Source organism: Uloborus diversus, chromosome 3, assembly GCF_026930045.1.
Source record: "Uloborus diversus isolate 005 chromosome 3, Udiv.v.3.1, whole genome shotgun sequence".
Classification (NCBI taxonomy): domain Eukaryota; kingdom Metazoa; phylum Arthropoda; class Arachnida; order Araneae; family Uloboridae; genus Uloborus; species Uloborus diversus.
Genome location: NC_072733.1, coordinates 32,722,425 through 32,866,603, shown reverse-complemented (window position 1 = coordinate 32,866,603; position 144,179 = coordinate 32,722,425). Strand labels below are relative to the sequence as shown.

General features: G+C 33.3%; 3 protein-coding genes across 5 annotated transcripts; 1 reads left to right on the top strand and 2 right to left on the bottom strand.

Annotated features, from left to right (window-relative positions):
• Positions 1-24,199: 24,199 nt before the first annotated feature.
• Positions 24,200-29,125, bottom strand: LOC129218059 (merlin-like). The gene has a single exon (XM_054852242.1). The coding sequence runs from the start codon at positions 29,123-29,125 to the stop codon at positions 27,332-27,334; it is 1,794 nt and encodes a 597-aa protein (XP_054708217.1). The 3' UTR covers positions 24,200-27,331.
• Positions 29,126-42,497: 13,372 nt separating this feature from the next.
• Positions 42,498-87,498, top strand: LOC129218079 (pyridoxal phosphate homeostasis protein-like). Of its 3 annotated transcripts, none has more exons than XM_054852274.1 (7): positions 42,498-42,721; positions 59,755-59,859; positions 69,196-69,231; positions 75,841-75,916; positions 80,542-80,676; positions 82,750-83,018; positions 87,360-87,498. In XM_054852274.1, the coding sequence occupies exons 1-7, from the start codon at positions 42,629-42,631 to the stop codon at positions 87,423-87,425; spliced, it is 780 nt and encodes a 259-aa protein (XP_054708249.1). In that variant the 5' UTR covers positions 42,498-42,628; the 3' UTR covers positions 87,426-87,498. The 3 variants fall into 3 exon arrangements, with proteins under 3 accessions (XP_054708249.1, XP_054708248.1, XP_054708250.1); XM_054852273.1 differs by having other exon boundaries at positions 42,500-42,763; XM_054852275.1 differs by lacking the exon at positions 42,498-42,721 and adding an exon at positions 51,724-51,957.
• An 8,752-nt stretch (positions 87,499-96,250) lies between these two features.
• LOC129218024 (apolipoprotein D-like) lies at positions 96,251-118,914 on the bottom strand. Its single transcript, XM_054852203.1, has 4 exons — positions 118,837-118,914; positions 100,336-100,421; positions 99,019-99,126; positions 96,251-96,415 (listed from the first exon to the last, which is right to left on the bottom strand). Exons 1-4 carry the CDS (start codon positions 118,872-118,874, stop codon positions 96,267-96,269), a joined length of 381 nt encoding a protein of 126 aa, XP_054708178.1. The 5' UTR covers positions 118,875-118,914; the 3' UTR covers positions 96,251-96,266.
• Between the last annotated feature and the right edge of the window lie 25,265 nt (positions 118,915-144,179).

Genomic DNA, 144,179 nt, shown 5'->3' with positions numbered 1-144,179 from the left:
TTCAATAAATTTTTGAATACCACGTTCTTTGACTTCAATCACATCACCTTCAGTGTATGATTTATCGCAAATCACGCACAAGTCAGCCATGTTCCTCTCAAAAAGTTCACTCACGCAAGCACAGAGTTAACTTGACTTCGAAATCAATACAGCAACTCAGTGGCATATCCACGGAGGAGGGGAGGGGGGAGGGGGTCCTGGGTTAAATTCCTCCCCAGAACTTCGACACATTCATTTTTTTAAAATAAATTTTAAGTAACGGTATTTAATTTTGTTCGAATGGGATAGATTTCAACAGAACAGCTTCTGACACACACCATTACTGCCATAAGAGAGCAAGAATGGTCTGTACAAAACGCAAAGGACATTATGGTCACTAAGCACTTCCAACGCTGCAAAAATCATTTTTAGGGAAACCAGGTGTTATATCTGTTTTGTGATTCTTGATGAACTGCAGATGAACACTCTATGAGTTATTAAAAAGCAATTCCTACCTGTGTATAAGCCTGTGTTCTATATGAGATGTTTCGTCCTTGCCTCAAGCTAAAAAATAAATGTATAACCGGAAGTCGCTAATTCCCCTCAATGTTACCATTTCTAAGAAAAAAATCTTAATTCACTCTACAAGCCTGGCACACCAAATTTTCTGTTATCTCGACGCTTGCAGTCAAGTTCGTCGATAATTTAGGATCTGTTACCAATTATTCCAGGATAAGATTTCGATTGCATATTGCAGCTGGAAAGTTTACTAGAGTTTTATTTCATAATTGCACATTGCAAACATCGTTTTAAGAATAAACTAGATCGTATCTTCAGTTTTTGATTTCAGATGCATGAAATTTGATTAAATTTATTTCAGTTATTGTATCACACAGCAAACTTATGGGGATTTTTCAAAATGATATAGCATGTAAGCAGGCAACAATGAACTTTCATTTTCAATATTAAGAATTTTGAATTCCTTCTTGCTAAATTATTTCGCAAGAACAGTTAAATATTCTGAGTTAAATATTCTGGCTATTATGTACATTAAAAAAAAAAAAAGAACATTACTGTATCTGAATGATAGGTTTTAAATGATTTCGAGGAAAATCCACGAAGAATTTATAAAAGATTATAACAAACTTAACGGTAAATATGTCGTCCCCCGCTTTTTTAGTTTTTTTTAAATGGTTATTGTGTCAAAACGAATCGTTAATTATTGAGAGGGTGATATAATTAAACTTCTCAGCCATAAAAGCTGTTTTTTTAAATATATTGTATAATAGTTTCCCATTGTAAATGCATTAAAACTTCGATTTTAAGAAACCACCCTCCGGAATTTTTAGCAAATGGGAGAAACATCAGCATAAAAAGGTTTATTCGGCCTCTAAGAAAGGGGTGAGTGGACGGAAGGGAGGGAACGAAGGTATTTCAGTGGAGAAAGGGAGAGCCGGTGGGAGTGGGAAGGGGTTAGCATAATTAACCTGGATACGCGTTTCCCCCCCTCCCTCCTTACTTTCAACTTCCTTCCTTCTCATTCGTACCTTTATTCCACCTACGATATATTTCTATTACAATAATGAACATAATAAAGTTTTCCTGCCATTTTTTTACGTTAGGGAGCGTAGGAACGAGGTGCGTTCTGGCTTTAAGCGCTTAATTAGTAATTTAAGCCAATTTTTGAAATAGAGTTGTGAGCTTAATATTTAACAAAAATGCAGGTTGTAGGTACTCATTTTGTTCAGTATTTTGTGCTCTACAAGAAACCTGCACGTATTTTTGGTCGTTTTAAGAGCCATTTTTGAGATATTGTAACACTAATGAAAAAACAGGTGTTTTTTGGCACTAATTTGGACGCTGTGGCGAAAGCTCACTTAGTAGAAGGGGGAAAACTTAGTATGGTCATTACAGACCCATACGGCATAAATTAAAACAATTTCCAGCTTTCCACCAATTACTTCCGTATTCGACCTTTTTTCACTCCCCAACCACTGGCCTATTCAACGTTTGTCTAAAATTGGGTTTTTGAAACTTCAATGTCGAACGCAGGGGGTGGGAGGAACTGATTTCGACCTACAAAAAATATCGATCGGGGGCAGTCCTTGAACTCCATCCGTTACCCTAACGTCGATAAATATGGCCTATAATCGCGTTTTTAAAGCCTCAATTTCTAGAAATTCCGTTGAGGCCCCTGTACCTTTTGTCCCACTAGCATCAGTGATAGGAACGGGGGGTCCTCGGGTGTATGCCCCACTAGCATCAGCAAAGAAGGTCTAAGATTTCGTTTTTTAAACTCAAATTTCAAAATTTTGCCGGGGGAGAGCCACGGACCCCCCTTACCTATCAGATCTACATTTTTCTTCTCGTTTTCGATGTCCCCCCCCCCCCCTTCCGTAAAAACTTTTTCCTGGTTGCACCACTGAAATAGAACATTACTTTGGTTCAGGGCATATGTCACTAATACCAGGATGACCACTGTACAGGTTCCTCTTTCCTGAGATCCTGGAAAACAACTTCGGAAAGAAAAAAAAAACTCATTTCCAAACCACTTAGAATTCCTTGAACTTTCTAATCAGTCCATGAAGTTATTCGCGAATTAAAACCAACGCAACTTAGAAAAAGACATCTGCACTACAAATCCGTAAGCACAACTGTTTATCATCATTTTAGTTGAATGGCAGAGTATGAAGCAAATAAATTTCCCTTGAAAAAAAAAAAGTTTGCCCCCCCCCCTTTTAACGCTGTTATTTTGCCTCTCACAACCAATGTGGTTACTGTTTCCCTTTGAGTGAAAATAGCCACTTAGTTCAGTTCACCAAAAATATCGACTAAGTATTTATCATCATCCGTCACTGATCATGTAAAACTTTCACTCTGAGTGTAAAATCTTGAAAACAGCTGAAAATATTGATGCCTTTTGCTCCAGTTGAAAAACTCTCATTTCATCTGGAAGTTCATACAGCCTTTTAAAAACTTTTGTTTTCGATAGCCAGCATATTTGATATGGAAAAGTAACGATTTGTGCTGCCTACCCATGTCTTCATAAATTTTGCTAAATAGACTTTACTAGAGAAAACGAGATTTGAAAAAAAAAATCTCTTTCTGGAAGATCCATCAAAAATTTTCCTCAAGTCAGATGGTAATTACTTAATTATGCTGGCATGGCGATGCGAAACACTACTTCAATCTGGAGCGACAACGACATTATATATCCTTGATTTTAATTACTTCATTTTTCTTGAAACTACTGGAAAATACATTTATGCAACTGCTAACTCGGAACCCTCCTAATTCCGCGGAACCCTTGGGTTCCACGGAGCACACTTACTGAAACGCTAGACTAGAGAGTATGTATAGTGCTACAGAGTAGAGCAGGGTTGCCAGACGTCCCGGATTTCAAGGGACAGTCCCGTATTACGAAAAATTGTCCCGCGTCCCGGGGAACTTCCATACGGGACGGCTAAAGTCCCGTATTCTAGCTAGTAACAATATTTAACAAAACGAGACATTATTTTAAGGGAAAAAATAAAGTAAAACAAAAAATGTGAATTATAAAGAGCAATAAGAATATTATGTGGAAGCAAACACAAAAATTATTTTGTTTTAATTTGGTGTTTGTTTTGGTGGCAGACCATGAGGAGCCGAATGATTGCTTCCTCTTTACTCATTGACTAATATTGGAAATATATCGTCAATCGCAATGAAAACAATTTTTATACTACTTTGATCGGCGACATTTTGTAAGATTTAATGCTTTATTATGAATACGATTGAATATTTCAGATTTATCATGAAGAGACGTTCTATGTTGGAAAACACCCCTTAAAAATACACCATATCCAGTAATTGCCCTCAACCTCAAAAATATCACCCCCCCCCCCTTCACTCCTACAAGCCTGTCCCGTATTTACTGTTCTTAAATCTGGCAATCCTCGAGTACCATAGACTAATAATAAGAGTAGACCGAGCTTTCCCAGACTTGCTGCTGAAAAAAATGGTTCATGGATACATCATGTGACTGGTGGAAGGCTTGGCGAAAACTTTGGCGGCATGGTTGCTAGATGGCAACATTATCTATAGTTTGGCACTCGACATGTATTTTAAGACGTAATGTATTTTCCTTATATTTTTTTTTTCCAGGTGCAGAGATTGAACTGTTTTTCTTTTAGCTATGCATTATTTTGCATTAGATTTTGATCACAGTTTTCAGTAACTTTTATTTCATTTGGAACTGCTACGTCAGCGTTGACGTGAATGTAATGGCGTAAACGTTTTGCATTAATGCAAAAATGTACTAATCGGTATCTTAAATTTCAATTTTAGGTAAAAATCTTACCGTTTGCTGATTCTTTTTGGGCGCTTGCATCTTTAATTGCTTACAGAGTTATTGAAATTGACTAAAGGAAATGCACAATACTATCTAAACAAAAAAACTCACTATATTAACAAAATATTTACAACTTAGAATAACAAATTTACAAATCGGACTCCATAAAAAATCATTCTTCCGTGTTCCATCAATTCTATTTATTTTATTTCTCGCGGGCGTTGATCGTCTGCTACGATCAACGCCCGCTGTTGCTAGGATATCCACCAGTCACATGGTTTGGTTTATGAGCAGCAAAAGGGTTACCATAGCTCGGTCTACTCTTATTATTAGTCTATGTGGAGTAGAGAGGCACGATTTCAACTTCTTGATTAGATTTACTTAATGCGCCATCTATTGACACATATTATAAGTAATTGCTCTATCTCATGGCTTAAAAGCATTTCATTTATATACATATATATATATAAATGCAGCTAATATTTTGCCATTTTCTTTGCTGTTTCATGCAAATTTTTCAATTTTTTAGATACATTGTCAGGAACTTTTAAGTAGCTTAAAAAGCAATAAGTACTTTTCGCACCTATGCAAGAGAGCCGAAACTCACAACCGACTACTTTCTTACTAGAAGTATTTGAAAATTAATCGTAATTTCATACCTTTTCAATTAAATTTCATCTGAGTTTGAATAATATTTTGCACTCTCATAATTTTATGAAGATATTGTTATTTATTATTTAATCTATGCACAGTTTCATAGGAATTATTACTGAGTCAGGGACGTAGCCAAGGGGGGATCCATAAGGTCCGGACCCCCCCCCCCCTTCCTGATAGGTCACTGTCCTCCTGCACTAACATAAACAGAATTTTCCAACAAAAAAAAAAATATTTTTTGGAAAAAAAATTTTGTTCTAAATATTTTTATTAATCGACAACTTTCTCACGTTCAGTTTAGTTCAGAACAATAGAATCTCTAGGATTGGTGGTAATTGGGGGGGGGACATAAGTCTTCAACTCGTGGTTCGCGTCTTTGTTCGCGTCGCAGACCTGCCGAAAAGGAGACATTATCTTTGTCCCCTGCCTCGCAAGAAAATCGCCCAGCAGCGAGCAGCGAGTGAATTCCTAGTTCTCAGATTTAAAACCATGCCCCTCCCCGCAAGGAATCGCCGGCAGCTCGTAAACAAACATTTGTTGTCAACGAAAGATTGATGAGAATCATCAATGATGAAAATGGTCGGAGACAGGAACTTTGCAGGAATGTTTTTGCGGGAAGATCACACAAAGAGGAAAGCGACACTTGCCCTCTGTTTTTTTATTATTGGACAGTTGTGGGGTCCGGTGGGGTCAGCCGCCCTTGTAATACAGCGCCGTCTTTTTAGAAGGTGCCTAAAGGCTCCTAGTCATGGAAAGCGCAGAACTCTGGTGACAGGTCGCACATTCACTTTTTCTATCGCTGCCATTGGTATTGGGTCGGTAGCACGAATGTTTTCCTCCAAAGTTGAAAGGGAAAAATCATGAGTAGAACCATAAAAACATAGGAAAAAATTAGCCGACCCCCCCCCCACCCCACAGGGTAAGTTGTATTGCAGTTTTTTTTTAATGTTTTTGTTTTTCTTTTTTTAATAATAGGAGCAATTTTATGCATTGCTTTCGCATTTAAAAATTTTGTTCAGACAAAAATAACATCGAATATCATTTCATTTTTTAACTAATCAATTCAATTTATTTCACTTATAATTTTTATTCGTAGCAATAATTGATTACTTATATCATTGTGTCCCGGAAGCTCGCAACTTTTACCATTGATCAAATGTCGTTTTACAACCATGAAACTAATGTCTGGAAATTCGTTCTGAATATTTGTTCATTTTCATCACAAGGTAACAGAGAGTTTTTTTTTCTTTCACTCTTTCTGAGCAAAAATGTAACGAAAAGAAATAAAAATTTTTGCAAATGTTTTATCTTTTGTGTTTTAGATACGATCTATAAAAAAGGGGAAAAAAAACATGCATCTGGAGGTTAAAAAAAAGATGAATAAATAAAGGTTAATACTAATGTAACAAAATTGATTTCAACGATATCAAAGTTTAAAAAAATGACGATTTCAATAAAAAAAATTTTGAATGTGCTCGGTTTTTTTAAATTTAGAATGATTAACGCATTATTTTAAATCATTATTTTAAAATACTAACTGAATTGTGTTTACGAGGTCAAAAGGAAAAGTTATTAATTAGTTTAACTGAAAATATATATTTTCTTCTATCTTCTAGTTCCATTTTTCGAATAAAATACTATATAATATTCGTGCATATGCTTCATTTAGCAAATTTTTTGATAGCTATTTACTGACTTTTTTGTATTCAAGAATTATTTAATAAGTATCTGTACATTGATGGTTAAAAAGCACAGTAGACTCCGAATGCAAAAATAATATAGTTGTTATTCTTGTTCTCATATATATAATAGCGAATGATTGAGTAACACTCCTGACGTCATCAATAATGAAACTCGCGCCACGCCGTGATAATTTGATAACATGTTTTAATAATGTTTAAAATACTGGGAAAGGCTTTATTGTGACAAGGCTGAACGCTGAACTTGTTCCAGTAACTTAGCTGATTTACTGGTTAGACTGTGTCATTTCAGGGCACTGAAGAATCGAAAAAGTGGTCAACAATGAACGTTATCTACTGAAGCTTATAGTTAATCCACTGGAGTTAGGGTTTAAAATGTCAACTATCAAAATGTCACCAAACAGGCAATTTCTTCGTTCAAATGTGGCGTCAATTTTTTCCCCTCATATCTTGACGGGCGATTTTCTAGTTGTTATATAATTTCAAAATATCAATTTAAATCGTATCTAGATTTTTAATTTACACCTTTTCTCAGAGTTTTTAAAAAGAGATTTGTCTTTTTTTAAACCTTTAGATTATAACATCTGATGACTTAGAGCAAAATGTTTGCTAATTGAGTCTTTAAACTACCTATAAACCTTTTATATTTGTCACCGAAATATGATTAGCTTGTACACTATATCTAATTTTGGTGCTGCCATGTTATCACAAATAGGACAAAGATTACCTCCTAAAGGATCGGAATCGGATGACTACCGCCAAATGTAGAAATTTAAAATTTTCATATTTCCGTATTGTTAGTAAAATAACTAGGTTTAGAGTGTCAAATTTTGTTGTGATGATTCATTAGTGTTACTATCGGTCATTTCCCCTACAGCTGTTGTTTAAATTGAAATTTTAAATTTAGAATGGAACATTTTGCACAGAAGTTGTTTTGAATCAGCTTAATGAACAGAACTACGGATTTGATTTAGTTTATTTGTTTTCCTGAAGAGGGGTAAAGACTATACATAAAAATACTATGTATATACAATGTGTTCGTAAGTGTATTTATTCATTTTCCTTAGTTCTAAAAGTAATACCTCCTCTTATCACTCTTAAATGACCCTGCATGCGAAACTGCTTAAATAGAAAATGTCCAAGAAAAATGTTTAATATCTTTGATGGCCTAAAAAATAGTATTTATAAACAAATTATCATTCAAATTTTGTTCAAAATTTTGACAAAGAAATTTTACTGTTTAACTTAATTCATCGTAAATACCATAAATACCATAACTGATCCTTAGATATCTATTTTAGCAATAAATCACAAGAAAATACTTATTAACGAGCAAAGACACTTCCTATGTATTTTAGTTGTTTGAACAGCCTTAATAATGTTTTCCTAAGCTTTTATATGAAAATACTATAAAAAAGGATGAAGATGAGAAGTATCATTCCATTTTTTTATCGTTAAATGAATTCTAAAAAATTTAATGAATTAAGAAACATTTCGAGCTTCTGTTTAATGAGCCTTGGCGACATTTTCGTCCATACAAGCATTAAATGCAGTCCAAAATCCAATTCGAAACAGTCAGGAGTGGGGAATTATGGAGCATTTATTGAGTTATTAGACAGTTGATATTGTAGTGAAAATAAATATGAGTTTTTTTTTTTTTTTTTTTGAAATCAAATATATTGCAAAGCTTTAATTATCATACCTTTATTACATCATTACTTAATTAAGCTAATTATCATCCTCATTAATTGTAGTTTTGATTGGATTAGTATTAATTTATACAACTAACAGTTAATGCTTCTGATTTAGCATGCTTCCATTTTTAAAGTCCGTGCAACCTTGGACCCCCCCCCCCCCTTAACAAAATCCTAGCTACGTGCCTGACTGAGTTATCTAATATTTTTGTTGAAGCTAATTCTTGAACTTCCCCAAACAACTTATAAAGTAATGCAAATAAAGATCGGTCACAAGTGTACGAAGATAAATTCAGTGGGAAACATAGTACTTAATTCTGAAATTATTTCCAGTTTTGCTTCTTCTAAGCCCAAGTCTTGCATTGGAGGTAAACATTTTTGCATTCATTTAATATACGTACGTACTTTTCATTCTAATTTTGGTTTCATAGTAAAACTTTAACCATGATTCCCATTCTTTTCATTATTTAATGAATTTTTCTTCACTTTTTTTATTTTTGTTTAATAAATACTCCGCTGTAGCTTTCCTTATCGTAGTGTTGTAAACAAACAGAAACAGGGGAGGAAAAACTTTTTTTTCTTACTTTTTTGGAAGTTGAATATATCATCAGTGATGGCTCAAGCTTTTATTTAAAGCACTACAAAGAGATTGAAATACTTCTCTTAATGAGACTTAAGTTAATTTCTGACAGTATATATACTTTATTTTTTATTGGAAAAACAATTGTAGTGTATGTAAAAATGGATGTATATACAGGGCCTGATTAACGCATGGTCCTGCGGATCCGTGGACCTGGTCTCCATAATTTTAGGGGCACCAAAATAGGGTACATTTCGATTTCCTCTTTTTTATTTTAAATAACATGCTTTCCCTTTTTTTTTTTTAAATACTACTTTGAAAATGATCGGTCTCCATAATTACGAAATAGTGTCACAACACACTACAAGATGGCGCCACCTACATTTCTGCAGCAATTTTTGCCTGATGCTTCATACAAATAAAGCAAGAACTAAAGAAAAATTATTCATTTCTTTATATAATAATTTTATTCGGCTCAGTTTTCGAGTGCAGCTTAATAAGAGATGCGAGTCCCCGAAAGTTCTCGAGAATATACACCTTGGAAAACGAGAATGTTTTAAAATAAATATTCTCCGGCGATTGAAATTTAGAGCAAAAACGTATTTTTTATTTCTTAAATAAATGAAAAAATACGTAAATATATAATAGTATTATAAAAGATTTTGTAGTAAGTTACCGCCCTAAGTCAGGGCTAAGGCAGAAATACTGAAAATACACCACCAGCTCAGTTATTCCATTCGAGGACTGCAGTTTCGTGCTTTTTAGCACTCATCAGCCCGGAATAGGAATCACATGAGCTGGTGGTGAAAATCCTCTTAAGGGAGCCAATAGAGCCAAACAAACTGGTAGCTAATGTAGAATTAGAACACCAACTGAGCGGAATAACTGAGCTGGTGGTGTATTTTCAGTATTATAAAAGATTATTCTTACATTGTGGTCAAAACTTGGAAATAAAATTATTTTTGTAGTTTTTTCTTACTATCTTAGCTTTTATTTAAGATAATTTCCGCTGAGAACATAGATTCTTATGATACTTTTTTTTCATTTCAGTAATGCTTTGTATTTTTTTTTTTTTTTTTTTTTTTTACCCTTAAAAAATTATATTTTAAAAAAATGTACTCAAAATTGATTAATAAAGAAATTATCTTTTTTTTTACATCATAACTGACATCGCAAAAAATGAAGTCAAGAAGCAATTATCTTTGCCCTTGGAGTCGGAAGACTTTCTCTTCAGTCTTCAAAAAACACATAATTTGATTCTGTGCATGTTTGACAGACAGAGAGGGCCAGACTACGGTTTTTGAAGACACTGAACACAAAGTTTATTTAGTGCCCCCTTTCACTTTTTCTATATAATGAATCAATAAAATATTTTGATACTTGCGTCTTAACAGAGACATCGTCAAACTTAGTCGTCCATTACAGTGAGCCGTAAAAATATCAAATTGAAGCTTTTGCTTTTAATTTTTAAAATGTTTCAGGAGAGAGTCATCGATTCCCACCCCTTAATGACTTTACCATCAGAGATTACATTAAAACTTTAAATAATACTTCGAGGATTTCAATTTGAAACGTTTTTGGATTAGATACACTTACTCGCTCCTTTTCCTCTTAACTCGGCAAAACATAGCCTGAAATGGCTTTGTTCGGAATTCATTTTCAAACTATTTCCTGCATGACCCCTCCCCCTCTCTCTCCTTATGAGTAAAGACACCAAAAATAGCTTTGCGGGAACCTCAACCTTTCCCTAACACCAACACTACTAAACACAGCCTAAAAAACCATTTTTGCTCCTTCAATTTCGAAATTTTATTCAAGGAAAAACTCCCAACCATACCCAAAGCTCCAATCAGTAGTGTAACTAGGGGTTGGCAGGAGTGGCTCTCGCCTGGGGCGCAGCAGCCAAAGGGGCGGCATTTCGACTGATTAAAAAAAAATTAAGAGTTTTTTTTTAATCATAAAATTTTAAAAATGCTTAACATTTTTTTTTTTTAATTGCAAGAAAAAGAGCTGGAGGGGATATATATTTTTTTTAAAGGTGAAAAAACCTGCAATGATTTTTGAACACTAATATAATCTTACACAAAAACTTTTCTTTTAGACACAGAAGTTTTTTTTTTTTTACTCTCAAAATAACAGACAGAAGATTTAAAAAATGATAAAAATTTCCCTGGGCAGCACGAACTGCACCCCACCCTACACCCAGTAGCGTACCAAGGGGTTGGCATAAGTGGCTCTCGCCAGGGGTGCAGCAGCCAGGGAGCGGTATTTCGAATGATAAAAAAAGAAAGAATGGGGTTTATTTTATTATTTTTTTTTTAAATTGATCTTTATTAGTCGAAAAATGATTTTATAGATAAAATTAAAAATAGATTTTGCAAAAAAGGAACTGGAGGATAAAAGGAAAAAATCCTTAGTTCTCAAAAAAAAGGGGGGGGGGTTTTAATTCTATTCAAAAATTCTATTCCGATTCATTGAAGTAGCTAAAGATTTTAGCTAAGCACACAATTTGTATACTAGGGAGCGGTAATGGAAAGCGTTCTATGCCAGAATAGTCCCTTTTTTTTCGGGAAAGGGGCGACATTTTCTCGTGTTATTAGTTGAAGTGAAAAGTTTTTCTTACGCTAAATATTTTCATTATAATAAATAATCTAAGCATAAAAAGCCTTATTTGAACAAAATAGTGTGAGTCCTTAATTAGCGAATATGTAGTGCTTTTATTTTTCCTGTATGTAAACGGTCATGTTTTTTACTCAATAGGGAAGTATTCGATTTTCTAATTTTATTTTTATTTGATAGAGTAACATACATGAACATCATCTGCGAAAAAATTTTTACGATACGACTAATACTTTTTTTTTAAATAATTTTTTAAAGTTCACGCGCGAGTGACGTCATTTGCTTGTAAGTCCTTTGACTGACGTCACTGCCGCGCTGCGAGGCGGCGGGGTTGGCTAGGACAAAGAAGTGCTTGGCGATTTTTGGGGGAAGGCGCGGGAAAACAAGAGCCTTCTAACAGCAGCGCGCATAAAAGGCTAGTGAAAATCCTTTGCTGTCTGTAGGGTTTAATGCATTCTGCGATTGTTTTTAATTTGATTTTCTTTGTCATGGCTAGTAGAATCAATTACAAGTATTGCTTCGTTCCTGGATGCGTATCTACATCTAAAAAAACTCCTCACAAGCGATTTGTTATTGTTCCGTCCCAGCAGGATCTTCGAAAGAAGTGTTTTCAAGTGTGTTTATTAATTAAAATTTGAAAATGAAAATTTGCACTTCATTTTAATTAAAAACTATGTCAAGTGAGAAATACAGTTTGAAATATATGTTCACAACTGTTCATAAATACAGTCGGACCTCCATATATCGAACTTCCACATATCGAAGTTTTCTATATATCGAAATCCCAGCAAATTTCTATGTTCATTACATAGAAAAATTGTTTCTATATATCGAAAAAGTCTCTATATATCGAAATTTTTTTCGAGACATTCGTAGGTTTTTTTTCCACTTTAGACTTTGTCTTATGAAAAATAAAGGTTAGCGGAGAAAATTATAATCATTAAAGGTTGCTACGAAACTCATAAGGAATATGGGGTTCAGGGTTGTGTAGATAGGGTCGTTGTTCCGTTCTGGAGTTTTTACATTCCCTCAAGTTTATTTCAAATCTTAGTTGCAACCAGTAACACTAAAATCAGTTTCAAGTTATCTCTTTTGTCTGTTAGTTGTCATTCCTAGTCTTTTTAGCTTCAGTAAAAATCAATCAAGTTAAGTAGATTGATTTTTTACTTTTCTCTCGATTACATTGTTAAAACGAAAATCCCCTATTGTGGCGGTTCAAGTTGAATTTCCGAAGAATGAAGGTGTATGAAGGAGCAAAAATGTAATTTCTGTTAAATTTTTAATTATTAACTTTCATTTAATCCGATGCTTGTTTAAATTAGCAGTTGGGTTTCATGCACGAAAATTAGTTTTAATTTTAATGTTTTAGGATATTTTTATGATAAAATAAGATTGTTTCTATATATCGAAATTTCTATATATCGAATTTTTTCCGGCAATTTGCTACTTCGATATATGGAGGTCCGACTGTAAATGTTTAATAAGCATATGAGATATTTTTAAAAAAAATGCAAGTAAACAAAGGAATTTAAAACCTGCACAATAAACTTAAATAGAAAGTAATAGATGCATTACTATTGTTACAAATCTTGTAAATAGTAATTATTGTAGGAACGTAACCTGTAAATAGTTTCCCGTAATGAATATACAACCCCTTAACATATGGCTAAAGTATACAACCCCTATTCTTTTTATTTTCATTGATAAAGTTTGATAACGGTCTACGCATTTCTCGAAGCTGAAAGAATGTTGTAGAAAATTCTTGGATGTTTATAAAAGCCGTTAGCGATGGATAAACGGGGAGTTTCGATTCAGATTTCGAACTGTTAGCTCTGTTTATAGCGAGGCATTTCGCTGTGTTGTTTTCGTATTTGGAAGTAAATACGTGTGTAAACGTTGAGTTTACGGTGTTGTGTGATAATTGATTTATTGCTGATGAATAATTTAGCAGTTGTTGGCGATCTTTCCTGTACATAGTGTAAATAAATTTCCTGTGTTTTTATCAAGAACTGTGTCTTCATTTCAAGAAAGTGGAAGTCGCACCGAATCCGTTACAATTTGGCGCCCAACGTGGGGCTTCTTCTGGACTTTCTTGGAGTAAGTGACTTTGGACATTTTTTCATAAAGACTTTTTTTGAATTAGGACTTTATTTTTATGGTGATTACTCGCGCAATGGATGAACAATTAAAACAACTTCTTGACGCAATCACCTCTGTGAAGAGTGATATGGCGGCTAATCAAGAACAATTAAAAAATGATATGGCGGCTAATCAAGAACAATTAAAAAATGATATGGCGGCTAATCAAGAACAATTAAAAAATGATCTGACTGCAAGTATGTTGGCAAATCAAGACCAGTTAAAAAGCGATTTAACGGTGCTGAAAAAGGACTTAACGTCTAACCAAGAAGAAATTAAAAACGACCTTATTTCGGTAAAGACTGTGATGGAAAATAAATTTAATGACATAGAGCATCGAGTTGATGCTATTGAAGAAAAATTTAATACCGTTGAAAGCCGATTCAATGCTGTAGAAAATAAATTTGAAGATGAAGATAGAAGATTTCATCTACTAAAAGAAGAGATCTTTAAGGACGTGGAAAGGAGATTGGCGACCGCGGAAAGCAGCTCTGTACAGTTTGGCGCTCCCACATCGGTTGCTCGACCGTCCATTAAACTTGCCACCTTTGATGGGAAAACTTCGTGGCAGGTTTACAAAACTCAGTTCATGATAGTGGCGGAAGCGAACGGATGGGACTCTGCCACCAAGGCCTGCCATCTTGCAGCATCCCTGAGAGGTGACGCAGCGGACATTCTTCAGACCCTTCCGGACGGCCAGCGCCTGAATTTCGCCGCCCTCACATCTGCGTTGGAGCTTCGCTTCGGTGAGAAGTGCCAGAAAGATTTCAGCCGACTCCAGTTGAAGTCCCGTTTCCAGAAAACCGGGGAAACCCTGCAAGAGCTTGCGGCGGACATCGAGAGACTGTCTCATCTTGCTTTTTACGACTGCCCTGCGGATGTTCGAGACAACCTGGCACTCAACTACTACATCGACGGGGTTCGAGATCCGGAAATCCAGAAAGCTCTACGGATGGCGGATGTCAAAGACCTGAATTCTGCCGTTGTGTATGCGATGAGATACGAGGCCGCCCAAGAAGCAACCCGTGTGGATCGCCATCGAATCCGGACTCAGGAAGCTGATGAATCTGATTCCAGGTCGTCCCACCTCGCTGAACTTGAGAGACAACTCGGTGACTTGACAAGACATTTGAGCAGCATAACAGCCCAAAAGAAACAAGAGCAGAAGTGCTGGAAATGCGGTAGTGAAGGACACCTGCGAAGGAGTTGTCCGGCTCGCCAAGCTACGCGAGGGAAGGAAATCACCACCACTAAAGCTCTGCAGATTTCCTCTTCTAGTAGTGGCAGTGATGGACTTTTCATTTACGCACATGTAAATGGGAACCCCTGCAGACTGATTGTTGACACTGGAGCCAATGTGACAATCATTAGGACAGATGTGGCTCGTGAATTTGGATTGAAACTGCTGTGGACCTCGCCACGCGTAAGTCTCCAGACTGTGACAGGTGACAAAATTGAGATTGACGGTAAAGTGGACTTGGAAATAGTGTTTGGGAATGCCACCTACCATCATACGGCATTCGTTGCTAATATCACGGACCCCTTCATTCTCGGATTGGACTTTTTGAAGAAATATGACTTCACTCTCGACTTCAAGACTAATGAGCTGCACTCGATGAGAGAAGACATAGCCGTTTTCCCCGCAGAAAGTGATGTAAAATCCGCTCATCAAATAATAGCCCGAACAGATTTATCGATTCCCTCAAGGTCAGAATCATTAATACCCGGCTCCATTGAAGAAGCCAATAGTTTTCGATTTGGACTCATTGAATACCCTAACCTAAGCAATAGCCTAAAAGGAGTGCTGGTAGCATCTACGCTTGTGGACCTTTCTAAGGATGTAATTCCCGTGAGAGTCGCCAACGTGAGTGAAAGGCCAAGGAATATCCGGAAAGGTGAAGTGTTAGCAACTTGTACTCCAGTAAACTGCATCATTAGAAGAATCAATTCCCCCGAGACTGTGTCTTCTGAGTCCTTGACGTCGAAGTTAATTGGGAGTGCGCCATTATCGAAAGATCAAAGAACTGCTGCGGAACAATTGGTGGACGACTTCAAGCATCTGTTTTCATCTACATCGGAGGATGTTGGCCGTACGAATTTAACGCAGCATAGGATTTACACTGGAGAACACCTCCCTATTAAACAGCATCCAAGACGACTACCGTTCGCCAAGAAGGAAGAGGTTGAGACCCTCCTGAAAGAGATGAAGGAGAATGATGTAATCGAACCGTCATCCAGTCCTTGGGCCTCTCCCATCGTCTTGGTCCGAAAGAAAGATGGCTCCACCAGATTTTGTGTTGATTACCGACGACTGAATGAAATCACCAAGAAAGACAGTTACCCTCTTCCACGGATAGACGACACCTTGGACACTCTTTCCGGACACAAGTGGTTTTCGACCCTGGACTTGAAGAGCGGCTACTGGCAGGTTGAGATACACCCTGAGGATCGAGAGAAGACAGCGTTTACAACTGGACAAGGCTTATGGCAGTTTAAAGTGATGCCCTTCGGCCTCTGCAATGCACCAGCTACGTTCGAGCGTCTTATGGAGACAGTGTTAAGAGGACTCTCTTACGAATCCTGTCTGGTCTACTTAGACGATATCATCATCGTGGGACGCAGCTTCGAAGAACATCTGGCAAATCTTAGGAAGGTGCTGCAAAAGCTTAAGGAAGCCAATCTGAAGTTAAGCCCGTCCAAATGTAATTTGTTCCGCCGGGAAGTGAACTATCTTGGTCACATCATCTCTTCTGAGGGTGTGCAAACCGATCCAGAGAAGGTATCTGCGGTCAAGAGTTGGAGTCGTCCCGAAAACATCCATCAGCTGCGAAGTTTCCTGGGGCTCTGCACGTACTATAGGAAGTTTGTGAAGGGTTTTTCCAACATTGCACGACCTTTGCATAAGCTGACGGAGAGCAAGCAAAAGTTTGAATGGTCCAAAGAATGCGAAGATGCATTTCTACGACTGAAGGAGGCTTTAACATCAACGCCTATCCTCGCCTATCCTCAGCCTGAAAAACCCTTCATCCTGGACACTGATGCGAGCAACGAGAGCATCGGAGCTGTTTTATCCCAAGAAATTGACGGAAATGAACATGTCATCGCTTACTGGAGCAAATGCTTATCAAAGTCGGAGCGAAATTACTGCGTCACCAGAAAGGAGTTACTGGCCATAGTGAAAGCTGTAGAACACTTCCATCATTACCTCTACGGCCGAAAATTTCTGCTTCGGACAGATCATGCCTCGTTAACTTGGCTTTTGAACTTCAAGAATCCAGAAGGCCAGATAGCCAGGTGGATACAGCGGCTCCAGGAATATGACATGGAGATCAAGCACCGAAAAGGGTTATCTCACGGTAATGCTGACGCTTTATCAAGGAGACCCTGTCCTGAGAACTGCAATTATTGTTCCCGAATCGAGAAACAGTATGGAACGACTAGCCCTACTGCCTATCAGGTGACAGTGACTCCAACTTCATCAGAACCTGATCCATGGAGTGATGACCAAGTTCGAAAAGATCAACTTGAAGACCCCGACATAAAACCAATCTTGGAGTTCATGGAAAGTGACAGTCGACGCCCTAGCTGGCAGGACGTTTCCATCTTCACTCCTGCAACAAAAAGATACTGGGCTTTATGGAACTCACTCCATTTACGGAACGGAGTACTGTACCGAAAATGGGAATCTGATGACGGCAAAACATCTAGGTGGCAGTTACTACTTCCCCGATCAAGGATTTCAGATGTTCTGAAAGAAATACACAGTAGTGCGACTGGAGGACATTTTGGTGTCTTGAAAACCCTCAATAAAGTTCGCGAGCGCTTCTTCTGGAGCAAGGCGAAGGATGACGTGGAGAAGTGGTGCCATTCTTGTGACGCCTGTGCTGCTCGTAAAGGACCGAAGAAGAGAAGCAGAGGGAAGCTACATCTGTACAACGTTGGAGCTCCTTTCGAACGAATTGGGATCGACATTCTGGGTCCTCTACCAAGAACTGCTGATGGGAACAAATACATTCTTGTTTCCATCGACTACTTCACCAAATGGCCGGAAGCATATCCCATTCCAGATCAAGAGGCTACCACCGTAGCAGAGACTCTAGTCCAACATTGGATCTCGAGATATGGAACACCTTTGCAGATTCATTCCGATCAAGGGAGGAATTTCATCTCTGCTGTGTTTAAGGGCCTATGTCAAATTCTTGGAATTGAGAAAACTAGGACAACACCACTACACCCACAATCGGACGGCATGGTGGAGAGATTTAACCGCACAATCCTGAATAATCTCTCACTTATGGTATCCAGAAATCAACAGGATTGGGACAAGAAGCTACCTTTGTTCCTGCTGGCCTACCGCAGTGCTGTCCACGAGACTACCGGATTTGCCCCATCTCAGATGCTCTTCGGACGAGAGCTTCGGCTACCTTGTGATCTCGTCTTCGGTCGTCCTCCGGATGCGCCTTCATCGCCCGAGGAGTACATCCAGGATCTCCAGGCCCGGTTGGAAGACGTTCATAACTTCGCACGAGAGCGAATCAACATCGCGGCGGAGAAGATGAAGACCCGATATGACACAAGGTCTACTGGACATAAATTCAACGAAGGCGACAAGGTTTGGTTATGGAATCCCATCCGACGGAAAGGTCTGTCACCCAAATTGCAGTCGCATTGGGATGGACCCTACAAAGTCCTTAACCGACTAAATGACGTCGTAGTGAGGATCCAAAAATCACCTAATGCAAAACCTAGGGTTGTACATTATGATCGGTTAGCCCCATACTATGGCCATAGTTCATGAGTATTACGTAAACAACCATGGTTGATAACATAAAAGTTGTAGATAATTTTTTTGCTTTTAATGTTTAGTAATATTTCTTGTTATTATTGTGTTTTCTGTATCTGTTAGTTATTAATTAATGTGTATATTTGTAAACTTGTGATAGAAGTTTGGCACCCTTTCTGGGGATTGTACTGCCCGGGACGTGCAGTCCTTAGGAAGGGGGCAATGTTACAAATCTTGTAAATAGTAATTATTGTAGGAACGTAACCTGTAAATAGTTTCCCGTAATGAATATACAACCCCTTAACATATGGCTAAAGTATACAACCCCTATTCTTTTTATTTTCATTGATAAAGTTTGATAACGGTCTACGCATTTCTCGAAGCTGAAAGAATGTTGTAGAAAATTCTTGGATGTTTATAAAAGCCGTTAGCGATGGATAAACGGGGAGTTTCGATTCAGATTTCGAACTGTTAGCTCTGTTTATAGCGAGGCATTTCGCTGTGTTGTTTTCGTATTTGGAAGTAAATACGTGTGTAAACGTTGAGTTTACGGTGTTGTGTGATAATTGATTTATTGCTGATGAATAATTTAGCAGTTGTTGGCGATCTTTCCTGTACATAGTGTAAATAAATTTCCTGTGTTTTTATCAAGAACTGTGTCTTCATTTCAAGAAAGTGGAAGTCGCACCGAATCCGTTACACTATTTCCATTTTAATAACAATGCAAAAACTATTAATACTTTCTTTTTAACATACAAACTATCTTTAAATTTTAACTATTACAAATTGATAATTTAAAAATACATTTTCAGTTTATCACCAGAAGCGTTTCTATATATACAAGACCTTTCTCACCTGCAAAAAGGTACTTATTTTATGAAATGAACACCATTTTCAAATTTATTATTTTTATCAAAAGAGCAAAAAAATATATTTTTCCTTTTTTTGCTAAGTTGCACAAAAACTCAAGGATAATTAACATGTATTAGTGGATTTAAAACAATTTTCCACAAAAAAAAAGCAGATCAACTTTTATTGCCAACAAAGCGAAAATTTTTCATGCAAAAACTGCTCTAAAACTTAGCACTGGAATCACTTGCAGTAGTAGGGTTGTTACAAAATGCGCGCCTCATTAAAAGCCGCCAAGTAAGAACTGGAATAGCGCTCTTACATTGTAATTTATATATTCAGATAAAAAAACCATCGACACACAAATGGAAATGATCAATCTTGATAAGGGAAACTAATGCGAATAATATGAACTGCAAACATAGACGGATATGTACGTACAATTTGAAAGAATAACAATGGTGAAACTTTGTTGTCTCACTCTCTGTACTTCTAGGATATTAAATCTCTCGTCCTTTCGAAAAAAGTCAAACACCATGAATGACTTTACTTGAGGAAGGTTATTGGATTGACCTTTCGTGAATCCTAGCCCCATGATGGAAAAAATGCTGGTTAAATGCTTTAAAAAGGCTGAAAAAGACAGTGCTATTCACCTCTTGGTAGGCGCAACACGGCATGGAAATGGAGCTCTGATCGGAACAGGGAAATGACGTCAGCTGCTGACGTTTAGGCCACACCTCTTTTTTGCGCATCGCTCTTTAAAAAATTCATAAAAAATCAATCGTTGGTTTTAAAAATCCGGCCATGGTGAATTTTTGTGTTTTGTAAGCCTGTCAACATTGTGCAATAGTTAAAATTGGAATATTTGATAGGTTGATACTTCCCTATTTCAGATTAGCAATGCTTTTTGCATTTGCTTTGCTCAGTGTTGTTCCCATCAAATTTTCTGAGGGTATACTCCCAGAAATCCATCACGCACAACATGTGTATGCGATCATGTACATACTATATCCATTGGTTGTTTCCATAGGGATATACGCCGTATACTCTCCATATACGCCGTATACTCTCAAATATTTTTTAGACCTATCGTCGCCTCAGAGCAACAGTAGGATGTCTTACTGTTGCTCTGAGGCGACTATGTAGCGTATACCCTCTAGCTTCAAACATTTTCATATAATGACATATTATGTATGTCATAATACGATCAGGGGGCGGGGTCAGGCGCCTTTCTCAGAGAAATATTCTAAATTTACATCAAAAATTGCAGTTAAAAGTAACGTTTGGGGGGATGAGGTTCTCTACCGAATCGTTATGAGTTTTAGCCTTTGGGGACGATAGAAAGTCAACTTTTATCGGTAACAAAGTTCCAACAATTTGTTTTCCCTGCATTAACTCAGCACTGGCAAAGAAACAACTTTTACAGAACTATATTTGATATTTATATTAGGAAACAGAAGTTATATTACAGAAATATATTTCATATCATTTGAATATTTTCCGAAATTTAAGTTTTAAAAATACAATTTAAGTGTTAAATTACAATTTAAAGATGTTAAGTGAACGAGGAAGGTTCAAGGGCTTACTACGAAAATATTTCAACTTTGAACACTGAAATGACCGTTCAGTCATACCAAAACCTTATATTTCAAAGGGGGTTTTTTTATTGCCTCCAGTATTAGATTTCAAGTATGATTTCTTTATTTGATTGTTTCTTTTAACATCAAAAGTGCTGAATTGCCGCCCCGAAAAGTACGCCGCCTGTGGGGAACCACTCTTTCCGCCCCACCCTAGCTACGCCACTGCTGTATTGTTGCACCCCCAGAATTCATATCCTAAATCCGCCTATGCAAATAAGACATTTTGAACTGCACAGTGGTGAAAGCAAAAAAAAAAAAAAACTAGTTCAGTACTTGGCCAAACTCGAACTCATGACAACAATGCAATCATTTTAAGGCCAGTGATATGATATTTTAAAAGAAATACCATGAAAAATTGATTTGAAGGATTTTGATGGGATTTAACTTATTGTATGTTTCTCTTCGTTAAAAAATACAAAAAACAAAACAAAAAAAAAATCAACTTCAAACTTTTTACCCCTGTCCTTAGCATTTTATAAATACATTAAGAAAACTTTGTTTTTGTGTTTCAGTTGTGAGCAATTAGCAGAACAAAAGCAAACATTCTAAAGCATTTTTGTCACTAATGATAGCCAAAATGCAGAGATTGTTTCCAAATAGCATTTTTAACCAGCAAGCAAAAAAAAAAAAAAAAATCTGAATGAAATTTTAAAATTGAACTTCAATTAGTGTGATGTTCATATATTCAGAGAAAGTGCTCAAGCATTTGAAATTTCTGGTGCTGTGCTTTTTGTTTAATTAGTTGATAAAGAATATCTTTGTTTAGTTAATCTGAAAAATTTCAACACCTTTTCAACTTTGTAAGCAATTCGGGTATTTTGATTATCACTTATAATGTGATATAGAAAAATTAAATAACTGGATCCATATCATTTAAAGATAAAGTTTATTATTAAACTTGATCACTTTTTCTATAAAAATCTCAGGCATATAATGTGTAAAGAACATTACAAGAAAAAAAATGCATTATGAATTTCAAATGTGTTTTAGTTTTTCTACATAACAAATATTAAATAAAATCACGAATTAAAGATAAACATCAAAACTGCTAAAAACCTTCAAGATATCCAATCAATAATCAAAGATCATTCAATATCTGGCAATTTTGTGTTAGCTCACAAATGAAAACTAATCAAATGAAAGAGACAATTAAAAAACTGAAACATGAACAGATCATGTGAAAAAAAATCACAGCAGTGCTTCTATCGATAAATTTTACTTTTCTCAAAGGACTTGATGATAAATAACAGGGGTCACACTAAGTCACACAAATTTGAAGCAGGACTTGGAACAGGGAAAATCAAGTTTTAAAGCAGAATTTAAAAATCAGGGAATACTTTTTGGTATTTTAAAAACTAAAGCAAATGCTATAAATTTTTATATGTGACCCAGGAAACAAAGCTAGTTAACATAATATCTCAAATTAACATTCTTTTTTAGTTTTGGTTTCTCAACGAAAATGTGACACTCATGATTTTAAATTAATTTAGTTTACAATTTACTAAAACAAAAGGATATTACGCATTCAAAACCTTAAAGGACTTCATTACCATTGTCAAAAAAAAAATCAGAGACTTTTTTTAAAGAAAATATATTTAGAACTATATTAACAATAAAGCATCATTCTAATAATGGACATTCTCAAGAAAACTTCAAGAAAGGCTAAACATAATTTCAGCATTTCAACAATTCAACATTTCTAGACTTATGCCTAATTTTTTGGCAGAAAAGAATTACTTGATTTCTGAAATTGAGTGCCTTCCCCAAAGTATCTTCACTTTGTAAACCATATCCTTGGTAAGCTTTAAGAAAATCAAGCTAATTTTTGAAAATTGAACTAACTCGAATGCAATAGGATTGAAATGTTTGTATGGGCGCAGTAAAAGAATGCAAGTGCTATTACTCAATGGAAGAATCAATAAGAGGTTTGAAAATAACCATCAACACAAAGATATTTAATGTTTAAGTGATAGTATTATGTAGCGCAAAAAATGATTGAGTGTTACAAAAACGGATGCAATCAGATGTAAAAATGTATAGAAAATCATGCCCGCTGTGTAAAAGGGTAGTAACGTCTATGTGCGAACACTTTACGCCAAATGCATAAAATTTGGAAGTTATGCTTCAAAACCATAGTTTGGCACAGGAAATGCCAAAATAATACTTTTTTCCATCTTGTGTCAGATTTTAGTTTGGCGCTATTCGCCACCAAAAGTGTGACCTCTGAAATAGGAAAGAAAAATTTAAATTAGAAATTTTATGCACTGAATTGTGTTGTTATTCATTGTCTGACTAAGATAAAAGCAATATTTTACAAGTATTTCAGAACAAGGGGGGAAAAAACAGACTATGAAAATTTTTGACACATAGTTATAAGGCAATAAAAATACAGTAAAATTCCTCCTAACGGACACCCCTAAAAGCAGACGCCCCTCTTATGTGGAAATTTTTAATTTCCCAGTTCCAATGCAAATAACATTATTAAACTCCTGTCCTGCGAACAAAAAAATTTGTTCCCTTAGTGTCCGCATTAGAGGGATTTTACTGTACACTCGAAATTGCTGATAACAAGCCCTAGTTTAACGAGAACCTGGAATCAACGAGGAAATCAGAAACATTTGATTGGTACAATGTTAAGCCTATGGGAGCTTAACTCACTTTTAATGAGCACACCCTGCTTAAAACGAGAAATATTTTTGTGATTCATTGAATTTCCACTTATAATTCTGGTTCCACTTATCCTTTCTCGGAAAAATTCATTTAGTATCCCAAAGTCAATCGAAAGTTTTTGACGAGGCAAAACACTTGCTTACAGGTAACCAAGTAATGACAGCAGTTTTTTTTTTTTTTTAAATTTGTGTGGGTTGGGAAATTATATATTTGCTGACGCCAATGTTATCATTCCAAAATACTTCTGAGAATATTGCGGTTCTAAATAAAACTAATGCAGATGAAAAAAATAATGAAATCAACAACTAGAACAGCCCATGTGAAGTGTTTGAAGTTAAACTACCCTTAGCATATTCAATAGCTTTTGGTGTGCAAAAAATCTTCAAAAGTTTTTTTGAAGCCAGGAGCACAAATGATGATGTTTTTCGGGCCTAAATCATATTTCTTGAAAAACAGTGGCACAAGAAAGATTAACTGAATTCTTTGGGAATGTACAGGAATAAAAAAACAGGCAAAGCAAGTATGTTAAAACATTTATAATTTTTTAATGAACCTGTTTTTTACAAGCACTTGTTTATAACTAGGCTTGCCAGACATCCTGGTTTGACTAGGACAGTCCTGGTTTTCAGAAAAAATCCCGGTGTCCTGGCCGTTTTACTTCATATCCCGGAAAAAGATAAATTTCATTACAAGTGACAAAAAACCTTAAAAATAATTAACTGTGAAGGATAATTTAGGGTAATTACTATATCATTTGTAAAATTGGGTACTAAAATTAATACTGGATTAGCTTGTGAGGATTTTTACAAGACCAAAACCAAAAGAAACTGTCTGAAAAAGTACTATAAAATGAAAAGAATAACTAAATAGTATTCAGTTTTTATTCCTAATTCAAAGTATTTTTTCGTACTAAAATAAATTGTAAATATCTACATCTAAGAAGTGAAATGTTCGAATTTTATCTGCTTATGTCATGTTTTATTACTACTGTTTTAGGTTCATAATTAGTAAACATAAAATTCATAGGAATAAACTGCCGTACACTCCCAAAATTTATCCACAGGTGTGTACCCTTTAGGATACTAGTGACATTGATGGGGGGGGGAGGACATTCCCGTGTCCCGGTTGAACATCTCAGATATATGGCAAGCTTATTTATAACTAGCAAAAATCGTGGTTCCTTCACTGTCGTTATAAGTGAGTTCAACTGTATTGTAGAACGATGAAGCAATTCTTTGAAGTGTTTGTTGTTTCATCCTTTGAATGAAAAATGGAGCAGAATATACATAAATTAGTTTTAAAAAATGCAGAATTTCTTAAAAATTTAATTGATACAGAAAAAAGTATTTGCATATATTTCAAGATTGAACTTTTTAGTAAAAGTTTTACAAAGAGCACCGTCATTCAAGCTTCACAAGAAATTTAAAGCACTTTTCAAATATAATATAAATATACTCTGACTTTGAAGATGGTTTTGAATTAACAATATATTCACTGGCAAAAGTTAAGAATAGGAAGTAAAATGTTAATTTCAAGAAGCCAATCTAATTCAGAGAGCTTGAACTAGCTGCAGAAGTAGAGTCAGCAGCAGATTTACAATGTAAAAATTGCAAGGGGCATCCAGGATATTGGGGCTATGAAGGGGATCCAAAAAGGCACATAAAAAGTTTTTGAAGCTCTATTTATCTTTAAGGTGTCACTAAAAATGCATTTGAAATGGGCCCATGAACCTGTATATCTGTCCTAGATAGAGTGTATCTATCAATATGTGCTTAGCTTTAGGAAAACAAGTATATATTTATAAGGGAAGAGTAGAATACCTTTTTAAACACTGACCTTTAAAAAAATCAACTAAAAATAATTTTATAATTACATATATGCTTTAGGAAAATTAAATTGAAATACTTTTCCAGAACAACTGGTTAGATATGTTCATTTAATGGGTTGCTTTCAGCACTACTTTCAGTTAAATCCTCAAAAACCTAATGGCGAACGTAAAAGTTCTCCCAGCTTTTTAAATTAATAACATATAAATAAAAATATTTTTTATGTCAAGCACCAAATACTAGTTTCATAACAATATTATGAATTTCTGGAAATGATGTGTTTAAGTATTCATTTATTGGTCTGATTACCTTAGATTTTGATTAGAAATATAAAAATAATTTGAAGGCATCAAGGTGGTATGTTCGTCTTCTTTCTCTAACAGCTGCTACTTATACAGCATGTCCCCGTTTAACCTGCATCTTTGCAACCGTTAGAACTAAACCCATACTTCCAGTTGCAAAAATGATTTTCAAAAGGTGTAGAGTTAAGATATTGAAAGTTTGAAGCAAAAAAGAAAAATATGAATTTTAACTCAATACGGACTTTAGATCCAGCTAACTTGTGTTTAGGTAAATAATCTCCATTAAACAATAATTCCAGCACAAAAAATTTTAAACATTTGCAACTAAAACTGAAATTATTTGGGACTGTGCTGTGCACAAGATGAGATTGGAATTTATCGCCCTTTCAGATTAATGAGAGGTTGTCGAAGTAAAGACAAAATATTTATATTTTTCATTGCTATTGAAAAATAAATGCAAATGTTATGCTAAGATATAAAAGCTCATGTAATATGAATAAACACTCTATGTATTACAATTTTACACCCTTGTTTGATGCTATATTTCTCAGAAAAGGTGTTATTGACTGTGAGTGCAAAGTGCCGTGATCCCAATACCTTTGGAGCATTTTAAAGCACAAAAGTTGCCTTTTTGGAGCATGAAGCGGACAAAAGTGCTTTTTGAGCAGTTCCATAAATATCAATTATCAACAATATGTTTCAAAATAACAAATAAAAAAACAAATAGGGTGAGAAGAACCTTGAGTATTTTTAAAAGAACATTTATTTTTTTGTTCTTTTGAGGTGATGTGGGGTGAGGGGCTCCAAAAAAGTAGCTCTGTAGAAAAAAGGTTGTTTTTCAGCATTTTTTTGCTTAAAAAAGTTGAAACAGTCGTTTAAAGGGAAAAAATATTGCATTAAAGTAGCCTGTAGCAACCCTACAGTAATTTCCAGTGGTAGAGAGTTTGGGACTGCAAAATATTGTCTATAAACAAAAATTTCTACTAGACCTATTAAGTAAAGCAGCATAAAGCAGAGAGCCAACTGTATCAGATTAAGATTTCTTTAAGCATAGATAGATATTTACCTTACATTTCCTGGAAGAAAAAAAAAATCAAGACATTCTACTCTTCCCTAAACAAACAATGTATTATTGAATTCAACAAGATATACCTTACTACTAATTTAATAAATATCTTCATACATTATAAATATATATTAAGCTTCTGTAATAAATTTTCTCCAGATAGATTATTTGTAAGAATAAAAGTAATAAATATATTTACACAAGGAAAGATAATAATAATATAGGAAAGTTTATCTTTCTGTACAAAATTTTTGGCATTTTCAAAGTCAGGCACCACAAGGACACTCAATCTTTAACATAAACACTGTGAGATTCAAGTTATTTTAGTCCACCTTGTTTTCAAAAATCATTTTTAAAAATATGATTTAAAATATGTCATTAAATTCAGAGTATGAATGATTAGAATAGCTTTTTAGCCCAACTCACTAAAACACACTCTGAATTTAAATAACAATGTTTTTTTTTTTAAAAAAAAATCAATTCAGATTCACATAATTTTTCTATAATTCTTCGAAAAAAGCTACGCGAGTTTTTGTGGAACCTGATTTTGTTCGTCTGAGAGTGGAGTATTTGTTTTCACCTCGACCAGCATTATCTTCATATATTTGATCGAGAGATGTTACATTATCTTCAACTTTTAAAACTTCAATTTCTGTTTTTAATTCTAATAATTGTTCGTGCAAATGTTTGCTTTTTTCTAAATATTCCACTCTTTCTTTCTCCATTTCAAGAGTCAACTTTTCCATTTCTTGATCTGCAATTAGATCATATGTTACAGAACTACGTGAATTAAAATGTTCTGAATCTTGTTCAGTATACTGCCTTGGCACAACATTTAAAACATCTATAGACATATTTGTTAAGTACGGTTTAGAATAATTGTTCTTAAATATTTCGTGTAGCTTTTCTTTAGCATCTTTTTCCGACATTTGAGCTCTTAAAAGTTCTTCTTTTAATCTTTCCGCTTCCTTCGCTCTACGCTCAGATTCCTGTATCATCCTGTTTGCAAGCAGTTCAGCCTCATAAGCTTTTCTCTCCATTAATTTCTTTTCTTCCTCAGTTTTTATGGCACTAATTCTGACTCTTTGAATCTCAGCTTCAGCATCTGACGCTTTTTGTGTAAGCAGCATCGCTTCTTCTTCAGCTATCCTAGCTTTTTCTGCTAAAAGTTCAGCCGTTTCTTCGGACCGACGTAAAGCTTCTAAAGCAACTCTAGCTTCTTCTTGGTACTGTGCCATTCGTTGCTGAAGTTCTGCTTTCTCTCTTTCAATTTCTTCTCTCAACTGCTTTTCTCTTGCAAGCTTATTGCGTTCAATTTGTCGGCGCACTTTTTCATCTTTTGCTTGTGCTTTCATTTGTTGAATTTCCATAGAGTCTGGTTTACGACGTCGCATAAAGAGATCATGATTTCCAATACACAGATCCAATATTAATTTGTTCATTCGAATTTTTGAAGAGTAAAACTGAAAGGACGGAGTACTTCTATCTACAAGTTTTATAGTAAATTTTTTATTATCAAAAGATATATTCCTAATTTCACTCCAGGGAAAGGTTATCTTTGGGGATAGCTTATTACTCCTCTCATAAATGTTGAGACCAAGAGCAGTGACCCCAAGCCATAACTCGCTCTCTTTCTTGTTACAGATTGAAAAATAGTTCACACCATACATGTCCAAGTCTTGGGCTATTTTCAAATATTCCATTTCTGCTTCATCACGTGTCATGCCTCGATGATCTGCATACCAAATTTTGATTCTCTCTTCCCACATTTCTAGTGTCATTTGATATTGGTCAACAACTCTTTGAGGTAAAAGATCTTCATTGGCTAACATGCCAGGTTTGTAAGTAGCTTCATCATAATCTCCGTACTTAGCCTGTACAGCATAAGAAGCTAACAAGACAGAGGCTTCGGGAGGGCAGTAAATGTCCATGTTAAGTACAGCTTGCTTAACTTGCAGGAAAAAAAGATGTTGTGTTATTTCTTGAACTAACTCTTCAGCCATGTCTTCGGGATAGAATTTTGCTAGAAATAAGAAAGGAACTGGCATTTTTTTAAGAATATCCTGATCACGAACTTTTCTATCCAACTTCAACCATGCTACGAAGCCCTCCGAGTCGACGTACTGTAGTCCAAAATACCAAACCTCACGAAGACCAATAGTCCGACTAACTAAATCGAAAAGATCTCTTCCGCTGGCTTTTAAATCGAGATCAAACTCCAATTCGGCATCCATAGTCGTGACACGGACGGGGAACACTTTCCCAGAAGGTTTCTTACTTTTTTTGAACGGCATGAGGAGAAAATAAGAATATTAAGACGTCCACAGAAAAGAAAGTTTTTTCACCAGACACGAGAGATCAAAGGCATTACCCTTGAAATGCGTCATTTCTTGATTTATACAATAAGATTTAAAGCTAAGAGCAATTTACCTCACAATCTATAAATAAACGTAGTCACGAATCGGTTAGGGATCGAAGGTGTCCGGGTGAAATAGTGCAATAGGTTCGCATTTCTGCTTGATTTTCTTATCGTTCATGCTGCCATCTAGTAGATAGATAGCCCTCTTAACGAAGGTTTGCTTTTTTTTTCGTATTCATTTATTGTTTATAATTAGCAGAAATATAAATATTTGAAAAATTACGTAGGTTAAATTTGTTGATTACGGTGGGAAAAAATGAAAAATAGACTTTTTCATTTACATACATGATTATTTACATTAGATAGCGCAATCTTATAAAGAAAGAGAAGAAGAGTGTATAACAGTTGGTTACACTTGTTGTAAATGGATGAATAAATAAATTTTCAAATTCAGTGATACATAAATATGATAAAATTCAAATTGCATATAGTTGTTGGAAAAATAAAATTATTCAAAGAGACAAGAATAAGGTAGCAATATTGAACGTTTTTTCCACTTGTGTTGTTCGGAATAAATACATGGCGCATTCACATGAAATAGACTTATTATATGTGAGAGCTACGATTCATGTAAGGAGTAGTTAAAAACTGGACGAAATAAATAACAAACTTGTTAATTGGTATATTTGTTACATTTGGAGGATGTAAAATTAATCCTCCTGGACGTAAAAGTTAAAGTAACCTCAACTGAGGAAAGTGTTCATTCAACTTGGATGAAAAATATTTTCGAAATGAATAAAAAAGGATTAAGGGAAATATTTTCTTCTTATTCATTTACTTTTTACAATTAGCATTCACAGGACTTAATGCCTGGTGAAAAACAATTAAATACAGTAGACTATAAGTTATTAAACTAGTTTGTTGATAATCATATCTTTACAAAATGAAAAGGGTGTTGAAAAATGTCAGTTAATTGAAATTAATGAACAAACATTTTTGAAACTTTTTTTTTTCAAGTTAGTTTACAACGAATTAATTGTGATGAACACACTAGCTAAAAATAGGAAAAATAGGAAAATTCTGTATAAAAACAGTTTAGTTGTTTTTTTTTTTTTTTTTTTGCATTGCACATAGTAATTGATTTATTTATCTACAATGTTTTCCCCTGCCCCTTCTCCCCTTTTTTCTGAGTCTTCAATCAAAATTTTCTGTTTTGATAAAAAGAAAATTATCACGCATGATGATAGAGGTTTTACAATAACAATAGAAAATGCTAGAGTACAAATTTTGATTATCATCAACCACTAGGTTTCAACTGTAGCTGCTCTGCTGCCCCCCCCCCCACCTCTTTCCCGCCAGCTAATCCTTCAACTATACTTCTAGGAAAGTGGTACCACCATTTCCTAAAATTATATTTTTCATACTTTTTAGAAGAAAATCTCTTAAAATTTGGCAGCTTTCTATGTTTATCAGCTTGGAGTAGACAAAAGTTCTGAAATAGATTCGATTGGGGTGAATAAGACAACTGTTAAAACTTTATAACAAAGCAATCTGAACTAATGACCCATTCAGCTTACTCTGAAAACTACGATCAGTTCTCTAAATACTCGAAAAATTCTTAATATTTATAAATACTTTATAATGTTTAGATAAGATGTGATGTTGTTTTATGCTTTGCTTAATGATTAAGTTTCCTTCATCATGTACATTTTAGTGTAAAATAATATGTTTAATAATTACTTTTCTTAAATATATTAGTCATGGTATCTAAGAAAAAATGCAAATTATTATTATTATTCTTATTATTATTATTTCTGGACTGTAATTTTGGAATTAAATCATTATTGCAGAAGTCTGAAAATCTGTTACACACATAGAAAGAGGGATCTATGTAGTTAAGCCAGTTGAAGTTAAGATTGTATGATGCAGTGTAGTTAAATTTAGAGCAACACATTCTAAAAAATCAAATTCAATTTATAAAAATAAAATCAACTGATTTTCATCAATGATTTTGTTAAACAAATCACTTGATTCAAATTAATGACTTTCTTTTTAAATCACTTAATTTAAATCATGATTTTAATCATAGTTTAAAGATCAAGCTGATTTAAATCAACGAACCCTGCTTGATATTAAGTAAAATGGTCAAGCAGTTTACAATTAGTATTAATGAAATCGAAAGCGGTCCCAAATTATACGGTCCGAAATTATGTACACGTTGATTATTTTATAAATAATAAAAATAAGGACTTTTTTTTTTGAAATGGTATTCATGTTTTAATATTTTGTTGACCAGGAACTAATTTTGCTATTATTAATGATATGATTCTTAGCATTTTGAAAGTTGATTGAGACCTACTAGTATTTGGTGCAGTATTCTTTTTTTAGTATTTTGTTTATTTTTATTTTATAAGTTTTGTAAAATTAGTCAAGTGCACGTTGGGCAAAGTGAAATAGTTCAATTCATTTACTTATTCAATCGTTTACTGAACCATTTAAGTATTAGTTTATTAATTGAGTAATTTACATTCCTTCTTTCAACAATTCATTTATTCATTCGTTCACTTATTTTCTTCTTCATTCATTTATTTTATTCACATATTAATAAGTTCGTTTATTTATCTATCCGTAAATTGTTTCATTATCTACTCTTTCATTCAATAATGATGAGAAAGATGTTTCTAATGACGCTAAAACAGGTTTAGGCGCAGTTTCAAATAGTAAACTTAATACTACTAAAAACGAATACTGTACCAAATACCCAGTAGGTCTCATGGTCTCAATCAACTTTCAAAATGCTAATAATAAGGATCATATCATTTAATCATACAAAATTAGTTCCTGTTTTACAACAAAGAATTAAAACGTGAGTACCATTTAAAAAAAAAAATCCTTATTGTTATTATTTATATAATACTCACACAACGTGTAAATAATTTGGAACCGTATCCACACTTTCGATTTTATTACTACTGTTACAAATTCTGTAAATAGTAATTATTCTTATGATTAATTTGTTGTAATCTAGCTAAATTTGGCGTTTATTCCATTATTTTTCATCCAAAATTATCTTAGTAACGTAACCTGTAAATAGTTTCTTCTAATGTACATACAACCCAGTAACATTCGACTGAAGTATATGGTCCCCGGATAACATTTGTGAATGCAATAAAAAGAAAATACGAGAAGCATTTCAAATTTTGTCGAAACTTCTCAAGGATTTATAAATAGCCTCCGCTCGTGATAAAGTTTTAGTTTTGTTTTTTTAAACTGACTGAGCCGTTAGCACTGTGATTGTGCCTTCGCACTGTGTTTTCGCGTATTTGGATGTAAATACGTGTGTAACCGTTGAGTTTACGGTGTTAATTGATATTTGCCTAATCGCTATGGTTTATTTAGCAGTTGCAACTACATTTCCTGTACATAGTTGTAAATAAATCTCCTCAAGAACTGTGTCGTCATTTCAAGAAAGTCTGAAGTTGTATCACGAACTCTTAACAATACTTATTGTAAACTGCTTGACCATTTAACTTAACATTAAGCAGGGTTCGTTGATTTAAATCAGCTTGACTTAAACTATGATTAAATTCATGATTTAAGTTAAGTAATTTAAAAAAAAAAAAGTCATTGATTTGAATCAAGTGATTTGTTTAACAAAATCATTGATGAAAACCAGTTGATTTTATTTTTATAAATTGAATTTGAATTTTTAGAATGTGTTGCTCTAAATTTAACTACACTGCATCATACAATCTTAACTTCAACTGGCTAAACTACACAGATCCCTCTTTCTATGTGTGTAACGGATTTTCAGACTTCTGCAATATTGCTTTTGTTCCATAATTACAGTCCAGAAAAAAAAATAATAATTTGCATTTTTTCTTAGACACCATGACTAATATATTTAAGAAAAGTAATTGTTTAACACATTATTTTACACTAAAAATGTACATGATGAAGGAAACTTAATCATTAAGCAAAGCATAAAACAAAAATCACATCATTATAATGTATTTATAAATATTAAGAATTTTTTGAATATTTAGAGAACTTATCCCAGTTTTAAGAGTAAGCTGAATGGTTCATTAGTTTAGATTGCTTTATTATCAAGTTTTAACAATTGCCTTATTCACCCCAATTGAATTTATTTCAGAACTTTTATCGACTCCAAGCTGATAAACATAGAAAACTGCCAAATTTTAGGAATTTTTCTTCTAAAAAGTATGAAAAAATATTTTTAAGAAATAGTGGTACCACTGTTTCCTAGAAGTATAGTTGAAGGATTAGCTGGCGGGAAAGAGGGGGAGAGGGGCAGAGCAGCTACAGTTGGAACCTAGTGGTTGATAATCAAGTACTCTAGGTCTTCCAATTGTCATTGCAAAATTTCTATCATCATGTGTGATAATTTTCTTTTCATAAAAAGAGAAAATTTTGCTTGAAAACTCAGAAAAAAAAGGGAGAAGAGACTGGGGGAAAAATTTTAGATAAAAAAATTAATTACTGTGCACTGTACGTACATTTTTATGATAGAAACACAAACTTTGGACTATCCCTCTGGACTTTTACTAAAAGATCAAAATAAAAATTCTATGAACCTTTTTTTTAATTTTATAAGTTGAATTTAATTTGAATCATGCGTTATTTGTAGCAAAACTGGTCTACTTATACCATTTTTTTAAACATAGCTAGTGTCATAGAACGAAAATATCTAAAAAGTTGCTTTTTCCTCTATTATGGGAAATATATTATGTTTATAAATGTAAAGTAATTATCAACTACAAAGGTTTGAAGATTTTAAAAAGAAATTATGAATTGAAAAAATCTGAGTTTTTTTACTAAAAAAAAATTACAATTAAACTGTTTTCATGCAGAATTTCCCTATTTTTAACTATTGTGTTCATCAATTCAATCGTTGCAAACGAACTTGAAAATAAAAAAAAAAGTCAAAAATTTTTGTTGATTACTGTTAATAACTGACATTTTTCAGCACCCTTTTCATTTTTCAAAGATATGATTATCAGCAAACTAGTTTAATAATACTTGCATTGTGTTGTATTTAACTGTTTTTCACCTGTCAGTAACTCATCTGAATGCTAATTGTAAAAAGTAAAGGAATCAGAAGAAAATAATTCTCTTAATGCTTTCTTATTCATTTCTAAAATATTTTTCAGCAAAATTGAAGGAACACTTTAATCAGTTGAGGTAACTTTAACTTTTACATCCAGAAGGTTATTTTACATCCTCCAAATTTAACAAATATACCAATTCCCAAGAAAGTTCAATGTTTATTATTTATTTCGTCCAATTTTTAATTACTCCTTACGTGAATCGTAGCTCTTACATACTCTAAGGCTATTTCATGTGAACGCGCCATGTATTTATATTAATATTGCTACCTTATTCTTGTCCCTTTGAATAATTTTATTTTTCAAGCAACATGAGGCAGTTTGAATTTTATCATATTTTATAATAATGAATTTGAAAATTTATTTGTTCATCCATTTACACCAAGTGTAACCAACTATAATACACTCTTTTTCTCTTTCCTTTATAAGATTGCGCTACTTAATATAAATAATCACGTATATAAATGAAAAAGTCTATTGTTCATTTTTTTTCCACCGTAAACAACAAATTTAACTTACGTTATTTTTCAAACATTTATATTTCTGCTAATTTTAAATAATAAATGAATATGAAAAAAAGCTAACCTTCGTTAAGAGGGCCATGCAACCTTATTTTTATAATTAGTTTTGATTGATACTCATACATCTATTCGCTAGATGGCAGCATGACCGATAGGAAAATCAAGCAGAAATGCGAAGATATTGCACTATTTCCACAGCACACTTTCGGTCCCTAACCGAACGTTTCCAGCTTAATGGGATCAACATTGCGAAAGTTGCCATTTCGGGGTAAGGAAAAATAGCTGGAATGCAATGTAAACAAAGAAACCGGATGCATTAAAGGCTCTCCTGACGAATTTTTAATTTGTAATTTTTCGGTTTTCAAAATTGCAAGATCTTTCTTGACACTTTCTTTGTGGCAAACTTGTGCCATTTCAATTTGTTTAATGAAACTTCATTCAGTTTTGAGCAATCACATGGCTTATTGCTCTGATTTGACTGTTTTGAATTCCTATAATTTTATTTTCCCCCATCTCCCTCTGCAGCACCACTGTCAACCGGCCTCACGATACCGCTCCTCTAGCGAAAACCGTCTCTAGGTTGCGTCCATATCCTACACACACACACACGCATACATACACACCTACACTACACACACACACATATTCACACACACCTACGCACAAACACACTCATGCCTGCACACTAGTGATGGGCATAATCGAGTACTCATAATCGAATCACTCGATTATTCAAGATCATTCGAGAACTTGATTATCATGAGTTCTCGATTATCGTATCTCGAGTTCTCGAGCAATGAACTTCTCGAGTTCTCGATTACCACTTTCCGAGTTCTCGAGCGATGGACTGCTCGAGTTCTCGATTATCACTTTCCGAGTACTCGAGCGATCAAATGCTCGAGTTCTTGTTTGTCCTTTCCGAGTGCTCGAGCGATCAACTGCTCGAGTTCTCGCTTTGAACTTCTCGAGATGTTGAGTTCTCGAGATGTTGAGCTCTCGAGATATTGAGTTCTCGAGATGTCAATAGCTCGAGCAGTGTAATTTTCGATCGATTTGAGAATCGAATGAACCTCTCAATATAAATGACTTCTGACAGGGGTGCCTACCTACGAAGTTGGGGGTCATGGCGCAGACTGCACCATTGACATTTTTAGGGGGGTGCTTTAGGGTTTATTTTTCTTATTTGGGGGGGGGCTCTGCGATATTGAGGATGTGCGCCCTTGACCTCAGGGGGCAGCCCCGCTTCTGAAGTGATTCAGTTGCAGGGGCGGATCCGGCATTTAGGGGGTCAGAGGGCTGGCTTTGAAAAGTTAATGGTTTTACTTATGAATGGGCATGGTTTTTGTTGCCTTTCGAAAAGATATGCATTGAGACCCTTTAACCCTTCCCCCAGAAAAATTTGGAGTGACGGGCGCGCTGAGGTGCCCACAGGGGAGGTGGGTCATAGCGCAGACTGCGCCATTGAAATTCTCAATGGACGTTAATCTTTTTTAGGGAATATCCTTCTCGAGGGGGGGGGGAGTGTTTTGAAGCATATTTTTCGCTTTTTTTTTGGGTGGGAAGGTCTATGCGATATTGAGGGAGGGTTGCCCTTGTCCTCAGGGCGGGTGGACAACCCTGCTTCTGAAGTGATTCAGTTGCAGGGGCGGATCCGTCATTTAGGGGGTCAGAGGGCTAGCTTTGAAAAGTTAATGATGTTTCATTCGAATAGTGTTATAATTGAATGTATGCTGTCGAATGCTTGATTATCAAATGATTATTTGGGATGCTTTGGTAGTCTAATGATATGTTTGGAGGAAGTCGGGGCGCTAATAAGGTTCTAACTTGAGAGGCATTAAAATTATATTTCAGGTAAAAGGGGGAATACTTAAGTTGAAAACCTGAGGGGAAGTGTTCCCTCTTACGTCCACCTTCGACTATACAATTGGGTAATGATACAGGTGTAACAGGCAATAACAAACGTTTAAGAGCTCAAGTATACAGATTACTGCAGACACGTGTTTCGGGGCTTCAAGGAACCCTTTTTTCAACGCAAAATAGTGAGATTGTGGATGTAAGGACATTACTGGATGTCTTTAGGGACCATTCATTAATTACGTAAGGGTCCCGAGAGGGAGGGGGGTTGGAAAAATGTCTACATACTGGGAGGGGGGGGCTTCAAATCTATTCTCACGCAATATTTTCAAATTTGATGTTTTGCATTTGAAACTGCGCGGTCAAGTGGTTTGACGGGGATTATATATTTTATTTGCGTCTGGAAAATAAAAAACCTATTAGGATAAGCTGTTTTTTACTTGTTTTACGAAGGATGAATAATGTAAAACATAATAAAAGAATCGCACTATGCATGTTTTATTTTTAATAAGTATCGCATCATATACCAAAAAAAAAAAAAAGATGTCGAAAAAACATTCAGTCTAGATTCCAACATTTTAGTAAATATTTCATTACACAAAAAGGATTAATTTAATAATAGTGAATTTAATTTCAATTCCAGTGATGTTAGATTCGTTATTTTATTATTTTGAAAAATGAAATGGAATCAATCTTACGTAAGAATAGGAAGAGGGGTTTGAAAATCTTACGTACCCTTACATGGGGAGAGAGGGGTCAAAAAATTGCCAAAATCATCCTTACGTAACTAATGAATGGCCCCTTACATGCAAAAGCTTACTATTTTGTTCAAAAAGTGTACCTTAAAACTCCAAAACACGTTTCAGCAGTACTCTGTATATTTGGGATACAAAACGTTTGTTATTTCATGTTACTTCTCGGCACTAAGGTATTTAAGATAAATAAATACCTTTGTGCTGAACAGTAAAGTAAGACAAAACAACGTTAGAAGAAGCACAAATTTGCAAATTACAGCAGACACGTGTTTCGGCGTTACAGGGAACGCCTTTTTCAATGCAGATGGATGAAAAGACATATGACATCCGACATTTCGGATGTCTTTTCATCCATAAGCTCATTATTCTCTGCATTGAAAAAGGCGTTCCCTGTAACGCCGAAACACGTGTCTGCTGTAATTTGCAAATTTGTGCTTCTTCTAACGTTGTTTTGTCTTACTTTACTAAGGTATTTACTTATTCCTTAAAAAAACAAGTGTTTTACTTCTCGTGCAATTCCTTCCTATGGGTGCAAATAAGAGGGGAGGGGGGAGGGGAGTTTTGACACAAACTGCGGGATTGTAATTTTTTTTTTGTCTCTTTTGGGGGTATTGCTCTCGGGGAAGAGCTTCATAGGTGGTGCGCCTTCGCTCTTGGGATGGATTTGGAATGATTTTAAAATAGAATGAATACTTTTCGCTTACTTTATTCAAATGGGGTTATAGTTGAATGTTTGGCGTCGAATTTTTGATAATGGAGAGATTTTTTAATAATCGAACGATATTTTTCGAACGAAAATTGTTAATTATCATATGAGCGGATTTATGGAGGGGCATGTGTTGTGTGAGTGTCGGATACAACGGGAAAATCATGGGGGTCATGTCCCCCCACCCTAAGCCGTCGACAACATTATCCGTACACATTGTGTTCAAACACTTCATGCATAAAATGTCAACGATGACAGTACCTTTTCATCTCACTAATTATTATTCAAGGTAAATATTTGAACTACTACTTCGTTTCATTGCTCATGAAATTAATTTGCAACGTTTATCCCCAATCAGGTGCCTTATTCTTGACCGATTTGGTGCTTTTTATTGACTCCCAAACAGATTCAGTACCAAAAACGGGAATTTCGTTTATGGGGGAGGGGGATTTCTTCAACATGAGCCCCCTCCCCCCCCCAAAAAAATGGTTTTCTATCTACTGCCCTGGTGTGATCCGGTGGTGAAATCTTGAAACAAAGGGTAGAGAAACGCTTCCCATACTGTTTTGAACTTGACAATTATTAAGATCAAATATGTACAATTTTTATTAAAAAGCGAGGGATAATGATAATATGAGCGGGTCTTTGGACGACACTAGCAGGTTTAAACTTGAGAGTTGTTAAAATTAAAAATATATTGAACCAGTATGGTACAAACCGTGTAATTGAAAATTTAAGGTGGTCTTAGCTCTTTTTCGGATTATTGTTTCTTAGGGGGAGGGAGAGGGGAAAGTGTCATAAGTGGCGCGCCATTGCTCACAGGGACGGACGGACACCCCTGTCATTCTATAAAGTTTCAGAATCAAATAATAGCTTCTCAAGTGCTTTTTTTAGAATGGGGTTACTCAGAGAGCACATTTCGTTGAGATAAAGGTTTTAAAACGATTGTTGACGCTGTGACAACCATGTTGAAACGTTTGTGAAACGTTTAAACGCAATGTGTTTATAATGCAGTGTGCCCATCTCCCCCTCCCCCTGGCGATGACACTCATCCCTCAAATGCGACGGAGAACCCCCAGAACGAGAGCCCCTTAAAATAAGACTAAAAGCCCTTTTATAAGTTACCCTCTCCTCTTCAAAATTTCAATGGCGTGGTCAGCGCCATGAACCCCCCCCTGCCCTCTCTCTCGTGGGGGACCCTTGTTTAAAAAATTGTTTGTTGTCGAATGTTCGGTTATCGAGCGTCTCGGATGATTTGGAAACCGGATACGTAATCTGCTTTTCAGAGAAACTTGGTAATCAATTTAAACCTTTTTGAGAACTAACGCACGGAAAATGAAGCGCAGCTACGGAACCTTAAGTTCCGAAATGGACCGTCGCGAGCCAAAGCATTTTCAGCAGTTTTGCATCAACTTTACAAAAAATAAATAAATAAATCTCATAAAATCATCTCATCAATTGACTCCAAATTTTTAAGTTGAGTGAATAATATACTAATCAACATATATGAAAATATAAGGAATATGACATTGAAAAAATAAAGTCAAAGAGTGGAAGTTAATATTAATCCCACACGACAAACTACCATATTTCTTTTTAATGCACTCAGAAATATTTCAACTTCACTCCCTACACTTTTACTGTTATTACATATTTCAGAAGTCAGCGAATGAAAAAGAAAAATAAAAAAGAGCGAATCAAGAGAGAAAAAAAAAAAAAAATCATGAACTTCAATGCAATTCAAGCCACACTTATAACTTTCAATGCGTCGGGAATCCCAATCTTCTGGAAAACGCAGCCAGAAATATTTTACCCTCCCTCCTAATGTATCAGTCAGATAAATATAATTCCACTAACAAGAACATCAAAAAAAAGAAAAGAAAAGAAAAGAAAGCAATAAAGAAGAATTAATGAGTCTTTTTGCGCAGAGAGAGCAACGATTTCCCTAGTTGTTTACATTATTAACTTCGTGTTTGAGTGCCCGAAACCATTCGAAATAACCCACGTGATATCTGAGAATCATTAGTTTAAATACATAACCGTTCAAATAAATCACTCAAAATGAATGTAAAAAATAAATAAAAATCGAGAAATCAATCCGTTACACAAATTTAAATGAAAGGGGGAGGGGGTGATAACGCACCATTTCAATCGCTACGGGGCATACCCTGAGGGCCACCAAGAGTCAAGGGCCCATTGCCAGTTTTCTAGCCGCTACCAATAAACCTATAAAAGTTTATACTACTCCGAGCTGGGTCGCCCAAATGCCGAGCTCCTTGTTTCTGACTGACAAGCTAACAGGGAATCTCGTCGAACCAGCATCCCTCCAAGGATTGTGACCCCTAAATAAAGACTAAAATCTATCAAATTGAACCCCTAAAACAGGCTTGCGTTTCGAACTTTTCCGGAGGGTAGGGGGGCAAAGGGTATATCTGCTCATTTTATCGGGAAACTACAAAAAAAACTCTTATACGTAAAAACTAGATTTTTTCAAGGAATTAGGGGGGGGGGGGAGCAGGCCCGTTATTTCGAACTTTACAAGAGAGGAGGAGGGATTAAAAGTATCCTACGAGTTGCATATTATGCCGAATAACAGTAAAAACTTCATTTATATGAGTACAATAACTTCTAAAAGCCAGGAGGGTTCGCCCCTTATTATACCCCTAAATGATAGGCTTGATGGCACATTCCTATTTCGAGCGCACCCCTGCCAAAACAATTCGAGAATTCAACTGTTCCAAAAGTCAAGGGTATCCACTCCCCCCCCCCCTTCGCAGGGCGATGTGATGGTGCACCCTCTCAAACGTTACGGAGCACCCGTCTAGAAAGAGCTCCCCCCTCCCGAAATGTGATTTGAAAAAAACCTCTCAAAAAAACCACTTTTATAGAAATTTCGGTTTTGCAGGCTGCGCCATGGGCCCCCGCCCCCTCCCAAAAATGAGATTTAAAGAACCCTCTCAAAAAACCAGCCCTAAAAATTTTAATGGCACAGGCTCCCCCACCCCCACCTGAAAATGAGATAAAAATCACTCTGAAAAAAAACGGCCATTGGCGCAGGCTGCACCATGTTCCCTCCCCCCTTATAGTGGGCACCCCTGTAGCAGTCTACTCAATTATCTGAAAAGCTCAGAAAATGAACTACTTGAGTACTCGATTCAAACGTCTCGAGATCTCGATTTAACCATCTCGAGATCTCGATTAAAAACATCTCGAGATCTCGATTCAAAAGATCTCGAGAAGTCAATTTCTCGAGTACTCGATTGAAAAGATCTCGAGAAGTCAATCGCTCGAGTACTCGATTCCAAAGATCTCGAGAAGTCAATCGCTCGAGTACTCGATTCGGAAGATCTCGACTATCAATCGCTCGAGTTCTCGAAATCAAAAGATCTCGATTATCAATCACTCGAGTGATCGACTTGAAAAGATCTCGATTATGCCCATCACTACTGCACACAGACACAAACACACATGCCAACATACACACACACTCGTGATTGCGAAAAACATAATTTGAATTCCCAGGTGTCGAAATTCAAATTAATTTTTATTGAGCAATGACGATTGCTTATTGCTTTCATTTGACCGTCCTTGATGTACGGTTCCTTTTTCAGAATGGACCAGGAGCCTCTGCAGCACCGCCGCGCCGTCCACCGGAGGACGGAGCTGCTCCTCTGGTCCTAGCATCCACTAGGAGCACTGGCCACCGGAATCCCCTCCTCCTAGGAGGTGGCGTCCATGTCCTGTATACACACACTCCTACATACACACAAGTCTACGCACACACAAGTCCTTACACACATACACACACACACACACACACACACACACACACACACACACACACATATATATATATATATATATATATATATAGATAGATAGATAGATAGATAGATAGATAGATAAATAGATAGATATATATAGATAGATATATTAATTATTATTTTTTTTTTTTAATTATTAGCATGGAGAGCTCAGTGGGTGTCCACGGACTCTACTTGAGTTGAGTGAGCGAGTGTTCTACCTTGGTGTTCGCATAGAGAAACTGGTCGACCACGGTTAACCGTTGGGTAACCTATACTGGAGAGTAGGGACTCAGTTTCCTGTCTCTCATCTGAGCACTGCGCCTTGGCGCCTAATGAAATAAGATTGCTCATCTCAATGGTTGCGTTCGATGAGCACGACCGAGAGCGACCGGTTAGTTAATCACGTGACAACTAATGATCACGTGCTCCAATCAACTGCTTAGAATGGTAACCAGTGGGGTAACCGGTTGATCATAGAACGCTGTGGTAAGTAACCGGTTGCTTACCGGTTAACCGGTGAGGTTCGTCGAACGCACCCATTGTTGCGATAAACAGACCGTCAGATCCCGATCTGTTGATCTGTATCTTGTCTTCTGTAGCTGTGGGTCCTCTTGTGATCTGTATCTGTGAGGCGTGAGGTCCTTAGCTACTTTCGAAGAGCATCGACGAAATGAGCTGTGTTGCAGCTGAAATTGCTGCTGGTAATTGCCGAGAAGAAGCAGAAACTGCCAGTGGCGCCGAAGTTACTCATCGACTTGCTAATGTAAGGAGCAGAATAGAAAAAGCTAAGGCCCAGCGACCGAAGGTTGGTCAGAAGTTTTTATGACCCCCCTCCCCCCGTAACAGATCCAATATCGCCAATACCTGCGTTTTCGAAACTTACAATTAAAATATTTCACCCCTGACCTTGTATTTGAGCTCAAAAAAGTGGTTTGACACCCTCAAAACCAGAAGCTGAATCCACCCTTGAGCGCTCTCTAAATAAAAGACTGAAAGTGGAGTACTGGGTTCAATTAGGAATAAAATTTGTTTTCCTCAGTTTTCCAGGGTGGCGACAGATCAGGGACAGGGAGATCAGGGAAATATCAAGGAATTTTGAAAAAATAACAAAAAATCAGAGAAAATTGATTTTATGAAGAAAAAAAAAATTTTTTTTTTGCTTTAAAAAATTAAGTACTTTAATTCCCTACGCATTTTCTGCCAATTATCTGTTCAAAAAAAAAAAAGTAAAATTACTGAGGTGCGATTATACGCTGCCGCATATTTGTGCATCTTTTTCCCTCAACGTCAAAGTATTGAATCTTACTTATTAACCACAGGATAAACTTTCGAAGATTGCTTCTGTGTCAGTTAGGTTGTTTATTTTACCTAGCTTGAATTTTTCTTTTACGCTTTCAATGCTACGTAAAATAAACAACCATACAGGCAAAGAGGAAGCCTTCATTAATGCCTTAGCTCCTTTGCTTTTATTCCATTGTCTTGAAGTAATTAGCTTACTGTAATCACGATTTCAAGAAGAAATCTTTGGTTTTTGAATTAATACTATAAAAGCTTAAAAGTTATTACTTCTTCGCATTTTTAATTTAATTGCTAAAATTGAACTTTCAATTTAAAAAAACTTAGTTTTTTGCCGTTGCACTATTTGTTGTCACAGCAGATTATAAAGGTTTTCTTTTCTTCAGACTTAAGTGATTCTTCAATTTTATAATCAAGTTGTATTCTTGTTTTATATATTTTGAAATTAACTAATTGCTTTTTTTTTTCTTGCATTTCAAAGTTGTTTGTTGCAAAAGCAATCTAAGATTTTTTTTTCGCTACATACTGAAATCATTTGAAACAGAGTTAACTTATATACTTAAGTAAATATCTTTATTTTTTTATTGTTAAAATGCTGTATTCATTCATTAAAACCTATGTTCTTGATTAGAGAAAAGCTCCCTATGAATGGATGTCAAATGGTTTCATCTGTTTTGCATAAATGTGTCAATCAGTTATATAAGAATAACTACATTACTTCTATTCTTTCACTATTACTTCTTATACTTGCAACAATTATTATACTGTTTGAAAACTTAGTTCAAAATAATTTCAATTACTTTTTAGTTCTATCATAAATACACATCTGTTTTTAAGAGTAATTTTAATAGTTTCTTAAAATTCTAATGCTAAGTGGTTTCTGGAAGTAAAGTATTTTTTTTTTTTAAATTTTTTATAATCTTTCCATTGTAGAAAAATTTAATATACTATTTTGTAGGGGTTTTTTTCCCAAAAAAATTGACTTGATAGGGTTTTTTTTAAAAACCATTTTATTAAAAAAGTAGCATCTTTTAAAAATATATCTTTAGTTCAACAAGTTACACAACTTAAAACGTTTAAAATACTGAAATTTATACAAACATGCAATGGATTTCAAGTAGAGCAAAGAAAGAAAACTATTATGTCATTGGTAACGTGAATCGGGGAAATTTGAACTTAATGTCAGGGAAATCAGGGAAAAGTCAGGGAACTTTTTTTCACAGTTCCTGTCGCCGCCCTGTTTTCGTTGGAGGTAATAAACTACGAGAAGCAGGGTCGGACTTGTAAATTTTCATGCCTGGAGCACTTTTAAATTTTTCTGCTGCGTGTCCCCCTCCCCCTCCATTGCTTCAAAACTGTAGATTTGATTCCTTTATTAAAAAATACTGTATTCAGGGGTCTGGCCAGAGCAAATTTGGGTCCGTTAACGGACCCTTCACAAAAATCCGATCAACCAAAACGGACCTTTCACAAAAATCCGATCAACCAAAACGGACCGTTCACGAAAATTCGATCAACCAAAACGGACCCTTCACAAAATTCTGGTAAACAAAAACGGATCTTTCACAAATTGTTTATTGAAAGAGCAAATCTCAAATTAAAATAATACAGCATATTTAAAGTTAAATTAGAGGAATCAACTTATACAAAACAGCTAATTTTGCAAAATGAAAAAAAAAAAAAATCGGCACTCTTGTGATGCTCCTGCAAGCCATAAATAATTACTACCACCAAATAAATATATACTCTGTGCTCTTAAACAGTGTCTTGGGTTAAAAAGTTAAATGCTGAACCCCTGCCTAATTTTTTTTCTTACAGTTATTTTAAATAATTATTTCTGTAGCCTGTTTTTTGTTTCTACGCCAGCTTTTCCTCAATTCTTGATCGATTTCTTTGATTTACACCTTATTTTAAAGCTTATGGTGCTGGCTACTGACGAAAAATAGACCCACGGTCTAAAAATTGTTTTTTTCAGCCGAAAAACCTGTTTTAAAGAACCAGAATGAGGTTTTCGGTTAAACTTATAACTTTAACTTGCACTGTGACCGACAGAGCTGAATAGCTTAATCGGCAGAGCGTTCTCCTCGTAACTTGGAGAATGAGTGTTCTCCTCGTAACTTGGAGAATGAGCGTTCGGGCCCACGTCCGGACAGTCTGCATCAAAAAATTCGAGAAATATCGCGCATTGCATGCGCATAAAGCGAATAACAAATATGAGGGAATAGAATAAATGAGAGGGAAACGCTCCTTGCTATTATGAAAACTTGATGTAACGTTGTGCTAAATTACTTCTGAATTATAAGGGATTTTTTTTTTTAAGATTTGGCTCCAGTAAGAAAATTAAAACATAATGTAAGCGAAAATATAAGTATCAGGTTTAAGATTTCAGACTACAATGGAATTGTTTTTGTTCAGAAAAAAAAATAAATTGTATATTGAAATATAGATTCTTCTAATGGGTTTTTGACTCTTAGTACAAATAAAAAGAAATACTACCTCAATTTGAAGGGTATTCCTTTTTTTTTTCTTCTTTTTGTAAAAAACAAATAGCCTATCACATTTTTACTACATTCGAAAAGCTACGCTTAAAAAGAGCTTAGTTCAGTTTATTTTGTAATTTAACCGTGCTGTTAAGTGATGAACACGTGCTGCCATCTAAGTCATAACGGTTCAAACAGCCTGCGGTAACAAATTGTAAAAATTTTCAAAAATAAAAACATTTCTCTTCAATATCTTATTTTATATATTATTTCTCTCCACCCCTCCCCTCCCCCATTTCTCTCCTCTCATTTTTAAACTTATCAGGCTGGCTAAAGACGAAAAATAGACTTACGGTCGAAAAATCAAGTTTTCGGAAACGCCCCTTGCTGTTTCAAAATCTTGATACAGCCTGCAGTTCTTATGCAGATTTTTTTTTAAACCAAAGTTCTAATCCAATTTTTTACGACGCTTTCGGCGAGAAAAAAAAAAAAAAAAGAAATAACCTGTGTGTGTTTTTTTCTTTTTCTTTTTTTTTCTTTCTTTCTTTCTTTCTTTCTTTTTTTTTTTTGATAAAGCCTAAAAGCACTGGACTTAGTTGTTCGGTTAAATTGATAAGTTTCTTTTCGGTAGAGCGTTCAGCTATAAACTAACTGAACTTCGGGCAAGCTCGAGCTGTCCGACATAATAGCAAATTTTGATTAATATTACACATTACATGTACGCATAACATACAGCAGATAACACACGTAATAAAATAAATGCAATAGGAATGCTACTTGGCGTTTTGACTCCTTTATGCAGGCTACAGTTATCATTCGGATAAGTTGATTGTTAATCGAAGAATGTTCTTCCCTTTTTTTTAAGCTTTGACTTCATCTAGACCACTCAGCATAATGTAAGCACAAAGAAGTATTAGATTTACCTCATAGAAATCCTTTTTGTGCAGAAAAACATTTTCGTTGTATGCTGAAATGTAGATTTTTCTAATAGCTGTGTCCGACCTTTTGTATAAAGGAAAAAATACTACGCCAAATTGAAACTACGATTTTGACCCAGTAAACCTTTAATTATTTATTCGAATACGATATAAAACATTAAAATTATTATCAACTTCATTAGTAAGAAATCATTTTCTACTCCTCTGATTTTGGCTGAAAAAAACAATACATTTTATCTACGTTCGAAAAAATACACTTAAAAAACGGACTCAGTTCAACTGGTTGCAGGCATTTAAGCCGTAACGGTTAAAGCAGCCTTCTATGTGAAATAGTTCATATTCAAAGATAAAAACACTTATTTTCAATCTAATTTATTACTTCTCTAGAATGTTTGTTTCAATCGCTACGTGAGATCTTCGTCATTCTTTAATCAAATTCCATGCTTTACAAATAATTTTTAATCATATCATGCTGGTTAATAACAAAACATAGAAGCATGATCTTATTATTTTTTTTCGGCAAAAAGCGTTTTTGCTGTTTTTTATTACGCATTCCTTCAATGAATAGCTTTCGAAAAGGAAGGCGCAATTGCTAGGTTTGTTGGGGGTATCGGGCTGTTAATCAGAATGGCGCCAATTCGAATCCGGGCCGATAAATATCTCTTTAATGTTTCCTTTTTTCCTGTCAGATGCTCACATGGACAGGACTGTATTTGCCACAACCTGTTTTTCCACGTGCACAATTATTGCTTTTTCACGAGTCACTCACTACTCAGCCACACTTTTAATGATATTTATGCTTGCATTGAAAATACGTACAACCAAAAGGTGAGCGATGATCAAATTATCACAACGTTGTATTTAACGAGGTTTTGTTACTGATGTCTTTAAATTACATGCCTTCTCTTCTGCGCTTACTTTTTTTCGGTTCTTCTTCATAATGTTCTTCCTTTGAAATTTTTAAAGCGCGAAATGCCTTATGAAACCATTCGAAGCACAGTGCGGAGTTCCGCACGAGTCGACTAGTTTTAAATATTATACAAAAAACATTTCTAGTATAATTTAACATGATGTAGAATGGTAGATAAATATTAATACTTGAGGGGTGCCCATCTCCCAGGGAGCGATGCCTCCCCCCTCTCTTCAAATACTAGAAAAACACTCAAGAATGATATTCTCAACAGAAAAGAGAGAAAACACTCAACTTTAAGTGTCAATGATGCAGTTTCCACCATCTCAAGAGTCTAAACTTTCGTTTTTACAAGAAAAAAAAATTATTATTTTGAATTTTCACAAAAATAATTGATTTTTCACAAAATTATTTTATATTTCACAAAAAACGGACCCTGTGAAAAATCCTGGACAGACCCCTGGTATTATGCAGCTAAACATTAAGCTCCAGATAAGCGGTTGCGAACGAACGGGAGACCTTTGCATTGAAATTGGCTACCGAAGAATTAAGTCCATGTCGCCAAAAATGGCTGTTAGTTTCTTTATTCGAACCTATGAGTTTGAAAACCAGTCATCTCTATCAAAACTAATTTTACAGGAGAGAGAAAACTACATAGTTCATTCATCTGAGATATAGGCAGAATCATGCTGAGGAATGACCCCCCCCCCCCTTACAAATGAACCTACGGTTTTGTATGCAAAAAATTTTTGAAGCTGCTTGGGTGTTGATAAAGAGCCCAAATGAGCCAGGAATATTGCACTTAATAGGGCAAAGGAAAGAAGTAGTATTTAAAATGTAAATGCGTAAAAACTTTTAATGAATTAAAAAGAAAAGTGCAATTGTTTACATTAGACAAATGGTTTGAACACAATGTGGATGCACTATAGGGTCTACAGTTTAGGGGGGTGGATCATGACTCCCATAACTTACTATCTGTATCTGCCCTGGATATAGGGCTTATATATATATATATATATATATATATATATATATATATATATATATATATATATATATATATATATATATATATATATATTTTACCTTAGAATATGGTTCTTTATCTAAAATTCCATCACTTCTATAAGATTATAACACTTATTGTTTAATTTTTAAAAAAAATGAAGAATTGAAGAGGATTTGTTTGCACAAATGTGCAAACAAATTTTGTTGTATTTGTTTTTTTTTTGTATTTGTTTGCACAAATGTGCAAACAAATACCCCCCTCCCCCCCCAAAATATGAAATGAAAGTTGATTTTTCAAGTTGCACACCCTCTTATATTTTTCCTTTTAGGTCAAAAAAAAGTTTTATGCAATTTGAACAATGGCAACCCGTGACGGTATGCGCCTGAAAGTGTAAACCTAATAATATTTTCTTTAAAAAATTGATTTAATTTCTCTATATAGTTGAAAAATGTAAGGTAAATTTTAAGAAGTTATCAGGATAAAAAAATATAAACGATAGAGCCGTTAATAGCGTTTTTTTGCTCTCTTGCGATATTTAAGTCATGGTACTCAAAATACGGATCTGTTCAATTTTATGTTGATTTTTTCATTTTAAATATATACCTATTTTTTTATTATTATTCATTTGCAAATGTTGATTTGAAAATGTGTTATGCTAATAATTTTTGAACTTGCCTATTTTATTCTTTAAATGTGTGTGTGTAATTTTTTAAAGGTAAATGAAAAAAAAAATCAATTTTTTGAGGAAAATTATAAATTTTAGGCCTCCTGATGGACATCTAAATATTTTTTAATTTGGATAAATATTTTTATGGTACATGTGGGGCTATAGAGGCAAGGTCTTTTATCAACATGAAATTTCAAAGTTCCAAAAAAAAAAATCTTGTTTGGCCTAGTACACAGTTAACACTTTCAGGTGCAAGTCAGCAAAAAGGTAGCCACTGTTTAAATTATATAAAACTTTTTTTTACAGTTGTTTTGATCTAAAAGGAAAAATAAAAGAGGATGTGTGACATGAAAAATCAGACTTTCATATTTTTAGAACACTCTAATAAATAGATAAATATATAATTGATATTATTGAGATAATTTTGTGGAAAATATTTCATTTTTTGGGTAAAAAGTATTTAATGTTTTTTTATCTATATCTGCAAATTTTATCATCATAGAACAATTTGCATTATCAAAGTTAGGGACAGTATTTTAACATAGAAGGAGGGGTGGGGGGGGGGAGAAGGAATAGCATGCATCAGAATTTAAGTATGAGATATACTAATTTTTATCATTTTTTGCTGAAAATTTCAGTTAAAACTTCCTGAAAAGTTTAAAAAATTAAATTTTTCCAAATCGGAAATAAACCCCTTCGAAAAAAACGGTATTTTCTGTTTTTTTTCGGATTTTTCATCTTTAATCCTGACACACCATAAGATTTTTTTCACATAATATAACAACAAACCTTTTTTTTTTTGGTAAAAAAATGTCTGCTCTTTTCAATTCCATCATCAATTTTGATTTTAAAATGTATTTATGTCAGATTTTAGCCTTGTTTGATAACATTTAGACAAAGTTTTTAAAAAAACAAACATTGTTAGTGGACACATGTAAGAGCCGTTTTTTTACTTAATTCATCATTTTTTTTTTTTTTTTTGAAGAAACTACCAACAGATGCTTTGCTAAAATTATGTCTAAACATTTTTTTTTAATAAAGACAATTGATAAGTTTTTACCCCCCCCTCCAAATGCAGGTCACTTTTCTTAATTACTCACGCAGCACAAAAAGAATAAAAGTTTTCCTCCAAGGTCAAATGGGGGGGGGGAGTCTAGAAGAAAATTATCTCATATCAAAAATTAACTTGATGCCTGTAACCTGACTTTCATCTTCAAACATTCGGCAAAGAATTTTTAACGAGGCTTTTGGAAAGTTGACTCACACAAGTAACACTCCTGAATGGTTTTTACTATGAGTTGGGTCTTTACATTTAGATGAAAGGGAAAAAAAGTACTTTTTTTATGTAATTCAACTAAATATATTGTATGCTAGCACTGAAACCAAGACTCAATGAGTGTTAAAATAATAATAATAATAAAAATTACAAATAAATAAATAGAACCAAATAAGAAATAAAATTCATAATCTGCATACTTTATTACCAAAAGTACAATGTTCTATTTACCTTAAATAACATTAATTTTTTTTTTGAAAATTTTTGGTTTCTGAAAAAATTTGTTTTTGTGAAGTCCGAGGAAAGACATGGAGCTGCCACCCTTGCCTGTTTTATCAAGTTTCTATATTAAGTTAAAACTTTTCTCATACTCTGCTAAAAGAGAGCAAAGCGATTCAAATTGCGATGTTTAAAGCGGAAAACATCCCCAAAATCAATAACTCTTTTAGCCAAAAAAACGCTTAGTTACAAAAATTTCGATGTATGAAAAGTAGAAATGTCTCAACAATGTCATCGATAAGAATTAACTCTTAGAATAAAATAACCGTACCATTTTTGTAAAATTAATTTACATACAGTAAAAATAATGGTAAAAACTACAAGAAACCCTCAAGATTTTGTAAAAACAAAAAATTTCGGAAGTGAGTTTTTTTTATTCTAAAAAAAAAAGAACTTACCTTTTTATGGTATAAATCCCCACACTCAGTCTGAAACAAAACAACATATGACAATGGCTACCTTACAGATACACACCAAGTTGCAGTTTACTTTTAATTAACGTTCAAGTTTGAAGAAACTGGCATTTTCTAATATTTATTCATCAAAAGACAACTACTGAATTTAAACTAACACAAAATAAGCTTTCCTTTAAGATATATTGCACGAAAAAACAAGAATCTCTCCTGCGTGAAACTGATAACAAATAAACAAGTTTGAACAGATCTAAGATTGCCTTCAGGTTGCCAAACACAGGTTAGTTTCGGCAGGGATGCCATGCTTAAAAAATTATCGCCTCATTGGCGAGAAAAATATTTCAATTTAGTGCAAAAAATCAGATGTCGCCAAATGGGGGGGAGGAGGGGTATATCACATCTGTACCAAAACAAATTATAACAACAATAATTATGTCAATGTAAAAACCATGGCGTTGGAGTCAATCTCCTTTTCGGATAAAAGAGTCAGATTCAGGAGTCAAAAGAGTTTTAGTTCAAAGACTCAGAGTCCAAATCGGTCTTTTTTTTGGAAAGTTCGACAAAATAGTGACAATTATTTTAGTTGGCCTATTTTGCTCTTGATCCAGTCGGAGATCCCCGACCAGCTCACCGGGCTAGTTCGCCCCTGGAAAGTTTGTGATAGTTTATAAGCTTGACCAGTTTCTGCTTCATCTATTTCGAAAGTCAGCATACAGAATAATTTATTGAAGGTAAATTATGCTTTTTAATGATTTGAGTTTTAACTTATGTTCCCGTTATTTTTTTTTTAAGGAGACAAAAGCATGAAAGAAGTTTTTACCTTTAAAGCAAATTTATGCCTCAAAATTTAAATTTAGACATCTTTGGCTTTTTTTTTAATTCAAAAAATGCTTGACAACCAAAACAAATGTAACATTTTCATCTTTAATGCAAGTTTTTTTTACTGACTCCAATTTGTTATTACATTCTAAAGCTTTAATGTTTGAAACTCGAGTATTTTACAACTTTTTATTTGATAAACACTTAAATGGTCATAGAATTGCCATGTGACAGATGAACATGTTAAAATTTACTGCAACCGTAAAATGTTTAAATGCTACCACATATAAACGAACTATTTTTTTTAATTTCATTTACAGGGTGTCTACAGGTTAGGAATATCATGAAAATCACAAATTTGAAAATCGGTCACGAAAGTAATAAAAAAGGCTCGAAAGTTTAGAAAAGGTTACAAAAATTTTCCATTCCATCTTCCACAAACCTATTAAATCACTTCTGCCACTTTTCGTGGCTTCCTGTTTTGTGTTATACTGTTTCGCCCTCTAAAAGAAACAAAAGTGTACGCTAACATGTTAACATTGGGAATTCAGATGTCAGGTATACTGTATACCCCCTCCCAATGTTTTTCAAGGGTCAGAAACAGATTGGAATGTTAAACCGACTTTGCAAACATATACCATTTCAATACCATTATGCCATTCTAATCCTTTATTTCTCATATTAACAGAATTTATTTAATTATTTAATAAAACAGAAAATTCAAGAGTTTTCCCTACATTTAATGTAAGTAATGCAAGTAAAGTGCATCCATTTTCTTAACAGTTCATAAAGAATCCATACTTTCTGGTCCACATGAAGCGTACCAGTTTAACTGAATAGTGAACCATTTTAGCAGAGCCTTTTTCATGTTTCCCCTTTCAGCCTGGTGCAGGGGCAGATACAGAAATAATTTTTGGAGAGGGCCCAAGAAATTGGAAAGTGCCCCCCCCCCTATTTTCAATGTTTCATGACCTTATTTTTAAATGTTTTTTTTTTCCCAAGATCCCTTAAGGCCAATTAATCTACTTTTAAATACATTAATATTATTATGCCCTTTTCTAGTTTGAATATGGATGTAAAATATCTTTAAAATTTTAAGCCAATTAAATACTAAACTCTATATAATTTCAGCGAGATGCTGTAAAATGAGCGGTTTTAATTAGGAAAACTTTCATGATGATTACAACACAAGGACTAGGTTATTAAATAAACCCATACCCTATTTGAGTTTCTATAAATTAATTTATATTTTAAGTACTGTTATTTCGCAAATAGCTTACTGGATCAAAATGACTTTTCTAGTCACGTCTCCACACATTTTTTTTTTTGAAATATTAATTACTGATTCCATCAAATAATAACTTATAGACGAATCATGATAATACGTTCCTTTGAATTCGAAACCAATGAGTTAACCGTCTGTCTCCGCTTTGGTATTCCAGTATTACTTCTTTAGCAAACAAAAATGCTTTTATTCAAATTAGATTTGTGTCTGTGTTCGTTTAAGTCAATTTAAAAAAAATGAAATAGTTTTATTAATTTTGCTTTTGGGAGGAGGCTGGGCCCCTTGCCCCCTTCTCCCTCGTCTAAAGTCCACTACTGGCCTGGTGCAGTTTCTTCAAAAAATCAATATATTATTTTTGAGGGCCACAAAAATCGCAATCCAAAAGTTCGAAACTAGATTTTTTAAAAAAAAATTTCTTGCATTCTACAGAGTTGCCACAGGCTACTTAAAAACAATTTTTGCAACTTTTTTTTTGTCTTTAGGCCACTTTGCAGACTTTTTCAAGCAAAAACAGGCTGAAAAGCTAAGCATTCTTCTTTAAATTAGGCTATTTTTTGGAGGCTTCCCCCACTCCCCAAAGCAAATTTTGTTTCGAAAATACTGTCGGTTCTTTTCCCCTTATTAGGATATCTCGCCCTAAAAACCTCCCTTGTTAGAGTTGGAAATTCAAACACCTATAATTGTCTCCAAAAATAACGCTCAAAGATAGCACCATGAAAGCACAAATATTGCCAAGCTGGGAAAATGATGGGAATAGTTTCCAATCAAGTCACTATAAAGGTTTAAGTCAGACGCTAAATGGCGATTATTTTAAAGCTGAAACGATCACATTTTTCCCCACCCCTAGTTCTTCCTTTGCAGCTCTAAGATCAGTTTTCTCATATATACTATTATTATTTTTGCTTTTATCGTTGTATACATCAGAAGCAATGGGGGGGGGGGGGGGCGGGTAAGAAAAGTCCTTACACAGTGTTTTCAGAGAAGTTTATAGCACCACTGTAACGGCTGTGATAAAACAAATATGCAAAGCTATTTAAATCAAAGTAACTGACTTGAGCTGTTAATCTCTTTTCAGGAAACAAATAAGAAGCACTATATTTGGCACTTTTAGTCATTTATCGCTTGCATTAGTATCACAGAATTTTTTTTTTTTGTAAAATTGGCAGATATCCGTGTTTAAGCTGATCCCTCTAATTTAACTTCAAACGAGCTGATGTATGCATCACATGACTTCCTTTTACTCCAATTTAAAGATAATAGTGTCTCAGAGTGAGCAAAGAAACGCTTCAAATATTTTCACCCAAAGTTTGTTGCAAACCCAAGCAAAGAAAATGTTTTATACAGATAAATTTTCACAATATTGGCAGTTTTAATGTGATTCAATGGTTAACTCTCTAAATATGACCAAATTGAAACCAGATAAAAAATACCCCCCCCCCCCCCCCCCCCCCCCGCCAAATTCGTTGCCAAGTTGGCAACAAAACCTGCCGACCAAAAGCTTGGCGATATATTGCCAAGCATTTTCCAAATTATAGCACCGCTTGAGTTTACATTGAAATTAACAATGATTTTAACCCAAAAAGGTGTAAAAGACCCCCTTTCAAACATCCGAATGCAATCAAAAGAGAAGGTGCACAGCTGGACCCCACTTGGAGTCTATGTACCAAATTTCAACTTTCTAGTACATACCATTCTGGAGTTAAGCGAGACACATATGCACACATACATACGTACATACAGACGTCACGAGAAAACTCGTTGTAATTAACTCGGGGATCGTCAAAATGGATTCTTCAGGTGTCTGTGCGTTCTTAGGCATATATCCACGTGGGGTCGGTTTGAAAAAAAATCAATATTCATTCGGGGGCGAGCAAAATGGAAATTAAGGCCGATTTTTGAGTGAAACTTTTTCGCGAATACAATACTTCCTTTTTTGTAAAAGGAAGTAGAAAGGTTCCAAAAATTATTGGTTTATAAACTGAAATATGCCTTATATAGATTTCAGATTTGCTTTTTCAATAAACATTTTGTGAAAGATCCGTTTGATTTAACAGAATTTTGTGAAAGGTCCGTTTTGGTGGATCAGAATTTTGTGAAAGGTCCGTTTTGGTTGATTGGAATTTTGTGAAAGGTCCGTTTTGGTTTTTTGTATTTTTGTGAAAGGTCTGTTAACAGTCCCAAATTTCCTCTGGCCAGATCCGTGATTTTCCTTTCAGAAAGTGATGCTAATATTTGTATGAAGAGTGCTGAACAGTGTTTTATTGTTAGATGTAAATAGACTATATCAACTCAAAGTTTTCAATGGTCACAGATTGTTAGATCAAACAGGGAAAATTCAACGCAATTTTTTTTTTTTTGGCAATAGCCACTGGAGATGAAACTGGGGCTCACCCAACCTTAGATTCGTTGATTGCTTAGAAAAGGATTTTGCCACCATGAGAGTGAATAGCTTGAAAAGCATGGTCAAGAAAATAGAGTCCTAGCAAAAAATTCTTGAGAAGGCCATCACCCACTCAGGACCATCGTACCTCTGAAGAAAAAGAATTACTTAATAAAAAACTGCTCATTAGTTAAATTTATCTTATACGACCAAGTTATTACTAAGCCGAAGATTTAAAACAAATATTTACTTTTGATTTCACAAAATGATTTTCTGATTTTTTTGTCAAACAAATGCACTGTAACAGGAAAACAAAACCTGTTTTCCTTATTAACCCCTCTTGTAAAGTCACTTTAATCTCTTAAAAATTCTATCTTGAGATTTTTTTTTTTTTTTTTTTGACATTTTTTTAGAGGAGTTTACTATGTATTGTTCTCAAAGCTTTAAAAAACATTTTTCCAACACTTACATATAGGCATCAGTTGGGGATTATGCCCCCTGGCTTTTGAAAAAGAAAAAAAAAACTGTTAAAAAGTATTATTACTTTGATATTTTTTCTTTATTAAAAAAAATAACTAACAATTTATTCCAAATAAACTAAATTCATTTTAGACTAGATACAAAATACCTGAACTATAGTATAAAGTACATCGTAAAAGATACTACCCTCAGGTTTTTATTTTTGTCTATATGTGCCGACTGAGGGGATGCAACTGGTGTACTTTCACCCCTGGTTTTTAAAAATAGAATTTAATTAATGAAGAAGGGACTCTGACTGCAAAATATTTCGAAAACTGCAAAATAGGTCATAAAAATGATTAATCTCATGTTTATGTCCTCCGAGTGCCAGTAGATGGCTTGCAAAATGAAGAATTTGCTCTCACCCCTTGGCTTTTAGAAATTAAATAAAATAAGCAAGGACAAACTACCAAGCACTTGAAAAAACAACAAAATACATCACGAGAAATATTACCATATTTTCCTGCATGTTATCCTCAGAGGCATATAATCCGCAAAGTCTTAAAATCAGCCTGACAGAAAAGAAAATCTTTGTATAATCAGCAGAAATTACAATTTGTAAAAACAAAATGAAGTTGTTTTGATTTGACATGTAATTGTAGCAACTAAATTAAAAATATGAAGAAGTAATAATTTTTAAGGTATAATCAAAATTAATCTGTAAAAATAGTGATTTCTTCTTGAAATCATGATTATAGTAGACTAATTACTTGGACAAAAGAGCAAACTACTGTAAAACCCCTCCTAACAAACACCCCTCAAATGTGGACACCAGTCTTATGCTGACAATTTTTAATTCCCCGATTCCAATACAAATAACGTTATTAACATGGGCGGATTTATGGGTGGGCAGAGGAGGGCAATGCCCCCCCCCCCCAGTTTTGGGAGGACTTTATGTAGTAACAACATATCTTCCAAAAAAATTTTTAAAAATCTTTTTTTTTTTTTTTTTGACTAGTTTAGAAGGGCATGGATGGATTTATAGGAGGGGTTGCATAGGGAGCAATGCCCCCTAGTTTTGGGAGGACTTTAAAGAGTAACAACACATCTTCCAAAATCTTAAAACAAAATGATTATTTTTTTCTTTTTTAAATAGTTAAATGAAAATGAAGAGAATAGCGAATGTGCTTTTCTGATGGGAGAAAAAAAAAAGAACATTAAATACAAATAGTACAGCTGTCACTGGGGTGCTGAAAATATGCCTAAATTCACTATTTTGGATTGAAAACCATTTGGGCAAGTATAAAAATGAAAATATAGGCTAAATGAGCTATGAATTCAGCTGTAACACTTATAATAATTGACAATTATTTTTCAATTAGAACCTAAAAAAAGGGAACCCCCCTCCCCCATTTGCGCTAACAAAACGCTCTACTTGTTATGATTTGTTTTCTTTCTTTTCAGAATGTTTATTTTCAGTTTGCGTGATTTCAAAAACTAGATATTTTGTGTTGTTACAGACAAAAGATTTTGAAGCGCCTTCTGGATTCACACGTTCAAATTGGTAAAATCGTAAAAATCCTTTAACCTTAAAAACTGACGAATTTTCGTAAAAATTACAAAAATCTGCAGGTAAGAGTGAAGGGACCGGACATATAGGACCGGATTTGCCTATAAGATAAACAAGCTATATAGCTTCGGGCCACTGCTTTGAAGTGGGTCCGTAACTCGTAAAAAATTGCATGATTTGTTCCTTAAAAAATGGAAAGTGATTGAAAAAACTAATTTCAGCATTTCTTTTAAAGTATTAACTTACATCACAAAGCACATTTAAATCATAAAACTATTTTTTAAAAAAATATTTGTCTATTTTTTCCCGAGATTTTTGTCTATCCAATTAATCTTTATAAGGCTTCAAAATGCAGAATTTCATATCCATTTTACAAAATTTCCTTCAGGGGAGAAACCCCCGGACCCCCTAAAATTGAAGATATGATATATCACACTAAAAGGGAAGCCTTGCGTCTCTCTCTTGATACCAGTCACCTCTCTTAAGGTCAATTCAAAAAGGACAGCATGAAAACACACAGTAATGAAAACAACACACGAAAAAAAGTAAAGCATAGCCTTATACATCACGGGAAAACAACCCAAAACATGGGGAGGGGGGGGGGGGGGGGCAATTTTAAAATGTTGCTAAAAAATCCTGCCCCCCCCCCCCTGGAACTCCGTCCTAAATCCGCTTATGGTTATTAAACCCCTGTCCTGTGGACACCCCTCTATTGTGGACAAAAAAATTTGTTCCAGTAGTGTCCGCATTAGAGAGGTTTTACTGTATCTAATCTTATATTTATTTTACACCTATAAGAGGCAAATTCAAGCTAATTACAGTAGAAGACCGTTATAACGCACACCTTGGGGCCAGAGCTTTTGCGTTATACAGGTTTTTGGGTTATATAGATCATTTCACAAATTTTAAAACTAATATTCAGAATATATCTATATATTAACTCTTCAGAATGAGTTTATCTGCAATAAGTATTAAAGTACTGATATTACAGTTAGTCATTCACAAATAAATATGTTTCACAATAAAAAGAAAGTGAAATGTCCTGCACTTATGCTAGCTTTATGGTTTGCATAACAGCTGTATCTTCTTCAAAAGCCATCTGGTATTCTAGTATTCTGCTTACTATGAATACTAATTTTCATTTAAAAGCTTTGAATTAAGATGGAAAGATGAAACACTGTCTCAAAATTTAATTTGCCTAACAATTTTTCTGTTTGCAAAGCAAAACAGAGGGATTTTTTAAACTTCAAAACCTGTTGTTTACTTCTGAAAATTTGTGCGGTTTATAGAGTATTGCATTATATAGGTCGGCGTTATAAAGGTATTCTACTGTATTATAAACAACCCTGCAATCACAAAATGGTCTCTATTAGTGAATGCTGCTGTAAATTAAGGTTCAATGGGTTGGTGTTGAAAAAATGAAAAGCTGAGAAAATCTGGCAGGGTATACTCTGCACCTCATTAGTTAAAAATTTTTTAATCAGATAATCCATAGATAATATGCCGGAAAATATGGTAATACCATGTTTATATATATATATGTATGTATAGATATATACACATGAGCCCTGGCAGGGGGCTACAAGGGGATGAAGTTTCACCCCATAGCTTTTAAAAATAAAATTAATTTTAATAAGTAATATTAATTTTGTACTTCTTTAACATATTTTTTTTTAATACTAATGAATTTTACAGTAGTAAAATTAAGCTCTTTTTAAGTAAAGGACAAATAACAGAAATATTTTGATCAAGAAAATAGAACTTATAAATTTATGCCAAACAGTTCCGGTCCTTTTGTTTCTAATGTATGTTAGATGTGTCTAGCTGTAATTGGTAAAGAAGCAATTTGACGGCAGCAAATGTGTTGTGTGTGTGAACAAAAGTTTATCATCCTTAATATATTTTGGAAAAGGCAGACGGGGGAATATTTGAGTTGAAAATAATTTCAGAACATTTCATTAGCACTTACTAACACCCAATTTATTCCTCTTTTTATAATTATGTTTATTTTCCAGAATATGGATTCAGATGTACATCTTATTGCTGTAAGCAAAACAAAGCCAGTTTCACTTATACGTGAAGCTTATTCATGTGGTCAGAGAGACTTTGGAGAAAATTATGTGAGTTATGTTTAAAATGTATTTTGTATTTATACTTCATTACAACATTCAAAATACTTTTTTTTGGTTGTATGAAATTCATTACATACAGTGTTTTCTCTCTTTGGGGGGGGGGCAGCTGCCATCCCCCCTCCTGAGTTAATTCAACTTACATTACAATCTACAGAAATAAAAATAAAAATAATTACAGAGAAACAAGCAAATTTAATCATCATAGCAATGTTTTAAAAACCCAACATTTAAGAAGTGATTTTTCCTCCTATTTTCACTTGTTGCACGTTCAATGGTGATATTGATTGCTTGCAAGCACATCCACAAAGAAGAGCAAAACTTAAAAATTTTAATTTTGAAAAATTTCCATAATAAAGTTACAAATCCCAACCATTCTCAAATACAGTTGCATTTTCAATCCATCAAATTTATCTGTGATTATAAGTCAACTAAGTTGAAGTAGAATGGGGATTTTAAAACTTCAGTTTAAAAAAAATTCTGATAGAGGGTCGAGCCCCATTCCTCTGCTGACATCATAGACTAATGTCATGCAAATTAATTTTGAAATTTTTTCAATTGACAGCCTCCAAATTCTCCTTCCCTAATATCGTCAATGATCATCTAAAAAAATCTTGTTTCCAGTATAGGACCTTTCGTGTGGGAGCTAGGGATACCAAAGCAATAGTGCCGAACTATAATAAGGGACCCACAGAAAGAAAAAAAATGCTTGTTTTCCCACTGACAAAGGAAAGGGCTCGTTTCACCATTTGGCAAAATGGACTTGATCTAGTTGTTTGAGTGAAAATGCAATAATGGACATTTATGATTTAGTCATTTAAGTTTATTTAAATGGGCTAAACTTCTGCACAGATGGCAAAACCAGGGGTTGCCATTTTAAACTTCTCAAATCCCAAACTAATCGTCATAAAAGATACACTTAAATTTTTTAGCCAGTGACCAATTGACTTTTAAGCCATTTTGTTTTAAGTTACAGCCACTTTATCAGATTCTACTTTTCAATGAAAACAATAAGGCTACCTTAAAATACTACAATAAAGTGGCATGGGCACCCATATGCAAATTTTAAGAGGGGCTCAGATACTTTCCCCATAGTTTAGCAGGATATTTTTCCCTTGGAAACTCATTTCAGTACAGATTAGAGATGTTAAAATTTGACATTTTTAATAACTTATTCATTAATGTTTTTACATTTTTGCATGAAAAAAAAAAAAAAAAAACTAAAAGCAAGGAAGTTCTGCTTTCTAAGGGGGGGGGGGGGGAGGCTTGATTCCCCGCATGCCCTTTCTATACGGGGTATGCGGGGCATGCGGCCATGATAAGTGGTATGGTATGGAGAAAAGTATCTCATATGAGACTTGTTACTACATTGCATATATGCTGTAAAATGGGAAAAGGCAGTTAAAAAAATGAAGATTGTTTTAACTGTCAATTTTTGAAAAAAAAATGTGTACACTAGACAAGTTAACTTTTACGGATGTCGCTTAAACTTTACAGGCTTACGGATAGATTCCCAATTTTTACGGTTTTTAGCTACGGTTGGTTCGCTTTGAAACTGTTTGTTCAAAAAAATCCTCCAAAAAATTAAAAAAAACTCACATTCGATTGAAAAGTAGCCAAATAAAGTGTTCCGTTCCCCCAGGCTACCTCCTAAACACACCTGGCAATTTCGCCTCATCTTTTCTTCAAAGCATTTATGCGGCTGCAGTGTTGCCAGATTGTGTCAAAATCGCCCAATAGGTAATTTCCCCCCAGCTGGAGGCAGAAGAAAGCTGTTTCGTTTCAATCCCTCTTCTTCAATCTCTCTGGAAACATCTGGCAACCTTAGCCACTCTCAGCTTCGTTTCTGTAAGCTCATTGGTCAACTCTAGGGCTTTTTTCGATGCGTGGGTAAGGAACGAGCAGGCGCGGAACGAGTTCTGAAACACGACGTGTGTTTATTTATTTTGTATCGTGTTGTACAAATAGAGTATAAAAAAGAGAAGAAAAGTTACTTTCAAATGGATAAGGAGTCATATACTGTTGAATTTCTGCGTTTAAAAAGCCTGATAAGAAAGGGGGAAAATATGTGCATTGCAAAATTTGTGTGAGAGGCTTAGTGATTTCTCATGGTGGTCGAAATGATGTAGATCGCCATGTGGCTGGAGGGGCCCATTTGAGGAATGTAGGATCGACCGAGAAATTTTTTTAAATGAATTTTTAAAAAAAGCCACTGCTGCTTCATTAAATTCAGCTGCATTTTCTTCACATGCTGAAGTTGCTGATTTTGAAAATACTTTTCAAATAAAAAAGGCATCTTTTTATCTTGTAAACTGTAAATAGTAATATACCTTACAAATAGTTTTTTTTTTTTTTTTTTTTTTATTTGAAGTATCATCTAACATCAGCATTTGTTTCATAAAAGTTTGCACAATACAGTATATTGATATGTGGTTTCAATATTGATGCATTATTGATTGGACTAGAGCTTTTAAAAAATTTTTACTCCCAACTTGACGTTTAGAGATTGAAAAAGTAAATGTCTTTTCAAGGAAGGGAAACTGTTTCAGGTTATTATTATACACTTCTAAAAGATTACTATTGGAAAAATTATATGAATATTCATTTTCATATTTAATTAGATTTTGTATATTTTCCATAAACTAAAATTCAAGTTAATGTTAAAATTCCAGTAATTAGCTTTATTTAAATATTGCAGTTACATAATAAATTTTATCATATTCTTATATTAGTATTACACATGCATAATCTAATGTTATAATACGTCAATTAATTTGTCTTGGTTTTATTAAATGCTTCGTGAAAAGTTTTACTGATGCCAGTTTTGAAAAGTTGGCAAGTCTGATACACATAGGGGAAAGTGGGGTAAAACCGGGATCTTAAGGTTTGTAAGTTTCCAGAAATCGCAGTTTTTAGCATAAAGGAACAAAATTTTGTAAAAGTAGGCACTACTTATCCATTATTGAAACCACAGTTTCAAAACCATAAGTATTTTTTTTTTTTAATTTTTGTTAATTTTTTTGCAAAAAAAGTCATCTCATTTTACCCGGTTTTTCCCCACTAGTGGGGTAAAACCATGTAGACATGTTATTGCACATGTTGACTTTTAAAAAAGTAAACTTTTTTAAAAGTTACCACAAAATTCTAGTTTTATTTAGTGACATATGTTAACTATTGTCATAACATACTAAAATAAGTATAAAAGACTAATTTTGATGAGTTGACAGTAAATTCAATTGTCTTTACCTTTAATGTTTTGCTGTAATATAAGGCCTATTGACACCAGTCGCAAGTAAAATAGTTATCTTCCTCTTCGGCCCCAGAGCAGCTTTCATGGGGCCCAACAACGACATTGGATGCATTGGATCCATCCCTCACCACCCTTGGAGTTGGAATAAAGCTCATTGCAGTAACAGGGGTAGAAGTAGTCCTATATATCCTATATTTCCTATATTTTCAAAAAAAGTATCAAAAGTGTCCTATATTTCCTATATTTTTGCCAATTGTCTTATATTTCCTATATTCCCATAGTTCGTTATAAAGATGTATGGAAATTGACTATTGAAAAGCCTTGAGGTCACTTTATTTGCACTTTCTTCCAAAACTTGACAAAAGATAATCGAAGACTGCTTAAAAACGAAATACATAAGTATTAAAAAAAATATTTTTTTCGGATGACTGCCAGCACCCATCTGTTTAAATTTTGTTATAAGTGTAGAGTAGTTTTGACAAAATTAAAAAATTGATTTAAAAGAAAGCTTTAGTGATCCATATTTTATGACAAGCTCTCCAAATTATTGATAAAGCATTTTGTCAATGAATCTTCACTAACAAAATGTGGTGAAGATTCAGCGTTATTAATACAAAAAAAGTCTATTTAACATATTTAAATGTATGTAATTATGCAGAAAGAAGGATTAATCTTAAAATTTTTTAGGAATGGGGATTTGATGTTACTTAGTAGTCAAGTAATTCATTTTGAAAAATGCTATGCAATAATAAATATTGATCAGCTTTCTAGTAGCAAATGCTTAGGATTTTTAGTAGTAAAACTCATTTTGGCACTTTTCACAAGATGTAGCATCAGTTGAAAGAGGTTTCCCTCGCAAACAGAAAGATACTAACATAAGAAATCATCTTAAAGCATTGACGCTATAATAAGAATTTTAAGGTTAATTAAGATGCTGCAATTGGGAAAGCAATGAGTATGCATTACCATGGAATAATTTTTGTTTTGTCACAATTTATCTTGGTGCTAAATACAAAACTCAAAAAGCAATGGAAAAATCTTATAGAGACACATAACAATCAGAGGCAAAAGAAAAGGTTGGTGTACCTTAAAAAAAAAAAAAAAAAACAACTAGTGAAACTTAAAGAAAAAATTGATTCTATGCAGATTGATTCATGTAGGCAGTCAAGGCATACAAAATGGCCTTAAACATTAATAAATAAATAAATAAATAAATAAATATATATATATATATATATATATATATGTAATATAAAATAGAAGCTTCGCTAACTCTTATTGATGCTGGTAATAAAAATATTAAAATCGCAAAAGATGTAATGCAGACAAAGGTTAGGCAAAAGCTATTCCAAAATATAAATAATCAGTGATTGTAAATAGTTATATTAAATGTAAATAGATGTCAGATTATTTAAATTTGTTTTAAAACATTTTTTGTGTATAAGTAAACTTTTTTTTCTTATCACATTATTATTTCAGGAACAGGAAACTCATTCTAAGTATAACTTTTATTTGGGTTTTTAATTTGTAAGCATTATGATTCATTGAAATCATTGATAATTGGTGCAAAAATAATTAGAATATTTAAACTATGTGTGCATTGTTTAATTTTTAACATCAAAATTATTTATAAAACATGTCCTATTTTTGTCCTATATTTTTCTTGGAAAATGTCCTATATATTACAAGTTGACCACTTTCTACCCCTGCAGTAAATGCAGGCAGTATTGTCTATCTCTTCCCTGGACTCATCCCTCATTTGCTCCTTTGGTTTTTCTTGGACACTTATTTTCTCTCTGTTCCTTTTTGGCATCTTTATAATGTTGCCTTTTCTTTGATTTGTTTATCTTTCTTTCAGGTTTTTTTCTTCCGTCCATCTTTGGTCTTCTTTTCATCATTTTTATTTTTCTTTTCTTCTAATGTTGCCTGAAGATGAAGCTCTTACGAGGAGCCCGTCAAAGTGACAGTTTTTCCTTTTCTCTTGTCCTCTTTTGGCTGCATCTTGCTCTCAGTGTATGGGAGTAGTACCCGGTTTTGCCCCTCGGTTAGCACCCAGTTTTGCACCGCACATACAACTTTCATAAAAATGCTGTCATATGACTATACAGAACACTACAAACAATTACTTAGAATGATAATGAAGGTAATTAAATGTTGTGCAAAGAGAGCTATATGCTTTACTATTGCAGAAACAGGATTGTAGTATAATCAGTCTAGTTTTGTTCAAAAATTTTAAGCAAAAACCACTCAAACAGAATTTTTTTCACAGGAACGAAAGAAGCGAGTCTAGTGCATTCTAATTCAATGGCCACTGCGTTTTCATCAAGGTGGAAGGTAATTCCTCTATTGTCCACGTGATTGCAGCACTTACAGGGTCTAGAAGGGGGTACTTGGTTTGCTTCCCACTTCCCGGTTTTACCCCACTTCCCCTAAATCAAGGAGAAAAAAGCAAAAAATATGCTTGAAAGTGAAAGCTTACATACAAATTGTAAAATGTATTCTATTATTGTATTTATAAGATTTATTTTTACTAAATGCTAAACCTAGTTTTTTTTTTTTTTTTTTTTTTTGAACAGGCAAAAAAGGGTGCAACTGTCAGATTTGAAATGAATTTGTAATCTTTAAAATATTTGAATGTATTGCCCCCACCCCAATCACCACGTCCATTTAAATCCTCACCAGGGTTTGTACAGTGGTGATTGGTGGTGCTTAAGTAAGTAAATAAGTAATAAATACTTCTTTTGATTTGAAAAGAACAAAAATCACAATGTTCCATTATTTTATCATAAAACAAGCTTGGGAATTGCTCCTGAATTTTCTTCTGGGGGAAAAAAATCCATGCATAGATTTTTTTGAAGAAAAGAGATGCAGGATGCAGGTCTGTAACAAAAGTTAACAGGATTGAATCCAGGGGCAGATACAGGATTTCATTTTAGGGGGGGGGGGTCATGTCCCTATGTGAAAGTGAAGTAAAATTTTTTTGAAGACACTGAAATTTTCAAAAACTATGAGGATGCCCCCCCCGCCCCCCTGCAGAAATTCAAAATTGCATACAAAAATTATTAAAATAACCATTTTTAAAGTTTTTTTAAAAAATAATTTTTCAGGTTTTAGAAAGTGTTGTCAACCTTAAGTTTTCGGAAGTGGCAACCATAGATTATTTAGTCTCATGTAAGGCAATTTTCTTAAACTTAGGTTACATTTAATCAAAATAATAAAAATTAAAGTAAATCACTTGGTTTGACCTCTGAGAATCACCTTGTAAAAGCCGTGAAGGGACAGTATGATATTTCCTGTTCTTACAGTGAACTTTGAATTTCTGCTGAAAAAAAGTTTTAATCCTGTTCAAATTTACATAGCAACTTTTAATAAAATGTGCATCTCAGATATGAATTGAAAAAATATATAGGGCTTGTTGATATTTGTAGTGGAACCCGAAAGTTATAGATCTGGGCCTGTGAAATGAAGGATTGTTTATCATAAAAGTTGTGATTAAACATTTACTAACTGACGTAACTAAAAAGTTATTGCGCATTAATTATAATAAAATAGATATTAAGATAATTGCTTCTTACGACATTCTCTGCTCTTTTTTATATTTTATGTATTGATATCTCAGTAAAGAAGGTTCATTTCATTCGTATATCTGATTACGACACATCTATCTTGTATGCAGAAATATACTATTAAAACTTCACTTAAAAATGTGCCAAAAATCTAATTAAATATTTTATGAATGTAATTTAGATATTGATCAATACTCACCGACTGATTCGTTTTGGTTGTAGAAAAATCGGAGGCTGGACAAGATTGTCGCAGTCTCGGATTCTGATACCGGAACTCGGGATATGTTTCCATTGGATTTGGTTTCATCAGTTTTTTTAACTTTGCAAAAAAAGTCAACAATGTTTTGTCACTCGAAAAGTTCATTGTTTTTGTTATAGGTAATCCTTTTCTAATAAAACGTGGTTTTTTTTCAGCACAGCTTCCGTCTAATACAAGGGGCTAATTTACGAAAACCCTCTTATGACGAGGTTTTGCGCTAACACGAAACTAAAATTTTACATTTCTTGCACAACACAAAATCCTAAACACTCATTTAAACTAATTAACTATTCACAGTACATTTACAAATAAACTCAGCACAAAAAAAAAATGAAAATGTCTAAAAATCACAACAGAAAGGAATGATAATTTACCCAGACTTTACATAAAAAGTAATTACACAATCAAATGTTTTATCAATTGAAGCGATGCCTTACAGCCTGGATGCCTGGAAATGCTCCTATCGTCCATTAAATTTGTTGCATAAAAAGCAATCGGGCGGCAGACACTTCTTTGTTACTTCAGTTTACTGGCTCCTGAAAACAGTGCTGTAGAAAGACTGTCTCAAACAAAGCTATGTATCAATAGCAAATGATATGTTGTGTCACAAAAAAAAGAGAATTCAAAAATTATTTCCTTTTTCTTATGGTTCCGTTCAGGTTTTCACTATTCATCATTTTCACTACTCAAATGCAATGAACCTTATAACGATTGCAAAGAAATTTCGCAGATTCGAGGGAGGTCGCGACCCACATGACCTCCCCCTCCTTGTATCCTTCCCCTAATGTAATGCCCAAAATATATTGAATGAAAAAAATTCTTTTTCATATGGTTTCGTTCAATTTTTAAAATTTTTTAAGCTAACATTCAAATATGTTCGTGGTTTTGGAGAGGGGGAATCATGACCCCTGTAACCTCCCACATGTATCCACCACTGATTGAATCCTATGCTCGAAATGGTGATGTTTGATTTTTATTTTTGGTCTAAAACTGTCCTAAAAATTCGTTTAAATTGTGCCCTAAATTTTTCTAAGTCTCCTCTCTGATCCATGGCCATACTTTTTTAATTTTATCTTTAAGGGTTGGCAACACTAGAGTGTGATCAGCTTTTTCACTTGCTACAAGTGATAAATGTGAGCACTGGATTGAGTCTTGTAATATTTTCATAATGTTCTATTGATTTTTACCAAGATTCACTCAGAAATATAATAAGTTAAGATATAAGATATAATAGAGTTATACGAGGGCCATCCGGAAAGTAGTGCCCATTTGTGAAATAAAGACACAGAAGTAAATATTAATAAATGTAAACATTTTTATTGAAAAGTGCATACCTTAAACTACTTCTCCACATAAACTCCAAGCAAATTTATGCATTTGTCATAACGTGTGACTAGTTTTGTATTCCAGCATCATATTCCTCTGCCGCCAGCCAATTGAAATATGTAGTCACGTCTTTTTTAAGTTCTTCATCGCTGTCAAATCTTTTTAACGCCAAAAACTCTAAGTTCTGTAAAGAGATGAAAATCTAAAGGGGCCAAGTCCGGGCTATACGGTCGATGGTCGAATATTTCCCAATTGAATTGCTGTAGAAGTTGTCGTGTTATCCCCACTGCATGAAGCCTGGCATTGTCATGGAGGAAAATTATGCTATCAGACAATAGACAAGGCCGAACGTTTCTTGTGTTGAGAAATTTTATCACAGACCTCACTTCACAACTGGCGGAGTTCTCAATTTTTTTAAACATTATGAACGGCCACAGAAACAACACAGGCAATGCTAGCATCACGGAACTTGCAACAGAGAAGGCAGACAAGCCACTGAAGTTGTCTGACCATGACCGGCGGCTACTCACGTCGTCAGCGCCTCATGCGGTGGAAACGAGTACTTCTTTCCGGATGGCCCTTGTAATAATTGCTTTGTTTTATGTTTTAATATTGTTGTGGATAAATTCCAGTAAAATATTACCGTCAACTTTATTTAATAGTATTTTAGTACCTTGTAAAATTAATTCATCAAACAGAAGAAAAAACACTAGTCGACAAAATTTTCCCCAACTTTGTTGGTCTATTTGAAAAAAATGCCAAAAAAAAAGAAAGAAAAAAAATGCTTAGAGATAGTGTATTTTCATGAATTATGAAATTTGAAATAGTGTTTACTTTTACTGAATACATTTTAATGTTTTAGTTGCTTCTTTTCTAACTATGCTTCTAACCTACTTACAATTTTTACATATTTCTTCCTGTTTTAGGTCAATGAATTATGTACGAAAGCAACTCATTCTGAAGTAAGTATTTCTATTTCTTATATTTGTAGATGATATGTATTTCTTGTTATATACTAATATCACTTTTATCTAATACCTTTAAATCCCATGATTTGTAACATTGTTAACTTTAAAACTAAGATTTTTTTTTAATACAAAACCTTCAGCTAATATTTTCAGGTTGAAAATATTATTTTGAGTTTTTGCTGTATGCACTGAATGCACAATGGTAAAACCAAGGGTCATTGTTTTAAGCTTTCCAATCGCTAAGCCGATCTTGAAATTAGGAAAAATGTCTACTTCAACAGAGTCATAGACATTTGGAATAGTTTACCAAAAAGCAGCTGTTACTTCCAGTGGGGTGGATAGTGTTAAGAGGGCTCTTGATCTTCATTGGGGAATGATAAATTAACTAGGAAAAGCCTAGCTGGGCGCAGAGCCTGTTGCTGGTTGTCACTTTTGTATTTGTATAAGTACAAAATATTGTAATTTTCTTTAATCTTACTGGTATTTTTTATGTATTTCATGGAAGGAGAAATTATACTCAACATTTAAGAGACATTGTCTGTAAGGGTCAGGCAGGTTGTGATTGTTGACATTTTTAATTTTCTTTATTTTTGCAAATGTTGTTCCTTATCATGAATGTAATGTTTGTGCAAAATATGAGCTTTGTCTGCCTTACTGTTTTTGGGAAAGTAAATTTTCTAATTTAGGGGGCGTGGCACATTTTTGCGTGTTTTTCAAATTTGCAGATTGTAAAGTTCTTGTTGCTTTAAGCGCCCCTATAATGACACGGATTTTTAAATTCTGTACTATTGTATGGTCCTCTTAGATACTATTACAAGCTGTCAAATCGGTGTCACTACGAGGGCGACAGCCACAAACTCCGTTTAAAAATGACCGAAAATGAATTTTTTTACTACATTCAATGCCAATTTTCTCAAAGCGCCTTCATGATGACGCCAACGTTTTTACATAAATTCCTAGCTACACTTGCATACATCAAAAATATGTAATAAAATTGGTGTCACTATAAGGGAGCCAGAAGATATTGGAACTTTTATGTCATAAATTTCACAAAAATGCAAATGTTTAAAACCTAATTACTACTCTCACCCTCATAGTAGAGATCTGAAACTAATTAAGATTGATAACCAACATGTTCGTCTAACATATGAACTAAAAAAAACGGTGTCTCTCCTATTACTTTCGAAAATATAATCATTCGAAATTAGTATGTTATGGAGTTATTTAAAAAAAGACTTTTCTAATTCGAATGGCTTTTTGCACGGTTTGTTTTAAACTTTAATATAAAATTACAGTAGTGATACCTAAAATAATATGTCTCTAATGCTTTTTATAAAAAAAAGCTTTATAAAAAGCATTAGAAACACAGTAAATCGATATAGGTACAGATGGACGTATTGTGTAATGTGCATTATAAGCTAAAATAGTTGTACTAATATTCATATTTTTCAACCATACTAATTTTTTTATCTTTTATTTATATTAAAAATGCAACTATTTACAACATAATGTCTTAAATAGTTATAAACATAATATATTATATAGCGAGCATTCATAATCTGAAACATAATTTGAGGATGACGTAGACTAAAACAAAGAAAACATAAAAAATCAAATCACCCAGTTCCAGAAAGACGGTCATCTCTTATTGATATCTGGTAATTTTGTAGCACTAAAGCTTGGGAAAACCAGGTATCCCGGAGAAGTTGTAGAAGTTGACCATTTATTCAGTAAATTACCGCCCATTAGCCAGGCTAAAGCAGAAATACATGAAATACACCGCCAACTCAGTCATTTCCAGCCGAGGACTGCAGTTTCGTGCTTATTAACACTCATCAGCCCGGCATAGGAAAGTGACTGAGCTGGAGATGGAAAAACTCTTATAGAAGCCAAGAGGACCAAACAAACTGGTAGCTAATGTAGAATTAGCACAGACCAGCCGAGTGACCGAAGCAATGGTTCGGTTCAACTCGAAAATTGATGGCAAGGCATGGTATATTCAGTAAATTACTGCCCATTAGCCAGGGCTAAAGCAGAAATGCATGAAATACTCCGCCAACTCGGTCATTTCCAGCCGAGGACTGCAGTTTCGTGCTTATTAGCACTCATCAGCCCGGCATAGGAAAAGCTGGTGTCCTCGGCTGGAAATGACTGAGTTGGCGGTGTATTTCAAGTTGACCATTTGCTTATCTGAATACAACAGCCCCCTCATAGCAGAGATCTAAAATTAATTAACCAACATGTTTGTCTAGCATTTGCACTAATAAAATTAGTGTCACTCCTACTACTTTTGGAAATATAATCATTCGAAGCTAGTATGTTGTGGTGTATTTTTTTCATTTATTATTATTTTTTTTTAATTTATTTTATTTGTTTATTTATCTATTTTGTTAATTTAATCTTATCACATCCAGATAGTGTTTTTGACCATATTTATTTTTAATTTATTGCAAAGAAGTAACGTTTAACATAAACAGCTTTGGGCAGTAAGAAAGTATTTATCTTGAATAGAAAATGCTCGTTTCTATATAGGTACAGGTGGATCTATTGTGCATAATATGTTTAGATTATCGTACCAATACTCGCCTTTTTCCTTTGAAATAAATTTATTTATTTCAATTCTTCTTTCCCTGCATTTGACCTTACTTGCAAATGGTCAACTTCTACTATTTCTTCGGGATACCATGTTTTCCCAAGCTTTAATGCTACAAAATTACCAGATATCAATAAAAGATGACCGTCTTTCTGAAACTGGGTGATTTGATTTTTTATGTTTTCTTTGTTTTAGTCTACGTCATCCTCAAATTATGTTTCAGATTCTGAATGCTCGCTATATAATACATTATGTTTATAACTATTTAAGACATTATGTTATAAATAGTTGCATTTTTAATATAAATAACAGATAAAAAATTAGTATGGTTGAAAAATATGAATATTAGTACGACTATTTTAGCCTATGATGCACATTACACAATACGTTCATCTGTACCTATATCAATTTACTGTGTTCTAATGCTTTTTATAAAGCTTTTTTTTATAAAAAGCATTAGAAACATTATTTTAGGTGTCACTACTGTAATTTTATATTAAAGTTTAAAACAAACCGTGCAAAAAGCCATTCGAATGAGAAAAGTCTTTTTTTAAAAAACTCCATAACATACTAAATTCGAATGATTATATTTTCGAAAGTAATAGGAGTGACACCGTTTTTTTTAGTTCATATGTTAGACGAACATGTTAGTTATCAAACTTAATTAGTTTCAGATCTCTGCTATGAGGGCGAGAGTAGTAGTTAGGTTTTAAACATTTGCATTTTTGTGAAATTTATCACATAAAAGTTCCAATATCTTCTGGCGCACTTATAGTGACACCAATTTTATCACATATTTTTGATGTATGCAAGTGTAGCTAGTAATTTATGTAAAAACGTTGGTGTCATCATGAAGGCGCTTTGAGAAAATTGGCATTGAATGTAGCAAAAAAATTCATTTTCGGTCATTTTTAAACGGAGTTTGTGGCCGTCGCCCTTGTAGTGACACCGATTTGACAGCTGTAATAGTATCTAAGAAGACCATATAATAGTATAGAACTTAAAAATCCAAGTCATTGTAGGGGCGCTTAAAGCAACAAGAACTTTAAAATCTGCAAATTTGAAAAACACGCAAAAATGTGCCACGCCCCCTAAATTTAAAAATGTAATTTCCCAAAAACGGTAAGGCAGACAAAGCTAATATTTTGCAAACATTACATTCCTGATAAGGAACAAAGTATGTGAAAATAAGAAAAATTAAAAATGTCAACAATCACAAATGCCGTGAACTGCCTGATTCTTACAGACAATGGCTCTTAAAAACTAATGCTTCATTTTGTAAAATTTTGAGGTCCTTAAAATTATTATAGATCTTTAAAGATTCCTTAGAAAGTCCTTATTTTTATTTTCACCAATGGAGTACAAACCCTGAATAAAGTGAAATTTTACATAATAGCAAAAGGAATTCGTTTCAAGAAAATTATTCTTAAAAGCTTTAAAGCTAAATTTTACAATCGTCATGATACAATTTGTTTTGACTTGACTGTCTTTGAATGGCTAAGTTGAAGTTGAAACTTCATGCATTTTGTTGCCAGGGGCGTGTCGAGCCTGTCACTTTTTTTGGGAGGAAGGGAGGTGTGTAAAATTTTCAAACTGCCGACTCTTTCTTTATCTATTTTTCTAATGGTGAGGATGTATCTTTTTTTGTTTGTTTCTTTGTACCCTATGGCGAGAAGGTCCAATAGCATCTACAGACCTGAAATTTGGCGGAAAATTCAAACGTACCCTGGACATCTGCATCTCAGAGCCCGAAGTCAAAATTTTGAATTAGCTTTTTTTAATTAAGATAAAATTTCACTTATTTCGCCTAATTAGGGGGCACCCCCTTCCCCACATTTCTCTCAATCAATTAGAACAGGAGATATAAGTGATTTTAACTGAGCCAATTTTCAATGCTAAACTGAGATTGATTTCAGACTGACTTTTCTGGTAGTGATGTCATCTTCGTCGTTTTGAATTATTTATGTTGTTTAAAATGTCCAAATGTCCCCTAAGTATGCATAAATGTGCCACATGAACAGAGCCGGATTCAGACTTAATGGGACCTTAAGCTGTTTTAGGTATGGGGCCCCTTTGTAGTCCGGACAACCTTTCCTGTCTGTGGTAAAAGACACCTAGTTTTAAGTGTTTTTATTATTTGCATTATTATTATTTTGTCCCACTATGTTTTGTCTCCCCCCCCCCCCCCATGATCGAGAAAGCCTTGCTCTCTTTTTTCTTATTTTGCATTTTTTGAATGTGTTTAGCCTGCTGTCTTTTTGTCCTTAAACGGTAAAGGCTCCCCAATTTTAGAGGGTCTGGGGTTTTCTCCTTTGGATGAAATTTTGAAAAATTAAAAATAAAATTCTGCATTTTGAAGCCTTATTTAAGGGGGATTGGAAACAAAAATATTCTGGAAAAAATCGGCAAACAAAACTTTTTAAAAAGTTATGTTTGCAAATTGAGGTAATATACAGTAGAATTTTTTCTGGGATCGACACACCAATGAAGTAGTTGAGAGGGAGAACGAGGGAGGAGAAAGGATAAAACATACTTGCTCACAATACAACAAATACGACGATCAATTAAATATAAAATGATCAATAGTAAAATGATCAATAGTAAAAATTAAAAGATATACTGGCCATTTAAACAATTCATAATTTATATGCCTAGTAAGAAATAAAATTGAAGTATACTTTGATGAACACACATTGAAGCTCCCACTGAATTTAACATATTTCGGCATTTCCTCCCTACCAACTCTAATTTGTTAGAAATTTTAAAATTCAAGGTTTATAGCCACGCTTTTCCAAATTTTCAAACACTTAAAAATGAAGTTGATTTTTTCAAGAATTTTCATTTTTTAGGGATGAGTCATGGAATTGTTTGAGAGTTAAGCGCCCCCAGCAAAATGGGAGGCCCTAAGCTACAGCTTGTTCAGCTTATACGCAAATCCGGTCCTGCACATGGGCTTTTTTTTGTTAATTTTTACTTTTGTTTAAAAATTTTATCACATCTCCTAATATTTGAGCATGCACATATAAAAAGTTTAAGTGTAAGATAATGCTTAGTAAAAAAAATAAGAAAATAAAATGAAAACGGTTAGATTTTTGTAAATGAAAATGAAAAAAAAAAAAAAAAAAAACGTCTGCACGTGCCCTCCTCTCATTCCTATGTGTATATTTTTCAATTGAGACTTAAAATAACTGAATCAAAAGTTGATGCATTCAGTTTTTGAAATAATTAAAAAAAAAAAATCAATATTTATGACATCTTGATAGGAGCTTTGAAGTAATTAGAGAAAGGACTAACAAAAAGCTGCATTAACTTGCAAAATTTGAATTTTATCATGTTTCTTAAATTTCAACATGAGATCCTTGTGTATTTTTATTCTTCTTAGTACATTTACACTGCATTTTCTGGCTTGTTTGATATCAAACAAATTTGTTTATAATTATAGGTAATTAAACAAATCAGATTTAATACTTATTTTGCAAATATTAGGTTTAATTGCAGAATTAAAACTTCAATGGTTTCTTCACAACCATTTTAACTATCCTTCCTTTATCTGAAAATTTCAATTTGGCTAAAAATGGTCCCGATCCCAATCATTTTGATTAATTAAGGTTCTACTATATTTAAGAATAGTTATTTGCATGATCAGTGTTTCAAGTTGCACATGCTTCATGTAAAATAATTTACCTCTGAAATTCTTGGTTTACTTTCGAAGGCTTAATTTGTTGACTACAAACTTTAATTTCTTGATTAAGTTTCAAAGTTTTTAATTAGTTTGGTACTTTTTTAGTGTAACATAATTATTATTATTATTTTTTTTTTTTTTTTGAATCTCATCAAGCAAAAAATTGACTTCTTGAAGGCATGGAACTCAGTATTTATTTTCACCACTTGTATATTTTTACTCTTTTCAAAATTGCTTTTATACATCAAAATTTAAGGGGCCTTGTCACTTTTGATTTAAATTCCTTGTGTATTTTTATTTTCATGGATGGATCAAATTTGTTTTACAGATTTTAGAATTTTGCCCTGATATTCGATGGCACTTTATTGGGCATCTTCAAAGCAATAAAGTCAACAAATTATTAGGTACGTAATGCTAAATACAATTTATGGATTATTAAGTGTTTTGTAAATATTATGTGCTAATTCATAAGAATAATAAAATGCAATTAAGCGTTAGTAACAGAACAGCTGAGTAGGAAATAATTTTTTACATAAATTATGACTGAGTCGCCATGTAATTTATGTGCAATTTTCTATAATTTTTTTATCCTCTTTTAATTGTAATAGGATGAAAAAGTAAATCCAGGAAAAGAAAATCCAGGTTTTCTAAACTTCTTGTTATTTTGCTATGCTGTTGTAAATCTTCTTTTCTAAAATTATTGTGGCTAAGTACTGAAATATGATGTCTATGAATTCATTAAAGGCTAGATGCTTTACAAGTATGAAATGAGTTGCTGCGTTATGCAATAAACTTATTTTGTGGAAGCGTTATTTGATTGATTATTTGTAACTTAAAGGGCAGTTTGTGCACTGCTTATAAGATTTGTTCATTTTCTAAATATACTAGAATATATTTATTTATGTCATTATTACTATTTTGCCAAAACTCACAATTGATCAAGTCGGTTTAATAAATTAGTCCTGAAGCAAATTCATTGGGTCCTCATGTGAATGTCATATGTCAATATAATTCATTACACATTATATGATCTGCATGCTTTTGTTTTGACTACATATTAAATAAATAGTTTGTTACAAATCAGGAGGTCAAAAAGGTCATGCAAATACCCTGAAAGTTCGTGGAAATCTATTTTTCTCCCTAAAATTTTGATGTAAGCTTGGAACTCATGCATTTCCCCCTGGATGCGAAACAGAATGAAAGTTTTTAATTAGTGGGTCATCTGCAATTGATGTCCTTCTTTAAAGGAGAGAAGGAGTTCATGAAATTATAACAAGGGGATGGAAGGGGTAACAAGAACTGCAACACCACACATTTTGGTTAAAATTGAGATGTTAAAAATGGGCAGATTAAACATGTACTGCTATGTATTCTTTATAATTTCATTTATTTTCCCTTTTGGTTTATTTTTATGGCCAAAAATGCTACTTCTTTAGATGGTTTTGTTTTGAACTTTCATTAAATGTATTCCTAGTTAAGAAATTGAAGTTTAAGTTGAACCTGTTTATGAATATTTTGTTTTCCTGAAGTAAAAGTAAGATTTAAAGCAAAATGTATCAAGTTCTACTCTATTTTTTAAAAAATACTACTGTTTTCAGTTGCTCTTTCATATTGATAATTATTATTGTATGTTAATCATGATTTTTGTTGTGAATATTAGTCGTCAAATTTATAAAGTAAAGTTTCTATTATAATGTATTGAAAAATCATTTCTCTTCAACGTTTAAAATTATTGTTTTTGCAAATGGTCAAAAAGTAAACTAAAATTATTTACCTTGTTTTAAAATGTTTTCCATGTTGCAGCTTCTGTTCCTGTGTAAATTCAAAAACGTTGCAGCTTTTTAAAATATAAAATAACACCAAAAATGGGCAGCATGAATGAATAAGTAACTAAAGCTTGATTGAATATCCTCAGCCATTATTTTTAGGATCTTACTAACAAGGACATTTTAGCATGAGAAAAAGCTTTTCAACACAAGAATCTTTTTCATTGAAAAAATATTTCAATGTAAGATAAGGTAGGAAATATATAACTTATTTTATAATTTCTCTTTTTATCCCCAGAGCTAAATGTTACAACTAGTCCAACATCTGCTTTAGAATTTACATTACCAGTATTGCTTGGTGCATTTAATCCAGGAAGCCACTGTTAAAATTGAATTTTAGCCAATACATCTTGTATCTTCCATAAACTAATAGTAAAGTATAATTTTTATTTATGTTTATTTGTTTCTTTTTTAAATTTAACTATGGAGAAATATTCTGCTGCACGTGGTTGTATAGTTCAATACAAAACAGCAGATTGCAATTTTGCATGATTTAGTTTAAGATATTTATTGTTCTGTTAAACTCATTTTGAGCTATTTGAACTATAATTGAAATTAATGTAAATTTTTTATTTAAAACTTTTAATTATTAATAATATTATAAATTTATTCATGCAAGGGTACTTTTGTACTTAAAATCAAACATAAAGATTAGCACTTGGGATTCTTGACTGAGGGTGAAGCTTCTTTTCTTGCTGTTAGAGGGATAGGAGATGAAATTAATCTCCTAAGTTTAAACTTTAGTGTGTTACATAGTTTGGCGAAATAATTTTCAATTGTGTGGTGAAATGTTGGTTTTTGTCTTTCATTATAATGAAAAACATGTCAAGTGATGGATTTGATAGTCATTCAATTCTCTGAAAACTCAACGTTTAGAGGTAGTTTCAGAAGTAACAAGTGAAAATTATTGAAGAATTGACTGAATTTAAGATGAACCTGGTTATGACACATTATTTGATGGATATTCCTTTGAAAATATGCTTAAAACATATTTTGCTTTGAAATGTATTGCACATAAAGTTTAACGTAAGTACATTTCAAAGTTATGATGAAACAGTGAGCGCCAGGTAATTGAATCAGTGATTAGTTAAGTCAGCCGCTTTAATAAATCAAATTCTCAAAAATAGAGCAAAACCTAGCATTAACATTAAAAAGCTGTCGTATGTGTGGATCAGACAGGCTACTTAAATGAATCAAACACATGTATTAATTAAACATTCCCGCAGGCATATGATGCATCTTTAAAGTATTTTTCTTTTCTTTACTATCTTTTTGTAAAATTAGATTCTCCCCCCCACAGAAAGTGCAAGGAGGGAAAGGCAGAGTGCTGTACGCTTGTAATGAGTTTTCTCAGGAAAATCAAACCAAAACAGTGAGACTGAGAGAGAAGTTGTATGGCACATATTGGGCTTCTGTGCCCTACGCTTTATTACTGGTAGCATTAACATTGGTGCAACAAAATCTGAATTCTGAGGAATATAGAATGTATTATGGCATTGAGTAAAAGATTATCAAGATTTCATCTTGTTTGACTAATATTGACTTATTTTTAATTGTATGTAAGATTCCACATACACTATATGACCAAAAGTATTGGGACACTTTCAAAAATTCACATTTTTACGGATTTCTCGAGAAATAAAAGAAAAATTGCTCTAATTTTTTTTGCGTAAAAGGTTCACTCCAGCTGCCATTTTCCAATACAAATAGAGTCTACTACTCATTTAGGGGACCAAGAATAAATTGAGGAAACAAAAAAAAGTTTTTGATCATTTTTCATTGTAAATAGCTGGGAATAAGCTATACATTTCAGAAATACGTTAAACACCTATCTAGAATATATTTTTATATTTTCGTAAAAGTATCTCGTACACCCCCAGAGATATAAGTATTTCTTTCAAAAATGCAAATTTTTCTTCAAGGTTTTTGGCTCATATCACGCTGAGTTTTCTGTCAAACTTTACTAAACTGTCAGATTATTTGACAGCATATTAGAGAAACATAATAATTAATTGAAAATTTAATGAAATATGAACATTTAAAGCTATTAATTTTTCACTGTGCATGCCCGAAAGATAGCAATTTATAACCTTCATAATCAAAAGCCCAGATATATCCTACATGTCATAAAAAAATTTCATCTTGTTATCTTTAAAATCTAAAAAGTAATCAGCAATCTTCTTGGATAGGCTACAAATGGTAAGGGGTTGTTTGCAAACTGGCAACACTCTCCTGCTATCGTTGCAGAGTGATTTATGATAAGAAAGGAATATTTGCGAACAATCCTTGGCGATTTGTCGTCTAGCCAAGAATTACTAAAATTTGGCTCATTAGATCCCTGATAACTTTTTAAATTTAAAAGATATTGAGGTGGAATTTTTTTATTGGTTGTAGGATATGTCTGAGCTTTGGATTATAAATGTTATAAATTGCTATCTTTTGCGCATGCACAGTGAGAAATTACTTGCTTTAAACATTCATATTTAATTAAATTTTTAATATTTTAACTTCAAATTTTATTATCTTTCTCTAATATGCTGTCAAATATTCTGAAAATTTAGTAATGTTTGATGGAAAACTCTGCTTTATATGAGCCGAAAACCTTAAAAAAAACTGCATTTTTGAAAGAAATGCTTATATCTCCGTGGGTATAAGATATACTTTTACGAAAATATAAAAATAAATTTTTGATACATTTTTAACGGATTTTCTGAAATTTATAGCTTACTCTCAGCTGTTTACAATGAAAAATGATCAAAAACCTGTTTTTGTTTCCACAATTTGTTGTTGAGTCCCCTAAATGAATAGCAGACTTAATTGTTATTTGAAAATGACAGCTAAAGTATATTTTTTATGTGAAAAAAATTACAGAGCAATTGGTCTTTTATTTCTCAAGAAATCTGTAAAAATGTGAATTTTTGAAAGTCCCAATACTTTTGGTCATATAGTGTATATAACCACATATAAAAACTAATTTTTGGTTTACTAAATTAACACTTTATTGAATCAAAACTGTAAATAACAAACTTAATTGGTATAAACAGCTATCACTTTAGTAGGAATTCTTATTCATCAGAATAAAACATTTATGTATTTACTTTTTCTTGATTAAGATAATGATGTTTTTTGAATGGTGATTATTTTCTTGAACAACTTGGCTTGCATTGTTTTTGTTTTAAAATAAAGATTTTTTCCCCCTGTAGGTGTACCAAACTTACATTGTGTACATTCCGTTCATTCTTCTAAATTAGCTAATCTTCTTGATCGTGCATGGGGAGCTTTGCACAAGGAGGAACCATTGAAAATAATGATTGAAGTAAATGTCAGCCGCGAACCGAGTAAGTCACCTGTGTTAATATAATGAAGTACTTTTTCTGGTACCATCTCTAAACAGGTACAAAAACTGTAAAAGTATGAAAATAAAATAAAATCATTATTCATGGATGCACACCTTTTTATTAAAGGAGGCGGTGATCTGTGCTGTTTTGAGTGTTAAGACTAGATTAGATTTTTTTGTGGCCTAGAGCAGTATAGAGGTCTTTTTCTTTTGTACTGTTAAGTGAAAACTTGATGCATGGAGACAAACCTTTCAAAATGACCATATTGAATAAAAAGCTTTTGAAATTCAAATTATTTGAGAACTGTAACGTAATTACGTTCCTAAACCATGCTCAGATGAACATGACACTGACTCCTCTGTTCTCTATTCAGTATTGAGTTGACGTAAAACATAAAAGATAGTCTCTTCTGCATTTTTCAGGGGTAAACAAGGTTTGTATGGGTCATGGAAATCCTGAAAAATCATGGAAAAAAGTAACAAATATCAGACCCGGAAAAGTCATGGAAAACAAATATTTCCATTAAAGGTCATGGAAATTTATTTAAAGTCATGGAAAAATGTTTTGGGCAATAAGAAAATTACAATAACTAAAAGAGCGCTGGAAATATTGAGTGATTTAGTAATATTGGCATATGAATTGAACGATCTCGATAACAAATCCGATTTTCTTAATCCAATTTCATCCACTTCTGTACAGCCGCTCGCCTTTTTTTGTAATGTGATTTTACTGCTGGAGCATCATTAATTTTAAATTCACCATTATTTTCAGCACTTCTTACATTTTATATTCTGTAGTAGTAGACATGCACGTTTTTGATTTTGCCATTCCTCCTGAAAAAGTGTAATTCAATTCATTTCAACTACTTGTAAAAAATTCATTGTTAAATTTAATATTTTGAAGGCTTAGAAAATGAAGACTTTGGTCAGGCAATAGAACAGAAATAGTGGAATTCTAATACTCGAAAACAGAGGTGCCCAACATACAGCTCGCAAAACTGATCCTTGTGGCCACCTGAAATATATCTGGTTTAGAAAAATGAATTTACTAAAAGTGTGGCTTTACTTTAATAAACGAATATGCTATCAAGTAACATGGGTGATTAGATGCATTATTGACACCAAAGGGCATCTTTTTATGAAGTGAATTTCTTATTGGAAACTTAGTAATGACTCATACAATTTTTTGTCCCATTCATTACTATTCTGCCCTATTTATTAAATATTTAGTAGACATTTAAACATCAGTGTATTGCATTCATTATATTTTCACTTTACTTGAATTTACATGATAAAGACGAATAAGAATAATATTTATTAGTTTCTGCAGTGTGCACTGATATTTTTTCAGTCACAAGTAAGTGTTCCCATGAGCTAGTGGCGTTCACATAAAAGTTTTTCTAAAGCTCATTTTCGAAAAATGGCAAGTTTGACATTAAAATAGTACTACATTTTTCGTATAACATTGTCATGAAAATTTTTATGAATTCATGAAAAAGTTTTGGAAAAGTCATGGAAATTTTTTATCCAAATTGAGTAAGAACACTAGGTAAATGTTGAATAACCAGAAAACTAGAAGCAATCCAGGTTTCTTTCACTTTTGCTGGCTTCCACGATGTCAAAAACATTAATATTTCTGTTTGTCAAAAACCTTAAAATGATCTGTTTTCTTTGGCTAAAGCTCTTTCCGTCCTATGTTACACTGCAGTAAATGCAAGGTAGTAAGTCTAGGAGTCATTATAACTGAAAAATGTCCATAGTTTGTCAAAAATGTTGCAACAATTGTGCCAAGATGTTCAAGAAGATAAAAATTCATAGACTACTTTGCCACTGAATGCTGCTCAGGGTGTTCCGTATGGAGACTAGTATCAGTACAGCCCAAGAAGTCAAATGTATTTTTTTTTGCAATTTTCCAACTTTTTTTCTGTTTTTTTTTCATTGTGCTTCTCTAGTTTAAAATTAGTGGTTTAGAACTAAGACCTGTGTTCTGTTTCATAATTTAGTTTTTCTTAATATTTATACTATTAAAAAGTATACATATTGAATATTAAAATTCATAACTTTTTCTCTATAGATAAAGATGGATGTACAGAAGAAGAGGTTTTAGAAATATTCCCACACATATTAGCAAACAACAAGAACTTGAGTATTATAGGTCTTATGTTAATTGGATATGCACACCATGATTTGACTGTTGGACCAAATCCTGATATGGAACGAATGGTTAGCTTAAGAAATGATGTTTGTGAAGTGGTTAGCATGAGAAATGATGCACACAAAGTTAATTTAATTCCCAAGGATATTGGATTAAGCATGGGGATGTCTCATGATTTTGAACATGCGGTAAGGAAAGTATGTTTTATTCAAGTTGAATGGTATTAATTAAAATACTTTTAAATACCTTTTATACCAAAAATACAACTGGAAAAAATCTGTCCCTTCAGTTTTGTGTGAAACGTTTTACACATGCCTTCATATTCAGTATTGACAACCACAAAGTCTTTTATGAGTCATTCTCCTGAAAACGTAACTTTTGAATGTAAACATTTTTCAATTTCGAAACCTTTTGTTTACTTTTTTTTTCATTCTTATATGAAAGTGTTACCTACTCGAAGTAACCATAAACAATAGCCCAGTTATGTTCTAATTATTTTACTCATAAATAAAAAACATTAAAAAATGCCTTGTTCACGGAAATAAAAAAAAAGAAAATAAAAACTTTTAATATTTAAAAATCATGGCCAATTTAATATCAAAGAAGTAATTTTGCAAATGGTGCAAACAATCAGCTATTTTAATGATTAGTGGGAATATAATATTAAGCTCTCTTTATTAAAGTACAGCTTAGTTAGAAGTTTCAAATGTATGTTAAAAAATAGTATTTAGTAAATTTGAAGATATACTGGCAATTTATAATTTCGGTAGAATGCCTAATATGATGTGTTACCCCTCCATCAGTTATTTTCACCTCAGAAATAATGACATTGATAAGGTGAGACATGGAGGTGAGATTCACTGAGGTGAGGATCGTTTCATTAATATAGGCCTAATAGATACATTTTTCATGGATTTATTTTTTTCTTCTTTGCTACAATCTGCACATGTTAAGCATACGAAAACATGTTCACTTATTTTTTTACATTAATTTACATCCCTGAAATTCAAGTTCACGGAGGTGAGAAGTCAGAATAATCACACTAAGTTTTTAAAGCAAAATCTATCTTCTTGTTTTTCGACAAAAATCTCACTACTTCAACTATGGTTCAAAATAAACAAGGGGGCTCCCTTGTATCATGGAAAATAAAATTTGATTTAAAATAAAATTTGAATGACTGCCACCTGTTAATGAGGAATGGCATTTTGTGTTTAGGTAATGGAGGTGAGAATTTATTGTGTGACATGACTACTTGTCCTTCTAAAACGAACTAAAACACAATTTTAAAAAGTTAAATACACTTAAAAAATTAGTATTTGAGACACTTGTGAAAGGAATAATAAATAAATAAGTATATACTTTTAATTAAACAAGTTATTGAGCAGCATAAACAGCCACACAAGGTGTGTGACATGCCACGGAGGTCAGAATTCACATGTTGTGAACCAAAAATGTACTAAAATAAAAATTATTACTAAAAAATTGTTGGAAAATTTAAATAGATATATTTTTGGTGAAATTAAAAATCATTGTTTAATGAATTGTTCCTTAAAGTTTTTTCTTTAAACGGCGTGCGACCGTAAAGTTACACTTTTTGTAGAATGACCCTTATACACACCCAAGGGGAAAATTATTCTGGATCATGTCTTTCTAGAGAAGCTGTAGGTTCAGACCAGTGGTGTTCCCGTAGGGTATATTGCATATACGCCGTATACTCTCAAACATTTTATAGACATATAGCGTATAAGCTTCATAAATTTTCATATTATGACATACTACGTATCTGATCACATACTCATATTGTGCGTAGTGGATTACTGGGAGTATACCCTCAGAAAAATTGATGGGAACATCATTGGTTCCGGCTTTATGTTTATGGCCCATAATGCACAGCAACACAGAAGTGTTGAGGTTAGAGATATGTTGTTCATGAACGAACGTGTCAAAAACAACGAATCCTTAAAATGAATGGATCCATTCATTCACGTAAAAAATGAACGACTGTTCTTTTGAATGGTGAGTAGTTTGGAACATAATGATGGTGCTCTTGTGATAAAATCTCTTTTTATTTTTTTTTTTTGTTCTTTTAATTACATTCATCTTCAAATTTTCAGTTCTCAATCAATCTCAAATTTCCTTCTTCTCAGTGTGGTACAATCTATTCATTTTGAACCTTTTTACTTTCTGCTTTATTCATCAGTTTTCTTTGATCGTTGCTGTTCATTCGCGATCTTCCAATGTATCTGTTTGTAATGTTTAGTGTGACCTGTTTTGGGCTACTTACAAAATGTTTGGACATTCCACTTCCTGTCCCACGCTCCTGCTAAAATCCTCCTCACTCTCTCTGTCGCCCAAATTATTTTAAAAATACATTTTATCACTTTTTTCTTCTATAACATCCCTATCAACAACCATCTATATTGATTTGGCTTTATTTTTAACTTGGTTGGTGACTTCCAAATCACTTATTTAACATTCAATGTTCAGAGATTTTTAAAAAGGAATATTACTATCTAATCCCCCCCCCCATTTTTTTCTTTTTTTTTTCTGTTCTCATTGGTACTGTAGAATAATTTTGAAGCTCCCTAAGATTTAGGCGAGTCTTTTTTTAAAACTAAGTTATCCGATACACCGGCTGAGCTACCGATATATTTGTCGTTACTTTTTTTTTGTTATACATGGCCTATTAGTAATGCTAGATGTATTGCTGTAGCTGGAAAAAATATTTCAAGGAACGCACCTTTTTCTTTTGGGTAGATGTCATGGTTGACAAATGTTTGTTTTGGGGTCAATAAAGGTCAGTTTTGACAACTTACACCAGTTTCGATTTAAAAAGCAGATGTTTAATTAAAAAAGCCTTTGTTTTGAAAGCAGCTTATAGTAAATTGCCTGTAAATACATTAATTCTTTTTAAATGAATGTCATCTTGTCTTTTTTGAAATTCTATTTTGAATTGCTTTAAAGAACATTAGTTCTTTAATTATTTCAATATTTGCTTTATAATACATCAAGAAATGCTTTCACCTTGTTTACTTGCTGACTCGCGACACGTTCTGAAACCTGTGAGGCTCCTTTTAGGGTATGTTGCTCCCACCCACTGATGAAGAAGCAGCTTAATTGTGCTTTAATGAGCATTTTACATCTGACCCCATATAAAATATTTTTTATTAATTTTTCATAGACGTATTTTCTTATTTTTAGATAGTTTTTGTTATTTTTCCTTTGAAGAATATTACTGATCTAAGGAACATTTCGAATGTACGTGAGTATGTTGTACAGAGAAATCACCTGCAACTTTTATAAATGAACGAAATCGTTCAAATGAACGAGTTAAATGAAGGGATCAGTAGAATGAATGGATCATTAAAAGGAATAAGACATTGCCCACCTCTAGTTGAGGTATCAGGCACGGTTCAGAGGGAAAATATTCTCCGTATGCACAGGTCTGCTTACTCTCCTGACCTAAATCCAGTTGAGTACACCTTGGATGCTCTTGGCAGATGTGTTTCACAAAGAACCATCCTTCCTCAAATGGTGCAATAGCTCAAAATCACTTTGAGAGAGAAGTGAGATATATCTCCCGAAGACTCCTCTGAGGTTTAATGGAGAGCATGAAGAACAAATGCAAAATGTGCATTAGTGTCCAAGGTCAGCACACATCTTACTAAGGTACTTGTGTCTGCACCGTTGTAATCTGAAGATCAATTTTTTGTGGCTGTTTGGAAATCATCCAAGTAACATCTGGTTTTATTTTTTAAGTTTTAATTCTTTAAAATGGCGATATCTACCATTTTAGCATATCCACCCTATCAGACACCTACTCAGTTCCATTTCTTCAATCGTTGTCTGTTCTTAATTATTCAGAAAATGTAACTTCCTTAGCAGTTGTTTAGCAGAAAAGTAAAAGTATGTAAAAAGCATGATTTGAATTAAAAAAAAGTAATAAAATTTTAGAACAAGTGCTCTAAGGTGTATACCTCAAATGCTTCTCGAAAATTTTCATATATATATTACATTCTTGAGGTGTGGAGTCTGAAATAGTCGTTAAAAGTTTTACATTTTATGTTTTGCTCTACAAAATGAAACATGGGTGGAGACACTATAGATGTTTACCCACACATCATTTTGCTTGGGTACATGTATAAACGTAAGCTTGTTACAATGTTTCATAAAATAATTAATTTAAATGGTATTTAGCACACATCCTGATCACTTGAAGAAAACATTGTTTGATATTCTTTTAAAGTCCTCTGTTTCACGAGCATAATGGTAAAAATTGTTTTTCAATTTTCAAAACCATTTTACTTTTCTTCCCCTAGAACAGAATTGTGAAATGTGTACTTGGTTGTGCGCATTTATGTTGATCTCTTTGGCATATTATTTGAAAATGCTCTTTTCTTAAGCAATTTATGAACATCTGTAATCAATTAAATATTAAAATTTCTTTCTCTAAAACTTATGTTATATGTTCCAGTGAAAGTCATCATATATTATTAATGTTAACAATTTTTAACTTTGTATGTTCTTAGATAACACTTGGGAGCACATATGTTCGAGTTGGAACTCTTATATTTGGAGACCGAAAAAAAGAGTAAATGAGATTGTGAAGATAAAAAAGTTGCATCTATTGTTAAAAAAAAAATTATGACAAATTGAAAAATAAATACGTTTAGCATCATAATTGCAATGCTATTTGTTTCTCTCTTTCAATCATCATTTTGCATTCAAAACCAAACACAGCCAGTCATAACTAGTTTTAAGTAAATGAGTAAAATTTTTATGAAAGATTTCCATTTGACTAAGGGCAATCCGGAAAAATTCTATTACATATTTTTAAATAATGGGCTTTTAAAATTACCATTATACTCTGACCATCAGGAGTTGGCACATGGCTATGCCAAGATGAGGCTATGCACAAGGCTACGCCATCAATGGAATGGTACTAAAAATACTGTAAAAAGGTTTTGAGTGCTGCCTTTTAGTCTCCCAAAAGTAGGTTGTAGTCGCCACATTTTTAGAAAATGCAATGAATAAAGTAGTTGTAGAAGGAAATATTGCTATGTTAGTTTGCACAAAACTGCAAATGTAGTTAACTACAGAAAAAATAGTTTTTCCGATCGTTGTCTTGGACCGATCTAGCAGGGCCTAGAGCCTGTTGCTAGGTGTCGCTTAATTTTTTGTATAAGATGAATAAAGCAATTTTTGGGGCATTTATTTTTCTGTACAGGTATCCTGTATTAGGTCATAATAAACCCCAAAGCAGGATTTTTTTCCTATACTTTTTTTTTCTTTTACTTAGTGTAAAAGTTTATTGTAAAGCATTATAGCAAAGATATTTTCTGTTTGATTGTTAAAACACAAAGCATGCAAAAAAAAAAAAAAAAAAAAAAAAAAAAAAAAAAAAAGAAAAAAGAAAATATAGATGCACATGCTCAGAAATAAAAGTAGGAAAAAAGACATTTGACTGCGGAAAATACAAGCACTAAGTTAGAATCTACTTTCAACTTAAAACAGATTTCAAGAACATAAATCTTCATTTTGGCACCAAAAAGATACTTTCTGCATAGGGGTCATTCCATGTCAAGTGATCCAAAATTTGGGAAATTTTTTCCCTCACCCTTTTGTATTTCTTTGAAATTTGGCTCATCGATTGTACCCTTCGAGGTAATCAAAAGTCCAAATTTTTAGATTTTTATCTCTATTATTTTTTTATTTATGACACTTTGATTTTTCGAAAAACCCTCTTTTTTTCATGGATGTTTGAACATAAAATGGACGATAACTCAGCACCAAATATAGATAGAAAGATTTGGTAAAAAGCATTTTAAAGTACATTAGTTGCTGTTTAATTGGATATGCAACATGACTAATTTCAGAAAATTTTTAATTTTTAAAAAATGAAATTTAAAATTTAAATTTAAATTTCTCAGAAAAGGTATAATGAATTTTTTTTAAAAAAATCTCAAAAATTTGTGTGTATTTTATCTTTATTTGTGCAAAGTTTCAAGTTGGGATCTCAATGGGATCATATTTTTATGAATTTTTAAATAAAATTTGACTTATGAAATAATGACATTTTTCAGATTCTAACTAGTTAAATATGGGGTTTTCTTACTGGGGATGGTCTAGTAAGTAGTAATTGATCATGATTATGCTTAAAATGAGCTGACATGAATTTGTAGATTGGTACGCCCCCCCCCCCCCCTCCCACCACTTTTATTTATTTTTTTCAAAACCTTTTGAAAATTAAAATTAAATAAATAAATAAATAAAACAAAATAAATAGTAAACTTATTAAAAGTTGGTAAATAATCTTCTTTCAAGCAAGAAAAAGCCTCCCCCCCCAGCACCACCACTTTTATTTTTTTTTTCAAAACTATTTTCAAAACGCAAAAAATAAATAAATTAATAAAATAAAACAAAATGAATAGAAAGCATATAAAAAGCTGGTAAATGTTCTTCTTTAAAGCAAGACGAAGTACATCCCCCCCACCCACACATACGATTAACACTATAATAGTATCACGCCTCACCTGATGCTTTTTTTTCGGACCAAGTGTTTCTTTTTCAATCCGAACTTCACAAAATTTACTTGATTAATTCACTATCTGATAAGGAAAGTTATGATTCATTTCATCCCCTACCCCTGCGCCAACTTTCAATTTTGGAGGGAGGAAAGAAATAGTTTACCCCAAGATCATAGCAAAATAGGAGTGTTTCCCCCCATTTTGTTTCATTCTTTTCACACTAAACTAAAAATCAATCTAAGTATCAGATCATATGTATCTCCGCATAAAACTGTCTTTCTACAACATTTGGAGTGTGGCGGTCTTCTTTTCTTTAATGTTAGTTTTCTTTTTAGTTTCAGTTGTAAAGGAGAACAATGCAGCGAGATCTATTTATGCATATATTAAAAGCAGTTATAGATCAAACAAATTTTGCAAGTTTGAAAATAACCTTCCATGTTGTTAAGCTTCATTCCAGATTGCTCTTCCCCCTCCCCCTATCGTCCAACTTTTCAAAAGAAAAAAAAAAGCTGCAAATGAGTGGTTCTATTTGTCTGTTAAAGTTTTTCTGACTTTTAGTTTTTATGACCCCCCCCCCCCCATTTATAAGCCTTAGTCACTGCTGATGTTTAGCAGCGTGCATCCCAGTTTATTATGATTATAACTCTTACGTGCCACTTTTTTTTTGTAATACAGTTTTGAAAAAAAAAGATAAAAAGTGGTTGTGTGGCAGGGGGGGGGGGGGGGTACCAATCTACAAATTCTTGTAAGCTCATTTCAAGCATAGTCATGATCAATTACTACTTACTAGACCATCCTTAGTAAGAGAACCCTATATTTAACTAGTTAGAATCTGAAAAATGTCATAATTTCATAAGTCAAATTTTATTTAAAAATTCATAAAAATATGATCCCATTGAGATCCCAACTTGAAACTTTGCACAAATGAAGATAAAATACACACAAATTTTTGAGAATTTTTAAAAAAAAATTCATTATACCTTTTCTGAGAAATTAAAATTTAAAATTTAAATTTCATTTTTTAAAAATTAAAAATTTTCTGAAATTAGTCATGTTGCATATCCAATTAAACAGCAACTAATGTACTTTAAAATGCTTTTTACCAAATCTTTCTATCTATATTTGGTGCTGAGTTATCGTCCATTTTATGTTCAAACATCCATGAAAAAAAGAGGGTTTTTCGAAAAATCAAAGTGTCATAAATAAAAAAATAATCGAGATAAAAATTTAAAAATTTGGACTTTTGATTACCTCAAAAGGTGCAATTGATGAGCCAAATTTCAAAGAAATACAAAAAGGTGAGGGGAAAAACTTTGGATCACTTGACATGGAGACCCATAGATGAAATCCATGTACCTTTTTTTGAATTAAGAAAGTTAGGTATACAATTTTTTGGGCCTGAAGTTCTATCATAGCTTTGATGTATGATTTTTCAATTACAAAACCTCTCTTAATCTAACATTAAACTTTTGATTATTCTTTAGAAAAATACTTCGTTTCATTTTGTCGACGCATTTTTCATTCCTATTTTGTTTTTCTGTTATCATTTGTAGTAATGTGGGATAAGATCATGTATTATGCTTTAATTTTTGAACTTAGTTCTTAACAATTCATAAATATTAAATGGTGTAAATCATGAGCCAATGCATCTAAAAAATCATAATTTCTTCTTTTAAAAGATTCTGTAGCCTCCTCATTACATACAACATATCGTCGCCTCAGAGCAACAGCAAGACATCTTTAAAAAAAAAAAAAATGAGTTTTTGGTCCTGTTAATATTACTTAATGTGCCTTTATTTAGTGGAATGTTTGAAATTTGTTTTGATCTTCAAATCTTTTCTGTACAAAGAAGTTCCAAAATTCATCTTAGTTTAAGGCAACACTAGGATAAATCAGAAATCCTTCTGTTTCACTAATATGCGAGCACCAAAATATTAAATGTGCTACTGTTACTCTAACGTATTGTCACACACTAACTTTAGTTTATTTTTTTTTCTTCATAATTCAATAGTTCTTCTGCAACAGGGTGGTGATAATCTAAAATTAATAAATGTTGTGTTTGACTATCTATGTCATCGCTACTACTGGTGAACAACAGAAAACTGAGCCAATGAACCAGGTATCGATAGATTTGTAATTTTCTTGGCTGCGTGTTTAGCTATGTGGCGTAGCTGTGCAACTTTAATTAACGGAGATATTAATTAAACATGATTAAAAACCTGACATTCTCTCCTATCGGTTCTTCGTTCGGAAGAATTTTCCCATTTTCCGTAACACTTTTCCCCAATAATATTCCCCATCAATCTGCAAGGAGCTAAGCGTTCGTAATATCTCGCTTTTTTTCTTCTTAAAGCGGATGTTATTGAATAGTTCAGAATCAAATGATTCTAGAGCTGAGCCGCAAAAAAAAAATTAACACACTGTTTATTAATTAATGTACCGACGCAGGCAATGTTATTTTTTATGCGATATTTTTTTCATCTTTTCCTTTGAAGGAATAATTTACGCATTGAAAACGTCATTTGAATTTTTTTTTGCTAATCGAAGCCAAAGGTGCTATACTTTAGAACTTCGGAAGGACAGAGTTGTACACCAACCCCTAGACCATTGATCTAAGCACCAACCAACCGGAGACGGATTGTGTCAGCCGCCTAATTGTATCACAAAAATCGAACGTAAAACCACTCATTGCCCCTCATTCCAGTTATGACCACCCCTGCACCATTTACGGGGTTGCCAACATCCAATTTCGTTTTTTTCGAGCCAATACCTTTCAGGAAAACTAATTCTCGTAATTGTATCACAAAAGTTGAACGGAAAACCACTTGCCCCCCCCCCTAACACACTTATAATGCCTCCCCTGCCGCCTACTCCATTTTCGGAGTTGGCAACTTTCAAATTTGTTTTCCTCGTGTCAATACCTTTCAGAAAAACTACCATAATTATATCACAAAAATTGAATAGAAAACCACTTGCCCCCCAGCACAGTTATAACTGCCCCCCTGCACCATTTTCGGGGTTGACATACCCCGAAAGTTGGTTTAAGCATCCAAATTTGTTTTCCTCATGTTAATACCTTTCAGAAAAACTAACTCCCATAATTGTATCACAAAAATCGCACAGGAAACCATTTGCTCCCAGAATATTGGTGCAAATACAAGCTCGGATTGCAAATGACTGATTTCGGCTCCTTCATCCTAAAGTCAATCTGACTCCAATTCCAGAGGAAAAATGACCGACTCTTCCCCTGAATCCGATTCTAGAAATTTTATGGCCTCCGACTATGATTCCCCAAGCGCTATCAGAGTTGTGGACATTAAGAGGAAAAAAAACTCCATATCCGCAGTTCTGTTTTTTTATTATGAAATAATGATTGCTGATCTGATTTGTTGATATTTTCATTCCAAAGCTTTACTTTATTCTTTTTATTTTTGGATACGGGAAGTAAAGGAAAATTCGGAGTCCTTTATGTTTCAATAGAAAGAGCTGAGCAGAAGATAATTATTATTTTAATTTATTTATTATTATTATTATTAGTAGTATTTTATGATGAAAATTATCGATTAAAGTGGACATTTTATTATTTTTTATTTATTTTCTAAAGTATATTTATTCCTTCGTCATGGTTACAAATCATATGCGTTCATTCAAGGCTCAACTCCAGCAGATTTTACATTAAAAAACGGGTTTTCTTGTCCAAAAAATGAATTTTTTTCTTCAGGAAAAACACTTTTACAGATGAACTTCATAGCAAAACTTCATCTAAATACAGAATTTCCAAATAACTAATTTCCACCGTTGAAGATTGATGAAGAGTAAAAATACCATAATCTCTCTTATACACTAAATATAATTCTTATGACAGGTGTACGTTTAAAAATTGGCATAATGATCATGACATCTTTATTACCGCAGTCTAATTACCATTTCTTTTTTAATGGATATGCCTTGTATTACCTAATCTATAAAACTATTAGTCATAATATGATGGGTGCTAAGTTCTTTTCCATTCCATTCATTTGTAGAATCAAGAAATACATTGACTTGGGGTCTTATTACAAATCATGATTGCGGAAAACATAATTTGAATTCCAGACGTTAAAATTCAAATGAACGCCTGAATAGATAATGCTGAATGTTTTTCGTTTTTTTTTTTTTTTTTTTGATGAGCTTGTTATTGTTTTTTTTTTCTTTTTGAAAACTGCTTTTTATGGAAAAATATAAATTAGCTGCATTGTTTAAAAGGTGCTACTACTTTAATTTTTCGTTCATTCATTTTTTTACGCATCTATTTCATCAAACTAGCGAGGAATTTTTTTTTTAGAAATCAGCATAAAATTTTTAAAATGTATGCCTCTTATAACTTGCAGTATTAGATAAGTTAGGGAACATTGATTAGATACTAGAAAGTCAATTATTTCTACGGGAAAGTAGGCTCATTTAGTTCTGTTAGGAACTTCTTGTTCAAAATTGATATTCAAAAACGAAATGGTTATATTCGATTTTGTGAAGAAGGGGGTTCGGGGGCTCAACCGGAAACTTTTAAAAATTGTCGCTCCGAAACCGCTGTTTCAGTTGATTTGCGGTGAAGTTAAGGGAAAGAGAGATTTCGAATCCGACCCTCGGGAAATTTTTTCTAATTTGTATCGTCTTAAAGAGGTATTCTAGACAGCATTTGCTAATGTTAGGAGAGGGGGGATTTTTCCCGAATCTTTTCGACGTTGTAACTGTAAAAACAGTTTAGACGAGTTTTGGTGATGTTAATGGCAGAAAAGAGATTCCGGGGCGAACTCACTTAAATTATTTGAAAATGGAATCTTAAAAACCCGATTGCTGGTCATCTTTTGTATGTTAAAGGGACCTTCAATGGGTGGTATCAAGAGGTTTGTGCGCCTACTTACCTTTCCGCCACATCACCCTACCTTTTAATGATCAAGCGATAAGCGATACGCCTTAGGTTTTCATGAGCGGTTGCCAATAATATTTTCGGGGTTGAAACCCTAAAAACGAACTTTTAGACGATCTTTGGTAACATTAAGGGGAGGTTGGGTTCGATTAACTCTAAAACTTTTCCAAATTAAAATCCTAACAACCAAAATTTAACTGTAGGCGATCTTTAATGATGGGGTGTGGCGTTTCTTGTTGGTTTGTGTAGGGGCACCCCCCGGGAAGTTTTTCAAAATTGGAGTCTTGGATACGTAATTGTAGGCCATCTTTGATGGCGATAGGTGATAGGGGAAGGCGCGAAGGATGGGGTTCGGCAACTCTTCCAAAGTCAAAGTTTCAAAAGCCTGCTTATATTCTGCATTTGGTGGCGTAAAATGAAGGGATAAGGATCGCGATTCTCCCTCCCTCCCTCTTTCTCGGAGTTCATATCTTTTATATTAAAATAAATTATTGATAAAAATGCTGTGAAAAACCCTCCCCAATTTTTCTTTTCCAAAATCATTTTAATGCTTTGGGTTTTTAATAATGACATTTTTTTTTTCTAGCCTGATATTTTTATTAGTTTGAAATACAAGTCTTTGTGGCTCCAGGCAAGAAACGCTTTACATTTTGCACTAATATGGTCCTTTTCAGTGACACCTTACCAAGAAACCACACGATCAAGGAAATTCGAAAAAAATCCAAATGGGTATCATTTGGAAGAGCATCGTTAAATATGTTTATGGCATAAAAATGCTCTCGCGGCTCCGTCATGGAAATATGAGGTGGTAAAGTCTGCCGAAATTTTAAGTAAAGTAGCCAATTTCAGCGAATTTCGTTCGTAAATGGGATGTTCGGCACGAATTCAACATCTGCATCGAACAAGACATCTCATTTCATTGCCATTTTTGGTCTTTACCAATGTGCGTGAAACACGTTTTAAGTAAATTCTTCACTCGGGGTAACTACCGGGGGGGGGGGGGGGAATCGTGGCACAGGCTGCTCCATTACAATTTTTAGGAAGTTGTTTTTACACTGTTAAAATGCAGTAAACTTTTCTATTTAATATTACTGTAAAATGGAGTGTTTACAGTTCAGAAAAAAATAACAGTAACTTGTACCGAAGAAAGTAAACTATTGTAGCATAACTTGTACCGAAGAAAGTAAACTATTGTAGCACCGATTGATGCACCACGTGACTTACAATGTACGTATTTCCTCACACTTTATGCGTTCAACTGGTATAATGGTCAGCAAAGCCGCCTGCCTATGCGAAGGTCCCGAGATCAAACCTGCTGTTCGCATGTTGCGTTTTTTAACTCTCGTTTATTGTATCGTAAAATTTCAGCGGCATGGGCCCATTCCTAAAGAGAGGCCGAGGCTTGTGAATTTGCTTTGTGTCATTTACATTTTGCTGTTACAGCAAGCTTGACCGAGCCCATTGGGTGAATGCCCGGCCCGGTTGCTCAGCGGCTGTATCCACCTCCACCACTGATAAAGCCTGGTCATTATTCAATAAAACGAGTTTCTTTAAGTCCTACTAACACTGAACACAACCAAAAAATACCCTTCTGATGAAAAACTAAATGGAGTGTGACCGCACCATGGGTAAGGTCCATTAAACAGAAACCAATAACTGCAAAAATGTAAATTTTGAAAATTTGTTGTGTGGTGTTATAAGCAAGCATATTTTGCATTATATTCAATAGTGTAATGATGTCAGTTAGCCAAGTCTGATTTTGGTGGGCCTAATTTTAATTAGAATAATGAATTGTCAACTGGAAAATAAAACAGTTCAATGTGATGAACAAACAAGTGTTTTATTGCAATACATTTGAAGTCAGTTACCTTACATACACAATTTAAATAAGTGAAAATAAAAAAAATGATCATTGAAATGAATTCAATAAATTAATTTCTGTGATGATAATGTCACATAGCTTAATTCAAACAGTTTTAGTGATCACATATCTTCCTTTCTATCTAACCTGAGTATTGTTGTGATGTGCAGTTTTCAAAGTTTGAGTCAACAAGTCCCGCTCTGCTGACATCTATGCTATCAAGATAATTATATATATGCTGCTTATATTCGTTTCCAATGGTTTTGTTCCGTGATAATATCCACAGATTTTCTACGTAAAAAGAAAAGATGTAGTTAAATATATACCTTAGTGAAGTAAATATATTAGTCAAAAATCCTCATATATATATATATATATATATATATATATATATATATATATATATATATATATATATATATAATATACTAATAGCCAAAAACACTGATCGAGTAACGCTCTGAAGTCACCAACAATGAAACTCGCTAATACACACGGAATGCAACAGGGAATGTCGCACATAAAGTCCAAAACATATTCACCGCCAGAAGGTGCACGTCCGACAAATCCAGTTGATATATGGTTCAGCGTATGGAAAAAAGGTAGCATTTTACGCTAGCCTGAAAAGTAGTGAAAATGTGACTTACGTTATTCAGACTTTGAGGTTCGGATATGTATTTATTGGAACACTTCCAATTTGACGGACAGTCTATTTGATAAAAAGGCAATCTGCACCTGTGATACCATGACTGGTTATTTTCTGGTGTTTTTAAATAAGCGGTGAGCATCTTGCACTCGTAGCCGCATTTTTTTTTTTTTGGAAAAATAGTGAAATTTCTTCCTTCACCTATTTGTAGGTAAAAGGTTTGTCTCAATCTTCTTAAAAGTCACAGTTTGATAAAAATAATCCGCTCTCATGCGTACCGTGGTATCTCCTCTCCCTTATAGAAACGAATACAGTGGATTATCTCTATCTGAACAGTCCCTCAGTGTGAACACCCCGATATTTTGAACACATTTTGATGGTCCCGGCGGAACTCCATAGACTTAACATATCCTGACCACTCTGTACTCTGAACACCCTGTAATAAGAACACCCCAGCCCCAGCATCATAACGCTATTTTTAGCCTCATTCAATTATTATCTCTCTATATACTGAACATGTTCACAATCGGTACTCTGAAATTCCTATGAATCAAACCGGAAAGCTGAAATACATTCACAATTTCATCACAATGATTGAAGGGCAAGAAGGGGGAAATGAAGAGAGCAAGAAGAAAAATTACTGGATATTGCTGCATCACATAAATTCATTCAGCTGAGCAATGTAAAAAAGCCTGAAGTTTCTGCGACTAAACTATATTTCAAAAATCCAATCATTGTATCAAGTAGTATCGAACTTGTCGTACTTAAGTCGTACTTAAAAGGCGAAAGTAATCGCCTTTTAAGTACGATTACTTTCAAGCAATATGCGGCTAAGAATCACCCGGAAACTCTTTCAAGAAAACAATTTTGATGGTAAAAGGTACTTTGCATGAAGGTATTTTGCATCATACACAATGCAAAAACAGATTAAAATTACTCTTTTTTTTTCTGGTATTGCACCGGTAGCTGTATTGTAATATTTTATTGTTGAATCTTATGTAAAACTTTTTAAAATAAAAACGAAAAAAGAAATGCAAGAGTTTAGGCCCTTCTGTGATGTATTAGACATTACACAAGTCCCCTATACAAAATTCAGCTCCTCTATCTCAGTAACTGGTATAGTTTACTGAACATAGTAAGAAAAAACAAAGGAAGTACATAAGTACTGAACATAGTCGATTAACGCAATTACATTTCTGGTCTTCTCTGTATAATAAACGCCCGCATAATCTGAACAATTTTGCTTGGTCCTATGACTGTTCAGATTAAAGAAAGTTCACTGTACTGATACAAAACTGGAAGAAAAAAAAAATTGAGTTTTCTCATTTCATGCCTCAGAGATTTTTAAAATGTGTGTTTGAGCTCAATACTTCAAATTTTCAGTAGGGAGGCATCTGAAACCTCTTCTGAACTTTACCAAAAGCTCCCCGCCCCCCAGTATAGAGTGGTATACTGTATCTATGAAAATACAGCGAACAAAAGCACTGCATCACTATTGGAAAAGTGTGAAAATAATACCTTGTGCTTGAATGTTTTATGCAATGATGGTATTGTTTCAATAAAATATAGTTGTAGGTTTAATCACATTCACATTTAGTTAGGATTAATAAGTCATTTACTCTTAATTATATCGAAAAGTGAAAAAAGGTGCAAAGTGCAATATTTAAGAAATCGTAGAAAAAAAGCATACATAGGTGGCAATAAGCAATAGCTGGACAAATTTTATTGGTGATGTGAATTCCACATAACTGAAATCATATTACATTTACTTCTACCAATATACATCCATGAGGAGCATTTCAGTATTTAGTAGATCCTCCACGAGCTGCGAGAAGAGCTTTGAAGCTATCAACTTCTGAATGTACTCCTGCTCTTTCAATGAATCAGACCATTGCTTTCTTGCAGGTCAGCAGGAACAAAAATACCTCAAATATGCAAAGCTCTTATCAAAACCACAAGTATACACTTTGATGAAAGCAAACAATAATTCTGTATGGATATGAACGAAGTATGTAGTTTGTTTCCTAATATTGGCAATCATGTTTATTTTGAAAACAAGTATGATAAGTTTTGAATCGATATGGCACCTTCTGTTCGGAAATTTCTGATAAACACATGAGTGTGCTCAGACTTTTGACAAGGAGTGTATATTTTTCTGATTTCTGTTATTGAAACTTTCAAAGTATAATAATATGGAAAAAATAGTAACATAATAGATCTATGAACTTCTTAAAATCAAGATACTGACCTGTATGTCCTAAAATCTGACTGTACTTTGGTGATTCAAAGCATCCCCATACGACCGCATAGTCGTCATAGTTTGTGTCAATGACTCGGTATCGGAGGAATAATGATACTATAAACAAATTTGAACAGTAAAAAAAAAAGCATAATTGATAACTGCTGATTTATGCAGAGGATATAAAAATTATAATCTTTAGATTTTCGATTAGTGATTGAATTTTTGGTGTTTTTATGCCAAGCACAGAGACAATTAAATAAATATAATAAACAAATAAACTATGTGTGCATGCTATTATTATTTAATATATTGCCTTAAAAAGACTTCAAAATGCTACTTAAATTTTAGTTATGCAAAGCGTTTAGTGGGAGCTTCCCGTGAAGATTGAACAACAGCCTAAATAATATTTCTTAATGTTATAGGTACGATCACTAGCAGCTGATACCGGCACTAGGACATGTGTTTTAGGTGCAACCAAAAATTAGAAGATGATATCCGAGTGGACACTTATAAAGAAAAAAAAAATAACAGAAACAGATAGGTGCCTACAGATCAGCTAAAATTTGCTGAAAAGTAAGCACTGCAACTTTAAACACCGTTTTTTAATTTTAAAAGTTTTGTACAATTTTATAACTTCAATTCTCGATACTTCGTTATACTTCGATATAAATGTCAACTACTAGTGCTTGTGTCAACTACTAGTGTGATTTAACATTAAATCTCTCTCTCTCTCTCTCTCTTTTTTTACATAAGTTTGACAATTTTAGTATACTTTAGGAGAAAGAAGACTGTTATTGAGTAAAAAACAAATATATTTAGCAAATGTTCACAGTGCTTTCTGTTATATACACCCAAACCTGTTTTTGTGCGATGGATAGGGACCGCATAAAAAATCACATTAAAAAAATTGTTCGAAACTTCACGAGTAGCTATAAAAAAGTTTTCGCAACACAGTTATTATTTTTTTTTTTTTTTGCAGTGAATAGGAACCGCATAAAATAAAAGGTCTAACGTAGAAGGTAACCCAAAAACTTACGAAATAACTAGGAATTGCTTCCTTAAACGAAATCAAAATAAACCAAGTGATGATAATTTTGCCGAATAGTCAGACAAAATTTCCCGGATAAGGAAATTTTTGGAAGGTCACCGTGACTTCCCATCGGGTTGCCCCTGTCGTCACTTGAAGATTCTCACTCGCACTTGTTTTCCAAATAATTTCGTCAATTGAATTCTAATATGATTGAAATTTTCATATACCGCAAAAAAAAAAAAAAAAAAAAAAAAAAAAAAAAAAACAGATTTGAGTGAATTGACAATACTTACAGGGCCCCATGACAAGTTCCATTTTTGCTGGTTCCTTAGCATCGGGCGTATGGAGATATCCTCGCATCAAAGTCACTCTCCTGTTCCTAAAATTATTTGAAACGAAATTGAAGATGAATCAAAAAAGAAATCTTTCTTCCTTCTCTACGTGAATCGATAACTTCAAAAAGGGCATAAGTACAAATAATGCAACTTTTTAGGAATCAATAAAAAGTGATTATTTTATTCAGAAATAAACTAAATTCTACGGAAATTTTCATGACTAATCTATAGCCACAAGTAGGATCATTACTTCACCTTAAATTACGTTTCATTTTGTCATTAAAATTGATTAATTCTTCTTTAATTTGGACTTTTGCCCTTTCTGCAATAAATATCCTGAAAGACTAGTTTAGAGTGATAAAAATGTAGATCAAGTGAAACAGATTTGTTTCAAACTGATTTATGATAATAAAAAATAATTTAACAAAGTGAAAAAAAATAATAAGTGAAGTCCGTATTCATAAATTCATCATCTTAAGAAAATACATCCGTGTATTTTCCAGGGCTGTGGAGTCGGAGTCGAAGAGTCGGAGTCAGACTGATTTTGGGATAAAGGAGTCGGAGTCGTTAGAAAACATGCCGACTCTGACTCCGGGCTTCTTTTTTACTTGCATTTTCGCTGACTCTCCTTGCATTTTTTTTAAAAACTGACTACCAATTGGATCGATTACATGTATAAAAAGCTACTAATGAGAAAATAACTGCAATTATGGCAATCAGCTATCTTGAGTGCTTACCGAACTTTCTGTAGCCGTCTCCTACTTTGCTTGCTTTTCAACTTAACAGATAGCAACTGTCAGCAAACGGTTTTGTTGTCTAACATTTTCAAGTAATCACTTTCAAATAAAAGTAGAAATATAGTGTTTTGTTCAATCTCAGTTATAAAATAGTTAAAGGAAAGTAACAATTTAGTAAGTCGAGGCCCGTAGCTCGGGTGGAAACTTTTGAGAGTGTTCGGCAAATTCAAATAAGTTCTGACGTGAAAGCACGAATCTAAAAGATCCGATGAAATAACCAAGTGTTTTCTTTCTTTTTTTTTTTTTTTTTATCAAGACCATTTCTATATGCTTAATTCTCCCCAAAAAGTATGGAACAAAATAAGTGCAAGTGATTTCTTGGTTACAATACTCAATAATTACAGTTAATCTTAAAATCTTCATATTAAGGTTAATTCTAAAGCAGACTATAATATTTAAATTAAAAATTTAGCAAAGAAGAAATATAGGTATAGTAAAAGCTATTCGTACAAATTTGTATACCGCCGCATTTTGTGTAAAATTTGCTCCTGACGTATATGTGACTTCTTTCGTTGAAATTTTATTAGTGAAATATAATTTAAAATATGTTCGGGAAAATTTTCAGAATTAAAGTATTTATATTTTTTACAAACTCTGAAATTAACTTTGGGTGTCACCTACCAGATGGGTGTCACCTGGGGCAAACCACCCCCTCTCAAGAACTTAGACTTAGAAAAAAAAAAGCTTTTTTTTTCTTTCAAGTTGCAACTTTCAAAAATTAAAAGCACACGATTTTATCAATATGTATTTGTTAAACATTAAAAGGAGGCAAATTACAAATAATCCTTTTAAATTATTGAAAAAAAAAATGGTATTTTTAAGTCATCTCACTTTTAAACTCGTAACAATTGGTAAATTTGATTTTTAAATTGAATTTCTAACGTTGTTGCATCTTGGGTTTACAATAAAATACAAGATGCAAAATTTTAATGAAAAGGAATTAATATTTCAATCTCTGTTTGTGGTTTTTCCCTCTTCCTGAAGGGGGAGAGGGAATTGAAAAAATACAAAAAAAAAAAAAAAAAAAAAAAAAAACTGGAGTTGGAGTCGGGCGTTTCAAAATCCAGGAGTCGGGGTCGGAGTCGACCATTTTCCTTCCGACTCCACAGCCCTGTATTTTCCTCTTTCTCTCGTCTTATTTTTGTGAAAAATTAAAGTCTGGTATAAAAAAATAAAAAAAATAAAAAATACAAAAACTAACAAACTGAGATAAAAAGCAAAAGTTTTACATGTGTATAAAACTATATTCATATTCATCAAATACATCCTCCATGAAAATCTTTTTTTTTCTATCCTTCTCTTGTCTAGTTTTGTGTACCAAGTTCGATGTACATATTAGTATGAATATGTTCAAAATTGCACCGAATAATCATTTTGATATTTGTTATTTCTTCCAACAATATGAAAATTTCCCCTTTATACTCAATTTTGGCAAATGTAATTCAGACGACAAGCGTTACTTTGCAATATTCTCTTGAAAACCGTCTGTAAAATAGCAAGTCTGAAACCGATCCTTTGATTTTTTATCGAATATTTAAACATTATGAGTGTTGATAATTGAAAACATTTATCGCCCAGTAGAATCTTTTTCCTAAATCTCAATTTAGGAGATAAGTCCTCTGAAAAAATGAAGAGTACCTGTTTTAGCAGTTACAAATTTCATTGTTTTCAACAGATTTGACGGTGAATCTAGATGTTATTTCAGTATTTCACGTATAAGAGATTGGGTTTCACATGGTTATAATTTGTCATATCTGTTTAACATTCGGTTTACTGTCCCGAAATCCCGATCGCAATTAACAAACGAATGTACTCTCAGAGGAAAGTCATCAGCAGTCTTGTTAAATTTCCTCAGTGTTATTTCTAGAAAAATTCTCCTGCAGCGTTGTTCTTATTTTGACCTGCGTATATCTCACTGAAAGCATACAGTTTTTTCGCAGTTCCTAGAGTGATGTTAATAAAACCCCTGACCTATTAGCGAATGTCATACCAATTCCATGAATTTGAATCCCCCCTAACCCCCCGAACTGACGAACCTACTATTACCGAAAAATCTAGTTCTTCTATAATCTTGCCATTGCGTCTTACTATTTCATCCTTCGCGTTTAGTGCAGAAAGGGCATAAGTCAGGGACTGCCCTTTCTGCACTAAACGAAAAATGTGATCCCTAAATAAAGTGCTTTGTTGTACAAGGATTGACTTCCCCGCTACACTAGTCGATGTCTCTACATACAAATATGGGAAAACCACAGCTAACTCAATTTTGAAAAAAAAATGTGATTTATGCTCTTTCTGCAATAATCGATTCACCCCCGTAAGACATTAAAAAGAAATTTAATTCAGGTATAGATCGAGATTAGTGGTAACCACTCGCCACTTGACGACTAAGCAATAACAGAAAAGTGTCATTCGCCACCTGGTCGCTGTATTTAAATTTCATTAGAGCAGAATGTTAATCGAGTATATTAAGCAAATGAGATAATTAAGATATGAGGAATGATAATAAAATATTCTCTGCGTGCACTCATGTGCCTGTGTTAGTCCCTGTTATAATTCATTAGTGGGGTTATTATTAATTTATGTATCGTGGATATTATTTCTCAAAAGTGTTTTTTGTGAGAATGCCATGACTCCCTCAATACTGTATAGAACTTCATAAGTAAGACATCATTAAAGATTTTATTCACCACTTCGGCGAAAAATAGGGAGACAATTCACGTTTTGCTTGTTTTGTCAAAGGAAAAAAAAAACCTGATTCATTCAGTCTATTGTTTTTTTATTACTCATTGCTTCAATGCATAGCAGCCCAAAATGGAGATTCATTGGTTCAGTTGGTTAGAGCGTCGTACTAATAATGCAAATGTCTTGAAGTTCGAATCCCCACTGGTAGAAAAATATCATTTTGATGACTTGTTCTACTTATCAGAATTCTGATGCAAATTTTCTTGAAATATAATCTAAATTCATTGCATGATTATGAGCTGCAGTACTGTGATTTTTAAAATCAGGAAACAAGAAATTAACTTTGACATGCTGAATCGCAGTGTAGCTTTTTAAAAATACTTTAGCAAAATGGAGACATCGATTTTAATTTATTTTGCTGCTTTATTATGCATTGCTTTAGTGTATAGCATGCCGAAGTTAAATCCCAGTAGCTGAGTTGGGCAGAGCGACCTATTAATAACACGAAGGTCATTTGATTTATCTTCCTATGGGTCAGGAAACGAAGTTTTTGACTGTGTAATTTTCCTCAGCTGAATTCTGAGCCAAATTTCCATGAATTTCCATAATCTTTTAATTGGGGTAGGATTGTAAACCCGAATTGTGTTGTTGCATTGAAATCAGAAAAAAAAAACAACAACTTTGTTTAAAGATGGTAAATTGCACTATTATATATATTATTTCTCAAGGGTGTTTTTGCGTGTTGCGCAATAATTTAGTTAATACTTCATTAAACTTCAAAGGTAAGACATTTTAAAGATTTTTTCACAGCTATCAGCGAAAAATAAACAAGTAAGTTACATTTTTGGTCTTATTCAAAGAACTATTTAAAAAACCCTGTTTCCGAATTCTTTCTGTTGAGCGCGAATGCCTCACAAAGGTCAGTTAGTTGTAATTATTATCATTATTTTCTCTTAATGAATTCTCAAACTGAATTTTTTTAAATGAGAGCTTTTGTGCGCGTAATGTACGACATCATGAAGTTAATTTTTATCCAGAATTTATGGTAGTTATTGACTAGAGTTACCCGTCATAGTTAAATCAGAGATACTTTTAAAAAAAAGTTTTGAAACCAATCATTTTAAATAATTGTGTTTAAATTTTAGTGGAATGTCAGGAAGTTAAAAGACATAGTACCGTTTACCTCTGCTTTAGGAAAGAAAGATCAATTCATGTCTTTAAGGGGTTTTTTTTTGCTTTATTTAGGTTTTATGCATTTTTGAAATATTTACCAGTCTTTAATTGATAAAGGGGGGGGGTATAAAATTTTACTCTTCATTTATCTTATTTTAGCAAGGAATTTATTTAATAATATATTGCAAGGAATATAAAACAAATGAACTTAAATCTCGTTACAACGAACTTCAGGGATTGGAAAATGTTGGTCGCTGTCACGGGAATTTCGTTGTAATGGAACTCAAACAATGTAATGGCAGTTGAAAGGACGTTGAACATTTATTTTGCTGAAACGGATCTTTCCTTGGTTTGATTTTCGCTAAAATTATACTTTACTGTATATTCTCAGCGTTGGATAAGAGTCAAATTCGTAGTATACTGTTAATAGAAATCTCTTAAAATAAAATTTCTTGAGAACCCAGTTCAAGTTCCGACGGCCTGAAGTTGTACAGAGGTGAAACTGGGCACATGAATTTCCCCGAAAAATTATGAATTTTTCAGTACCCGGATAGAATTTCAGCTCGCTTTTGTTCTTGAAAAGTTGCGGCTTTAAACAGACAGATGCACAAATTTTAATAGGAGATATTGTGACGTTTACCTCTGTTTTATGAAAAGTCAGTTCAATTTTTTGAGGGAAAACATTTTTCTGTCGTATTTAATATTTCTGTAATCCCGCAGAATTTACCACTCTTTACTACACTCCTGTTTGTGAAAATTGCAACACTACGAAGGCGTGTGGTGGCCAGACAAAATACTAATTTCTATCTCTTTTTATTATTTATTTGGTTTGAAAATGTAATCATTTATTTGTACCATTACCACTCAACTGTGTATTAAATTTCATTCAACTATAATGCTGCCTTCATGGTGTTGTAATTTTCACAAACAGGAGTGTAGATGGAAAATACGCATTAAAATGCAGTGCATTCTCCAAAGCCTCTTCCAATCAATCTACTGTGAACTTGAATCCTGCGTAAAACCATTCATGGTCTTGAAATTTTAAAAAATGTACATTTTCGTACCAACAATCAGAAATTCATGTGCATTAGAGTTAGAGGTTTTTCAGGCCCTAATTTCTAACAAAAGACTTGTGGGAGCCTTGTAAATTCCACCAATCGTGAGAAATATCTTACAAAATTGAAAAGAGTGAGGGATTTTTGAGCTCCGGTGAACTCGCAAATTAAGTTCTATAGCAGAGGAGCCCGTGATGCTAAATGTGGATTTACTAGAGCGTCGTCTGTTAGATTTTGTAGCTTAGGTTATAAGAAGAAGAAAATGTTATATAATGTCCTCCTTTAGTGGTGGGGAAAGTGTCTACTGATATTCATTAATGTAAAAAAAAGTAGTTACATGGACATATTCGAGCGTGTCAGATATTCTTAGTTTGGATGCTCCAATTTGTCTGTGAACCAAAGGTATGTTAATCTGCCGATTTGCGTGGCTATCTATCTGGAGGGATAGAAAATAGAGGGAAAAAAATTATATTAATTTGAATTTTTGGCATCTTGAATCCAAATTATGTTTGCGCGTGTGTGCTTGTGTAGGCGCATGTGGGTGGGTGCGTGTGTGTGTATGTATGCATGTGTGTGCGTGTTGTGTATGCAGTGCTATGTGTGTGTGTGTATGTAGGCATATGTGTTTGTGTCTGTGCGTAGGCATGAGTGTGTGTATGTGTGTGTATGCGTGTGTGTAGGATATGGACGCAACCTGGAGACGGTTTTCGCAAGAGGAGCATCAGCATCGTGAGGCCGGTCGACGTGACGGTGGTGCTGGCAGAGGGTGCTGGTGGGAAAATAAAATGATAGGAATTCAAAACAGTCAAATAAGAACAATAAGCAATCGTGATTGCTCAAAAAAAAAAGTTTTTTTCGAGCGAGTCAGATATTCAGAGGGAATGTTAAGTGAACCTTAAAAAGGCACCATTCAAAAGACTGATGTTTAGGAAGTAACGAAAGCTCGTAGCGAATTTTTGAAAATGCAAAAAAAAAATAAAATAATAATAATAATAATACAGCCGTGCTAAGCACAAAAGTGGTATCTGCACTTTTCATCAAAATTGAGTTACGGTTATCAGGTGCTTCTTTGTCACATATTTCACCTAAATACAATGTTTTATGGTCATTTGTCAATGAGAAACATTTTTAAAAAAAAATCTGACGAAGTTGCATCCGAACCAAATACATGGAGGCACTAAACTTTAAACGGAATTTCTCATTTTGAACTCAGGTCCCCAGTAGCACCAGAACGTTCAAATCTGGTACAGAAATCGTGTTATTGGTCGAATGACGGTGTTAAGTGTTACTTGCACGTAAAATGAGACGTACAGCAACAGTGATATTATCACGGTGCCAGTTTAGTTCCGAGGTGACGTCATATTAGACGTTCAAAAAACGTTCTAATGCCACGGTGTTATTCCCGTGCTAAAATAACGTAATATTTGACGTTCCGATATCACTGCATCCGAGCGCCCTCTATATCTGCATACCTTGGAATAGTTTCAGAAACTTTCTTTGCTTGCCAACTTCAACAGCTTTCGGAGCAACTGCTCAAAAACAATCGGAGCAAAGGATATTCTTTTATCAAAAGTAAGTGATTAATTTAATTATAATTATTTTTAAATCATTCACATGTAAATTTGGTTTATAAGTCGAATTTCATTTAAATTTTCAGTTAATTGAGTTTTTTTTTCCTTAGCTTCGAACATTCTGCAAAACTTAATTGTTCCATTTGTATAACTTAATATCAATGACTATTTCGCGGATACATTTTTTGCTAACGTCTCTTGGTGAAATTTTCATTTCTGATCTGAATCCGAAATGATTGCTACATTTATTTCCGTAAAAGGGGTTGTTTTAGTTATTCCATGCAGAATGCGTATTGCTTGTTTATTTTATCGCAACAAAACAAAATGGCGAGCGACTACCAGCTGTGTTGATTGTCATCACCTGGTGCTTGAAAGTTTTCTGCGTTTATTATTTCTGCACAGATTTAACAAACAAAAAAGACTGGCAAAAATCAACTAATGAATTGGAAACTGATGGGGGAAGAAAAATAATATTAAACAGAAGCGTTGACTTTAAGAGTTAAAATTATCTGCTAGTTTTGTCTGTATTAGAAAAATATTCATCCTGTAACAAAGTGTTTGAACTCAGATTTTTTTTAATTTTTTTTTATTTTAAGTCTTTATTTAGAGTTTTAGATTCGGGTTTTAAATTTGTAACATCTTTTTGACGGAAAAAACCCAGCCTTGCTCTTGAATCAATCGGCATCTTATAAGTGGAATTAAATTTTATTTAATTATGAGTTGAGTATGTTTTGTGCAATTTTTAAATGGAATCGAATTTCTTTATCTTTACTAATAATAAAACTGAAAGTCTCTCTGTCCGGAGGATGTCTGGATGTCTGTAGGATGTCTGTGACGCGCATAGCGCCTAAACCGTTCTGCCGATTTTCATGAAATTTGGCACAAAGTTAGTATGCAGCATGGGGGTGTGCACCTCGAAGCGATTTTTTGAAAATTCGATGTGGTTCCTTTTCTATTCCAATTTTAAGAAAAAAACTATCATTAATGACGAAATTATCATAAGTGGAACCGTAACATGGGCACAAGCGAATTGGCGAGATACGAAATTATCATAACGTGGAACTGTAACGTGGGTACAAGCCGATTGGCGAGAAAATTCACCATACATTATTTGTAAATATACTGGCGAACCAAAAGACCTTTTAATTTTTCTATTACGGGCAAAGCCGTGCGGGTGCCACTAATGTCGAATAAAGGGGCAAAAAAATCCCCAACTTGACCTTTTCATATTTTCATGAAATTTTCAAAAATCTTACTCTTCCACATCTTAAATTTGTAAAAAATTTTAAAAAAGAATTCAATCATCCATAACTTATGATTTTGAAATTCGTTAAAAAGTATTTATTTTGCTGGTCGGCAGTGCTTTCATGCTTAACTTCAATTCTATGGGAACTTCAGTCTTGTAAAATAGCTCCTTTTAAAAGACAACTACGTGCTCTTTGATTCGATATGTAAGCTGAAAAGATTTTCAAAAAATGCTTCTCACAAAATTTCAAAATTTGTTGAGATATTGTCTTTCATCTCAAAAAATGAGTGCTAATCAAGGTTGTTTGTGATCTCTAATTTCCGAAAATTTTCGGCCGACACATTTTAAAACTAAAAAAAATATTTAAAAAAATCTATTAAAGTGGTACTTTTCAAATGATTTCAAATTATTTTTCTATGCATATTTGACAAGTTTTTTTCACGGGGGGGAGGGTAAAGGGGGGCAACTTCCAAAAATTTCAGTTTCCAGAAAATTTTACTCGAATCCACCATCACCCCTGGTGCTAATCTCTCAATAGTTCCAGTGAAAATCCTTTTTTTTTTTTTTTTTTTCAAAATCTCAAAAAGACAATATCTTAAAATTGAGTTTTTTTTTCTAAACATTAAATTATGTGAAATTTCTTTTTTTTAAGAGTATTTAAGCTACTGACCACCACACACAAATCAAAGTGTATGTAATTGTCAGCTATTACACAATCCTGATGCTCCCATATCTCAATGATATCCCCATTGAGATATGATTTCAAAAGCACCGAAGGAAGGAACATTAAAAAACCTCAAAACTTCATTACGCAGTAGCTGCGTCTCCCGGCTTTGCACGGTCTACCTCGAAAATGAAAGTTGTGTCAAGTGACGCGTGTTCAACAATCACGCTTGAACAAAAAAAAAAAAAAAAAAACAGTAAAATTTTGCGACAAATTCCGGAAAAATAACCAAAAAGGAAACGTTTTAAGTCTACCGATTGCAGGAAAAGCCTCAAAGCAAAACCCAGAATTTTATTTGTTTATGTTCAAGAAAAAAAAATGGCAACAGATCTTCCTTCTCAATGGTTTTCTTCACGCTATAAATTTCAATAAAAGCATTGTTACGGAAAGTTGAGATGAAGCACTGATAACTTGAATGGATGAAAGCCATCGAAAAATAGAGATTTTATGTCGAGAAATCTAAGTATTATCCTATGTATTATCCTCATATAAATAATAGTCGGTGATCAAGTAACCCGTGTGTTTCAACAATGAAACTCGCGCCACGGCATGATAATTTGAGAATGTTTTGGTAATGTTTAACATGCAGGGAAATGCTTAATCGTGACAAGGCTGAACTCTATCCGAAGACTTGACTGTTTTACTGGTAAGACTCATTTTAGGAGAATAAAGAAACGTAAAAAGGGTCAACAATGACCACTATCTACTGGAGTTAATGTTTAATCCACTGGAGTTAGGGTTAAACTGCCAAATTTAACTTAAACTACCAAAATATCACCAAACAGGCAATTGCTGCGTTTAAATGTATATCGAAACAAATTTTCACTAGAGTTTAGAGTTGATCCACTGGAGTTAGGGTTAAAATTTAAAACTACCAAAATATCACCAAACAGGCAATGGCTGCGTTCAAATGTAGAAGCAAATTTTCACCTGTCATACCGTGACGGGTAACATTCTAGTAATAAATAGTTTTCAATTGACATCTCTGCTAATTATTATGGGAGGATTATGTTAAACAGCCAAACATAAGACGGGAAAATTACGAATCCAATTGTACCTGGTTTGATGATCAGTTTACTGGCGTTCGGGAGAAGTTACTCGGACATATGTATATAGATTAATAATAGATTGATAGGTACAGACTCTCAGATTTTAATTATATAAGATGATTTATGAAAGATTTTTTTTAAAACCATAGGTATCTTTATTATATAAAAGAGCAAAATTTTTATGTTAGTATGAAATGGTCAGGTTCAGTGCCCACCTGATTTAACACGAAGTCACCCAATACGAAATAGAACATAATGAAATTAAAACAGTAACAAATAAAATAAGCTTATTAATATGTTTTGAATTATATTGTCTACAACTCCTAGAAATTAAAGTCAATGACAAATCTTTGCATCTTTCGAATTATATACAAAATAAAATAGTTGAAGGAAGTAAATGTAATGCAAAATAAATAACAGGTAAAAGCATCTAAGCACTCATTAATACACTTGTTATAATTCGTTACGTAATTATAAAATTATTGGAAGACAAGCGTGTTAAATTACATACTTTATAGCATGAATTTGGGGGGGGGGGGGAAAACAACTAAAATTAGACATGTGATCCTCGCATATAATTTTGTTTCTTGAAAACATGAAAGTAAGATGCATACAAAATAATCAAAACAATTATATGTCACACCAAATAATCAAATGACATTTTCCCATTAAACCCCACGTATTCTCAATATAAAAGATACAGCATGTGCTTTTCTATACATAATAGGTCTTCTACAACCTCAAAATAGTGAATAGTATCAGAAAGAGAAAATTACTCCATCCAATCATGAACATTTTTAGTGAAGAGGCTTTGTTTGTCTGTATTGGAAAGGTGGAAAGGATTTTAATTCTTCCAAAAAATACTAGGTTAATTTTGGGAAGATTTTGATAGGGACAAAAACTTTTCTGTTTTTCGCAGGATATATTACCGGCAGAAATAAGATACTTTAGCTGTCCGTTATTTTCTAGGAACATTTCGGGGTTTTTTTTACAATGGAAAAAAACAAATTAGTGCACATCTCTTCTTTGTCCGACAACTTCCATTTCATCCTTTGTTATAAGTCTTAATAAACGCGATTTTGGAAAAATATCATTGAATATTTTCATATCTTGAAAATAATTCTAGTAATATCTCTGAATATATGTGTGGTACATTGATTCTTACCTTTCTTCATTATTTACTCTGAGATGTGCACAAAGTAGATAATTTAAGTAATGCAACTAGCATCTTCTCTTGAAAGCAGCAGGCCATGTTTTATATGTGTGCAAACTAGTTTTACTGTGTAGAAGTAGAATCAAGTTATGGCACCTAAAATTATTACCCAATTAGACTAAAAATACTAACCAACTAAGGTTCCAAATCAAACAGCAAAAAAACACGCGAAAATGATGCATAAATGCAGAAATAAAGAGTATCTATTTTTAAAATAATGAAAATATGTTTTTTGCAGTATGAAATGGTGGGAAAAAAAGTACTATCATAGAAAACGCATAGAACTTTCTTAGTGTTTTTTTTCCCCCATTTGGACAAATTAAGGGTCTTGCTCGATATATAGCACACAAGTCACAAAGATGGATACTCGAGTTGGATTTTGAAATTCCTTTAAAAGCAGCATGGTTTTTCCGTGATTAAAATTAGAATCATCCTTTGTATTTTTTTTCATGCATTATTATGTAATTTTTTTCATTAAAGAAAATGAAAGTCAAATTGTCTCTTATGTTAAAAGAATGTACTGCCTCTCTATGACTATTTCTAAAAAAATGATGAACACACTAGGCTCCTAAGGTATGATCAACGGTAGTATTGTACTATTGGATTTGAACACTTCGGGTTACATTTTTTTCCAACTTATTTAGTTTAATTTGTATCATTCAAAACATAAGAATGTTTATGTCAGGTGATTTCTGACTGTACTTCAAATTTTTTACGCACTTAATCTTATTAAAAGTTGCAATTTTTGTCTTTTTATTTGTATTTTAATTTCAGGCAGCCAAGGTCATTAATGGGACAAAACGATCAACGCCTTTCCTTTTAATTCCTTTTTGGTTGTTCCTAAAATCAAAATATGTGTAAGAGTTTATCATGTAAAATGAAGGGTATTTTGTGATTAAATTTTTTATTAACTTGTATGTATTACTTCATTGATTTTCTGTGTGACTTACGTGATTCTTTTGCAATTAACTAAGGAATAGAAGAATATAATTCACATGAGTTTTTCTGAGGGCTAAGAAACATCTTGCATTTTAGAGAGAGAGGAAAGGGGGAGTAGAGGAAATTCAGGGTTTTAACCACATAAAATTCTTTAATCAATCAAAAAGTTAATGCTGTAAAATAGCTTTAATAGGGAAGTCCATTGAAAATTTGAGACCCTTTTCAAGTAGAATCATAAAATGATTCAACTAAAGTAATTTTTTTTTATCATCCAAATATTATTCATCACAGACCAACTAAAAAGAAGCAGGTACTTCAAAAAAAAAATCCCTAGCAAATTTTTACATTTGTGATAGTTTTACTAATGTCGCTGTATTTCATTTTTAAAATTTATACCTCCATATATGTAGTAGACACATCTTAGCCATTATAGTGCATCATTTGGAAATTGTAAGAACTTTTAGGGGAGTCAATACCTTAAATATATTTTTTTTTCTTTTTTTGATACTCCATTTGAATACCCTTTTAATGATGCAAACTTTTTGATTGTGCTCATATGAGAAGTAAGTTAAAATAAGCTTTAAAAAATGTAAATATATTTTGATAAGGTATGATTTTCTTCTTTAAATTGCTATATCGAGAAATGGTATTTTTGAAACTAAATGTTCCTTTTCTCAGAACCTAGATTGTGTTAGGCTTTGAAATTTTTGCCACCAATTCCATACATCTAATTAGAATATTTTAAAAAAGCTTTCTTTCTGTAAAATTTTACTTCAGTATCGAGAAAAAAGTCTACTTAAGGTACAGAAAAAATTCATATGTGTATCTTTAATAGATTTTCAGAAAAAGGTACATGAACATGTGGAAATTAAGATTGACGGTATAGGGGGTACTAACGCCCCTTAAAATATGTATTTTATTTATTGAATTATTTTAATTTATTAACGTACAGGATTCGTCAAACCGGGCACAGCACGAAAAAAAAAAAAACCTCGTGGGTTTGTTAACACGGGCCACTTGAAAAAAAAAACTATTTCGATAAAGTGGATATTTTTTTCAAAATTTACCGCATATTGAAACATTTACTTCAGAAACAAACTACATATTAGATCTAAAATAAATAATACCAAGTATGAAAATTGGCATCTGCCTTTCTGAACAACTTCTTAAGTTTTAGGAATTAAAACTGCATATGGATTTCACGATTAATTAAAAAATATATTTTTGCTGGGAAGCCAAACTAAGCAATTTACTTAATTTATTTCAATCACTTTTGAAAATTTTATTTTATTTCCTTTCTTTTTTTTTGTATTGTTGAAAAAAAAATGATTTGATTAACTACATCAGGAAATTTCTTTTTTTAATAGATTTTTAATGCAAGATTGCAAAGTGTAAAGGTAGATTACAATAATATCATAAAATTAACCAACCTGTGTGATGACTATTCCAGATTCCATAAACTGTAATCATACCTGAAAATTTTCTCACATATTTTGAATTATTGTGTGCAAAATTATTTTGTGACTTTATAATTACTAATTTTAATATTTTTTAATACAATTCAAATTTTTATTTCCAACTTCTCGTGTGGAAGGATATATAAAATACTTGATATGATTCATGGTTATGGTTCATGCGGCTCTTTTTAACGCAAAATTTAGTCAGAGGTTTTTTTTTTTTTTAAACAAACTGAAGAAATAAAATACTACTAAATGCCTTTTGGGACTAAAAGGAAAGCTTTTCTCAAAATGTGACATACTTGCTTCTGTATGGATGAATCTGTTTTCTATTTATGGTGTGGTCATGTTTCAGAAAAATTAATTTTGATAATCTTTCACCTAAATACTAAATATTTTCAGTAAGTTTTTCAGATGTTAGCTAGCGGTGTATTTTAAGTATTTTATGTAAATGCTACATGGTTTTCAAATTCATTTTTTTTCTTCAATTTTGACAATTTTTGTAACAAATTTGAGTAGAAATAAATTCAGGATTTAAAATTATTCATATCTCTATGAAAAAAAAAGTAACAAAGTAGTACAGTTTAAGCAATGTTAAAAAAATGATCAAGATTAATTTTTTTTTCTTGTAAAAAAGTCCGCAATTTTGAACAATGACCAGGGTACTTGATAAAAAAAAATCCAGGGTAACTAAGGTTTTTTAAATAACCCGGTTTTTCTTCAAACCCTGTTCATGTATTCATGGGAAATTACTTTTGAAGTTATGTTGTAATACACCTTGAATAAGCTCAAGAGTCGAACCTCGAAATTGTGGTGTGGCTGCAAGACGCACTGCTATAAACTGCTCAAGGGAGTTGCATTTCAAGACAGTAAAGCCTCTATACAAGTGTTCATTTCATCAAAATCTGTAAATTAATCGGTACTTTTGTAAATTTTGTGTTATTATTTAGTCTGCAGAACAGAAAATATAAAACCCTAATTTACAAAACTGTACACATTTAACAGATATTGTAAAAAAAAGGTAAAAAAAAAAAACTACTTTTAGGAAAAACTGCAAAAAATCTGAGTATTATAATTCAAGGTAGTATTTACGGGCGGAATCGAAGCACCTTGTCTCCTCTCAATGTGCCAAAATTTTGCAAAACGTTAAATTTATGTGTGCTAAATTTGGCTAAGCTTTGATATTACCTGGATTTTTGTATAAGATATTTTTGCATTTTACTAGAGAAGCGAAAACTCCTCTACTTGAGTTTTCGAGCATCAAAACACTTCTGTACTAAATTTGAAAAAGATCCGTTGTAAACTAGAATTGTCAGAGGAAAAACCCTTTATGAAGGAAGGCCAAACTCCTTCCCCCCCCCCCCCCCCCGCTTTGTAAATTTTTGCGCATCAAAGGAACTGTGTGCCAAATTTGGCAAAGATCATAACTCGATTTGTTAAAAGAAAAACACTTATTGGGGTTTTTCTTCCCTCAGGGTGGGGAGAAAACTCCCCTATGTGAATTCCTGAACATCAAAGGATCTTTTAAACGATCCAACATAAACTGAATTTTGCATTAGGGCGAATCTTCTTTGGGGGAATTTCCACCCCCATAGGGAGGCGAAAACTCCCCTATGTGGATTTTTCAGAATCAAAGAAAGCTATGTGCAAATTCAATCAAAGGCCCAGCGTAAACTAGATTTTTGTAAGAAGGAAAACCCTCTATGGAGAGTTTCGCCCCTATAGAGAGGGGCGAAAGCCTCTATGTGAATTATTAAGCATCAAAAGACCTATGATCCAAATTTTGCAAAATGTGTACAAGAAAAAACCCTCTATACATCGTTTCCCATCGGCAGGGCGCGAAAACCTCAAGGGAATTCTTGAGCATCAAAGTATCTACGGGTCAGATTTGGTAAACACAATTTGTAAAAGGAAGTCCTGAATGTGAGCATTTGCACACCATAGAAAGGGGGCGAAGACTCCCCTATGACACTTCTCGACCATCAAATGATTTAACAAAATTGACTGTGCCAAGTTTGTCAAACATCCCACATAAACTGGATTTTTTTTGTAAAGAAAACTCCTCATTGTGGTGTTCTTTGAAGGGAGGTGGGGGGGGGGGGTCTTTCTATGAGGAATTTTCGATCATCAAAAGACTTCAGCACGAAATTCGGCAGAGATCTGACGAAAACTGAATTTGTGGATGGAAAAACCCCTTATGAGGTACACAATTATTTTTTTCGAATTTTTTTTTACCTGTGAAAGCAGAATTTTCAATATTGCTTTGCTAACACCAAAATGAAACGTCATCCTACCACTTTAACATAACGTAATATTCCACGTTCAAAATTGGTGCAAAAGTGGTGGTACAACACCATATTTCGACGTGCTTTACGACATCGATCGACGAGACACATAGACGCTTTTTAGACCGTTCTGAGAGAACGTAATTTGAACGTGTCGGCTGGTGTGCTCTGAACGTGTTATAGAACGAGCTTTGAACTCCTTTGTGCTGCTTGGGGTGCAGATACGACGTTTGCGCTTAGCACGGCAGAATTAGTTGTCATATTGAAATACTCGAGCGTGTCAGATATTTGTACAGAAGGTTCAGCTTGATGTTCCAGTCATGGTAGTCTGAAATCTGACGATTTTTTAGAGGGGTATTATTGATCTGACCGCTAGAAAAAAATCTCGCAAGTCATAATCTACTAACCAATGAAGTATTCCGTTCTAGTCACTCGCTATCTCTCCGTGGTTAAGCTTTAAGAGGACCGTAGCTTTGTGATCAGCTTTAATCGCTTATTGCGCATGTACACGCTCTGAACTTGCTAGACGATTATCTTCAACAGGCTACAATTCTCCGCATGGAGTGGCCAGCTCGATCCCCGGACTTAAATCCTATCCAGCACGTTTGGGATACTTAAGGAAGACGTCTAGCTGCTCTCAAAACACCCCCTCAGACCCTTGTCGGGCTTGATACTGCTTTGCAAGAGAAATGGCTCACGCTTCCTGTGGAACTAATAGACCGCATAATTGACAGCATCACATATCGCTGTATGTGCTGTATTGCTTCTAGAGGGGAACATATTCCATATTTAAGGTACTTTTCCTATAGCAAATTGACACTTTCGATTTGTTCCTTTTAGGGATGTGTTAATTTCTATTCTGCCATTATCATCTGATAATTTCTTTTTGTGTTATTTAATATCTTACTATGTGTTACATATTGTGAGTAAGTTTCATAAAATTCTACATGTAACTTTTTGAGTAATCGTCATTTTTGTGATTTTTCCTTAATTTCTGACAACCAGTGTATGTACAGTAAAATCTCGATAATTCGACGCTTACAACTCGAAAATTCCTTTATATCGAAGTTTACATCGGGTCCTAAACTCTTGAGACTTTTGTGGAAACTTCCCATAACTCGAACTACCAATAACTCGAACGTTTTAGCCGGTCCTTTGGGACTTCGAGTTACCGAGAGTTGACTGTAGATATTAAGTAACCAAGCTACAGATAGTTTCGATTTCAAAACACGGTTTTGAGAGCAGTAATACGTAACTTAAAAAAAGTAACAGCATTAATTCGGAACGTAATCCGTTTCTTTTCTTTTTTTTTTTTTTTTTGAGTAAACGATGATAATGAAACCATCAGAGGTTAGTTGTATTCTGAAAAAAAAAAAAAAAAGATGCTGTCTAATGTGAAACATACTAACATGCTTAATATTCGAGACAAATCTCGGTTACTGTTTATCTCCCCATTTTCTATCATCACATTTTCCCTTATAGGTCTAACTCATGTCTATATCATTTTTCAGTAATTCATCTGCGTTGTCATTGTAAGAAAATGTTTGAAAACTTCAAAGAATGAAAGAGAACATGTTTTAGAAAACTATAGGTCCATGAAAATTATAATAAACATGCTCTATTAATTGATAAAATTGTAAATAAATATACATATTGTAAATATTATTTAAGTTGGTCTTATGTGAATCGTTTAATAACTTGTCCATTCGAGCCATGAGTGATGAGCAAAATTAAATAATACAAACAGAAGCGCATCGAGCTACAAATTTTGGGAGGAGCAAAATTCAAGTTTTAGTGATTGATAAAACACGAGATTACATGTCACACATGCGTGCAAAACATCTAATGAGAAGGAACGTTAGGCATTATTAAAAAACAATTTAAAAAATTAAAAAAAAAAGAATGTCGCAATACTATCTCAAAATTTACCGAATCGTCAGTAAAATTTGCAGAATAAGGAATCTTTTTGGGAGATCACTGCGACCTCCCATCGGGGCGCCCCTGAATGTGAAACATCATTTCGTCATAAGCTTGACAATTTTAAATTTCAAGAACAATTTTAAATTTCAAGAAGCAAAATTTCTCAAGGAAATTTTGCTTCTTTTGCTTGTGGGGAAAGGGTGGCAAATTTCAAATCCGCCTAGAGGCGGCATGGGGCTTAATTCGGCCCTGATGGATGACCGCAACAGTGGTGACAAATAATATAGATAAAATATTCAGAAGAGCAAGATGATTTGTAATAATCAATGTCGGGAGAAATAAACTTACAGGATATTTATTCCATTTCTTCTGAACGTAGCTCTCATTTTCTTATTGTTCGCTGCACTCACAACCGTAGTAGCACACTTCAGGCCTCCTTCAACTAATGCAAACGTTCTCTGAACTTCGTACCATAAACCTTCGAACTGAAAAGAGAAAATAACTAGTTCAAATGCTCATTTTATCACTTGCAACGTTGCAAAACATTAAATCTCTCTGTTGAGAAATAGTAGTCTTATTTTACACATTATTAACTTACAATGTTATTGACAAGAGCTGGGGACAGAAAAGTCAAGAAACATAATTACAACAACGAGGTACCTGAGTTAAGGTTCAAAGAAAAAATAAAGCTAGTGATAAAATTTAAATTCGTTTAAAAATGATTGAATTATTAATAATAATAAACGTAAGAATAATAAACGTAAAATGGTGCAGATACAGAGATCAGTAAGTTTTAATGTCTGAAGTAATGCACATAGCAGTTGATTATGGACTGGCAACAGTGCAATTAACACGTTCATGACATCGCTCTGTGTCTGTATTTTGAAGTAATTTACAAGTAGAGGAGAGTGGTAAAGAATGAGACATGGGATTGGATTAGGTTCAGCATGGGATTGGTTTCCAATCCCGCGCTGAATTCAGTCCCGCGGGACTTCAAGATTGTCTAGTGCCAATCCCGCGGGATTGACTTGATTCTTCAAAAAATTAAATTTTTATGACAAAGAGAAAAAGTTGTGCTTTTTAGGATGGACGGCTTTTGTTACTTGAATTAGTAGTCTTCTTGAATTCCGTACAGCAATTGTAAAGCACTACATAAAAAGTGAGATCCTAATTAGAAATTATCGTTGAGTAAGCAAAAGTGTGCCGCTCGTGTGGGATGAAAAAGGATTACTCTAAAAGTAATAAAGTAATGCGCTTGATGAAAACAAGTGCTGTGGCTCCACTGCAATTGGTTTTATTTAAATTAAATAATTATGGTCAGTTAGAAAAATATCTGCATTAACTTTATCGCCTTCTGAAATAGATTTTTCTTTTCTTTTGCTTGGATTTTGCTCAAGAACTGCAAATTTTTGACAAAACCGATGTCTGTTGGATATGTGTTTTGCTGTATCTAATTTAACTTGCATTGATGCTTCATTAACGTTGTTCACTGTATCAGTGAATTAGATTCATTACAGCAAGATGTGAATACTGCTTGATTTCACCATTTCACCAAGTTGCAGTCTCAGTAAGTGTCCGGATAACTTTGCTACTTTTCCCCCTCACTTTAAAGAGGAATTCAAAAACTTGAGCAGAGCTTAAACTTATTGCACTGTCATGAGAGTCATCCTGTGTTTCATACGAGTTTCTGTCATCCCTTTTAAAGTCGTGCCGAACACATAAATAATGTCAGATTTTTCATTGCTTTCTTCTTTGGAGTGCTCTTTTTGTAACTTTTAGGTTTTGAGTACATTACTAAAGTTTGCAGAAGTGCTCCAACATTGCATTCAGGCTACTCAGCGGGTTTTAGAATATGAAATACTTTCTCTATTTTTTTAAGCGTTATTTACTGGATTTTAAATTTTAGTTATGGTTTTTGAAAACGGAAATTGAAATCTCAATATCCCCCTCTGAAAATACCAATTCATTCTCAGAAAAATATACTCTTTTTTTTTTATTGCGTTCCGAAATGGTAAATCCATTGTTGGCATATGAGACAGTTTTACTTGCTCGTCTTGCAGATATACGAAGAAGAAGATTCAAACTTTAGACGATGCTTGTGGAAATAATCGTTTCATGAACGGCAGAACCTGGAAAACACTCGAGTGGAAAACCATTTGCGGGATTGGGAATCCTGCGGGATTCGGGATCTGGATTTCGGGATTGGAAACCCTAGATTGGATGGGCCGCTACTAGCTTCTGTAAATGCAAGAGAATGTGGAGTAAAGTGAAATAATTCAGATAACTTACCTTTTTCAAAATGAACAAAGTAGAAATTTGTATTAAAAGTTACAGTATTACAAAATAAATGAACATTGTATTTCCAGAGCTATATAATGTAGACGCACGCGCGCACGCCATGGGCGGATACATCCGCTGACGTGCGGATACATTCGCCGCGGAGTTGCGCGTCGTCCGATAATCGTAAAAGTTCTTAAATAAAAGTTAAAGATTAGATCAACTGGAGATCAATTTGAAACGAATAAGAAGTAACAATAATATCTTTACTTCTAATTCGTTTTAAATTGTATTGATATTATTTATTTAGATTGTAAAAATTATTACAATATGTATATAGTACACCCGCGCGTTCGGTGGATGTATTCGCTGCTGTGCGGATACATTCGTTGCGAGCACGCGCATCTCGCGACAATCATTCAGGTTCTCCTTCTTTACTTCTAATTTGTTTAAAATTAATATTGCTAATGTAAAACGTAGTAATCATAGCTAGATAATATAGACTGCTAAAAGAAGCTTAGTTTTAAAATTTTGAAATTTAGCTTAGGTTTGCATCCATAGGCTCACATAATTGGCATGAAAATTAGTTCCTTGTAAACTCAAAGCATATAACTGCAAGTATTTATTTCTTATGATTAAAAATGTTTTTTTTTTCTTTTAGAGTCCGAGCACTGCCCCCTCCCCTTTTTTTTTGTACGTGATGATAGACAATGATTAGCTTGCAGATACTTTTGAGTTGCGTGCGCATATACTTTATATTTTTATCTGACTCTGTGTATTTCATGATAAAATTTGCATTGAAATATTATTTTTCTTCATTTCTGGCAGTAAATTGTAACTTTAAAAAAAGGGGAAAATGTTCAGTATTTTTTTTCCGTGAAGCCAAGTGAAAAATAAAGTACTTTTCTAATGAAGTATTGTTGATTTGATTATTAAAATATTTTTGATAAAATGAATAAGTAAATGAAAGGAAGAATGAATAAATGAAAAAATAATGAAACTATAAAGGAATGAATGCATAAATTAATTAATATATGAGTTTTCTCATATAGTAAAGTGTATATGAGTTCTCTCACATAGTAAGTGAATAAGTTAGAAAATGAGAGAATGAAGGAATAACAAAGTGAATTAATAAATGAAAGAATGTAAATGAATTAATTGAAGAATGAATACATTTATTCAGTCGTTTAATAAATGAATGAATAAGCGAACGAAATGAACTATTTCACTTGGGCCCATTCACCCCGTGTGTCTAAAAAATTGTGTTTAACATTTAAAACTAAAACATGCCTAATATCAACTAAATAATTACTGCACTGAACGCCAGTAGATCTCAAATAATTCTTAAAATGTTAATTACACAAACTGGACAATCTTATTATAACAAAAATTATTTTTTAATGAACCACAAAATATTACAATAATTGGACCTTAACCTATCACCGTATTATTGCTGTGCATTAAAATACACATAAACAAAATTGAAGACTGAAATTGGAAAACGCGTTAAGTACCCAAAAAAAAAATTTTTTTTTCTCGTCAAAATGAAGTAATCGCCAAGCATTTCACTGTGCCAAACGATTTATGCGTCCTATCTCTCCTAAAAGTAGGTAAAATAACGTTGTTAAGGTCCCCCAGTGGAGTAATAAGAGTAAAACCCGTGCGGTGGGGCGGTGGAGAGCGCTTTAAGTGCCATTGAAGGTTATTAAAAGTTAATTATCTTGGTTGGTCCAAGTCCATAATGCAAAAAAGTGGAAAACGTAGTATGTGCCAAAATCCGCCTGGAATCTTATTTTTGATGCCCTGTAAAATTTTGTATTTTGCACTTACTGCGTTTTCCATTTTCAGTTTTCAATTCTTACACACCACCTGCAGACTTGTGTAAAAAATGTTATTGTTTGATGATGAAAGTCCCTGCTTTGAATGAAGACAATGAGGGGTGCATTCAGAGCTACAGATACCGAGATTGAAGAGATGAAACCTGTTCAAGTGTAGAAAAAGGCGAGATAAATTGTATTCGACTTATCAGATTAGTTACTTTCCTGCAGGAAACTAATACTTGCATATTTCTTACAAGAGGCTTAAAATAATAGTGAGTTCATGTCTTGTACTTCAATTTGTAATTTTTTCTCTTTCTTTCATCTGTGAAGCGTTCTTGATAAGTTATTGAATTACACCTGGAAAATTCTTGGTTTTATATGAGAGCTCCATTTTTACTTCCTTTTACAAAAAAGGAAGTATTGTATTCGCGAAAAAATTTTCACTCAAAAATCGGCCTTAATTCCCATTTTGTTCACCCCCACATGAATGTTGAGTTTTTTTCGACTCGACCACACGTACATATGTACCTAAGAACGTACAGGCGCCTGAAATATCCATTTTTTCGTTTCCCGAGTTAATTACAACGAGTTTTCTCGTGACGTCTGTATGTACGTATGTATGTGTGTATGTGTGTATGTATGTCGCATAACTCAAGAACGGTATGTCCTAGAAAGGTGAAATTTGGTACGTAGACTCCTAGTGAGGTCTAGTTGTGCACCTCCCCTTTTGGTTTCATTCGAGTGTTTCTAAAGGGGTCTTTTGCCCCTTTTTTGAGCGAAAATCATTGTTAATTTCGATGTAAACTCAAGTGGTGTTATAATTTGTCAGATACTTGGCGATGTATCGCCAGTCTTTTGGTCGCCAAGTTTTGTTGCCAACTTGGCGACAAATTTGGAGATTTTTTTTTTTTTTTAATTTGGTTTCAAATTGACCACTGTTGGTGATATTTAGAGAGTAAACTATTGAATCATATTAAAATTGCCAATAATGGGGAAATGACATTGAACTGGAGTAAAAGGAAGTCATGTGATGCACACATCAGCTCGTTTCCAACTGGTTTTCTGAAACAGGGATTTAGCTCACTTTTAGAAAAATATTTTTCTACCGCAAGCAAATTATTTTTTCATCAAACCACCTTGTTTTCTGATAGTCTAAGAATTATTTGAAAAAGAAAATAAATTGAGTTTTGTTTTTCTTTCGCACATTCTATTTCGCAGACACAAACGTGGTAGCGTCACCATTTAGACAACTTTCCCCTATACCTAACTCTAAAATCTTAAGCAAGTAGGGGAATGTGGGGCAAAGTGAAATTGTGAAATATTTGCTCCGCTTTTAGCGCTACCTATCTGGTAATACGTATTTTAACTATGTAGTAACACATGTAGTCAATTTCAGTTAAGATAAAGTTACCTCTGAAAATCAAAGAATATGATAATAAAAGATAACAAAAATTGATACTCATATTGTAATATTTTGTTGTAAGTCAAAATTATTTTTTTCATTATTAAATGGAATAATGAAAATTCTTTAGAAAGTGTTCTTGTTATTAAAGTTTAAAATATTAACTGAGATTTATTAATATTTTGTGCAGTATTTATTTGTTTAATATTAGGCTTACTCATGTTTAAAAAGTGAATGGAGCAAAGTGAAATAGCTCATTTCGTTTACTTATTCAATACGTTATCAAATCACTTGTGTATTTATCTATTACTTATTTCATTTACATTCTTCCATGCAATAATTCCCTTAATTATTTATTTACTCACTTATTTTCTTATTTATTCAGTATTTTATTCACTCGTTTATTTTTTCTCGTATATTAATTAATTAATTTGCCGCAAAAAATAGTTAATATCAGTGAAAACTTATACCAAGGAAGAAAGGGCACTGTTTTAATTAATGAAAATTTTGAAATAAAACTGGAGTAAGACAAGGATGCGTGTTGTCGGGACTGTTATTAAACATAGTAATTGACTGGACAATGAGACACACCCTGAAACATTTTAAAATTGGGATAAGATGGACTTTGCATGATCATATTGAAGATTTAGACTATGCAGATGACATCGTACTATTGTCATCAAACCTTGAAAATATGAAGTCAAAAACAAGTAAGCTGGAAGAAAATGCAAGAAAAGTCGGATTGAAAATAAATGAAGCCAAGACGAAGATGATGAAAATCAAAAGTAACAAAAATGAAAAAATTTGCATAAATGGAAAGGAAATAGATGAAGTTGACAATTTTATTTATCTTGGGGCATACGTATCATCTGAGGGAGGTGCAAATAATGATATATTAATAAGAGTTAAAAAAGCTCAATGCACCTTTAAATCTTTATATAAAATATGGAGATCTAACAACTTACACACAAAACTCAAAAGACAAATTTTCAATGCAACAGTTAGAGCAGTCCTACTCTATGGCAGCAATACATGGAAGCTAACTAGACAGCAAGAAAGAGAGCTTGATGCCTTTCAAACTTAAAGTCGGAGAAAAATATTAAACATATACTGGCCAAATAAAATATCGAACTCAGACCTGTACAAACTTACAAATTGCAAGCCGATAACCACACTGATAAAAAAGCACAGATGGTCATGGATAGGACATGTTCTCAGAATGCAGGGAATAGACCTTACAAGAACTGCTCTCACGTGGACCCCTGATTGCAAGAGGAAGCGCAGGCGTCCAAAACACTAACCTGGCGTCAGGTGGCCGTATAAGAAAGAAATGCCTTTGTTTGGCCAAGCTGGGGAGTACCAACGAGGCGGCATTAAACTGGTCGGGATGGAATGCCACGCTATCAGCCTCATGCGCCACTAGGCGTTAAGAGAATCAAGTCAAAAGTCAATTAATTATTTATTTACTTTTTTCCTTTTTTTTTATTCATTCTTTTGTTTACTCATTCATTTGATCAAAAATATCTTTAATAATCAAATAAAAAATATTTTATTTAAAAAAAAATCTTCTTTACTTTGCTTTATGGAAAAAAGAAGTGAAAAATTTCCACCTTTTTTTGGAGGCACAAAGTTATCGCCAAAAATAAAAAATAATGTTTCAGTGCAAGTTTTATTATAAAATATATTGCTCTTTATGAACCGTCAACTTTTGATCAAAATTCCAATTTGTTCATATTGAAAAAAGTAAGTGATCTTCTAAGAAATTGTTTAAGTTTTAAAATGAACACAAAAAGGAACATTAAAGGAAACTCTGTTTTATACATTGCTAACAGCTGCCAAATTTTCAATTATGCCCTTAATTCATGCACATTTTTATCTGTTTTACTTAAAAATGCAAATTGGGTAATTCGTTGTGAAAATTATCTTACACTAAACAAATTATGTTGTTGCCAAGGAAAGAACATCAATATTATAATGTTATCTAAAAATAAATAGAAAGATAAAATAATAAAGCTAAAATGTCATTTCATTCAGTCATAGGCGGGTCGTACCTGGGGAGGGGGGGGGGGAGGGGCAATTGCCCCCTCACTCCTATAAGTAGATGATCCTTGTCCCTCCACTTTTCTATGTTCGAAATTAATGATCGAGCGAAAAATGACAGCGTTAATCGATTCACGTATTTAAAGACAGAACTGACTTTATAAGTGTTTTTTAATATTTTCTTCAAATTACATAAAAATTTAAGTGGAACTTTGAATTGGAAGGAGAAAAATTACTGTGACCATTCATCCCTATTTTGAGTTATCGTTTATAATTTTTTGAATCATTTAATACATAATGACGTTAGACTCCTGTAATACACCCAATTTTCTGAGGAAAAAGTCAGTTTCTAGGGTGCCGCCCACATAACTCCCCCCCCCCCGCACTTCCTTTAAACTTTGACCTCTACTTTTTTTGGGTGCACCAGCCGCCTATGCATTTAGCTAATTCATTCATCCAAAAATAAATAGACAAAGAAATATTAAAGTAAATACACAAATTAAATAACTAAATTAGTAAATAAATGAAATAAAAACATGCAATAATATATATATATTTTTTTACGAGTGCAAACGAATTCTTCATGTATCTTACTGGTTTCTTTTCTGTTTTTTTTTCTTTTCTCTCAGTCTCTCTCTTTAAAAAAAAAAAAAAATTGAAAAAAATCACATTTTATTTTAAAAAGCTTTTCAAAAGAATCTATATCGTAAGTTTTAGTCTATCTATTTTTATCTTAAAAATATAAAAGTTGATTTAATTATTTTTAAAAAATAAGAAAATTCTCCAAAAAAATTACCTTTTCGATGCTGAAATTCTGCATAACTTTTGGCTCTGGACAACTTGCAGGGTACAGAGACAAACCCCAAGCTACACTTGCACCAACTAAAACCAAAATCTGGATCTTGAATCTATGTTCACTTCCCATTCTTTTGTGTTCAGTCCTCGTTGAAGGTAATGTTTGATATCAAAACAAGTCGTAATCATCTCTTATATTTGTTTCTATGGCCTGATTTAGTATCATCCGCAGGGGATTGCGTGATCTCTATTTTCTGTGATTAACATTGACCTGAACCATACTCATTCTGTATGAAACGATTTTTTTGCACTGCCTCATGAGATCTTAATGCCTGATAAATGCTCCCAGAGTTTAAACAATCCAGGAAGTCGAGCTTCTTCTCATGAGAAAAAAAGCTTTGAAACTTTCAAAGGGGTTGTTTACAAATTTGAAATAAAAATGCTTCCCGCAAAAGAAAAAAAAAAAAAAGAGTCCTTTTTGAAAACGAACAATATTTTCCAAAATAGGAATGAACATTCTTTTGCAGTCCGTTGGATCCTTCTCGGAAGTAAGCAGAATTTTGTCTAGGATTGAGTATGATTTATGTATCGTACTATATATATATATATATATATATATATATATATATATAAAATACAAATAAAACTAATTCATTTACTAATAATTGAGTAATTTCAATTGAGTTATTGTTACACCAATAAATATAAAATTAACTGTAAATTTTAATTTTTATAGAAAATTAATAATTAGTTTTATTTAAAAAATAATATATTTTGTTCATTCCTAAAGTTTTTTTAGACTAGAACAGTGATCCAGAAAGGCCTTTATTGTGTAACTCTTTAAGTTGTGACGCTAAACAATTCATAAATGGACCCGATGCTTGCTTGTTTTACTTCTCTCTGGTTAAAAATTACACAGTACGGAGAATGCTGTTTTTTATTATGGTTCGTGGATAAATATTAAAACTGTGAGCGTTATTCGTGAGCATCCAGTTCTGCTGGGGTTTGAACTCTAAAGTCTTCATGTCTTTTTGAGTGGTTGTCTTTTTTTGACGGTGTTGAATGGATTTCTCGTTCCTTTTAACAGGGTTTTTTAGATTTTTCTAAACCATGCTTTTTACTGATATTGAATTTACATTGAAGTTGTTGAACTGGGGGGGGGGGAATTTTATTATTAGTTGAGAGATTTAATTAGGTTTTAAATTATGAAGGTTATAAATTGCTATCTTTCGCGCATGGGCCGTGAAAAATTAATTTTCTAAACGTTCTTATTTCATCAAATTTTCATCATTTTAAGCTGTCAAGTTTTCTGAACGCTTGTTATGGTTTGATAGAAAACTCTGCGTGTTTGATACAAAAACCTGAGAGTGAAATTCGTAATTTTGAAACAATTGCTTACATCTTCTTGAATATAAGTGAGACGATTACAGAAATCTAAAAATGAATTATATATAGCCCATAAATTTATTTCTGAAATTTATAGCTTATTCCCAGCTATTTACGATGAAAGATGATCGAAACCTTCTTGTCGTTTTCTAGCTGATTCAATTTTCATTGGAAAATGACAGTTCAAGCATACCTTTGATGCGACAAAAGCTACAGAACAATCGGTCTCTTATTTCTCGAGAAATCCGTAAAAGTGTTAATTTTTAAAAGTGTCCCAATACTTTTGATGTACATAGTGAGTGTGTGTGTATGAAGTATGCATTTTGTTTTGTTAAGTATACGGGTTCTATATATTCTATATATAAATTTACCTTTCGTAATCCCCCCCCTCCCCCGGAGAAATTCAAAATGGTGGTTGGATTCTGGGAGGAGGTTTTCATTCTATGGTTTTCATTCATCATTCATACTATATCTTGTTTTTCTGAATTCTTCATTCAGAAAAGCAAGATATAGTATGAATTTTTCAAGTTCAAACTAAACATTTCGCCTTTTGCTTGGATATTTCGCAAGAGTAACATTCACTCTTACTTTTGCGATCAATTTTGTACATATTATTTGTTCACCTCTTTTTGCTTAGTTGCCACCCATTTCTATTGTTGCGGTATATACGGTGTCTCTTTTTTATAATATATAAGTATATAGGATGTATCAATTCTTGGCTTCGATTCGTAACTGAGCTAAAAGAAGAGAGGCGGAAATTGCAAAATTATACTTAATAAGGAGTTCTGCAATTGCACTATAAATAATAAGATCACTGTTTCCAAGTCATACGGCTACTGATGGCTTTGCGATAAAAGACAGGAAATGGGGGAGAAGATATAAAACATATGACAGATGTTTAGAATCAAAATAATTAAAAGCATGAAAAATCAAAAGAAGAAAAAACAAAAGAAAAAAAAATCACGTGAAATGCTTTCAGTTTTTCAATTACGTAAATCAAACAGAAGCTACGAAAATACAATTAAATCAAAATAAGTCAAGAGAACAAAATAGTTAAAACTGTAAAAAATGAAATAATAACATCGAAAATCAGTGAAAATAAACATCTTTGCTCAATTTTATTAATTATGTGCCCGGAATTAAAATCAAATTACAATCACAAAAGGTAGAAAAATTCAAAAATAAGTTGTGAGAAATCACGTTCAGAAACGATTATAAGCGTTTATAAGTTTGTCATACAATTGAAGTAAACAATTTATAAATAAATATGACTCATAAATTATTTATTCAGATTAACAACTGTTAAACTATGTAATGTAACATGCATTTTTAGACAAGAAATTTTTTACTTTATTATGCATTAAAATAATATTTTAGTTATTGCCTTACAATCATTCGATTTCTTTTTGATATAATTATGAGATTGTGAAGAACAAATTTATACATAGAGAAAACATAGACATTGAAATGATCGATTTTGGAACAAAGTAAATTATTAGCTTAAATCCACATTTTATCATAAAAACTATTTTTTGTTACATTATCTATCAAGAACTACGATAAAACTGGTTGCTCACCTTTTCTGATCTTTTAAAGCGGACCGATTTCATTCAACTAATAGTGTATTTACATATTTTTTACAATTTTATATCTTAAAAATAATCATGCGAAATAGTAACCACAATTTTATGATCAACGCTTCCAAATTACTATTTTAGTGGAGCAACAATCATGGACAGGGCTTAACAATACCCAACATATGTTGATAATATGGATGAAAAAAAAATCTAACTCCTGGTTGAATTTACACTAAAAAGTAATGTTTTTAAAAAACCTAAATACCTATTTCTGGGCTACATAAACTAATTTAAAATTTAATTCATGTTGTAATAAATAAGGCTCAGTCTTAGCCCATCATGTGATAGAATTTTACTACGGTTTTTGTAATCTTATACTTTGAAGAATGTGAAGAGCGAAATGACCGCAAATAGCGCGCCAAATTCCATTTTTTTTTTGCCTTTTCTTCACGTCTATCGAATTATATAATTCAATATTTTGCATTAGAAATTATCCTTCAAAATCTGGTAGTATCAGAAATTCAGAATCAACTGCATTATTTAATCAATTGGAAAAATAATAAGGTAAATTTAATTGAAATAAATCGTAAATGATATTCATGATGATTCTCATCCTGATTATGAAACAATACATTTACTGTTACATTAAGTCCCAAAAAGGTTAGGGAGAACGTGCTCCGGATGCTTCCCCTCCCGGCGTTACACTTATGGGTGTAATAATTAGATAAAATAAATGGAGATGATTGTAGATGATATTCTTTTTAGTGATTAGATGTATTAAATTTTTGTGCTGATTAGCAGTAGTAATAGAAATTCAAAACGAAGAATTGTATCTCTTGGGAATAAAACAAGGAAAACTTTCAGTGTGACACAAGAAATCAGTTCACAATTCTGTGCCTCAGAACTACAGGAACGTAAGTCGCATTATGGTTATTTTATAGTAGAGAGGAAAAACTTTTTCCTGGCCCATGAAAGGATGGGACGCGCGCTCTTTTAACCCTGGTAAAAAAATTGAAAAGTTTTTTTTTCTTTAAAGAATTACGTTCACATGGCTCGACGCAGAATAGACTTCTATATAAAATACATGAAAAAAACAGAAAATCGCAATTTTTGGACTTACGTACTTCCGGCTCTGAGGTACAGAATTTTCGGTGCAAAATTTATTTTTCCTGACGATGCTCCAGATATGATAATATCACTTCGAGAATGTGTCAGAACGGGATCTCTCTCTGGAGGTCAGGGATATCAACGATGTGCTTGCAAGGGAAAGTGCTAGTCCGACAAGTGCAAAGGTAAGGAATCAGCCAAACTCTCCAGTTTTAAATGTCATAATAGTCTAATGTGTTTGAATGAGTAAACTTATAGGTAAATGTATTTTTCCTCCTCTTGAATGTTGGTTTAATTATTATTATTATTATTTGTATAAGTTCTAAAAAAAAATTTTTTTTTTTTTTGGTCAGGTGTAATGATTTGACAAAACATAAAAGTTATCTAGAATTTTCAATTATTTTTAATTCGGTAAATTTGATTAGCACTCAATAATTTAACCCTTTTAACAGGTTTAGTGGTGATTGTGTCACCCAGAGTGGTGATATGTGGTGTCACTCCCCTATCCCACACACACGAAAAAAACAAAACAAAAAAAAAATTAATGTTTTATGCGAACATGAAGTTCATACAACTTTCAAGCACAATTTTTAATGTATGTGGTAAAACGAAAATAATACATTAAAAGCAAGTATAAATTATGAATACATTTTGTGTAAAATTTGTCCTAGACGCATATGCAACCACCCCGTCCCCGCAATACTGAATCCATTTTCTTCGAAATTCGATTAATTAAGCAATTTAAGATATATTTGGAGACATTTTCAGAATCGCGGTACTACTTAACTTTTCCTATCTCTGAAATCCTTTTTCGGTGTCAGAAAGTTGTCACCAGGGACGGACCGCTCCCTCCGCCTACCCTCCCGTAGTGACGCTACCGATTATATTATTTAGGACATTATTTAATTTGTTTGTTCTAAGATAATTAATGAAAGATAAAGCTGCACTACTTTTAATATTTTTTAATTGAAATACTAAGTAAGCTTTGATAGCTATCATTACATTCTTTTAATTTTTAACGAATTTTTTTCGTGTTGAAAATATTATTTTTTTTTTTTGGAATTAAGCATTAGTTACTCCACAGGATGATTCATAATTAGTACATTCCCCATCACGAGTCGGGGAATATGTAAATAAACCGGTAAATTTGATAAATATTGATATTTATCACATTTACCCAGTTTTTAGGGGATTATGAAAAAAAACCGGTAATTGTATGCAATCGCCAATTTATCCCTGTTACTGTAACATATACAGATAACCACGCTGTATTTTCCATTCATTGTTTTCATTCTAAATGTGAAAATAAATAAAACAAAGAGACACCTTAGCACACTGCTTCATCTTGAGCTAGAGAAGAAAAAAAGTTTCTTACAATTAAAGAAATAGTCAAGATCCTCGATATGCAGTAGAACACTGAAAGCGATTTGATCAGCTGCACAGCACAAATCATCATCATCATCATAGTTTTGGTTATAATTATTATTACTCTATCTACTGTACAGTAGCATTGTTATGCCGCATTTCGGTAATTTTATTGCGTTTTGTAAATATAGAGTATTGAACTTCACCTCTCGCTCTTTCTCCCATTGAGCATTGATTTCATAAACCATAACGGTATTTTGTATTGAATATTGAATAACGCCGATTTTTCTTTTTAAATACAGTATAGGTTCAATTCTTTATGTGGAAGACGTAGAAATATACTAAAGGATTGGTTTAAAGCAGTTTGAGGGGTGTTTACTAGTGTCAAAAATAAAAATGTATGATTATCAAAAAGTCGTATAGGGGAAAGTGGGGTAAAACCGGGAAGTCGGGAGCAAACCGAGTAACCCCTTCTAGCCTCTGTAAGCACTGTAATCGCGTGGACAAGAGAGGAATTACCTTCCACCTTGATGAAGAAGCAGCGGCAATTAAATTAGAACGTAATAGACTCGCTTCTTTCGTTCTTGTGAAGAAAATTATGTTTGACAGGTTTTGCTTTATATGTTTGAACAAAACTAGACAGGTTTTGCTTAAAATGTTTGAACAAAACTAGACCGATTATACTACGTTCCTGTTTCTGCAACAGTAAAGGTATGTAGCTCTCTTTGTAGGAGAAGACCGCTTATATTGGACCACTGCTTAAATTGGACCGGGGACTTAAAGTCTAGCGTAGAGTTCTGTGCTACACTGTACCGGTGAAAGTACAAAGATTTGTGTCTGAGACCTTTGAGGATAAAGTTTCGTCACATTTCGATCTGCATAGCTTGAGTTACGATGTGATTCGTGTTGAAAACGTGTTCGATCTTATTTTGAGAACTTGTATTTAGTAGAATAATATTAAAAATTGTGAACTGAGAAAATTGCTTTTATAGTATTGCAAACAGTATTTAATAAGGATTACAGCAATATATTTACCTGCACGATTGGGAAACTTGTTGACAAGGTAGAAACAAAAGAATAAAAAATGGCGTGCTTTCCTTTATTGGACCGAAAAAATTTTCCTATATCGGACGGGTGGTCCAATTTAAGAATATGTAACTCAGCAAGCCTTTTTACTTATCATGTTATAAAATAAGTGGTTAGTGTAACTTAGTAATGTAGTTAGGATTATTTTGATCATATTTTAACACTTATTCAGGAAATTCATTTTTACTTTTTGTTTTTATCAAGCATACTTTCTAGAAGCTGCCACCCATAAAACTAGGTGTTTATCCACTTCAATTTCAGTTTTGTTAAATATAGTTTTCCAATTTGACTGAAATTGGACTTGTTCAAGTTACTTATTATGACTGGTTATTTTATTAACTACAAGGACAGGTAATCCGGTTTAAGAACAGGAAATTCAAACAAACTTTTTATTTTTGTTTTACAGAAAATAATTCAGTGGTGACATTTAAATGCGCATTAAGGATTACTTAAAATATAAATTAAGGCTTATTAAAGCATTCACACTGGCTTTTATTAAGTAAGTTGCTTAGAAGCTTCAACCTCATAAAATAGATTTCTTTTCTTCTTTTCTTTTTAGCCAGAAGCTTCAATTTCAGTTTTGTTAGATAAATTCCTTTTTTTTTTTTAAATTTGACTGAAATTTGTGCTCGTTAAACCTTTTTTTAGCTGATTTTTTTATTAATTACAAGCTACGTTAATTTCTATCATTCTTGGTTTTAGAAGATGTCTAAAAGGGGAAATGTGGTTCTTAGGCGGGAGAAAATAATGGAAAGAGCCTTAGCTGTTTGTATTAATGATGATATGGGGCTATGCTATAAATTTGGGTAACGATAACGGGGTAATTATGCTTTCTCCTGCAGCACATATTAAGCATCGTTTACAGCCCTTAGACGTGGCCCTTTTCAAGCCTCTGTCCACATATTTCAATCGAACCTGGGATACGTGTATGCGAGAACATCCAATGAAGTTCTTTACCTAATTAAAAATAAGATAATTGTTAGGTAACTCTTATGAACAAACTGCAAGTGTGGCCAATATTCTGTGAATGGATTCTCTAGAACAGGAGTTTGACCTGTCAGTACAGTTGTGTTTAATGACAGCGACTTTGCAGCAATCGAGTCAGAAGTTTGCAGTCCAGATGAGACTACCAAATTAAACAGGTCACCATGTTCGGTGTCAGCTGTTCAAGATGCACAAGAACAATGGACGGAGAAAATTAATGCAAGTTCCGAGGAATCAGTGGTTAGTTCTCATCAAGTTATGATCGTCGGTTCTATTGATACATTTGTTAAAGTGGCATACATATTGCCTTTGCATAAAAAAATGGAAGGCAGAAGAAGGAAACCTACTTCAGCAAACGTCATCACCACAGAAAAAAGACACAGAACAGAAAAAGCCGCAAAAGAAGGAGCAAAAAAACCCCAGAAAAGAACTGGTATTGCAATATTTGCCATTGAGATGAAGTGCAAAGCATGATTTAGTGTATGAAATGCCATCAGTGGGTTCTCCAGCACTGCGCCAAGTTAGTCCAAAGAAAAGGAAATTCTATTGCAAATCCTGTAAAAAGACTGTACAATTTAAATGCAAGTTATTATATCATTTACTGTTACGGTCCAATTTAGGAAGCGCATGGTCCAATATTAGGCGCACATATTCCGAAATTGGACTTTTGCAACTTTGTTAAAAATAATTTTTTAAAAAATTATCGTCATATTTACAGAAAATGTAAGTACCTATGGCGGTTCCAAATTGAATTTGCCTTATTTTTTGTTTTAGTTTCGCTTCACATTTAGCGACACGGGCCTCTTGTTCTTAGGGGGTAAAATATAGGCGGTCTTCCCCTACAACATTTAATTACCTTCATTATCGTTCTAAGTAATTGACTGTAGCGTTCTGTATAGTCATAAGACGGCATTTTTTATGAAAGCTGTACGTGCGGGGCAAAACCGGGTACTAACCGAGGGGTAAAACCGGGTACTAACCGAGGGGTAAAACCGGGAACTACCTGGTTTTGCACCTTGATTTTTAAAACGTAGTATGTCTATTATATAATAATAATAAAACTTTTATTTAACCAAATTATTTTACAATGAGGTTAAAAAACAAGATACATGAAACAAGCTTCATCTTCAGGCAACATTAGAAGAAAAGAAAAAAAAAAAATGATGGAAAGAAGATCGAAGATAGACGGAAAAATAAAAAATCTGAAGGAAAGATAAACGAATCAATGTAAGGGCAACATTATAAAGATGCCAAAAAGGAACAGACAGAAAATAAAAGCGTCCAAAAAAAGAAAAACCGAAGTAGCAAATGAGGGATGAGTCCACTGAAGAGGATGACAACACTGCCTGTATTTACTGCAATGAACTTTACTCGAACTCCAAGTGGTGAGGGATGGATCCAATGCATCCTATGTCGTCATTGGGCCCATGAAAGCTGCTCTGGGGCCGAAGAGGAAGATAACTATTTTACTTGCAACTTGTGTCAATAGGCCTTATATTATAGCAAAAAATTAAAGGTAAAAACGATTAAATTTACTGACAACTCATCAATATGTGTCTTTTTATACTTATTCTGTAATGTTATGATAATAGTAAACATATATCACTAAATAAAATTTGAATTTTGAAGAAACTTTCAAAATTTTTATTTTTTCATAGCAATAACATGTCTATCCCGTTTCCGGGTAAAATGACTTTTTTTTTTTTTACAAAAAATGAATAAAAATCAAAAAATAAAAGCACTTATGTTTTTGAAACTGCGGTGGCAATAATAGATAAGTAGTGCATACTTTTGCAAAATTTGTTCCTTTATGCTAAAAACTGTGATTTCTGGAAACCTGCAAAACTTAGGGTCCCGGTTTTACCCCACTTTTTCCTACATACCCTTTTTTCCCAACGCGAAATTTCGACTTACGCAAGGGGTCTTGGAACGCATCCTTCACGCAAGTCGAGACTACACTGTATTATGATTTTAACAAGGTGGAACTATGTGGTTTCTTTCATTCTTAAATTCAAATAAGCTGAAAAAGAAATCTGTTATCCCCGTTTCGCACGGGTCAGCTATATATATTATTTCTCAAGGATGATTTTTGTGACAACGTCATATTTTTGTCAATAATTCATCAAACTTTATGCGTAAGACCTCATTTTAAAGATTTTTTTCGTCGTTTTCGACGAAAATGAAACAGAAAACTCACATTGTGATGGTTTTGCAAAAAAATCGGTTTAATTAACATTTCTTTAATGTACAGCGCCTCGTGAGTCATGCTGTGCGGCTACGGTGGTTAGAGCGTCGTGCTTGAAACGCGAACATCGTGAATTCAGTAAGTTACCGCCCTATAGCCAGGGCTAAGGCAGAAATACATGAAATACACCGCCAGTTCAGTCAATTCCAGCCGAGGACTGCAGTTTCGTGAGTTCGATCCCGCAGTTCATTTTGCCGTTTTTGAATAACTTTTTTCCCTCGGGTTCAACTTGATCCAAATTTCCCAGAATATATAATCTGAACTCATTGTAGGATTTTGAACCACAGTCGCATTGTTGTATTAAAATCAGAAATAAAAATGATTATTTTAGCATGATAAATTGCATTATTATGAATAATATTTCATAAAAGCCTTCTTTATGCTTCATAAAACTACAAAAGTAAGGCATTATTTTATTTTATTTTTCACCTTCTTTGGCAAAAAATAAACAAAAAATTCTCATTACGACTGCTTTTCGAAACATTACCGTTAAAAAAAAAAAAAAAAACTCGTTTTGAATTGCTGCTGTCAAGAGCGAATATTTCGCACGGATCAGCTAGGATATATTATTATTAGTATTAACATTACTATTTTACATTTGAATAGTTAGCCTGGAGTGAAGTTATCCTTCTATTTAGGGTACTTTAAGCTAGGTCATAAATGGGATGAAAAAAAATAAAAAAGAAGTGGAACGACAACGAAGAGAAATAAGATTTCTAACTATTCAAAAAATTAACTTCAGAATTATTGAATGATGTATTGTGCTTTGTACAGTATTACGAAATTTTTCTTTCTCTTTTTGCGTAATATAGAGTGTAAAACATATTGCACAACGTTGCCAGAAGAGTGTAGTTCTGGGATTTCTAGCTTAAAAAAAAAAAAAAAAATCAAATATACTGAAGAAACTGAAGTGACACCAAGGTAACCGAAATAACTTGAAGTTACATTAAACGACTGCACTTTAAAGTAATAGTTTAGTTTACTCTTTAAACTTTAAATTCAATTGTTTCTTGACCAATGTTTTCTTATAACTGCAATAATTAGTAACCGTTCTAAAGAGAACTGTGCTCTAACGCAGGAAAACTGCAAAATAAATGGCTAACTATGCAATTTATTCAATTTATCTCGCAGTTTTTTGTGCCTTACAAAGTAATTCTCACATATACAGTCTTCAAAAAAAAAGCTAATGTTCACTACTTGTATAGATTTTAACCTTTTCAATATTTTCGACTCAAAATGATAACTTTTGCTCAGAATTAATCACAGTTCTTACTTGCGCTAGAGCATTTAATCATAGCTTTTTCTTGACCGTGAAAACAAGAAATGAGACAGGACCGCAGGGGGAAAGTTGGATTCGTCCCATTTCCAGGACTGAAAACTAGTTATGTTTACCTGTTATTCTTTTTCTTCCGAGCACTATCTTATAAGCAAGCATTAAATATATCCATTCTCTAGTTCAGAGTTAAGTAAAACTAAAACAATTGACATGGAAACAATGGGATTTGGCACAGTTTTGATTTTTTTCGTAAATAAAATTGCTAATATTATATGCTCTTCAATTTTATAGAAAACCAAGAAAAAGGCGATAAAATCTAAACTGGTCTTTTTTAGGCTCAACACTATCCATCAACTATGACATCTACTGTGCAAAATAATGCAAGATCCCCCCATTTTTTTTCTTTTTTCGAACTACAGCACTGCTACTGTTACTATATATGGATTATTGAACATTCTCATAATAACAGTCATTTTGAACTTAATTAAGTTCAGAAAAATTAAAGTGGGAGGAATAAGATGAAACCTTTTATAGAGATACATATATGTAAGGGCTTTGTAAAAAAAAATATCGGTCCTGTAAAACAAAACTATTTCGGAATTGCATTACACCCTCAGCATTATATCACTTAAGCGTCATTCCCCCACTAATGAGGAATGACGAATTCATTAAAGTTAAATTCTAGTACTTATGCCTTACTGATATTTAAGTTTATTCACATACAAATATTCTCAAACCAGGAAGTAACTTATGATGATGCAGTTTTCATGCATTATTTTATTCATTTTTCTATGCAAACAGATGAGAGGAAATGATGGATGCAAAATCCCTTATCTAACCTCATGCTTTCATATAGATTCCAAGTAAACATTTCCCAAAAGTTAAAGACGCAAATATGGTGCAATATTTTTTTGGGTATCCAGCTGTAAATTCCTACACTTTTTGCCAAAAAAAAGTATTTCGTAGCGATTCTGGGAAAGAAATTGACTGTTGTGAGGGAATGACACTAACCGCTGGAGACAAACCTAAAGATAATTACGTGAACTCATTTTTAATGAAAATTTAATCTTAAATGTTTTTTTTTACTTAAATTCTTTGATATTTTGAAATGAAAATTTAAAATTGTGAACTAAATTTTTTGTTTGTCTGCTTAGAAATAAATTTTTGCTTATATTTTACTAACAGTAGGGATAAGCTTAGAATTATATTTGGGTACTTCAGACTTATATTAAAGACATTTAAAATAAACTATAGACATTTTACTTTTAATGATTATGTTAACCTCTAGCCTGCAAAGTATTTAAACCCCTAAAAATATGTATTAGTCATAAAACATTCGTAAATTATAACAAGGACATGAAAATGACCGTTTCTGGGAGAATGACCCTATGTTAACTGTTAATGTGGAATTTTTATAATGACGCTTTTCACAGATTGAAGCAGTGTCGATGAATGATATTTAATGAAAACAGAATAAAAACTAAAATGTTAACATTTTAAAGCTACGGCATGCAATCAGTGCATCATTTGTTAATCCTGTGCATTGTAGCAAAACAAAGATGTGGAGATATACACATAGGCGGATTTAGGACTGAGTTCTTGGGGGGGCAGGATTTTTTTTTTTTTTTTTTGAGCAACATTTTAAATTCCCCCCCCCCCCCCCATGTTTTGGTCTGTTTTCCTCTGATGCATAAGGCCATGCTTTACTTTTTCTTTGTTTCGTTTTCATTAATGTGTTTTCATGCTGTCCTATTTGCAGGGGTGATTGTGTTCCGGTATTTTACCGAATTTCCGGTATTTTCGGACGTATTTCCGGTATTTTTATGTCCGAAAATACCGAAATTATGTTTTTTTTTGTTATGCTTTTATCTCCCTACCTCCGCAATTTTTTAAAATTATATATAACTCATCAAATATACCTGCAAGAGCCTTAAGATGGACACCTATCCCTTAAGATGGACAAATAAATGTCAAGATAATTTGTATAACACCAGCTCAAAAGTAACTTTGTAACCCATTAAAAATTTAATCACATGTACACACAATATTTTGACTCAGAACTATTTAATACTATGGCAAAGATGCACTTTAGTAATAAGGGTCAAAGATTACCCCCCCCCCCCTTTGAAACTTTCAGGTATTTTTTGATGAACTCACAATCACCCCTGTATTTGAATTGACCTGAAGAGAGGTGACTGGTATCAAGAGAGTGACGCAGGGCTCCCTTTTAAGTAGGACATAGAATATTCCCTAATGTAGGGGGGTCCGGGGGTTTGTCCCCCGGAGGAAATTTTGTAAAATGGATATAAAATTCTGCATTTCGGAGCCTTATAAGGGTTAATTGGATAGATAAAAATCTCTGGAAAAAAAAGACAAATATATATATTTAAGTTTTATGATTTAAATGTGCGTAAGTTAATACTTTAAAAGAAATGCTATACAGATTTAGAAAATATGTAACATGAGAGTAGCATACTACTTATTAGAACAATTCATAATTTATACACTTGATAAGAAATAAAATTGAAGCACACTTTGCATAGGAGTTTCAAAGACTTGTCTAATTATTTTCAAGGTTTGGTTGGTTAGATTGGGTGTTTTGGCACAAGAGCCCTAGTAGGTTATAATGCGCCAATTCTTTTCAAGAATTTTAGAACATTTAATAATTTAAGGCACCTCATTTACACTTTCCAGTCTCTGAAATTGAGTTCTAGATTATGCAATTATACAGTATTATTCAAACTTTGTAAAAAAAACAAAAAAAAAAAAAAAAAAAAAAACAGCTACTTTAAGTTTAAAAGAAAAAAATAAACTATAGAATTCTCTCATTACAATAACCTTGTTTTTAATTATAAGCAGTGCAGAAAACGAAAAGGAATAGAGGTAGTGTATCATTTTTTCCGGGCTAAACAGATTAACAATATGCAGTAGAAGCAAGATAAAAGCAATCAGTACAAAAGAATTTCCAAAATACTGCATTTGGGATTAAATAAATAGCAAGATATGAAACATCTGAGTCACAAAAATTTATTTCAAGTAATATGTTAAAAACGTAAGCACCATGATTTTTACACTTTTGATGCAGGATGTAGCAAGGAGCTGAATTTGACATGTTTTGGCATTCCTCCCCCTACCATTTGTTAGAAATTTTAAAATTTCAGGTTTGTAGCCACACGTTTTCCAGTATTCAAGGTTTTCAAGCACTTGAAAATAAAATTAGTTTTTTCAAGCACTTTTCATTTTTTAAGGAACAAATCATGCAATTTTTTTGCGAGTTACGGACCCACTTCAAAGCAGTAGCCCGAAGCTATGGCTTATTTATCTTATAGGCAAATCCGGCCCTATATGTAATTCACTCTTACCTGCAGATTTTTGTAATTTTTACGAAAATTCGTCAGTTTTTACGGTTAAAGGATTTTTACAATTTTACCAATCTGAACGTGTGAATTCCAGAAGGTTCTTCAAAATGTTTTGTCTGTAAGAACACAAAATATATCGTTTTTGAAGCCACGCAAATTGAAAATAAACATTCTGAGAAAGAAAACAAATCATAACGAGTAGATCGTTCTGTTAGCGCAAATGGGGGAGGGGGGTTCTCTTTGTTTTAGGTTCTAATTTAATACTTGTCAATTATTATAATAGTTGCAGCTGAATGCATAGCTTGTTTAGCCTATATTTTCATTTATATACTTGCCCAAATGGTTTTCAATCCAAAATAGTGAATATAGGCATATATTTAGCACCCCAGTGACAGCTGTACTATTTGTATTTAATGTTCTTTTTTTTTCTTTTCTCCCATCAGAAAAGGACATTCGCTATTCTCTTCATTTTCATTGAACTATCCAAAAAAGAAAAAAAATAATGATTTTTTTGTTTTAAGATTTTGGAAGATGTGTTCTTACTATTTTAAGTCCTCCCAAAACTGGGGTGCATTGCCCCTCTATGCCCCCCCTCAATAAATCCAAATATAAAAATTCTCCCTTCTGAACAAGTCAAAAAAGAAAAAAAAAGATTTTTTTAAATTTTTTTTGGAAAATGTGTTGTTACTGTATAAAGTCCTCCCAAAACTGGGGGGGCATTGCCCCCCTCTGACCCCCCATAAATCCGCCCATGGATATACATAAAATCTTAAGTTCCGAAGTACTTCAGGTAAGTGGTGATAAATTTTCAAAAAGAAATTTGAATTCTAGATGCCTCACAATATAAGTAATCTGTTTATGCAAACTTATGGTAACTCTTTTCGTCGGTTAAAGTCAAGAAGTAACATTTCTTGAAAGCAGAGTGAAATTTTTAATGTTGACACGGCTTTATTCTTATAAATTTTTAGGCGTTTCTATATATTCTCAATTGATTTAATATATCTTTAGGTTAACAATGAAATATTTAAATAATTATTTCTGTTGTAGCCATAACATTGCAACTTTAAATGATCGAAAAGTTGAATTTTGTGCTGTGAAGATAAGCTTTTTGATATTTTCGGAACTGTACGACATTTCTCCAGTTTTTTGGGCAAATATATGGGTGAATTTCAAAAAGTTTTTCATAACTCGGTACCAAAGGCTAGGCGCAAATTAATTTTGTATTTCACTATGAACAATGCTAATATCCAATTTTCGGAATACAAAGCTATTAATGAAAATTTATGAAAGAAATTAAAACTGGCAAAATATGGATAACAAAAGAATTTGGTTTTATAAAACTCGAAAGGGGGGAGTATGAAAAATGCTGGATGGGAAATTTATAGCCAGTTTAGTATGTTCAAAGTTATAAAATCTCCGATTATGCTTTTCTGTCCTGTAATCGCTCAAGGGATAATAGCAAATTTTAAAAATTAAAATATTTGAGATAAAATTTGCAAAGAAAAATAATATTGACTAAATGAAATGGAGGTAGTCGCATGTAAACGGTAATACTCACTGCATTTACATAAAGTCGAAACATATACGTGGAAACATGGTTGAAATTTTGAAGGCAAAAAAAAAAAAAAAAAAACTCTATTAGCTAATAGAGCTACATTTTCGAGTAGAAAAGTCACGGTCTTATGCGCCAGTCAATTCGAATTTCCGTCATATAACAGAGCTGCCGTTTGAAGCCTTCTCCCTGGTTGAAGTAGGCGTCAACCAGCAGTGCTAGTGCCTGACGGAGGTTCGAATCGACTTGTGAGTACGACTGTTAAGTTTTAACTTTTTCCCCACTTAAATGTAAATTTTATTTTTACTTCAAATCCTGCTCAGATTTAAAACACTAGCGAATTTGATAGTCCAGAAAATTTCAGTAATGACGATTTCAAGACGTCGTATTTGCTCGTCATTGTACTGGCCCCGTTTTTTCATTCGGTACCGTAAAATGGGGTGAAACGGATCGAAACTCCCAATTATACAAAATTCCCCATAAATGAACATCTAGGTGTTTTTAAGATGGTAATACCATGAGGAGTTAAGAAATGACGTTTTGTCACTCTAGAAACATAATTGAGTAATTAACAAAACTGCAAGTGTAAAGCCAAATAACCTCACGTTTTCATCATCTTTGAAATTCCGTGTGTAAGTACTGACCTTTTCGTGTTCCAAACCTAAGGAAAGTATTTTATACTAGGCAGGCCTTCATAACAGTCTAACCCAGTGGTTCTCAAAATGGGTGCCGTAAAAAGAGGTGAGGGGTGTCGCGATGTGTCCATAGTATCAATATATATGTCAGGTGAGTGCGCCAAATAAATACCTGGTAGGCCAGTAAGGAAAACCTCCATTTTTTGATACAGTATAACAAACATTCACTAGATCCTCTTTCATCGTCTTCATAAAGCCCAACCGATGATAAAGCGTTATCAACAAGCCATTTTTAGCTACCAGGCAACAGTGTATCAAACGTTGTTGCATAAGAGTGATAGCAAAACCAACTGATCTTATTTTATGGTATTTTTTTCCTACTTAACTCCCTGAAGTTTAACTAGAATAAAAAGAAGTTGCACACTGTTCTTGAAACCTAAATTATGTGGTTGATGAACTCAAAAAGAGAAATGTCGTTGTGTGTCATCATTTTTACCTAGAAAAGTAGATTGTAGTACGACAGGACCATGGTCGCCTTAGAAACACTTGTCCTTATTATATAACACCGGAGTATTTGGGAGGAGGATGTGATCCTGTGCGTCATATATGCTGCACATATGTGCACGAACTGTGCGCAAGTGTGAGAAAAAAAAAACTCCGGAAAATAACGACTTATTAGTTGTTAGATAAAAACATCTTTATGATAGAGATGGACTAGGGTGCCGTGAGAAAAATCTAAATTTTCAAAGGGTGCCGTGAGTCGAAAAAGCTTGAGAACCCCTGGT

What these genes read in the sequence shown, in the direction of transcription:
- LOC129218079 (XM_054852273.1), top strand. Translation starts at nt 42,629, where the DNA reads ATGAGCTGTGTTGCAGCTGAAATTGCTGCTGGTAATTGCCGAGAAGAA. An exon ending in CTAAGGCCCAGCGACCGAAG is followed by an intron (nt 42,764 to 59,754) that starts GTTGGTCAGAAG and finishes TTTATTTTCCAG; the next exon opens with AATATGGATTCAGATGTACA. An exon ending in AAATGTCAGCCGCGAACCGA is followed by an intron (nt 80,677 to 82,749) that starts GTAAGTCACCTG and finishes TTTTCTCTATAG; the next exon opens with ATAAAGATGGATGTACAGAA.
- LOC129218024 (XM_054852203.1), bottom strand. Translation starts at nt 118,874, where the DNA reads ATGAGAGCTACGTTCAGAAGAAATGGAATAAATATCCT. An exon ending in AGAAATGGAATAAATATCCT is followed by an intron (nt 100,422 to 118,836) that starts GTAAGTTTATTT and finishes AAATAATTTTAG; the next exon opens with GAACAGGAGAGTGACTTTGA. An exon ending in GGAACTTGTCATGGGGCCCT is followed by an intron (nt 99,127 to 100,335) that starts GTAAGTATTGTC and finishes ATTTGTTTATAG; the next exon opens with TATCATTATTCCTCCGATAC.
- LOC129218059 (XM_054852242.1), bottom strand. Translation starts at nt 29,125, where the DNA reads ATGCCGTTCAAAAAAAGTAAGAAACCTTCTGGGAAAGTGTTCCCCGTC.